Source organism: Phalacrocorax carbo, chromosome 11, assembly GCF_963921805.1.
Source record: "Phalacrocorax carbo chromosome 11, bPhaCar2.1, whole genome shotgun sequence".
NCBI lineage: Eukaryota > Metazoa > Chordata > Aves > Suliformes > Phalacrocoracidae > Phalacrocorax > Phalacrocorax carbo.
In genome coordinates this window covers 11,402,899-11,511,532 of record NC_087523.1, presented here as the reverse complement: position 1 = coordinate 11,511,532, position 108,634 = coordinate 11,402,899, and the positions used below count along the sequence as shown (strand labels likewise).

Here is a 108,634-nt window from a genome sequence, read left to right as displayed (position 1 = left end):
ACATCACCCCCAGCTTTTCCAGATGTCATCGATCTGTGTGACAAGCTGGGCACTCCCAAGCTGTGTTCCAGGTGACCAGCCTGAGCGAGAGGGCCAGCAAGCTCCTCCAGGCATGCAGCATCTACTGTGTGTGCAGGGTGGAGTTCACAGCACCTGATAGGTGTCCAGGCAAGTGGAGCCCCCCAATCCCTGGGGGTCCGGACAGTGCACAGCAGGCAGGAGTGACTGCAGGGCTGTCCCACATGGACCAAGCAGGAGCATGCGTGCTGGTCCTTCATGCCCCTCCTGGAGCACCCCAGCCCAGCACTGACAGGTGGGCAAAGGAATGGGGAGCAGCCGGGCGAGTGGGCACAGGCGTGGGGGCCCAGAGCTGGGGCCAGGGGCTGCCGCAGAGCCCTCAGCCCCATCTCTGGCAGCAGAGCCCCTGTGGCTGCAGGGCGAGTGCCTGCATAGGAGGCAAGACCAATGCCCCAGTGGTGCTGGGGGAGAGGTAGATGCCTGACACAGAGACACTGCCTTCCACAATGCAAGCCCAAGGAGTGGCAAGGAGCTGCCAGTGGCCCCCAGCATGGCCTTGCTTACCTTCACCAAGGACATCTCTGTCCTGGGGAAAGGGAGACACTGTCAGCCACAGGCCAGCCCTGGTCAGGGCATCTTCCCACCCCTGTGGCCTCCAGCACCATGTGGGCACGTGGCTCACTGCAAGAGCTACCCTGTCCTCATGCCCACTGTCCTTATGGCCCACTTCCCCATCCCCACGCCTGCTGTCCCCCACGCCCCATCACCCCTGTGGCCCGCTGCCCTGTCCACCACTCGCGATTCTGTCCCCCTGCCCCGCCGTCCCTGTGACCACGTCCTTGTGCCCATTGTCCCCACGCCCCACCGCAGCCCCCAGTGCCATGCCTCTCTGCGCAGGGGAAGGCATCAGGGCGAGGCAGAGCAGGGACGGAGGGCGCCTGGTGCAGCGGGTGTCCCGGGCTACTGGGACTGGAGGCCCTGGGGCCGTCCTCCTCACCACGCACTGCTTGGGGCTGTGGCCATCACTGGGGATGGGCAGGGCCTGGACAGGGCGGGCGGCAGCCGAGGGAGGGGACGCGGACGGGGGACCCGGGGACAACCACCCCCCGGCCCCGCACCGCTCCCCAGCGGCGGGCAGGTGGTGGCAGCAGCCCCCAGCGGTGGGCGGGGCCTCCGCGCTTGATGGACGGGTAACTTTCCACCCCTACCCACGTGGTGCGCCGGGCTTTCGCCCCCTCGCGCCATTTGGCCCCGCCCCCTCGCCGTGGGATTGGTGGAGGTGGAGAGGCGGGCACGCCCCCCGGCGGCTCGGGCTGCCGCGGTGCCCGGCTCGGCGCTGCCGGCGGCCGGGACGGTGTAGGGGGGGTGGCCAGGACCGGCGCCGGTCACCGGTACTGCGCACGGCACGGCACGGCACGGCACGGCACGGCACGGGCTCACCATGATCGTGTGTCCCCAGAACGTGGAGCACCCCCGAGGAAGCCGGTGCCAGCGGCTGCCCGGGCAGGTAGGACCCGCCCCGCCGCCACCGGAGCCCGTGCCGGAGTACCGGGCTCGGCCCTGCTCACCACCGCTGGCCCGGCCCGGCCCGGCTCCTGCCAGGGCACTCCCGCCGCCCGCCGGCGGTGCGCAGGGACGGCGGGGCCGCGCTGTCCCGAGGCGGTGCCTGGCGGCCCGGTAACGGTGCCGGTGCGGCGGCGCCGTCCCCGTCCCCTTTGTGCGGGATGCGGGAGGTGCCGTGCCTCCATCGCTGCCAATCAAACTTGTTTTTCTCTCTCTCCGCCTGCACTTCCCGCGCCGCGCACCGGGGGCGCTGCCGCCGCCCGCACAATGGGGCCCCGGTTACCGGGCCCGGCACCGCCGTGGGGACCCCTGCCGCTGGCACTAGCACTTTCCCCGTCCCCTCAAGAACCGGGGCGGTGGGTCGGGCGAGAGGTGTCCGCCGCGGCCGCCTACCCAGTGAGCATCACCGGCGGAGCCACCGGTACCGGCGGAGCCGCGGTCTGGCCTCGCGGAGAGATGGAGTCCGGGAGAGGGGTGATGTTCACACCGTGGAGTCTTGCCCGGCCGGGCCGGGGGCAAGGCGGGGTCCCTCGGCCCGTCTCCCGGCGGTGCCCGGGCTTACTTCTCCATCCTCCTGCCTGCTTTACGTGCTAACCGCTGCCCGGCGACTGGCTGCCCGGGCAGCGCCGGGGCATCGCTCCCCCGGCAGCACCTGCCCAGGCAGGGAGGGGGTGAGGGTGCTGGTGGGTACGAGGTTGGTGTGCCTGTTGGGGTTCAGGGGGCTTGGACACACGAAAACACCCCCAGGGAGGGAGGCAATGCTCCCATCACCCAGGGCTGCGAGTGGGTGCAGGGGAGGAGGAGGAGGGTTGTGGCTGGGCAGAGTGAGTAAGGTGGCACCGGGGGCAATGCTAGTGGCTGGGGAGGCAAGTCTCGGGGGGATGTGGCTGGTGGTGCTGGCAGGAGAGACCGTGGGCTGAGCCGGTGCTGTGAGAGCAGGCAGGAGAGCCCAGCTGCAGGACAAGGGCTAAGGCGGGTGGCTGCCCTGCACTTTCCTTCATCCTCCCAACCCATGTCTGCCTGGTTGCTCACTCCATCACCTGGACAAGCAAAACGAGAAGAGCTGGTGGCCCCAGAGGCTGAGCTGCTGGCTGCTCACACAGCTCCCCACTGGGGACCACCTTCCCCTGGGGGGAGTGGAAGGGTCCCTGCCTTCTCCACCTCTGCCCACCAGAAAGAGAAGACCATGGGCATCCTCAGGGTAGCTCCTTTCCCCAAGCAGGGGGACTTTGTGAGGGACTTCTGCAGGTCACTTCCAGTTTGCACCTTCTGCCGTGGGACAGAGAAGCTGGTGCTCTTCATCCATCCCCATTTGAATTTGGGGGTTGGGTTTTTTTGGACTCATTAGGCCAAAAGTGAAGAGGAAGTTCCAAATGGCAGCAAGTGAATCTCTTGACACCTGAGCAATGGTGTGTTCCTCAGAAGTGCAGGGTGGTGGAAAACAGCTCAAGCTGCTTCTTGCACTGCCTGGGCAGGTGCAACTGCTCTGTGCTGCTGCGCAGCTCAGCTCCGCTCTGCCTCCTCCTCACCCTGGGGTGCTCTGCTCCATGCCCCATGGCTTTGCTGTCCCTACTGGTGCTGCCCTGACACTCTGGGTCACCTGGTGGCAGCATGCTGAGCTGCTACAGAAATTAAGGCCTGATACAGCTCCCTGATTGGCAAGATAGCCGCTGGCAAGGCAAGGTGCACAGGGCATCGGAGTTCCCGGTTGGGGCTCTGAGGGCTGCGTGTATGTCCTGGCTGGCAGTGACAACCTGGGGTCATGGTGGAGCCAGGGCTGGTTTGCAGATGTGTTTCTGGTTTGCTGCCATGCCACTGTGGTTGCTGTGCCCTGGTCACCAGCCTTTGGGTGCCTGTACCAGGGAGACTGGTGGGAGGAAGGTGACGGTAGCATTAGTGGAGCCAGTTGCTCCCAGGGGAGATTTGAATTTGAGCCCAGGATGGGACATGCACCTTCTGCATCTGAGGGTGCTGGCTGGGCTCCTGCAACTGAGAAGGAGCCGTGACTTTCTGTGTGGCAAGGGTTAGCACCCTCTGCACCCATGCCTCAGGGTGGGTGGGCTGTAGGTGCAGACCCCACTCTTGGGTGGGAAGTGTGGGAACAGGGCTGTTGGGGCACAGCAGCTGCCCGGATGCCTTTTGCACGTCCCCGCCCTCTGCTCCCACCCTCTTGGGAGAGACTGGGGTGGTATGGCTCAGGGCTGTGCTTGGCTGGGGCATCAGCACGGGGCTGGGGAAGGTGCTGCTGAGGATATATGGACCCCCCTCACCAAGTTGCCTGTTTGTGTTTTCACTGTTGGGTGCACCCAGTGCCAGTTGTGCCATGCACCTGTGTGCTGCAGGACCTGTTCCCATGCTGTCTCCTTGGGCAGTGCATGGGGACTCCTCTGAGCCCCTCTGTGTGCTCCCGACTGTGTGGCTGTGCCAGGACATTGCTTGGCCCTTGGCTTTCTGGGGCAGGGGCCTGGGAGCAGCTCAGACAGCTCCACAGCTCTCCCCCCATCCCAGTACTGGGTGGGAGGGCTTGGTGCTGGTGGTGCAGGAGCCTGGTGGTAAGGCTGATGGGCTGCTCCATTTTGGGAGGTCTTTCATCTGTCATGTTTCTCCTGTTCTGGCCTTGCATTTGCCTCTAAGACTGCAAGGAAACATCACTCCTAGTTTGCCCTTTGCTTCTGCTGACCAGGCAGTGCCTTCTCCTAGACAGAGACCAGCCTGTGTTTCTTGCAGTCTATCCTCCTGCTAGCAGTGGCCCCACTGAGCAGTGCTGTGCCCAGCTCCCCAACCCAAGCCCTCTGTGGTGGCTTCTGACCTGATGGTCTCTCTCTGGGAGCACCAAGCTGGGAGAGGGGATCCCAGCCCCTCATAGAGCCCGAGCTTGGCTGGGGTGGGCTGCTGCAGCAGGAGCTGTTCCGGGGAGAGCTAAGTAGAGGTGCATTCCCCACAGGTAGTGAAGATGTCCGGCAGCGACCCCGAGCGCCCCCAGTTCCTCTTTGTGAAGGTGCTGGCGAGCCGGGGGTGGCTAGAGGCAGTGACCCAGCAGATGGGCTACCACCCGCAGTACCTCGACAGCTTCCTCAAGACTCAGCACTACCTGATGCACATGGATGGCCCGCTGCCCTTTGACTGCCGGCACTACATCGCCATCATGGTGAGCCCCGCTGGGAGCTGCTGTAGGGAACAGGGGTCTCTGCTCAGCCCCGCGGGGCTTCCTGCTCTCCCTCCCCCAGACAGGCTGCGCCACTGGCTTCTCTGCAGAGGCCAAAATCATGGGGTCCTGGAGGATGGGCGAGAGGTGGGCACGGGGTCACAGGATGCCTGTCCCGCCAGCATGGTGCAGAGATGCTGACGTGCTGCTCTTGCAGGCAGCTGCCCGGCACCAGTGCCGGTACCTGGTGAACCTGCACATGCTGCAGTTCCTGCGGGCTGGGGGTGATCCCCAATGGCTGCGTGGCCTCGACTTCATCCCCCCCAAACTCCGCAACCTCAATGAGATCAACAAGATCCTGGCACACCGGCCGTGGCTCATCACCAAGGAGCACATTGAGGTATTGTTGTGGGGCTATCAGCCAGGGACCAGGGCAGCGGCAGGGAGAGCAGCATCCCTAGGGGGTGCCAGCACCCTGCCCACCTGCCTGTGTCGCATCACTGGTCTGTCCATGTCCTGCAGAAGCTGCTGAAAATCAGCGAGTGGAGCTGGTCGCTGGCGGAGCTGGTGCATGCTGTTGTCCTCCTGGCACACTGCCATGCGCTTGCCAGCTTTGTCTTTGGCTGTGGCTGCGAGCAGGATGAGGGGCCAGGAGGCAGAGGCTCGCTGAAGACCTTGTCGCCTGGGAACCAGTGCTTCTGTGAAGCCACTGCCAGTAACGGCTTCAGCCAGGAACTGCTGCGCATCAATCGCAAGCGGGTGAGCCCCTGAGCATGGGTCCATGGGGAAACGGGGTGCGGCCAGGACCGCTGCCCTCACCTCCAAGCCTGTGTCTGTGCAGTCCCTGGACTCCTGCATGGAGCTGGATTCCCTTCGGGAACGCATGCAGCGGATCCACGTGGAGACTGAGGGCAGGGAGGACACAAGGCTGCTGCAGCAGGACCGAGAGGAAGGTGAGGGGCAGGAAGCAGAGGTGGGTGTGCAGGATGGGAGCTCATATAGCATACCTGGATGTTGCTTCTCCATGTCTATACTTGTATTTTCTGTGATGTACAGTTCTGAGAGGGGCTCCTGGGATGCTGGCAGGGAGGGGAGAGAAGGCAGTGGTGCTTCCCAAAGAGGCCCAGCAAGGCCCAGCTTTTGTCCCCTGCTGCAGCTGAGAACAGGGCAGCTGAGCATCGCTCTGACCTGTCCGTGGGGTTCTCCCCTTTTGCAGATACCGACGGGGAAATCACCAGTGCCACCAATCTTGCATGCTACATGCAGGACCCTGACTTTGGATACCAGGACTTTGCCCGGCGCGACGAGGATCAGACGCAGGTATTCAGAGTCCAGGTAAGGTTCCTGCTCTCTTGGTGGGCAGCAGCCCAGGCTGCCACCTCTCCTCTCTGCTCCTGGTGGGGAGCAGATGGTCACGGGGGGGCCCATGCAGCCCGGGTCTGGTGCAACTGCCTTTGCAGAAATGCCTAAGTGGAGAAGCTCAGTTCTGAGAGGGGACCTGCCCCACCAGGGTTGGGGAGAGGGAGGTGACCAGTCATTTCTGTCCCCAAGGGCTGTAAATTCCTTCACATCACCCTCAGGAGTCAAGGGTCAAAATCATTCAAAAGCTGTCTGATGAAGGATGTTGTGGTTTATGGTAGAGCTGCCCCCCGAGCAAACTATTGAATTCTGCTGCATCCCGAGGTCTCCAGCCCTTCTTCCTGGGAAGATGCCCTCAGCTCCTTTTTGCAGTTGCAAAAGCCCCTTGCTGTGCTCAACAGGATTACTCCTGGGAAGATCATGGCTTCTCACTGGTCAACCGGCTCTACTCTGACATTGGGCATCTCCTGGATGAGAAGTTTCGGATGGTGGATGGTCTGCAAAGCAGTGCCATGGCCAAGCGGCAGGGCTGTGAACCCTCTGTCTTCAAGCGGGGCATCTGGAACTATATCCACTGCATGTTTGGCATTAGGTAGGGAAACCAACCTTGCGGTCCAGGGGAGAAAACTGAGCTGACCCAGGTGGTAGTAGGGTTAGGGCACTCAGGCTGTCTTGCAGATGGGCTTGGAAAAGAGATGGAGGTACATTGCCTGCCTGGATGTTGGGCCAGGCAGGGAAGAGATGCTTAGCTTCTCTGGCCAGGGCAAGGCACTTTGGGGATGCGGCTTCAGTGCCTGATGGCTGCTGTTGTGTGTCCCCCTGCACCATGGCTGGGCTGTGCCCTGGACAGACCACAGGCGAGGTGCCCCACAGGGACGTGGCACTGGCCGTGACTCACCGCTGTGCTCCCCACAGGTACGACGACTATGACTACGCAGAAGTGAATCAGCTCCTGGAGCGAATGCTCAAAGTTTACATTAAAACTGTAACCTGCTACCCAGAGAAGACAAACTCAGAAATGTTTGACAGGTTCTGGAAGCAGTTCAAGCACAGTGAAAAGGTGGGACAGCCGGCCCCTGGCTCTGACCAGTGTGGTGCAGGCAGGGGCTGCAGGCTGGGGTGCTTAGAGGGGTGTGTAGGAAACCTTTGAGTGACCAAACCAGTCCAAGGCAGGTTGGAGGAAAATGAAAACTGGCTGTTTGTAAGGAGTTGGGCCTTGTGTGGCACGGGGCTGCATGCAGTGTGATGAGCAAAGGGGCCACCAGCAGCATGGGGATCTCCAAGGCCTTTCCCCCATTGGTGAGTGCCTCCAGGCGAGCCCACAGTCCAGCCCTAACTCACAGGAGCGGCTGCTGTGGGTAGCAGGGACCGTGCCAGCACCAGCCCAGCATGCTGGTGCTGAGTGTGCTGGGGAATCCCCTGCACACAGCTCTGGGAGGCAGCCATAGCCTGCTGGGCTGGGAGGAGGGGGAAGGGGCAGCTGCCTGTGCTGGAAAAATTGGTGGCATTTTCTCCCATGCCAAAAGACTCACTAGCCTGGGTGGATGCTTGCTGCAGGCAGTTGTGCAAGAACACTGCAGCTGCCTGAACCTTTCTCGCTTCTCCCTTAGGTCCACGTGAACCTGCTCATCCTGGAAGCCCGAATGCAGGCAGAGCTGCTGTATGCGTTGCAGGCCATCACGCAGTACATGATCTCCTAGACAGTGGGGAGCTGTGCTGCGGCAGGGCCGGGCAGCATTCTCTACCTGAACTCACGCGTGACCTGTCATGCTGGGATGGATGGCAAGGGATTAACTCAATTTAGTTTACTTGACTGTCTTGTTCCTTCCCCACCCCCCCACCCCGTGGGGCTCACTGAGCGGCCCCGTTACGTGCAATTACCAAACTGTGAGGCAAGTCCGTGCTGCTGAGATGTCAGTGTGATGCTGGAGACTTGAACATGTCCAAGGAAGACTGCCAAAGACATGGGGGGGAGAGGGAGGCCAGAGGGGACTGGGGCCAGTTTAGAGGGATGCTCCCCTTGCCCAGGTGCTAGGGGAGCCTCAGCTGCCACAGGGAGGGCAGAGGGGAGAGCTGGTTTCCTTCCCTGTGCTGCAGTGGCTGCCCTGCTTGCAAGCCACCCTTTGGTGCTTGGCCTTGTTGGGGGGATGCATCTTGCTTGGGAACAGTGTGGGCAGCTTGCAGGTGCATCACAATGTCCTGAGTTGCATGGTCAGGCAGGAAGGAGCACTGGCGCCAAGCAAAGGCCCTTCCCCAGCCCAGGATGGGAGGGGGATGCACTTGCTGCCCACGTGTCCTGCCCTTCAGGTCTATGTGCCAAACCCCTCTGGGATGAACAAGCGATGACCCCAGTGAACTCCAAACTGTGAAGCTCTTGCTGGCAGGGTGCTCTAGTGCTCTGCCTTCTCTGACAGCAGGGTGAGAAGGTCTCTGACAGTGTTCAGGCTCTGGAGGTTTCTGCAGGGGACTTAAGGCAGTCCTTGGGGAGCAGGAAGAACGAGGGAGGCTTCCTGAGTTATAGTGGCTTGTGTCTTACCACGAGAGGGCTGAGGCCCTGTCCCCAGTCACTTGCTGCTTAGCAGCATGGTGGAGGAGCCTGTGGTTGGCACAGGTGAGCTACAAGATGCTTCTCCTTGAACTTGGGCTGGGGGGATTTCCCGGGCTGTCTCTATTTGAACAGAGGCTGCCTGTGCCCCAGCCTTGCCCTCTGCCTGGTGGGTAGGAGCATGCACCACCGCTCCCCCCGTCCCAGGGCTGCTTCCTGCCTGTGCTGCAGCCCCTGGCTGGGGAGGCACAAGGGATCCAGTGCAGGCTCCTGAGAGCAGCCATGAAAAAGGAATGAGGCCACCTGTAATAAGTGAGAGCCTGAAGCAAGGGCAGCTGTTAAGTCAGCCCAGTGCACGCTGCTTCAGTCGACCTGTTTACTGCATAAATGTACGGGGAGAAAACCTTGTGTATGGAAGCTACAGAAAAAGCCTATTTTTGCTATAAATATATTATGTTTGACATGGATGCATGCTTTATTTCTGCCAGATGTTGGGAAGGGGATCCAAACTTACACAGCTGCTCTGAAGGCAGTACAGCAGCGCCTGGCTGACTGCAGCCCAGGGATGGCTCCAGCTTCAGAAAACCCAATGTTCCCAGCCATGGCAGGGTCCTGCACCGACAGCTCTGCTCCAGAGCCTGCAGGTGGTCACTGAGGCTGGACCCATCCTGTTCAGGTCAGCTGTGTCTTCCCATGCTCAGATGAGTGACTCCAGCAGCACTGCATGTTCAATAGAAAAAGAGGGAAGGTTTTCAAGGGGCTGCGGTGCTCTGGCAAGGAGGAGAGTGCTGGAGGAAGGAGCTGGCTTCTCCCCTGACAGGTACCTGGGCACAGATGGGTAAGGTGCAGGTCCTGCTACTGCGGCTCAGCAAGAAGTGTTTTGCTCACACTCACAAGTGCTCAGTGAGCAAGGCCAGAAACCAGGACAAGCTCTTTCTCCAGCCATGCTGCAGGTGCCCTCCCTGCAGCACAGGCAGGAGGAAACTGCACTGGGTCTGGGCCAGCTTGTACTGGGCCAAGCTGGTGCCTGGGCAGTAAAATCCCAGGACAACTGGTGCTGGGCAGTACTGGCTGAGAAAGTACTTGTGCCAGGACAGTGGTACCAGTGCCAGGATGACAGGTGCTGGGACAGCTGCCACCAAGCTTGGCTCAACAATACTGGGACAGGCGCTGCTCTACCATCATTGAGCCCCAGTAAGGGCTGGGCACAAATCGGGCAGCTGGGTGTCCCACTCACTGTCAGGCACAGCACTCTGATTAACCGTGGCAGCCTGGCTGCCTGCCAGCTTTTCTGCCAGCCTTTCCCCTGCCCCTGCGAAAGCAGCTCTGTCCCCTGCAGGGCTGGGACGAGCTGCAGAAGCTGGTTCTCTGCAGGACTCGCTGCTCCCAAAGCAAGCGGCACATCTGCGGCTCCCAGTGTGCTTTCTGCAGCAGCATCCTCACCACCACCATTACCCCATGCTGCTGGGGAGAGAGAAGGGAGCGGGCAGCAACAGCATGGTGCTGGCTGGGGGCGAAGGGCTGCCTGTCCCCAGGAGACATGAAGCAGGTTCCCTTTTGCCCCCCCCCAGCGGCCGCCCCCCACTTGTGCGCAGAGCTGGCCTTGCAGGAGCCGAGGCAGCTGCCACTTGCTCCAGCTTGCAGAAAAAGCACTAGTCACAGCAGCAAGATGAAGGGCTCCATGGTCTGTCAACCCTGACCAGAAATGAGCACAGCTGCTGGCAAGGCCAGGGGAGGCTACCAGCCTCAGCTACCCTACACAAAGAAAACATCCCCACATGATCTCAGAGCTAGAAAGTAAAAGATGAAGCAACCATCTACCGCCATCCCTGCAGAGCCAGCAAAGCATGTCCCAAGTAGGTCTTGTAGCAGATAACTCAAGTATGGGGGATTGTGTCACTGGAGAAGCCTGTAAGAGTCTTGTTGACCAGATACTTGAGGGCAGTTATACACCCACACCAGCAACTACAGCTTAGCTTTTGAAACCTGTGAGCTGGTCCTTCACCTTATCAATGCCCCCTGCTGCTTTCCTGTGCCCAGCCAGGCTCTGGAGCTGTTGCACTCACTGAGGCCACACTTAGAGGCTTCCTGGGAAAGGCAGTGCAGACACTACACCATTTGAGGTAAGCAGATGACTCTAAGCCATGTGCCATGCCACAAGTTTGGCAACTTCAATGCTTGAGGCCCTGCCCTGGTGCGCCCTGCACCATTCATCTGTTCAGACTAGGATATTCCTCTCTATTGCTCTGCAGCTGGAAGGAGGAGAGCTGCCAGAGCCTGGGGTGCCTCTCCTTAGCAGGATCCCTCCAGGATGTCCAGCACACCCACATGGGAGCCAGGCCACTGTGACCTTACCTGGAATCACTGAGGGGAGGATGCAGGCATATGTCCAAAGTGGCCACCGAGTTCCTTGCAACAGTCTGTAGCAGCAAGGCGTGCTGGCAGGCACAGCCAGGACTGCTTTTCTAACAGCCAAGCTGTCCCTGAGCTGTGTCGTGGGAGGAGTGGTGTGTCCGAGTCTGCAGAGAACAGCAGGCTGCGCTGCAGCAATGGTTACTATCACAGCTCCTACAACCCACCCATTAAAAGGCAGGCCTATGGCTATTGACCTTACCATAGCAGTGGAGAGGGAAAAACATGGGAACCGGGGACAGGCTGTCTCCCCATGACAGCTCTGGAGCAGGCAGTGTGCACCCACCATCTCACCATTCCTCAGCCTGCCTTCCCCACACACCAGCTACTCCACCACAAAAGCCAAATGAAGTAGGGCAACAGGCTTCCCCACTATGCTTTCAGATGTGGTCCCATCACTAGTGGCACAGGAAAAGTGTTCATCAACCAGCAAGCATCTAGGGCAAAGCAGCTCTCTGGCCAGAAACTAAGCTGAGCAGAAAAGCTGGTGAAGTTTTTGCACTGGCTTCAGGTACTGCTGCTCTGCAGGCAACTACTCCATAGGCCAAAATGCTTACGGTGACAACTCAGGTGACCTACAAGGTCTCTAAGACTACAGAAAAGGCTGACCTCCTGCAAACAAGGTGTGCTGAAACCACCTAGCTGTTAGGACAGAACACAGCAGGACACTGGGTGACTACTGTGACACACACTGACAGTGACTCTGAGCCAAGGCATCCAGGTCCCAGCCTAGCATCTATTCTGTGCTTTGCACTCCTTGGCCAATCAAATCAGCATAAAAAGTGTTATCAGCTGAATGTATTGTCCCCTGTTCTATGTCAAGTTTTGAATGCATCCACTCTGATCCAATCAGCAACTGCAAAATCCACCCTCGGCATTTTGTTTCTCCCACAGCACCTTCTGTTATGTACTTGCAGGAAGCCCTGAGAAGTGCCCAAGCAACAGGTGAGGGACAGACAGTTCCCCTAAGGATCTCTTCCTAATTCCCCATTTTTGGGGATTGTCTTAAATCTTGAAGCCTTAAGATCTCTTCCAGAGTTATTCACATTAACAGTTTTAACATTATTATTTTTCAGTGGTATTCTTTACCAGATATTATTGGATATCCAAGGTTTTAAATGCAAGTTTTCTGGCTGTACACATACTATGCAACTTCATGAATGAGATTTTCTCCTCAGTAGTTTTAAAAACATCCCTGACTTGCTCTCCCATGTCTCTAACCAGGCCAGTGGAATCTGTGTTCTATACCCCTTCCTCCATTTCTCGCTGATCTCCTTGCCAGCCTCCACTCCTAAGCAATGTGATGGAGGCTCTGAACTGGTCTCATCTTCTGCAAGGCCTCTTCTGATCTGTGGTGCACAGAGCACCCCCAGGGCAGAGGGGACAGCAATTTTCCAGCCACATCCCAGCTGTGAGAAGGCAGACCTGCTGGAATGACATGCCATTTTGATTCAAGGGTCCCACCATGCTTCTTCCAAACTGCTTCACTGGCTCAGACTGTATCTGCCTTCCTACTTGCTTTATGTCAAGGAAGGACCCCTTAAGGTACCTAGCTGAAGCCTTCTGCTGCCCAGAGGCCTCTTACCACTTACACACCTCTAAGCAGAACCAAGGAATGACCAGCTCCTGTCTTCCACTCTGCCATTCACATCCCCTTTGATGGGCAGCTTCAAGCCATTATCTTCTAATATCAAAAATGCTCCCTATCTGTAGTAACCTTCCTTTTTCTGATGGAGGATTTGGGGTATGCAAGCAAAGATGAAAGGTAACTCATATGCTAATCTGTCTTAATTAAGTGTCAAGAGCTGCTTGTGGATGGGGTGGCTGAAAGGAGAGAGTAGCAGCAAATCCATTTCTTTATTCCTAGAGATAACTAGTAGAGATGCTGACACTCAAAGATGTTTGAATATAGCTATATGAAATGAAAAAATTCATCTTCTGCACTCAGGTCTAGAAGGGCAAGGAATGAAGGAGTTAGGATGACTCTAGACTAGTCCTGCGGAAGTTAAAGCTCCCCAGGGTCAGTTTTAGGGCTCGGCAACCCCACGGGTCCCCACACACTTGTGACAAGTTGTAACAAGGGGCTCTACACGCTGCAGAGCACACCAGAGCCTTTGTGGGCTCTCACCCTGCAACCCTTCCGCCTCCGGGCAGCTAAGGGGCATTTCACCAAGGGGTTGCCCTAACAGGTGAGGAGGGCAGATGAAAGAAGTCAAGGGCAAGTCAAAAATAACTGGTCCTCACCAGGGAAACAGAACAAACTGCATGAGACACAGAGCAGAGGATTACAGGTTTTTATTTGTCAAACATTCCCCCCTAGTCTAGCACATTCTACAGTCTTGCTAGCACAGATGGTAACAAAGAGCCTGTAATGGTTCAGAAGTTACACTGCTACAGAGAGCAAACAAAAGCAGAGATTTATTATGTAAAAAAATTTATTGTGAGAAATGGTTGAAAGAGTGCAGAGGCCATGGGGTGGAAACTATGTCAGCTAGTGGTGCCCGCCCTGCGTGCAGCAGACGTCTGTGCTAGCAATGCAGAAACCCTTCCTGGGATTGCACCAGGTGAAGACTCCACTGTGCTGGAAGCATCATTTCACAGAACCACCCCCATTGCCTTATGAAGAAGGCTCCTTTCAGGAGAAGTGACCTATCTTCTATGTAGCCAAACCTCTTCAAGTCACCTTGGGGAGCACCACAGAGTAGCACCACAGTATCAGCTGTGAACATCCCCTTCTACCACACACTATAAGGTTGCCTTAGCCAGAGAACCATAAATGCAACACCATCAGCTCTTTCACCTTCAGCTTCTGCTGTCTCTTCTCCCTGCTATACACCACAATATTGGATGTGATTTGGATTCCGTCAGAGACTGTTTTCCATCGACTACAGACATATCGGCATGCAGGGAGAGACATAAAGGCTACTGAAGTGAGAGGATCCCTTTCTTGAAGGGTGAGCAACTGTGGTGATGGATTACTACATGCTACCGTTTTCACACGGCCAAATCTTTCAGACTTCAGAAGTCACCTCTTGCTTGCCTTTCCCCACATTAATTAGAACATGTTTTTCATTAGACATGTAACTGAAGCAAACCCTAAGCTATCCCTGTTCGTGCTCCTGTCCCAAAGTTTAGTGATTTATTGTGGGTTTTTTGATAGTGGGTCCAAACTTGCACATTGTTTTGGTGACAGTCCAGGACTCCATCCCCAAGGCACTCCTACCCATGGCACCAGACACAGGTTTCTCATTCTTGGAGCAAGGCTAGCCCTGAAGCATTTGAATGTGGCTATAAATAAGCAACTAAGTAAGAAAATTAACAAATGATGATCTACATAAAAGCTTTCTAGGCATTTCCTTTGGAAAAGCTGATTAGTGCTACTTGCTTCTAGTATTAGCCTCGTTTATGAATGCACCCGGGCTCTGGAACGCTCCCACTGCTTTCATTCCTCTCACTTACCAGGATGACTCAACTGATGTTTTTAAAGCAGCACAGGGTAGGGGATGACACGTTTTTAGACACACCAACAAGGAAAATTAAGGGCTCCAAGAAGCTTTCAATATTCCAAGCTCTCACAGGAAGCTGGGAATATAGTAAAATATGCTTAAGTTATAAAGAAGGCTCAAGCAATTTGCTAAACCCAGGTGTAAATAAAAGCAACAAGTCTGCCTCCCTCCTAGGCTCCATGGGCCTAGTTACCTGAATCCTTCACAGCCCAGAGCTGCATGGTGGCTTCACGCTGTGAAAAATGGCATTTGATCCTCTGGTGATAAAGAAACTTGTTACCCGAGCTCAGTGAGGACAAGGAGAATGCATACAGCACAATGTAAGGCTTCATGCCAAGAATCCCCTGCCCACTCCCCTCAGGCACTTATCCAGGAGCATCACTCCCCATGTCACTGGCCCCTTCCCTCCCCACTCAGCTCACAGCTGCTCTCAAAGTCCCAGCCCAATCCTTCATTAGAGCAAAAACTAGCCTATGGGGCCTGCACTGGTAACACGGAACAAACATCCACCAAGACACTATCCTGAATCCAGCAGCAGTCAGTAGCAAACACTTCGGGCAAGAATACAAAAAACTGGACAAGTATTGAGGAACTCCCTGCCAGGTACAGCCTTTCAACAAGCAGTTTAGGAACTTTAGTCTCCCATGTCCTATGAGGAAATATCCCAGGCTAAAAAAACCTAAAGGTTTATGAAAAGAAGTTATTTGAGAAGGGGCTGGAGAACTCCTGAATTCTCTGTATCCCTGCCCTCCACGCCCATGATCCAAGCTATCCTGCTACACATACAAATGAGAAGCTAAGTTGCCTGCCTGAGCCTGCAACATTACATTTATGGTTTATTGAGCACTCCTGGAACACCATTAGTCTTCCAGACACCATCCTCAGCACTAGCATGCTCTCAGGCTTCTTCTTTAACCACTGACAGCTCCTATGTTGAGATCAAGGGCACCACCTGAACAGACTGCCACAAGACAGAGACGTCATTGTCAGCACACTGGTACAGCAGGACTCCAGTTGGAGGTGCTCCTGTCTCCAGTGCTGTCCCCAGGACAGGCCATTCCCCAGGAGTCTGGCCTGGGAATATGGGGGAAAAAAAAAAAAAAGATAGGTGCTCTACTCCTTAATAAAAGTATAGGATCTCCTATGAACTCTTACTGTAGGGCACCAGCTATGATGAGCCTTGGTTTACCTGGGCTGCAGCTCCTTCAGGGTGAAGATGTACTAGCTGAGAGTATGTCAGATCTCCCTGGGGCACTACCCAACCGCTCAGGGCCAGGCTCTCTGCAGCCAGAGAACAGGCCAGGTCCCCAGTGCTGTCACACCTAGGGGACAGCCTGAAGACAGCACCTCTTCTCCACAGATCAACCCAGCCAGAAACAGCTCAAGCTGGATTTGTAGGTCTGAAGCACTGGTTACTAATATTGTCTCTCCTATTGCTTTGGGCTCCATTTTCATGAAAAATGAGCTAGAGATTCACATATAACATGACCAGACGTACCGGCGTCTTGTCCTTTGATACATGGCTGTGAAGCACAGGCAGCCAGTCAACTTGCTCTGGAGATCATGGGATTCATTTCCCCTCAGGGCCCAAGCTGACAAAGTGACATATGTGCCAAATAACACAAATCCTACCAGAACTATTAGATAAGAATCAGCCGTTCTGACCTGTATGCACGGCACATGCCATCAGGTGTTTGTGGAAAGGGCATCTGCCCATTTGTGTAATGAACAAACTGCAGTGAGAATGTGCATGCATGACTCAAGTCTGCAAGACCTGGGATCCCAGCTTAGGATCTGTCCTAAAAAAAAAAGTTTGTTTGTTACAATGAGGTCTGGCCAGATAGGCAGATTGTGGATAAATTTGAAACATATCACCATGAGATCTGCCATGAAGACAGTCTTCAAAGAAAAGGTTATCAAGCTATTCAAAGGCTCTGATGGCACAACATGCTAAAAAATAAGACTGTTGAAGACCCCTTGTTGCAGGTAACCAGACAAACCACTCCTGTTCCAATCTCCACTCAAATGAAAACGAAATTAACCCCATAAAAACAGAGCAGACAAGGTGGTAAAACACTACGGCTCACTGCACTACATGATACAAACCTTCTGAACAGAAGCCACCACCACCTTCAGAAAGGATTGGAGGGGTTTCTTGCCAGACCAAGTCTACCAGAACACCATGAAAGCACCATGTGTCCCACAGAACCTGCCCCTGCAAACACCAAAAAGGTGATAGGAACGTGCCAGCTAATGCTCTGAACTAGCCTCGACTCCTAGCTTCTGTCCTGCAAGAACAGAGACAGGGCAGGATCCTGCAGGCTTCAAGTTCCCCAGCAGTAGCAGAAACTTCAGCAAGAAAACAAAAACCTTTGGAAACCAAAAAATGAGCTACCAAATACAACTGATTGTGCCCTCCATAAGGGCTACCCAGAGTGTCAGCAGATCTAGCACGATCCAGTCCATACATTCTTCTTAGCAGACTAGGGAATCTGTATCAGCTGCAGTCCAGCTACTTAAGGGATTAGCTGAGAATGAGTCCGCTGTTAATGATTAGCATTCCCTAACATCATGCTCGTGGCTTGGCAGGAGTGCCCAATCGAGGAAAGAGACCGAGTAGCTGTGGCTGAATGCCATGCCACACAGCCACCTTCTGCCTGTGCTGGGGAGAGCAGCCATTCCCCAGTTATACTGTGGTGCCCTTCCCACTCTTCCAATTACATTTTCATCTTCTTGGCCCAAAATGCCTTGGGCCTGTCCCCTCCCATACTGTAGTGTTATCTGGTATCAAGGGGACAGATGCAGCAAGTGTGGGTTGTTTTTTTTTTTTAATCCAATAATCTCATTTTCAATTAAAATATATAATATATATTTAAAAAGGTTTAGAAAAGCTTCTAGGTAATTTGCAGCTACTTTTACATATAGATTACAATAATGTACAACTCTTCCCCAAGGTGGTTTGAAACCACAGGGACCTGCCAATTCTTTCCCCTCAATCATATACATTATCAAACATCAAATGTGTTTGTTGCTAATACAGCTCTGAAAAAGAAGTCTGTCACTGATACCTTCTCAGAGGCAGAGATGCCTAATATGCCTAATAGGGACACACTTAACATTGGTTTCATATTCACTGTAGAAAGTTCCCAGATTAGTAAAAAAATATTTCATCTATAGAAAATGCCCTTCTGAAAAGCAACCAGGGCTCTGTTAAGGCCACACCCAGGCTTTCCATTTCTCTGCTGTAGCAAGACAGATCAGAAAAAACCCAAAATGATGTTTTTATGTCCCAGAAATAGCTATTAGCACCTGTGCTTATTTTACAGCAGCCTGGTCTACCAGGAAAGTGCTGAGAACAGCATAGGGACTTCTCAAAACATGCTTCTGATTCAATGGGGCTCAGTTGGCACAGTGAAAAACTCAATGCCCTCCTGTTCCACTCAGGTAGACAAGAGGAAGCCTTCTACACCACGACCACCACCCTTCCCTGCAGAACAACGATGAGTGCTCCAGAGATGGGCACAATGAAACCAACCCCTGAAATAGCGCACCCTTTTCCCATAGGGCTTCAACCAACAAGCTCCTTCCAATTCCTCTGCGAGTCTGTGGGATACCAAGTGCACATCTGGTGGCTTAACAAAAACAGCCAACCACTTTGCCCCAGAGGGCAAGCCAAGTGAGAGCAAAGCCAGCCCTCCTCCAGTCCGAGGCACTGGGAGACTTTCTGCCATAGCAGAGAGAGGACAGCCATTGAAGGATTCCTCCAGCAAACCCAACTCTTCACATGGGAAAACACTATTGCCTGGCACAGAGTCTTCTGGCCAAGTTTTTTACTAGGGCTCCTCTTTGGACATGTAAAGCCCAGGGTTTCTCCAGATGGTCCAAGGCAGAGTCAGGTTTGTAGGAAGAGCCGTGGCACATAACAGGATTTTTAAACTCTTCCTGTTGCAGCCAGATGCAGGTTGGCCCTTCTTCCCAGGTGGGCAGCCCCTTCTGCCCAAGGCGTGATGCGCAGGGAAACCAAATCCAACATGCTCCATTCTTTTCTCTGCCAGGGGTGGGAAGTGAAGTCAGAACCCGATGTTCAAAACCTGAAGGACACTAGGAAGAAATAAAGAGTAAATGGTTAGATTGCAGCTTCAGTGGGAATTGTGGATCCATAGATAAGACGTCAATTACTATCAATCAGCCCCTGCTGCTCAGAGGATGCCGACTTCCAGCAATGGACAAACACAGATCACAAGAGACCTTGATCAATGGAGAGTCAAGAGGAGGATGCAACTGCTCAGCTCCAAGCTTCAGAGTACAACTGAGACAGAAAGACAAAATGGAAGAACAAAGGTCAAAAGTAAGGACTTCTGTAAGCTGACAGCACCAACAAAGCTCTGCAAGATAAGGAGGTTTAAAGGACTTGGCTAACACCAGAGGCACTGCAGGAAAAAAAGCAAGGAAGAAAATTATTCTTCATCTCAAGCAACCACAAATATAAATTTGTAGGGAAAAGGCTAAAAACAGGATTTTTAGAGATCACACACTGAAACCATTTTTGCTCACCCACTTAAAGAAATCCTGTATCTACCTACAAATAATTAAGCATTTCTAGATCTCTCATTCCCCCACAAGTCTAAAGGTCCCTTCTCAGGTCTTCTGCCTCACCTCAACAAAGCTGCCACAACTTGTTCAAACAAGCCTTGGAATAGGTCTAAGCAGACCTAAAACACTGACATAAAACCTCTGCCATAGGTCTATGATCCACCTTGGAAGGCAGAATAGCGAGATAAATGTAGGACATCCAAACAGTTGCATTCAGTAATAGTGAGCATGAAATAAATTTGTGGAAAGGGAAAGAAGCCAAAAGAGGAGATCAGCCCTGAACAAGAAAAGACAGTAACTTAAAACAGAAACCAGAGCAACAGGCTACTTTGGGAAACTGCAAGTTCATGGAGGTTTTATTTATTTAATGTCCTGGTATACAAAAATACACTGTTTGGACCAAGGGGAGTTAGAGCACAGCATTCTTGCTGTGAGTCCAGACCAAGCTGGGTAAGGGATAGAGAGTTCTCCAGGCTATGAAGCTATAGGGAGTCTAACTGAACAACTAAAGGTCATTAACTAATGTCCACCAGAAGAGTGGATGGACTTTACACTTGTCAATGAGGCACAAACTGTACCACTGAACAAAAGAGGCAATTCCATTCCCAAGTATTCCTCCTACTGGTTTGGCGAAATACATAACAGAGGTAGATGAGCAAGCCCAAAGTCCCTGAGCTGCACAGAGACAGCCAGGTGGCCAGCCACACTTCCCAGGACCAGAATGAAGGTCACATGCATTAAGTGCTGAAGGCAAGACTGGTTGCCTGTGATTGAGCACCTGCATGCCTTGGTCTAATTCCAGCTGTGGCTACCCTTCTTCCATGACCTTGCTCACTACGGATCCCGTAAGTCACTCTGTATGGCTTGCGCATCCAGTGCCTCAACCAGTGAGCAGCAGGCTTACAACTAAGTGAGCCACAGCTACCAGACAACCGCAGCAGAAATTGCAGCATTTATATTTTTCCTAGTCAAGGGAAGTATTCACACGTTGACTTTTCTCCTGTATGGCTAATAGCTAGATTTGTGGATGTTGCATCGCTGCTGGGCGGAGGCAAAGTTTCCATGTTTGATCTCTAACCTCCAAGTAAAGAGACACAGGGTTCAAAGAGACTCCTGGTTAAGCTGTAGACAAGCTCTTTAGCATTTAACTTGCAAGAAGGGGATAAAGTCACATCAGCTTTGAGCACCATGGGTAACATCAACTAGCCTGTGTCTTCCCAAGTGCTGCAGAGAAACCAAGTACTTATTCCTAAAGATCTTCTCCCGCCCACAAAAAGAAATATTTCCCCAGCTCCAGTTTCATTCTGGCTCTTCAATTTACAGAGTGTGATCACTGACATCTATTGATGAACAATTTTTGCTTGCCGTTACACCCACAACTGACCCAGAAGGCTACTGGTTAAGCCACATTAACTCCTCAGAAGGACAACTTTAGGTGAGCCATCACTTACAGTAGCTTTTGCCAATGTGAATTTAACATGGAAAAAACACATTCAGAGAAAGGATATGAAAGGAGAAAAAGCCTGGCACACTAGAACAACATATAGTGGAAGCCATGCTTTCCCTGAACAGTTATTTCCAAACAGGGACCCTAATAACTCACTGCAGGAACAGAGTCAGAGAAGGGAGAGATGACAGAGTCTTCACCTCCTCACCGACACTGATGTCTGCAGCTTACTTGGTTTTGCAACTTGTAAATTTGAGAAAACACTCTGCCTTCTTTTCCCAGGGTCCCTCCTGGCCCCCAGGAGCACTCCTATTTTTCTCCATATGCACCCTGTTTCCGCTTTCTTAGAAACCTGACCCACCTCTCTGTCTTGGCAGCGTTATACACAATACATGCTCTCCTTTGGGGAGAAAGCTCCCCTTCATCCCGCTCCATGGATTCCAGGATACAGGCAAAACTGAAAAGCTTTGCAAAGCTCAAAAAGGAAACAATCTAAGGATAGAATAATAAAAGGCTTGAAACAAAGCTCACTGAACAGGGCATCACTACTTCTCCAAGTGCAGTACTGCTGTTAAGAATTGTTCAGAGGGGCGTGTAGGAGCTACGCTTTCTGCTGAAACACAATACTGGTTCAAGACTTGTTCCAGATCTCACTCCTTTCTTAGTAAGCATGTGTCCAGCATATTTCCCAGAAAGTATCACTTCAACTTCATGCAGGGAACAAAGCAAATCCAGGATAGCCCCTCTGTTTTGAATAAGCAATTCACATGTTAAGTATGGAATAATAATATGGAACAAGAACATAACCATGCTGTCAAGAGCTCATGTTCTCCCTCTTAAGCATTTGATTATAGCCACATGTTCACCAGTACTAGACCCTACCCTTTGATAAAACATTCTCTCAGATTCTCTGCTTTACACTCTCAAAAAAAACCTCAGGCCTATACCTGATATTCTGTAGACAGAGGTCTTACCTATCCAGCCCAGGTAATTAATGCACTCAGGACTGCAGGACAGCTTGTATATGTTTTGAAAACACTCCTGTGAAAAACATTTCACCCCTGCAAAGTCAATGTATTCCCCAGATGTGATGGCCTGCCCTAGCATGGCATTAAAAAACCCCCCAAAAAACCTCAAACAACCCACACCAAAAAACCAAACCAAAAAAAAACCCCACAACCCCCACAAAAGCTCAGAACAATATCCAGGAAAAACACTACTCAGAAGGACACAGCCGCTGTCACTAACTTGCAAACAGTCGTAACACGGGTGAAGGATGCTCATGTTTTGTCAACCAAACTTGTCTTTGAAATCAAAGCTGAGTTTCCATATTCTACCTGAAGTTAGGATATTTAGCTTAAGACAGCCACTCAATAATTCAGCAAGAGCACAGTTAACCAATGCACAAGACTATAAAAATCCCTATAATGAAACAGAAAACCTTGACTGATCCTCTCTTTCTAAAGTAAAGACATATACAGACAGAAGAATGTTACTAATAAATGAAATCCTAACCGGTGTGGTGGGACTTCAAATAAGAGGGAGTTAAACCATGTTTAAAAGCCAATATATAGTGTATCAGTATGTTCACAGGGCTTAAGTACCACCAGCTCAAGGACAGCGTTTCACTTTGTCTGGACCCAAGACACTTGTCTAGAGTGGCTGTACTGGGACAAAGCAGAAAAATATTTAACTTAATATCTGGTCTCCAGCATGAACCACAGCAGCAATCACCAGAAAATTTAAGTTGAAATGGGCCTCCAGAGGTCACCTGGTCCAAACTACCTCCAGGTTACTCAGGTACCTAGGAAAGAATATTAAGGTCCAGTACATGATAATTTCACTCAGCCTCCATAATTTTGAATCTCAAGGGCTTCCCACAACTGAAGCAGTATCTGCAGTTTACCCCTACTTCTGACTGCTTAGCTGGTCAGTATTAGGGGCTGAATTTGCAACACTAACAAATATCATATCTGTCTCCTAAACAGGAATTATTCTTGGCAAGACTTCCACTTGCCAACAAATATCCAGCCTATGCTCCAGCCCATAAAATAAACTGTCCATTTTGTTAGGTAACTGAGCTCCAAATGTGAAGTACGCCCTCGGCTCCATTTGTCTAATTCTTCAACTGCCTCAGCAGTTAAACAACTTCAAATCAGGGTGTCACACCCTCAGAGAATAAGACATTTTAAACTCTTGTTCTCATATACACTATTTTGCAAACTGACTCTAGAAATTTTGGTCAAATACGAAAGATTGCTGAAGAGGCAGCTTTGCTGTGCATGGGATAGCACTAACACATCCTTCCTTCTTCCATCTCCATCCACACTGCAGACTCCCATTCCAATAATGGGTACATAAGCAATTCAGTAGTTACTGCTGATGAACCAGCTTACCAGACTTCACAGACACTATCCCAGATAAGGGAAGGGCAGAAGGTCTGATCACTGAGAGTGATTGTGCCCTGCTACACATAGGGCAAAGCAGGCAGTCATGACACAGACATGCTTTGCAATTATATGTACTAGAAAACTTAGCAAGGATAATAATAACCTGGATAGAAACACTGCATGTGCTTGCTTAGCTCAGTTCAACCATTCTGTATATACAGAATCATATCTTTATTTATGGAATCAGCATATGCTCTCATGTCAACTTCTGAGCTATAGGCATTGCATGGCAGAGACCAATGTCCTGTAACTCAGTCATCTTTGGTAACGACAGACAGAGTTCCATTCAGGTTGCTGCTCTACTCCATAAAGAAGTTACTACCTGGTAAGTTAAATCTACCTAGCTTTACACAGCTTTTTCTCCTCCTAAAAGGGAATGTGGCTCCTGCAGAAGCTGTCTCCTCAAAGAGCACCTGCACTTCCAAAGAGGTATCTTTAACTGCTGCAGAGTTGGGCACAGAAATCATCCCGGACAGGATTGTTCCCACTATAGAGCTGTAGCATTTTACATAACTACACCTACCTTTTTGTGCTCCTGAAGTTAACTTGGTACCCAGGTATGGTTGGAGGCCTGCGAGGTGCTGGGATAGCTGGGAGTAGATAGAATGGGTTCAAAATTGAAGTCCAGTCCTTCTCCATCCATGAGTTCACTGTTGATTATGTAATCCATATCACATTCAAGGTTCTCCATGTACATGTCAATGTCCAGGTCAATGGGCAGCCTGTCCTGGTTCAATCCCAAGGGAGCAGGGCCAGCAGAAGAAAGAAGCAGTGGACTGCCCAGCTGGACCGACTGGGCAGTTGTTGCAGAAACTGGAGCCTTCAAACTGGTGATGCTGGCAGTGTTTTGAGGAGACGTTGCTATGGGAAGCGTTGATGGCAAAACACTGGCACTGACTGGTTCTGCCTGCTGCTCTGTAGGCTTTCCTCGTGGATTGCTTGAGCTCAGCTTACTCTGGGTGGCTTGTCCACCTAGAAGCAGAAGAGTTCGGCTGCTCATCCTGCTACCAGTCTGCGGGAGAACTGGATCCACCTGAGTCATCATAACATCCCTTGGAGGCGGAGAGCTGGGTGTCAGAAGAGCTTCCAAGGTCTGAGGGGCAGAGAAATGGCTGACAGAACTTTGCAGTGAGATATCAACAGGGTTAAACAGGGAATTGCCAAAAGTAGTGGTCTGACCAGCTGCATTCGGGCTCTGCAATGAAAAGCTGGAATCTCTCTGGATCTGACCACTTGAGGCAGATTGCTGGGTAGATAACACAGATGAGCTGGGAGACATTAAATTTAACCCATCGATGAGCTCAAGCTCCTCAGTCACAGTTGGTGGAACATTGCTGGATGCACTGGAGTACACTAGAGAAGGAAGCAGCTCTTCATCATGGAGGTCATCCTGCTCTGTCAGGATAGGAGAAAGCCTGGCACTAATGGTGCTTGCATTAGAACTGGTTCGAGGCCGGAAGGTGTTCCACACGTCAGAGTCCTCATTGCTTCTTGAGGACGGGCTCCCAGGCCACTTAGGGAATTGGGAGCCAGGACTGTCAGCAGTGGATTCTGGAGCAGACTGGAGAGGAGGCTTCTTTTTGGATGCTTTACCTCTGACTTTTGCAAGTTTGCTGCTGTTGTCCATGGAGGCAGCTCTTCTTCTTGGTGCTTTTCCACTTTTACCACCCTCAGGATTGAGCATCCACCAAGAGCTCTTCCCTGTGGCTTCATTATGGACTTTAATGAACTTGCTATGCAGGGACAGGTTATGTCTAATAGAATTCTGAAAAAGACAAAACAAAACAACCACCAAGATATGAAGACACATCTGCCACCTAGAAACTTCACAAGCATAAATGCATTCAGACAGTATCCAGGGAAGTTATAACAAAGACATACCCATGAAAACCTGCTATTTCTGCCTGAACATGCTTGACAACACTAGCAAGCAGTGCCATATCTCATGGCAGTACCAAGGGTAAAACTACCATGACAACTAGCAGCTTCCAACTAGCAAAATACTAACACAAAAGAACTTTTCAAGACCATACAGAGTCTGCAAAAACTAAGCATACCGTATACCAAGCAAGCAATTTCCTAAGTACAGCTTGCAACTTCAGCATGAGCCTAACTGAATTTGAGCTAATGCTGCTCCTACCCTTCTGCCAACCCCAGTCAGCATAAGTCTGGCTGAAGTTTTTAATTTTTATACAGCCAGCTTTCAGACAGATTCAAGCACAGCATAGCAGTGAATCAAATAGACTGGGTGAAGAGAAATGGCAAAACAGTTCTAATTCAGTATGCCCATTACCATCTTCATCCCAAAACCAGAGAAACAAGAGAAACTTCATGGAACAAGACTCCTGGTAATCCTGGAGCCTGCCAGCCTCACTCTGCAAGGAAGCAGTATGCTTTCCTCTCTGTGCATTTCTAAGGGGGTAAGATGTTCAGCAGATAGTGCACTCCCACACAGTACGTGCCAGTTTTAGCCTCTCCCACCTCTCTGTTTGGCAAGGCACGCGTTCCTTGCCTCTTCCAACTCCCCTCTTCTGGTTTAGCTTTGCTGGAAAATGCAAGCTGACATATCTGTACACCATCATCAAATGGAATTTTCATCCTGCCACTAATAAACTACCTGGTATTTTAGAATCAGCAAACCATAATCTCACTGTTTGAACGCATTCCTCCATAAACTCCCCTTAAGGCTTGTGTCGCACATTTGTTTGATATTTGCATTTAATTTGCTCAGGTCAAATTATACATCATTAAAAGGTGCTAACTAGTAGCATAACAGCAGTCCAAGAGCAGCATCTTTTCCATATAAACTAAAAGATATATAGCAGCCTTCAGTTTTCATGCATGCTCTCTTAATTCTGAATAAAGTTAACAGTTAAAGGAATCATCCTTTCCCATCACCTCTGAACACAGTTCTTTCCTGCCTGCTGCTTTCGCTCTCCCCACCCTTTCCTCTCAGACAAGTCCTCACCATGCTAATTTTGGCCACCTCACCAAAAGTACTATCCTAGAACAAAGCAGATGTAGATAAACAATACAGGCAAAGTGGAAAGTTTTCATGGAGATGGAAGGAGATGTGACAATCATTCTGCATTAGCTTTCAGTTTAACCTTTGGCTGTTGAGGACTTGGAGAAGACTGGCTGCTTGTTGTGACTGGTACCAAAAGATCCATGTGCTCTTACTTGGAGAGCACCCCAAGGATAACTGCAGAGCCAGGGCCTGATGGAATATGTGTCAGTAAATTTATTATTTGAGTTGTTCACAATAATAGGTACACAACACTCTTGCCTGGCATCTTCTTTAAATAAAGCTTTCTTTGCCTTCAAGTCTCGAAAAAGTAATTAAGACTGGTATCTTGTCTCCTAGAAGGCTGCTGCTTTCATTTCCGAAGAATCCTGCCTGATTCCCAGCTAAATGCATAACTTTGAATCCATACTGCTGCAGCAATAAGAACCTCTAGGTTGTCACTAATTCTTCATTTATTCTCCTGAAAGTAACCCGTGAACTCTGAATGACACCCAGTCCTGTCAGGAATGACCCAATATCTTGTACACACAGTATACACTTGGAGTCTCATAACCACCCACTTTTTAGCTGTGTTTACTAAAATGGAACTTTAAACCAATAGGTTCAGGATTTTAAAATTTCAAAACTAACTATACTGTTTCCTTCTCATGTGTGCCTATAGCCAGGTTTCAATTCCTGCGTCAGCAAAAGCACACTGCACTGCTGCAAGCATTTCAGTAACACTGAAACCACAAGAAAATTAGCATGACTTTGGATACAAGTGACAATTTTAGTAACTAGTTTTCTAGTTTTTTTGGCCAAAAACCAGCTTGAAATAAGACATCTTGGAATAAGACTAGGATTTACATGAACACAGATATGCGAAGCCTGGTATCTTTTATGAAACAGTCTCAGAGGGCTTTTACATGTTACTGCTAAACTGACATAATGGCTTACAGGTGTAGAAACAGACAATTGCTGTCCCTCACCTTTCTTCCTCATCTTCAAACTCTCCTCCTCCCAAAGCACAAGCATCTGTGACCCTATGAGGTGGTTCAGAGAGCTAACCCAACTGAAAAGCAGCCCAACCCTTCCTTGAAAATTACTCTTCCTGCCCGTTTTTTTGAACTACCTCACTGCAGGGGTCGAGCACTGAAAACTAAGGAAGAGAACAGCATGTGTGGTTGGAGGCAGAGGAAAAAAAACAAATGCTTCATATATTAGGGTTAAATGCTGTCAAAAAATGCAATGCCTAAATTACCACTTTTGCACCTCTCCTGCACACTTTGCAAGGCAGCCCACCGCCACGGCACCCAGAGCTGTAACACACCTGCATATGACTGAGCTCACCTGCATACCAGAGACTCAAGTCCCAAGTCCCAAAGTACAACTGAACCAATGCACCTACCAGCCTGGGTGCTGTGAGACAGCACAAGAGATTCACACTTGCATACTGCACACTCCTTGGCACAAGAATGCATCTGCTAGAATGATTTAATACACCTAATATATGAAAGGCACCCTCAAATCTCATGGAGAAAGTGAGGGACAAATCAAGCATGCTAAAATAATCACAGAACTCCTGGTCAAACCTGACAGGAGAGGAAATGACAGAGTTCAGTCACCCAGGCAACCCTGACGTATTTCCCTTCTTCATGTTAAGCAACTCAAACCAGAAACATATAGATGACTAACTTTTTAGATGCTCAGCTTCAGCAGCGTGGGAGGATCCCAGTTGGTCTGAGAACCTGCAATCCACACAAGGTCTTGGCTCTGTAACATCTTTGACTGTAAGGAAGCACAACCTGAAGGAAAAGGCACAGGCAGGAATCCTTAAATGCTTAGGGTCCCCTTCAACAACTAGTTAGGGGTTGTTATTGCTGTTTATTCAGATATCTTATAGAGGTTTTTATAGCTGCATGTTAAGTATTGCAGTGAAAAAATACCATTCTTTATCTCTAATCCATCACAGATTGTGACAAAAGCATTTTCAAATTAACGACAGATACTACGCAAAAAATTAAAGTTTGGCTAGATGTTTATTGTATGCTGAAGGGTAGACCATTCACTAGCTCCCAACCACTGTGTGTATAAGCTAGGATATATGGACCAGCCATACAAGTGTGGCTAGCAGCATATGCAAACTATTTCCTAAACCTCAGTTACAACATTAAATCTTCTTCAATAAAATCTCCTAGCCCTATTTAAAGGGCAGGAACACTCCTCGCCATTGCAGCAGGCCTGCTCCCACACCAGTGTCAGTGCTGCTACGGACCCTGCCCAGCACCAAACAGTGCTTTGGTCTCAGGATGGGGAATTAGCCACAGGAACTGGCAGCACAACCAAGCAATTACCCTGCCCAGTCAGCCTTCTGGACAACTGCCATAGACACCGAGATACTATGGAAAATGCACAAGTGGGTCATATAGAAGACAGAATACCGGTGACAGCCTTTCCAGGGGACTAAAGGGCTTTGTCAGTAAGGCTGAGTTTATCTACCATAAAACTGAAGTTTTAATCAGAGCAGGTCAGAACACTCAGGATGGTTTGTTCAGACTTGAAGGTCCTTCACACTAAAAACAAGCTTAGGCTAACCCTCCTGTGATGTACTTTCTTCTAAGCACCATGTGACAGAAGCAGAAAAGTAGGCTCTTGTACCCTTGCCCGGAAGAGCTCATCCATACAGCAGCAGTGCAGGAACTGTGCTAACAGGGCACTCCAGGCCAAGCACAAGCTATGCTGAGAAAGACACAAAGAACAGTAGCTATCCTCAAAAATTTTGTGCTTGCCCACATTTGCCTGGATTTTCAATCACTGCTCCCCAGCACCAGGGCCATTCTCCTGGGAAATGTCAAGTTTCTACTACAAAACACCGAGGCACCAGATTTCTTGACGAAAAAAGTCTCTCTCAAGAATGACTGACTGGCAGGGGCGGGGGGAAGAGATGTGCAATCACTGCAGCTGCCTGTAATATACTTTTCACTGCCTCAGAGGCATACAAAGAACATGGTCACATCCCAGTACAGGGCTGTGTTCCAAAGCCAGGCCTATAATTGTGCCGAATTATCATTTCCCATGGCATTCTTGGGAGGCTGCAAGGGCAGAACGCCCCACCTGCTGCGTTTGTCAGCACTTGTCTCGGCACTCACCCAGCCACTTGGCCCTGAAGGCTTCAGGAAAAAGTCTTCGTTGCAGAGATTTTGCAAAGTTACACTCCAGCAAGTAAACAACTGCTCCAGAGCCAGGGAGCTAAAACATTTCCCCAGCAGTCCTCTTCCAGAAGGCACACGTGAGCACAGACGTCAAGCTTGGCAGACGGGGAGCTGCATCTTAGGGCGAACATTTTCCTTTCTGTAATCTTTCAATGGCAGCCCAGAAGAAGAAAATCCTAGCAAAGACCGAGGCAATTTACAAGTTTACCAAGACAGGCAGGCATATACAACAAAAGCTGTTCAGGATTAGATAGAGCAGAAAAAACTTGTTGGAACAAGTAATACCAGCAGCCCAGGAGCAGCCTTCTCCAATGACTGCCTCGAAAATTAAGCCATGCTACAAGGAATGATCTTTCAGGAAAGCAGTTTCCAGAACAAACTGGCAGGGAGCAAGAAAGAGTAGTAGCAAAATCTTCAGGTAATTTGACCGGCATTGCACAGGGCAGATGGACCTCCACCAGAAGACAAGCTCTCCCAAACTTTTGAAGGGGACAACTACACTTTATAAGGCTTCAAATTAAAAAAAAAAAAAAAATTGTACTTCCATACTTATTCAGGGCATTACACCTTGTTTGGGAAAAAGGGCCGTGAATGTCACTTTAACAAAGGCTAAGTGTAAGTCACTACATTGCAATGGTGGGCCCTCACCACAGTTGACCACTCATCAGTAAGTTTTATCCCACCTAAAAAATAGGACACCTAGTGACCCCACACCTGCACCATCATCCTGCTCCTATGCACTGCCACCGGCCTCATCTTCCACACCCAGCACTTCACCATCCTCCCATCCACAACACCCTGCCATGCCCAGCTGCCTTCCTCGGCCCTCACCTAGGCCAGATTACTTGCTGTGGCCAGACCATTTAAGGACTAACAGGATTAAAAAGTAAATGATTCTGTTAAAAGAAAGACTGATGGACAAAAGCCACCCATGCTCCTCAGGTTTCCATGCTAGACTCTTCACTGCAACCTCTGAACAACTGTCATTCAGCTTCCATTGGCTATTTCCCCCTCTGCTTTAAGGAAACGCAGCTAGGTTGTCAGCAGCTGGGACAGATAACATGTCCCAGCTGCCAGGACTAAGCACACCGCTAACACCATATGGATGCATTTGGGGACATACAAGGTAGTGTCGAGAGTCCAGCAGCTTCCACCCACCCCCAGCTATTCTAGATTCAAACAGCCAGACGCCCCCTCCCCTTGCAGAACAGCAGCTTCCAAGAAATCAAAATAACCCCGATTTAATAGGAAGTAGCACCAACAACACAACTAAAGATTAACCGACTTAAATTAAGTACCAACAATGACATCACTATTCCAATTCAATTTAGAATGCAAATTCTTCATTTTTAATGTCAGGGAATTGTATAATTTCAGGCATGTGAACTTAGGAGTAAACACTATGGGCTTTCTCAGCACGGTCAACAGAAAGTAGCAGCCTTTCTTCACAGACTGAGGTTGCTGGCTCTGTGCAGCAGAGACACCCAGACTCTAGACTGAACCTCCCCTATGCACAAACCTGCATCAGGCTTAGGGTTGGGCAGAACTATACTTTGCTCAGAGCTAAGATGCTGAGTTCAAATTTTATGTTTCCTTTTGCTTTATGGCATCAAGTCAGTCATGCCTCAGAGAGCAAAGATGGGGAAATATATTTTTAATGTCTTCTGAAACCATAATCTTGAAATTATCATTACCAAAAGTAAAAAGCAAAGCTGCATAACCCACCAGATGTTCCTTTCCAGATAAAGGGTTTCTTTGTGAAATTAAAGAAAGCTCTCCTGATAGTGATTTGGGCCCTTACCTGTCCATGTTAAGAAGTTACAATTCTGACAAGTCTGAGCCTAAAATATCTTCAAGGATACAGGGACACTCCAGCACAGTCCAGACGGATATAAGCAAACAGCTAATGTGACTATTTTAGGAACTGACCATTGCTTTTTTGTAGATCTAACTACAGAAAAAAAGCTGGCTGAACAGCAGCAGTCAACACACCAATGAATGCTAAACTTTTAATCTTTACTAAATGTTCACATAATTTTGTATCCACTGAACTGGAATTTATTTGCAAAGTCTAAGGATAACCTGGCAGAACCTATCAGCTGCAGCACAGCAGAATCCAGAAGATGGACAAGCCTGCTTTTGTTTACCGGCCTATTACTCTTTCACAGAGGAGTTTCAGCGGGCCACAGGATGAACAGCTGCTCCAACCTGAGGGAGCTCTGCACATGCTCTACCAGAAGGTCAGATATCCACAGCTCTGGGAGAGGCTGGGGACCTTCAGAGCCAGCCCTATGACACTGGAAGCCAGCGAAGTCAAACTGAATTACAGGGTACATGCAAGGAAGCACCTAAGAGTCCTCAGTCATGTCTCCTGATCCATCTGGTTAACTGTTAACATCAACTACGGGCAATACGCATATAACACAAGCATGGAATGGAAGAGTTAAAAGTAAAATGCTGCCTACTGTAATGAAGATTAAGAGATAGCTGAGTTTCCAGATGCATGACACCTTCTGTTTCAGACAAGCAGAATGCTTAGTGATTTTTAATTCGTAATACAGCTACTTGAGTTGATGCACATAAGTACATGTACATACATGTACACGTTTGAACTGAAGTGCATGTGAAGTACCAGAATGCAGAGTAACGTAATACTGCAGAATTATCTGTTCTTTCCTTTACATTGCACACATAGGAAACGTCTGCTTTTCACTTCAGTGAAGTGTCTTTAGAGGGTGAAAAGGATGGTTTTAAAGGTCACTCTGTTCCTACAAAGGGAAAGACAACAGCTTTGGGAGAACACACAGAATATTTCACTGAGAAAGACTAGTCCTTAACATTGCTCCTCAGTGTTTCAAACTTGTTGTATTTCTCTCATCCATGAGTATGAGCAAGCAAGTGCAAACTGCTTCAGTGGGGTTTATGCATTTCTATTTTATTAAAAATCCTCAACACCTTCCTCCTGCAAGTAATCTCAAAGCCAGAAGGAATTATCCTCTTATCCACGGAGCAGCTTGCAGAGCACCATGGGGAGGATTACAAAGAAGCCCTGTGACACACCCCTGGCAAGGACACTTCTGCCTTTCAGGCTCGTTAATTCTTAACTTCAGCTGAATTACTGCAGGGAAAGGACAGACTGCACACCCAGCAAGTCTGTCCTTTACAAAGTGCTTGAAACAGTTCAAGAACAGCAAACACCACCTTCCTCGAAAACACAGATTCTTCCGGAATACACAGAGGTTACACCCTGGCAGTCTGTAACAGCTGTATTTCCCTCAATTGTATACTGGAGTAGGACAGCTGTGAAGTAATTATGAAGCAACAATGAGTTTATGGGGTTTATATTAACTAAAGCAGATTTTAAAAAGTTTTTAAAGACATTTTCTTTAATTTCCCATTTAAAATTCTCTGTTACAACTACATTGCATACAAATAGGACATATCAGTATCTCTCTGCCCAAACAACACAGAAATACTGAAATTCTAGGAGCTGTACTATCTTAACAGGCATCAAAATACTACCTCAGCATTTAGCATCAGGTCCACATTAATTTCCCTTACCCAAACTCATTCAGTTCAAAACTGAGAAATCAATAAAGCTAAGAAAAGTCAAGAAGCTTTTCCTTTACTTCACAAGTTAAAAAAAGATGCAAGCAGAGCTTCACAGCTCTAAAAATAACAAGGAACAGTGAAAACAAAAAAAACCAGGCAGGTCCATAAAACAGGCAGGTCCATTCCTCAACTGAAGAGGCATCTTTTGTTTATTCAGTTTGTCTTAACCATAAAACAGGCGCCTATTAAATTTACTCTAAGTACACAAAACCAAATTGAACTGATTTGATTGATTCCACATCTTTAAAACTGTAAAAGTGTAACATGCATTCATCTAATGCACCTTGATGCAAATAGACTGAAGTAAAACAAAGCCTCTTGCAAATATATATAACTGTACATTAACATATAGCAAGGCTAGAAGTCAGAGCTCTGTGGTCACACATGATGGGGCATGCATCCTGCCGAGCCCTGCCAACAGGATTTGAGAGAGTGAGCAGGGAAGAAAATGGAGCAGAGGGAGTACACCACAGCCCCCTTTGCCCCTCCTGGGCACATAAGATTAACCATATACCCCTACATACCAACCCAAACTTTGACATTTTTTGGTAATAATAAAAACAAGTTTTAATGAGAAATTCCCCTGGCATTTAAAAAGTTTCAACTGTATTTCTAGCACGGTTTTCTGTTTGCTGGTTAAAGTCAAGAGTTTTTAACTGCTCTAATCATAAGGCAGGCTGATTCCCCCCAGAGCTGCTGTTGTTCTGCCCTCCCTCATCTTTCCTGGCAAGAAGTTTCTGTTCTCTTCCCCTACTACAGCCAGCCTGAGTTAGTCCTTTCCCAGACTGAAAAACTTACAAACAAATTTCACAGTGAAAAGTCATCACAGAACAGCTACAGGAACAGCACCTAAGCAGGGACCTTAACCCTCGTATGTGCGCAATATCTCATCTCTGCCTTTCTGCAAGTTGAATCCAACTGTATATTTTCCAAGAGCATACGTGATAAAAATACAGAGTAAAACCAAAGACTGATGGTCCCATTATACGGGAATTAATATAATGGAAGAACAGCCATACTGAATCAAAACAGAAGTCTACCTATTCCAGCATCCAGTCTGGCAAGACACTTCACTATATTCCACCTTCCCCACGATATCTGGGGACACGTTTTGGAAGCCACACTGAACTTTACTCTCAGGCACTACTGCCAAACAGATACAGATACATTCCAGAAGACATAATGCACCAGTTCCATAAACTGTCTGCCAAAATAATGTGACTCCACACAGCAGCAGCAGGACCAGGACAGCATGCCTAGCTGAGGAAGCAAGGATTATTTTCCAGCGAGACCACACAGTCTTCTGAAGGAGAAGAAAATGCACCCAAGCACCATCCCAAATCAGGACTTAATATGGAGGATTCAACCTGCACAAAGGATTTAAAAACAAAAAAAAACAACAAAAGAAGCCAATTTTAGTTAAACTAACACGCACTCTCTGGGGACTGCCAGTGAGCCAGATAAATGGGAAAGGTGAAAAGTTTTGTATTGACCTGTACCAGCAGCACCTCCCTCACCCAGTTCCTACCCTCCCTCAAGCAAACATTCTCACTCATGCAAGCACACAGTGTGCCACTTCAGACCACTGAGCCAGCTGAAAGCTAACTTCCCAGAAAAAACTATCTTCCTCCCCCCACCCCCAAATTAACTCTCTGTGCTGACTTACTGTTTTGTCACACAGGTAGAGGAATGCATGGCTGGAGTCACGAAGCCCCAAACCACACTGGCTCAAGCTGCCGCAGAACTGCAGCATGGACAAACTGCTAACCAACACCGCAAACAGAGAGGTACACTGCAAACAAGAGCATAGCGTTAAGTGCAACTCCAGTCTGCAGCGAGAGTGATAGATCACACTCTTCAGACTCCAGTCATTGTGGCATCTACGGCGGTATATCAGGATAGCCTGGGGCATTATTTCGCAACCCAGCTCTCACATCTCCCTTTCTCTTTGCTGGATTTCATTTGACTAAAGAAAATGGGAACACCAGGCTGCCACCTGCAGAGGTCAGAAACAGAGTTTAGCTCTTTTACCAGAACTTCACATGTGCCTACTTCCAGAGCAAGAGGAGAAGACAATGCTGTGACTTTGGAGCAGTATATTGCTTTCCGTTTTCACAATTCCAGCAGAGTTCCCTAGTCCCTGCACAGCCGCAGCACCAGCACTGCGCCGGGACACAGCACCCTTTTTAAAGGGAGCCTCTTGGAAGCCAAGAATGCCTACTATGAAACAGTGATTTATACTGAGCTTTAGCACAGTCAGGTGACACAGAATCACGGCCTTATATTTAAAAGCCCTCCAACTGACGCTTTGCTTTACAGAGAAGCTTCGCTACGGCCTTTTAACTGACCCTTGCTCCTTTCCTGGAAAACTTTCCAAACACAAAGGATGCAAGTAGCAGCCTCGCAGGGGCATGCCATAACCGGTGACCCAAAGCCCGCTCATCTCTGCTCCAGCTGCACAGAGCTGGAGCTTGGGCTGGGTCTGAGATGACCCTACCCCGCGCTCACGGACAGACAAGCCCGCGCCAGCCAAGCGGCTTTCGGCAGAGCTGAACCCCAGGCCGCCGCGCTGCAGCGTGGGGATTAGGCGCTGGCACCAACGTCGAGTGCGCAGAGCCCGGCTGGCGACGAGTAGCAACAGGTGAGCCCGGGGCTGCGCGGCGGGGAGGGCAGCAGGCCAGGGCAAGCGGCAGCACCAGCTCGGCAGCAGGAAGGCGCCTCCGGCAGCCGCTCCCCACCCGGCCGCACAGCCCGCCCCGGCCCCAGCGCACCGCGGGCGCTTCGCCGAAGGCCAGGCCCGGCCGCCCGCCCCGTCCCGTCCCGTACCTTCCAGCCGGCGGAGCTGTTGCTGTCACCCTTGTCCTTGAAGTAGGGGACGGAGCGAACCATCCACTCGTAGATCTGCGCCAGCGTGAGCCGCTTCTCGGGGGCGCTCTCGATGGCCTGGCTGATGAGCTCGGCGTAGGACTGGTTGCCCCAGGCGTTGCGCCGGGAGCCGCCCTTCCGCGCCGCCGCGCCGCCCGCCCGCGCCCCCTCGGCCCGCCCGGGCCCCGCCGCCGCGCCACCTGCGCCCTCCTCCGCCGCGCCCGCCGCGCCGCCCGCCTCCGCCGGCGCCGCCGGCAGCTCAGGCCGCGGCAGCGGCCAGGTGCAGGAGCGCGGCCGGCTTTGCGGCTCGAAGTCAGGGTCGATGTCCGGCGCCGCCGCGGCGCCGCCCGCCTCCGCCATAGGCGCCCGCCTCAGCGCCGCCAGGTCTGAGTCGCTGCACCGCCGCGCATCAGCCCGGCCTGCCACCCCTTTGTGAGACCCGGGCCCCACCACCGCCGCGCCGCTCTGTTTACCAGGGAGCAGCGCCGCGCCCCGCGCCTGCGCGCGCGGGGCACGTCGGGAGCGGTAGTCTCGGCGTGGCCGGCGGTAGGCGGCCCGTCCCGGCCGACGGACTACAGTACCCAGCGTCCCCCGCGCCGGGGGCGGGGCGTGGCCCCCGAGGGTGAGCGTGGCAAGACGGCACGCCCGCGCGACTACATTCCCCAAAGGGCACCGCGGCGGCCGCGCTTACATAATCTGCCCTACCCGCGCACAGCCCTGGCCGCCTGCGGGCCCACTGCCCCCGCGCGGGCGGGGCCGGGAGTTCTGCGGGAGGAACTGTTCTTCCGCCTGTACGAGAGCGCGCTATGGCACTCTGGGGTGTGCGGGTCCGGCCGTGCTGCTCTCGTGCGCCAGCCCTCCACGGACGGGAGCACGTTTCCGGGACACGCCCCAGCGCAAGGTGTGACGGGCCCGCGCCCCGGTCACCGTCCGTCCCTCAGAACCGCGGCAACCAGCACCCGGGGCTCCTGCACTCCCCGCGCCGTACAGCGCCCTGGGCTAGCCCCGCCCAGGACACTGTATGGCGCAGTCCCTATGCACGTTTTCCGGCACCGCGCCCCGGTTCCCAGCCCCAGTTCCCAGCGCAGCCGGCTCGGCCTCGGGCCCTACGCCGTCCCGCGGGGGCCCGCTGGGGCTGCCCGGGCGGCGCGGGCAGCGTCGAGAGGGGGCCTGGCGTGCAGGTTCCGAGGCCGCGCCATGGCGTGCCCCGCGCCCTGAATACCCATTCTGTTTATGCAGGCGGCGGCGCTGGCATGCGTGGGCGGGGCGGTGGCTGAGGGGCCCCGAACCCTGGATGCGCGCCGCGTTATGCAGGCGGCGGGCAAGCGACGTCGCGTCGTGCGCGGGCGGGGCGGGGCGGGCTGCGGCAGCGGGCGGGGCGGGGCGGGCCGGGCGCGGCACCACCATGTCGGAGGCGGCGGTGGCGGACACCCGGCGCCTGAACGCCAAGCCGCAGGACCTGACCGACGCGTACGGGCCGCCCAGCAACTTCCTCGAGATCGACATCTTCAACCCGCAGACCGTGGGCATGGGCCGCGCCAGATACACCAGCTACGAGCTTCGGATGCGGGTGCGGCCCCCACGGGGCCTGCGGTCCCTGGGCGGGGGGGGTGGGGGTGTCTCTGTGTGTGTGCCAGGCCTCGGGGCCCGCCATGGGCTGCCGAGCGCCGGGGGGGCACGGGTGGGGCGGGGCTGCCCGGTGGCCGAGTGTACGGCCGGGGAGGGGGGGCAGCCCTTGGTGCGCGGTGCCGCGGCGGCCGGGGGAGCGCTGGGGTGGTCTCGCCGCTGCGGCCGAGCGCGGCCTGCGCGGTCGGGACGGGGAGCGGCGGTGTGTGCCCGGAGAGCCCGGCCCGGGCGGCCCCCTGCGGCTCGGGCGTAGCTCCTGGGGCTCGGGGGAGCCAGGCAGGGGCTGTGCTTGCCTGCGGCGGTGGGGGCTGAGGAGGTGAGCGCCGGCCCAGTGAGCGGGCAGTGCTAGGCTGGGGCTGGCAGCTTGCCTGCGGCTCTCCGGCGGGCCAGGGCTCAAGGTCAGAGCGTTCGCAGCTGGTGAATTTGCCGGGGTCCTTCGGCATCCAGCGAAGGCTGGTATGGACAAAGACGAGGAGGGTGCTGCCTCAGGCTCCTGTTCCTGTCCCCTCTCTAGAGCCCCAGGCCTGGCACTTGGGCACCGATGGGTGGTTGCTGAGCAGGGTGTGACTGCATGCAGCTGGTTATCTCAAGCAGGGGAGGAAAGCTAGCTAGCAGTGTCTTGGGCGCTGATCACAGTGCAGTCTAGCTATCACTTCTGAGTCAGCTTGATCACTTTACAAAGAGCCCGTGATCCAGCTATGCCCGTGTGCATAGCAGGCTGAGGACTTCTTGCAGGGTTCTGTTCACTGGGCCTTAACCAAGCCTAATTGGGGACCTCTTCACAGTTCTGTATCTTATAGCTGAAGCAAGTAAAATTGAGCTTCCCCTGAAACAAGCTACTTCAGCATATGTTACGGTGCTGGCATTGACTTCTGTTCGTAGCATGATTTAACTGCTCAATCTCCACCCTCTTTCAGAAGAATTGGGTGTTTGCTTTTTCCTATTCTGATGCTTGGTTTCCATCAGCCTGCCAAAGGGTGCCTGGCAGGTGGCAGTGAGAACCTCTTAGTCCCACTGAAACTAGCTCTTGTGGAGATGCTTTGAAAGCAGCTGGTTTTATTTTGCAGACCTCAGAAGAATATAGTTAAACACGTAGCAGCAATACCTGTGTTCACCTGGGTGCTGCTTGTCAGAAGGTTTTGCTGCCTCAGTTCCTTGAATGTTTCAGGCTGTGTTAGTAGGGTAATGGTGAAGTTAAAGTAGCTGTCAGTCTTTAGGCTCTAGTGGTGGGGGAGAAGAGTGGGGAATTGCTGCACATTCCTCCAGTGACACAAGCCAGAAATGAAAAAGCTGCTCGCCTCTTAGGGTAGGCGATCTGTTCTGAGAGAAGATTGTAGCAAGAGGCTTGGCCTTGAACAGTTGCTGGGACAAGATTTCCTCCCTTACTTCTTTTATGGAAATGCCAGTGTCGGGTCAGAGGTTCTTTTGCTCTGCAGGCTGCTCTGAAGCTCTCTTGTAGATCACTTCAAAATGGAGTGAACTCGGGGAAAAAAAGAAAAAGAGTCAGCCTTCTCTTGTGTTGTGAGCCCTGGTTCCAGCGCATGCCCCTGGGAGGGGGTGTGTTCCTGAAATAGTCACTTGAGGGGGAGGGAATGGCTGGCTCTGAGTAGCCTGGCAAGTGCTTGCTTGATTCTGAAGGGCTTCGTTTCTAGTGCTCTGTCCTGAATAAAGAAGCTGAGTGTTCTTGTGATGCCTCCTTCTCAACGAGCTTGGTTTTCTAAACACAGCTTCAGGTTTCAATTATGTGTTGAAACACTATCTGGCTTCCAAAGCAACCTGCAGATTAACTACTTCTCTTTGTTACAGACAAACCTCCCAATCTTCAAATTGAAGGAGTCATGTGTGAGGAGACGATACAGTGACTTTGAATGGCTGAAGAATGAGCTGGAACGAGACAGTAAGGTGAGGCCTGTCTCAGACCTCCCTATTCCTGAAACCAGGACATATGGGAAGAGTTATAGTGATAATCTTGAGCTGCTGAGAAGAGAGGCTGTGGTGGTAGGCAGCTGTTGGGGTTGATCCATGTAATGGGGCTGGAGATCAGTGTCAAACAGCAAAGAATGTCTGCCTGCAGGTGGCCATTCTGCTGACAGGATGATTCTGTGCTTTCAGATTGTAGTGCCACCGCTGCCTGGAAAAGCTTTGAAACGACAGCTTCCCTTCCGAGGAGACGAAGGCATCTTTGAGGAGTCCTTCATTGAGGAGCGAAGACAAGGACTAGAACAGTTTATTAACAAGTAAGCTTGATGTCTTGGTTTTGCTGCGTGCTGCCTTCCCGGCTACTGCTGGTAGAAGAGGGCTGTGCCTTGACTGGGAAGGAGTCTTGATCTGCTGCACAATGGTGCCTGCAGCTGGGTAATGAAACCGTGGTTCTGAAGCAAGTCCTGCCTTGAGGGTGGGTTCTGCTCAGCTCTCCCTTCTGAGAGTGAAGCAAATATTAGCAGAATAGCTGTGCTGCAGAGACCCACCGCCAGGGTAGCATTGGTTCAGGATGCTCATGCCCTGCTGCGAGACATGGTGTGGGAGGGAACACCCTGTGCTCAAGCACCTCTTGCTGGCTCTGTTGCACACCAATCCGGTGACCTTGGCCTGAGCCCAGTGTGGGTGTGCTTGGAGCTGCCTACCTGTTAGCGAGGACGTCTGCCTTACTCGCTGCCTACAGAGAGCAGAGGTTGGGAGTCTTGGTGGCGGCTGTGCTAACCTCCACATACGATTTTCTTCCAGAATTGCTGGACACCCACTGGCACAGAACGAGCGCTGCTTACATATGTTCCTGCAAGAGGAGACTATTGATAGGAATTACGTCCCTGGGAAAGTGCGCCAGTAGGAGCACCTGGCACTGTCTTCCTCCATTCCACCCTCCCTCCTGCAAAAATGACATTTATTTTTACACTAAATCTGTCTTCTCTGAACCAGCTTTTCCTCTCTTGAACCTTCCAGTTTGTTCAGTATTTTCCTCTTTTGTAACCGGCAGCAGCTTGTTCTACTGGGCTGTGGTCTTGGCCTAAAGGTGTGAAGATTTATGCGAGTGTGTTGTCCCACACCTAGGGGCAGATGGGAATAGGTGTGGAGCAGGAACTTGCTTATGGCGTTACGGTGTAGGAGCTGCCTCTCTCCCTGTACAGGAAGGTATGAGACGACCTTCGCTCCCCTGTCTGTGCAGCCCCAAGCATCTCTGCAGGAGTCTCAGAAGAATAGCAGTTGTCATGTTGGTCAGTGACCGCATCAGGTATTAGAGTTCTAGTAAGGCTTATCCAAAACAGTGAGTAGGTGCCTGGGTGTGTTGGTCTCTTGTCCGCCCCATTCACCCTGCATGAAACCCCCATTTTTCACTGTCAGGAAGTGCTGAGACCCAAGACCTGCTCTAACCCTGCTCTCAGCCTCCTGCATTACAGACCCGTTTGGTGTATTAGTGTTAATCCCCCTTCTTTCTAAATGTGCTGCTGGCAGCTCGAGGGGTTTCCATGATGTGAGCTCTCATGGTACTCTGCGTGGGCAGTTTGGCATGTGGAAGCTGGGATAGCCTGGGCTGTAGCAGTGTCTGCTGTGATGCCTTGGCCCAGGGTTTAAAAAAACGCCACAGCTTGCTCTGCCATGGGCTGGTGTGGTGGTGTTTCCAGCAGCACTCTGCTCAGCTGAGCCATGGTGACCTTATCCTGTGCCCCAGCTGCAGAGGGGAGGAGATGGGTCTGGCTGAGGAGGAGCAGGAGAGGGCTGGTGGGGACTGTGGTAATTTGTGGCTGTGATGGCTGCCACAGGAGGAGCCCAGCAGTGGGGCCTGGGGTGAGGCCACCCCTCCAGAAAGGGACAGCAGGAAATGGTTGGTCAGTCCTGGGTTAGGTATTTGCTTATGAAGCAGAAGAAGTAACAATGGCTTTTTGCGTGTTATTCCCTGTTCTGCAGTGAGCTAGGCAGTTACTTGTGTGGAAGTGAAGACATGAGGCTGGTCAGGGAAGTGTTCAGAGCTTGAGGGGGCCATGAGGCTGTGCCTTGCTGCAGCAGAACTGTCCTTTGGAGCTCCTCCACCGGCCACAGCTGCAGTGACCGAGGTTGGGCCTCAGCTCAGGGGCTCCTCTGGCCAAGGCTGGCTGGTTTATAAGTGTTTGGTCACTCTGAGGTGGCACAGTTCAGCCTTTCTCAGGGCACAGGCCTGCAGTAACTGCCCTCCTGTTCCTGCCGAGCACATCCCCCGAGGCCTCCCTAATTTCTCCTGGGTTTTCTCGTGAGGAACTGGTGCTGCTGGGTGAGAGGCAGCTCTCAGGGAAGACGAGAAGTTGCTGAAACCGGGGGGGAAACTGCTCTGGGGGCCGGCTTGGCCCGGGAAGGGCTGTGGGGCAGTTTGGAGTCTGGTGCTGGTGGAGGCGGCCGTGCCTGCAGTGGGGCTCAGCCCCTGTCCCGCCACCGCTGCCGGCCCCTGCTCGGGGTGGCCCCTTCCTTCTGCCTGGCCTGCCGCGGGGCTGCCATCGACCCAGCTGTCTCCACTCTATCCAGTGTAACGTCCCGGTTCCGTTCGCATTAAACCACTGTGAAGCCAAGTCTCTGCCTTGTCCTGGGGGCTGCGGGGGGGGGGGGGGGGGGGGGGGGCGTGCGGCTGCCGCGGCGGCAGAGAGCGCTGGGGCGGGAGGGGTGCGGGCGGGCCTCCCCGGCGGCAGGGGGCGCTGGGGCGGGAGGGGTGCGGGCGGGCCTCCCCGGCGGCAGGGGGCGCTGGGGCGGGAGGGGTGCGGGCGGGCCTCCCCGGCGGCAGGGGGCGCGGCGCGGGGGCGGGCGGGCCTCCCCGGCGGCAGGGGGCGCGGCGCGGGGGCGGGCGGGCCTCCCCGGCGGCAGGGGGCGCGGCGCGGCGCGGGGGCGGGCGGGCCTCCCCGGCGGCAGGGGGCGCGGCGCGGGGGCGGGCGGGCCTCCCCGGCGGCAGTGGGCGCGGCGCAGCGACGGCAGGGTGGTGTCGGCGCGGAGGATGAGGCGGTGGGAGCGGCCGCTGGCGGGCTCCGGCTCGCCGGACTGCCCCGACCTGCTGCGGCATGTAGGCGGCCCACGCTCGCCGCTCTCCCCGCTCTACCTCAGCTTCTTCGAGGAGGAGTGCCGCGCCATCGCCACCCGCCTGCGCCTCGGCGCCGCCGCTGCGGCGGAGCTCTCGCCGGGCCCGCGGGAAGGCAGCGCCCTGTGGCCCGATGCTGCCGGGCCCGTCACCTCCACGCCGCTGCAGGACTCGGTCCCCCTCGGGGAGGGGGACCCGGGCAGCGCCGTGCCCGCCGCCCGCCCGAGCACGGCTGGCTGTGAGGAGGCCGCCGCCGCTCCGGGCCCGACCCGCGGGGAGCCCGGGTGCCTCCCGCGGCCCGCTGCCGACCGTTGCCCCGGCGCAGCGCGGCCCAGCTCCCGCCTCGCCCGCCCACAGCCCGTGTCCCGTAAGGCAGCATGGCGCGGTGCCGGACAGTCCCCCTACGGCGGACCGGGCCCCTCGGGCCGCCCCCGCACCCCTGCCCGGTCCCCGGGCTGCGGCGGCGGCAGGCTCTGCCTCTCCCGGGTACGGGCCTCTCTGGGTCTGGAGCTCCCCAAGGCCGGCAAGGGGCTCGGTGCTCCGGGATCGAGGCTCCCCCAGCCCCGAGGTGAGCCGGGTCACAGGAGAGAGCTCCCGCACAGTGGCCACTTCCCTGGGGCTGCAAAACCTTCTGTCTTCCTCAGGCACCAACCTGAAGCCGATGCCGGCCGCCAAGTCCAGGCTTCAGCATCCCAGCGGGGCTCTGCAGCTGGCACAACCTTCCGCCGTTCCCAAACCCGGCCCCCGGGACACAGAGATGGAAAGTAATTCTGCGCCTGCCAGCTGCCTCATGCGAAGTGGGGAAGGCTGGGGGGACTGATGCAGTAGCTAGAAGGGAGAAGGGGGAAGGCCTGGCTGCGGCATGGGACAGGGACAGAGTGTGGGAAGTGGGGAGTCCCTGGAAGCACAGGTAGGAGCCCAGGAAATGCTCTCGTGCCCCAAGTGCTGTATTAATTAGCGCTTCCACCAATGTGGGCTAGCAGCCTGTTGGCTTGGAGCCCTCACCCCATGGTCTTACGGGGTTGAGGGGCTGCTGGTGCCCACAGGCCTGGGACAGGCACCCTGGCTGAACCCTGGGCTGCCTTAGGAGGGGTGTGGTATAGCTGTTCTGGAGTGGCAGCCTCTGTGCCTAATGTTTGTCAACTACAGCCACTGTTAAGGTTGGGGGTCGCAGACAGCCCTCCTGGAGGCTCTCTACAGCGATTCCTACCCTGGCTTCTCGCTCCCGACTGCGGCCGATGGGAAAAGTGTCTTCCCCCAAGCGCTTTTGTGTCGGTAAGGGTGAATCTGGGCAGAAGCCCTGGAGGCTCTGGTGTGGTGGGAGGGGGTTGCTGCTGCCCTGGGGAGAACATTCAGGACTTGGTTGCAGAGTGAAGGCTGGTCCTGGGGAAAGGACAGGAGGGGGCAGCGGGTGCTTGGGCTCAGAGGAGGGGAAGTGAAACGCAGAGCAGTAAGGCTAGGCAAACTCCCTTTCCCTGGAGAGATACCTGGCAAAAAAGCCTGAACAAACTGGTGCTATAACTCATCTGTGGGACAGAGTAGTCCTGCTCACTGCATGTTGCCGCCAGGGTACTCTCTGAGCAGAGTTTGATGCTCTTTGCTTTCATTTCCTGGACCCCACTTCAGGATCAACTACACAGGAGCTGATATGCAATATAACCCAAGAGCTGAAGGAAAACGGTGAGAGCAAAGAAGAGCTGGTTGCAGCAGGGACTGTCTTGGGAGCAGGTGAGCAGCATGGAGCCATGGTCCCATGCAGGAGCGCTTGCTCCCCGGTAGCAAGGAGCCCCTCTGGAGCTTTCCTGGCTCCTCACTGCCAAAGACCTGGTGAAAACTAAGTGTCCTGTGAGTGTAACGCAGTGAGGAGAGTTCACATTTCTGCGTTGGGCTCTGGTGGATTCTCACATTGTGTCAGGATGACCATGGACAAACATGTGCAGCTACCTAGGGCAGCTGGCAGCTGCTTGTTTGGTAGTGCTGTTTCCCAGTAGGGTCCTCACTGAACAGGCGTGCCTGGTGGTGCTCCAGCCTGCACTGCAGGCAGGGTGCACAGCCTTCCCCAAGAACTGCAGGTGGGCAGCCTGCAGTCCTGGGCCCTGCAGGGGTAGAGGAAGCAAGGAGGCCATCCCCACTCTGCTGAGACAGCCCTGCCCTGCTGTGCCCTGCCGTGCCCTGCCCAGGGCAGCTGTCTGCCCTCCCTGTGCGAGCAGACTCCAAGCAGGAGCCCAGAGCTGCTGGGAGCTAGACCATGCAGGAGCACCTTTTCCCAGCAGTACTGGTACAGGCCAGGCCAGCAGCAGCCATTGGGCTGGAAGGGCTTGGCTCTCTTGGGACAGGTTCTGCCCCTGGTTTGGAGCAGCTCTGGGGCCTGGTTGAAGTGGGGCCAGGGATGGCAGTTAGGTTTTCTAGTACTGTAGAGTAAGAGGTGGCACTTCTCTTCACAGGTAAGGTTGACCAGACATGGGTGTGTGTGGGGTCCTCTTTTTCCAGCAAGTTGGTGGCTAGCCCGACTCGAAGGTGTGGGGATGCAGTCCCTGCTGAGCAGGTAAGAGCCTTTTGTGTCCTGGAACCACGGACACACGGACGGTTCAGCTGGTGGCTTGGGCTAGCTGTGCCAGCAGGGGGAGATGATGGGACCCGGGGCCTCCAATTTCTGGGCTGGCACCTGAGCTGTTTTAGCCTTTCCCTGGGGTTTACACAAAACCTTGTGCGTTTGCTGCGTGGCTTTACCACTTCTCTGGTGCTCAGGGGACTGCAGGCTTCTGTCCAGTTAATTTTTTTAAGGGGCTTTTGAAAGATGCTCACCCCTGTGGCTTGTGGTGTCACTTTTATACCTCCTGACATGTTGGACTTGTCCCCAGGATGGGGTGAGCAGAGCTTGCAGCAGGATAAGGCTCCAAGATGTGAAGTTTCCTGCAAGATATGTTTGTGCATTTGCCAGTGGTTTTAGGGCTCTTCGCTATGTGGCTGTATCCTGTCAAAGGGATCCCTGTGACCCACAGGCACTGGCAGTTGCTCACTAAGTGAACAGTGGCTCCTTTGCCAAGGCACGCTGCTGCGATGACCACACCCTGTTAGTGGTCCAGCAGGTACTCAGCTTGGGCTGCGCTACAACAGCGCCAGGCTCCTGAAACGGGTGAATGTCAAAACAGGGCCCTGCTCCAACATGCTAAGGGGGGTGAGCAGAACTCCCCGAGCCCAGGAACCACTGGTGTGTGTGCGTTGCCTGCAGAGATGCTCCTCCATGGGCAGGGCTGTGCTGGGGCTGGACTGTGGGTCACTGTGTGGGGGTGACCACTCCCTGCATCACATTTACACCCTGCCCTTGCCAGTCTGCAGGTGATCAGCTGTCCCAGGAGCTGAAGCGTGTAAAGAAAGAGCTGGAGCGAGTGAAGAGTGAGCTTGGTATGTGGGGCTGGCTGTTCTGGGGGTTATGGGATACCTGCAATCCAGACAACACCCCCAGCACTTGTATCTGGAGCCCAGGGCCTGCAGCTCTGTGGGGATGGGGCTGGCTTCTTGTTCAGGGGTAGAGCAGATCCCAGCTGCCACTCCAGAGAGACTGGGGGTGAGGTGTTCAGGGCAGGCTGAGCACACACCTACTTGCCTCCTGCCTGCAGCTGACAAGACTGCCCAGTGTGAAGCCTATTGCCAGACAATCTCCTCCTTGCAGGCTCAGCTCAGAGCAGCAGGTACGTTCCCTCACTGGGGTGAACCCTCACCCCTTGGCAGGCTGCAGGGATGCTCTGCTGATCCCTTGCCAGTGTAGCTGAGAGCTACCGGGTGGAAGGGACCCAGCTTGTAGCCTTCCCCATGGGGCAGGTGCTGAGTTCTGGGAGCAGCAGTGCTTTGATACTACTGTTGGTCCCAGGAATCTGTCCGGAAGATGCAGTAATGGAGGAGATTGGTGACTCAGGGAGTGACTGACACGGGGACAGACTCACAACAGTCACTCCTCTGGCTGCCTGAGCCACTGGGCTAGTGATATTTGTGAAGCTCTTGAATGAATGATTTTTTTTTAACTCCTTGTATTTAAAATAAAGGTGTCTTTTCCCAGTGATGCTTGCTGTCTGCTGGGGTAGGGCCAGTGCCCAGTGCAACCTGCTGTTTTTCAAAGGGCTGGGCAGAAACGGCAGGTCTGTGTCCAGCTGTGGCTGGTTCTGCTCAGCCAGGGACTTGAGGTCTGCTGTGTGGAGGAGGTGGGTGTGGGTGGATGGAGGCACAGCATGGCTCTGGGAAAGCCTTTCTGGACAAACCTGGTGCTTCCAGGTGGGATGCTTGGATACGTGGTGGTGGGAGGCAGCTGTACAGGCAGGTTTCTGCCTTAAACTATCTTCATGCTGGAGGTGGGAAGAGCCAGTGCTGGCTGATGGCATGTTGGGCTTCTGCAGCCATTACCTGCTACTTACCATTTTATTAGCTGGTGACTTGTGTCAGTGTCTGGGGGCAGGTGGTGGGGAAGCAGTGCTTGGGACAGAGTCCCTCACTGTTCCTGCTTGCCAGTGCAGGAAGCCCTGCCCTGCCGCCTTCTCTTTATGGTAAGTTGATGCAGGCACCTTGTTGCGCTGCCTTACATCTGGGTGAGGCCCTGGAGAGTCCTGCTCTCTGGTGCTGGCAGCACCCCAAGGCTGGGTCGGGAAAGCTGGCCTCTCCCACTCCCCTGTTATCTCCTGCTGGTGTTCCTGGCTGCCCTGGAGTGCTGCGGGCAGCCCGCACCCCTTCCTGAGGCAGTTGCCCTTGATCGAGCACAGGGGTGGCTGCACAGGGATGCTCCATCTGCTGTGTCCCACTGCTGCTTGGCACTAGGTCGATGAGGTGAGCAGCTCCGGTGCTGGCACGATCCACAGCAGAGCACCCTAGCGCAGTGTTTGGCAGGGGTTCCCTGTATATGTGTGTTGAAGATAGGAACCAACTTGGAAAGGTGCCCTGCTAGATTTGTATTTGTTGTTTGTAAACAGAGAGGGGCTTATGGGTGAGGTGGTGATTGGTGGCTGTCTCAGTCACAGTGGCCACAAAGTAGTTGAGTTTCAAATCTTTGGCAACAGGAGAAAAAAATACCAGCAAAACTTTGACCCTGGGTATGGGGAGAGCAGACTTCAGGCTGTTGAAGGAACTAGTTAGTAAGGTCCCCTGGGAATCTGCTTTTGAAGGTATTGGGGTCCATGAATGCTGGTCACTTTTTAAGAGCCATCTCTTAAGAGCACGGGAGCAGGCAATTCCAAAGTGTCAGAAGTGGGGCAGAAGACCGGCTTGATTGAACAGGGATCTTCTTCTAGAACTTAGGTGGAAAAGGCAAGTGTATGGACGCTGGAAGCAAGGACAGGCAACACAGGAGGACTACAGAGATGCTGTTTGCCATTGTAGGGAGAAAATTAGTGTGGCCAAGGCTCAAGCTGACCAGCACTCTGAAGTACAACAAAAAGGGCCATTTAAACTATGTTAATACCAAAAGGAGAATCCGAGGCAACACTGCTCCATCGCTTGATGAGGTTGGTCACCTCACAAGTATGGATGTAGACAAAGCAGAGACATTTAATGCCTTCTTTGCCTCTTGTCTTCAACACCAGTGTTGGACCCTGGGACTCCCAGAGCCCTGTGTGGATGACCATGGCTGGGGGTATGATAAACTACCAGCCAACCCTGAACTTGTTCGTGACTTGCTGCTCTAGCTGGATGTGCATAAATCTATGGGGCCTGATGGGATTCATTCCAGGGTATTGAAGGAGCTGGTCAATGTTATCGTGGGATCTCTCTCTATTATTTTTCATTGGTCCTGGGAGTCTGGAGAGGTCCCAGTCGACTAGAAGCTGGCAAATGTCCCAGTTTTTGAGAAGGTTAAGAAGGAAGACCCTGGAATTACAGGCCTGTCAGTCTCACTTCAGTGCCTAATTAAAATTATGGAGGAGGTTATTCTGGGAGTTACTGAAAAACACTTGAGAGAACAACGCAGTCATTGGTCATAGCCAGTACGGGTTTACGAGGGGGAAGTCTGGCTTAACCAACTTAATTTCCTCTTATGACAAGGTTACCCATGTAGTTGACCAAGAGAAGCCAGTAGATGTGGTGTTTTTTGATTTTAGCAAAGCTTTTGATACTGTCTCTCACAGTATGCAGGGTAAACTGTCCAGCACACCACTGGACAAGTCCATAATACATTGGGTGAGCAAATGGCTGACAAATTGGTCTCAAAGAGTTATAGTAGATGGGGTTACATCAGGCTGGCAGTCAGTTACCAGTGGGGCTCCCCAGGGCTCAATTTTAGGGCCAGTACTCTTTAATGTTTTTATAAATGATCTGGATGCAAGAATGGAATGTACATTAAGTAAGTTTGGTGACGATACTAAACTAGAAGGAGCTGTGGACTCCTTTGAAAGTGGAGAGACCTTGCAGAGAGATCTGGGTAGACTAGAGAGCTGAGCAATCACCAACTGTGTGAAATTTAACAAAAGCAAGAGCTGGATTCTCCACCTGGAACAGGGTAATCCTGGTTATATGTACAAACTGGGGGACAAGATGCTGGAGAGCAGCACCACAGAAAGAGCTCTGGTGGTTTGGGTTGATGGCAAGTTGAATATGAGTCAACAGTGTGCCCTGGCAGCCAAGAGGGCCAACTGTGTCCTGGGGTGCATCAAGCACAGCATAGCTAGGTGGTTGAGGGAGGTGATTGTCCTGCTCTGCACCGCACTGGTGTGGCCCCATCTCAATTGCTGTGTGCGGGTTTGGGCGCTTCACTATAAGAAGGCCATCAAACCATTAGAGTGTGTCCGGAGGAGGGCGACCAAGATGGTGAAAGGCAAGACTTATGAGGAGAGGTGAAGGTCACTTGATTTGTTCAGCTTGGAGAAGAGAAGGCTGAAGGGTGACCTCATGGTAGTTGACACTTTCCTCAAGGTGGGCAGCAGAGGGGGAGCTGATGATCTCCTCTCTCTGGTGACCAGTGACAGGACACGAGGAAATGGAATGCAGCTGTGTCAGGGGAAGTTCAGAGTGGACATTAGGAAAAGGTTCTTCACTGAGAAGGTGGTTGGTCACTGGAACAGGCTCCCCAGGAAAGTGGTCACAGCACCAGGCCTGTCGGAGTTCAAGGAGTGTCTGAATGACGCTCTTAGGCATATGGTTTAGCTTTTGGTAGTCCTGTGAGGTGTAAGGATTTGGACTCTGATCCTTATGGGACCCTTCCGACTGGAGATATTCTATGATTCTATGTTCCAGTTGTGGAAGGTGACGGGGCCCCGAGGGCTGATTCAGATTTACTTCTGCAGGGCTTTTGGCCCCCTTTCCAGGCTGGAGCCACCTCCCACCCTCCCTGGCACTGGCTGCGTGCACCCTTTCGCTGTCTGCCTTCCAGCCGCTCCTGTTGGGACATGTGCTTGGCTTGTTCCATGCCTCCACCTGCTCCCGGCCCTTGCCCTGAGCCGCTGGATCAGGGCCTTGAAGGGGGGTGGAGTACAGAGGGTGGTAGACTGGGAGGTGAGGATGGGACACTGGGAAGATGGATGTGGAGCTGCGTGTGGGGTCTGGGTGCTGGAGCTGTATTCGGTGCCCCAGTGCTGCTCCCTGCCTGAAACTGCCTCCTGACAGCTGCTGTTGCAAGAGGGTTTCTGGGAGTAGGCGAGTCTTAGTGTCATCCCCCCCTCACCACTCTGGGTACCCAGCCTCTGCGTGGCCGGGCTGCGGCATAGCCCACGGAGCCCTGCTGTGCCCGTGGCGCTGCCAGTCCTGTCCAAGAGCACCCTCAGCGATGGTGCTGCCTGCAGTGCCTCGGGCAGCAGGGCTTTGGCCCAGCGGGGTCCTTGCCAAAGCCCTGAAGCAGCCAAGAAGGAGCAGGAAGTGCTGATGGCAAGGCTGTGGGGGATTTCTGTATCTTGAGGTCGCTTCCTTCCTGGTGGGGAGGGGAACGGGCGTTGCCGAGCCGCGGTTCATTCATCCGTAAGGGCTCAGAGTGGGAGGAGAGACTGCGTCATCTGCCTGGAAGCTGCGCTCACGGAGTGCTCCGTTACTGTTTCCATCACCTTGAGCTCATTTTGCCGATTGAGCGCAGCCGTTTTGTCTCTCCGGCCCTGGTGTGTGCACCGCCGGGTGAGGCGGGGTGGGCAGGCACCCAGCGCCGGGCCTGTAGCACCCTGCCCCTCCTGCCTGCCCTGCTGTGAACAGCTGGAACAGCTCGGCAGCAGCGCTGAGGCAGGGCCTTGCCCGCGATGCCAGGGAGGGGCTGGCGCACCTCCATCGCTGCCTTTTTGAATGGGTGCTCACGACAGGCATCGGGACTGCGTCTGGAGCAGGTTTCTGGGCGGCTGGTCCCAGCCCGCGTGTTGGAGAAAGGGTGCTGGCTCCCGCCTCGCTCCTGGCTGCCGGCCCGAGTGCCAAACAGTTCTCCCGCGACTGGTGTTTCCCATCACTTAGAGCTGCCTGTTGCTCCCGCAGCCGAGTCGAGCGGAGCGGCGAGGGGGCTGGCTGGGACTCGCTCCCTGCCGAGCACACGGGGGTCGGGGCTGAGCTCCGGCCGCGCTCCCTGGGGCAGGGCTGGCCTCCCCACTTCGCCCCAGCCCTCGCCTCGCTCCTAGCCCGGCGGGGCAGGGCCGGGGCAGGCTCTGCCCCCTCTGGTACGTCTGGGCTTTGGGGACCCCCAGCCTCCCCCTCCGTAGCCTTTCCCGGGGGAGCACGGCTCTGCCGCCGGCCGCACAGTCCCTTGCCCTGGGCTCGGCATTGCCGCGCTCCCGGCCCGGTGGCATTTATGACTTGAATTTATATTGTTTTTAAATCTGACCCGGGGCGGCAGGGCGCGGGGCACCGGGCACGGGTGGGACTGCGGGTGGACGGCCCTCCCGGCACCGGCCGCCGGGCTGGTCCCGCTCGCCTGTTGCTTCCCCTGGGGCGGCGGGGCTGGTTTGCGGGGAGCGGAGGGGGCGCCTGTTTCCGGGGTCGGCTCGGGGCGGCGCGCTCCGGCGGGCGGAGCTGGGTCGCCTTTCTACCCGCTCGGCGGCAGCGGCGGCAGTCTCGGGCGAGCGGAGCGGAGCGAAGCAGAGCTGAACGGGACCGCACCGGAGCGAGCCGAGCCGAGCCGAGCCGAACCCCGCCGCCGGTGAGTCGCGGCGGGCGCCGCCGCCGGGTCGGGCGGGCCCTGGCGCAGCCGGTGCCGCGCTTGCATCAGCCGCCGGCCCCACGTGGCGCGGGTGCGGGCAGCGGCCGGGACCTGCCGCGGCGCCCCGTCCCGGTCCCGCCGTCCGCGGGGCAGCGCCGAGCTCCTCGGCGGGACGAAGCGTGGCTGACAGCTCCGTGGGGCTGGAGATGCCCCCGCGGGGGCTGGCGGCCCCCGGCACCTACCCCGAGCCGCGGCGGGATTGGGCGGGTGGCGGGATGCGGCGGGAGGCTGCCGCCGGCGGGAGCTGTCGCCTGGCACGTTGCTTCTCCTCTCTCCCCGCCGGTAGCTCGGTGCGCGATCTCCATTTCGGGCGCCAGCGTGACAGCGGCTGCCTGCGAGGGGCGGCTCCGGCTGCGGGCTGAGCCTCCCCGGGGCCAGCCGACCGCCTGAGCAGCTTTCCCCAGGCCGGCTCTGACGGGTGCTCTGTGGGTCTGGGTGCTTAACGTGTAACTTTCACCAGGGCCCGCAGGCGGTAGGAAGGGGAGGCTGTCCTGCATCTTCCTGTTCGGTGTCGCTCGTGCTTTTTTCTCTGCGCTGCTCTCTGCAGTTTGCAGAGCTCACGTCGGGCATCAGAAATCCTTGGGGCAACTGAGCAGTGCTGGGCAAGACAGCCAGAGCTGTCCAGGCAGTGGCTGGGGAGGGTGCTACTGCTGGGCACTTGTTGTTCCCTTGAAACCTGGCCCAGAGGCTGCTCCAGGCTGGGATGATGCCTTGGGCCAAGGCCAAATGTGGCACATGCCAGCTCAGGAGGAGGATTTTCCAGAAACGGGCTGGTTTGCTGCTTATGGGGAAGCAGCTGAGCTGGTAGCTACCACTGCAACCATGGAAATCCCCTTCAGTGGAAAAGGGTTGCAAAGTTATCCTTGTGTGTACTTACAGTGATCCATGCAGTGTGGTTCTGCCGCAGGCACCTGGCTGGAGCTTGTTTCACTCCCAGTGAAGGGAGCAGCTGGTGCAGAGAAGGCACTGGTGCGCAGATGGTCCAGTGCTGAGCACAGGCTATCAGCCACGGCCGTGGGCATTGGGAGCCGCTTTTCTTGCAGCTCCTCTTACCCTGTGCTGGCTGTCTGCTCCACAGGGTGCTCATCTCCCAGAGCTTTCTGGGCATGGGTGGCTGCAGTGAGCAAGGGGAGTGGGGGTGTCGCATATTTAGGGTGACTGCAACCTGCAGAGCCTGTGGGCTGCTCGGCAAGTGATAGATGTGTGCCAGGAGCCTACGCTGTGTGTCTGGCCATGCATCCCTGCCGAGGGTGTAGTGCAGATGTTGGAAGCAAAGGAGGAACGACTGCATCCCAATGAGTCACCCCAACCTGCCAAATCCTCTGCTGGAGGAATGCTTTGTCTCCCTGCCATTGCTGCTGTGCACGCCCACACAGCAGGCCAGGGGGATGTGCCAGCAGTCAAGTTTGGGCTGAGGGATCTCCAGGCTGCCAAATCAGTGGGGAGTTGCTGGGAGACAGTGGGCAAGCTCTGGGACATGCTCAGGAACCCCGCGGTGGGGACCACACAGGGCTTGTGCGATGAGCCTGTTTCCCACCATGGACTTGCTGGGTTCATCCCTGGCTTGCTCTCTTGGTGCAGGGCTGCACAGGTGGGGTATACGCAGCCCCACAATGCCTTGGAGGGAGCCACCACAGTCTGCCCCACCAGTGTGGCCCGGGCTTGGTGCCAATGGGTCAGCTGGGAGCAGGCATAGCTTCTGTGGGCATCAGTACCTGCCTTGCTCCCCACAGTGTGAGCCTTGCTCCCTGCAGTGTGAGTCCTTCTGCTTGCGCGACACTGAGCATCACATTCCTACAGTCCCTTGTCTTGCAGGGGTTTTGAGCAGCTGAGCACCACCCACAAGAGGACAAGATGTTTGGGGAAAAAATGACCAGTGTTGGGAAGAAGCTGATCCGTCGGCGTGTGGTGGATCTGAGCTCCGAGGACACGCGTTTTGCTCGCTGCCTCTCCACGCTGGACCTTATAGCCCTGGGGGTGGGCAGCACGCTGGGGGCTGGCGTGTATGTGCTGGCTGGGGAGGTGGCCAAGGAGATGGCTGGTCCCTCAATTGTCCTCTGCTTCCTGGTGGCTGCTCTCTCGTCGGTACTGGCAGGACTCTGCTATGCAGAGTTTGGGGCCCGTGTCCCCAAAACTGGCTCTGCCTACCTCTACAGCTATGTGACTGTTGGCGAGATCTGGGCTTTCACAACAGGCTGGAACCTCATCCTCTCCTATGTCATAGGTATGGGGCCACGCAGGGTGCTGGCACGTGTGCTTGGGCTCCTGCCAGCACCTCACTGGCAGCATGGGAGGCTTGTGGGGGCAACATGTGGTGCTGCAGGAGTAGGGTGTGGGGTGGGATCAGCAGGGAGGTGGGTGCTGGGGTGGGCGTGGCTGGCACCGCCCTGCCCTGGGCTCAGACTGATGCAAAGATTTGCCATCGACCAAGGCACGGCCAGTGTGGCTCGAGCCTGGAGCGCAGCATTCGACAACATCATTGGCAACCACATCTCCACCTTCTTCATGAACAAGACCACACTGCACTTGCCAGGGGTGCTGGCTGAGCGCCCAGACTTCTTTGCCTTGGTCCTGATTGGGCTGCTCACTGGTGAGTGCATAGGAGCAGCTCTGTGGCACCGTGGGTGGTGGCATGGAAGCCTGGCAGGTCCCCACTCACCCCTTCCATCCCCACAGCACTGCTGGCCTTCGGTGTCAGTGAATCTGCCCTCGTGAACAACATCTTCACAGTGGTGAACCTGATGGTGCTGGTCTTCGTCATCATTGCTGGCTTCGTGAAGGGAGACATCAAGAACTGGCAGCTCTCAGAGGAGGACTACATCAACCGCTCACACCTGGAGCCTCTGGATGACACCAAGTGAGGAGAGCAACTGTGTCAGGCCAGGGTCCAGCACAGGGCTGGCACCGGCCCACTGTCCATGCACCCCACGGCAGCTGCTCTCCTTGATCCTTTCCAGGGAAAAAGCCTTTGGCTCCGGTGGGTTTGTCCCCTTTGGACTGGAAGGGATCCTGACCGGTGCTGCAACCTGTTTCTACGCCTTTGTGGGCTTTGACTGCATTGCCACCACAGGTACCGCCTTGGTCAAGGGCAGTGTGAGCGTTTCCCCAGCACAGGTGGTGGCTGGCAGGGACCCACCAGGGAGGATGATCCATGGCATGGGAAACAGCCTGTCCCACCGCTCCTGGGAGTTTTCCCCGTAGTGGCTCTGCCTCCAGCTGGGCCAGCACAAAAGGGCTCACAGCCTACCCTGCCACAAGAAAAGGGGCTCCCTGCGCCGCATGGTGAGAGCAGGGCTGCATGCCTGCGCAGGCAGGTCCCAGGGCAGCGGGGAGCCTTTCCGCTGCTGACTCAAGGCTGTGAGAGTGCTGGCTATTGTTAGTGCCTCCTGGTTATTTCCCAGCCTCAAGCAACATTTTTCTAAATGACTGAGTTCATGCAGAACCGCTGCTCTCTGGAGCGCAGGGAGCCCTCTTAATTTCCTCTCATTCCCCCAGGAATCTACTTAGTGGGTGGCTGGTACAGGCTGTTCTGCCTGACCTCCCTGCCTGTGCCTCTCCACCCCCAGGGGCTGCCCAGCACCTGCCTCCTTCCCTCCTACACCGGCTGCTGAGCCCCTTGCTGCAGAGTGTGGTGCAGTGGGAGAGCACACCTTTGCAAAGGCTGGGGGTGCCCACCTTTGCAAAGGCTGCGTTGCTGTGCCCACACATACAGAGGATCTGCATTCGGTGGGCTCTGTGGAGAGCAGGAACTGCTGGTGGGGTCATATGGCCAGATGGATGGGAGGGCTGCAAGCCCAGCTACTGGACAGCCACATGCCTGGAAGCCAGGGCTGCAGCCAGGCGCCTCTACTCTCGGCGGTGCTGAAGCCTCTGCCAGTGCAGCAGCACTGCTGGGGACCCCTCCTCTCCAATAGCCCCTGTCTGCTGCTGGCCAGCCCCATGCTATCATGGAAAGTCCCTGCTGTGGCTTGTCCCCTGGGGCCAGCTGCCCCATGCTGTGCTGCAGAGCAGGAACGGATGCTGCCTCTTGTCTCCACACAGGGGAGGAAGCCAGAAACCCACAGCGCTCGATCCCCATTGGCATCATTGTGTCCCTCCTCATCTGCTTCGTGGCTTATTTCGGGGTCTCCGCAGCCCTGACCCTAATGGTGCCCTACTTCCTCCTGAACAAGGACAGCCCCCTGCCTGAGGCTTTCAAGGAGGTGTCCTGGGAGCCAGCCCGCTACGCTGTTGCTGTCGGCTCACTCTGTGCCCTCTCCACCAGGTAGGACTGGCTCCATTCCTGACACCACCTGGCACAGCACAGGGAGCAGCACCACAGCATCCTGGCATGGGGCTGGTCCCGTCCCCGTCTGGGTGGTGGGTGTGGACAGCTTGCCTGGTATGCCCTGAGCCATCTCTCTCCATGGCAGCTTGCTGGGCTCTATGTTCCCCATGCCCCGTGTGATCTATGCCATGGCAGAGGATGGGCTGCTCTTCAAGTCCCTCTCCAGCATCAACAGCCACACAAAGACCCCTCTGTCAGCCACCATCACCTCAGGGCTTCTTGCAGGTAAGGCTCCTGGCTACCGCCTCATGCTCGGCCCCGTTGTGGTCTGGAGCCGTGCTGATGCTGCTTGTCCTCATTGCAGCGGTGATGGCCTTCCTGTTTGACCTGAAGGACCTCGTGGACCTCATGTCAATTGGCACACTGCTGGCCTACTCCCTGGTGGCAGTGTGCGTGCTCATCCTCCGGTGGGTGCCTCCCCTCAAGTAGCAGTGCCCAGGGTGATTGTGCCTTGCATCGAGCACGGGGCTTGTGGCCACAGCTTTTTCCCAGGGGGACACAGCCTGGGGAAGCATCAAGCCCCCAGGATGGAGGCTGCTCACAAGAACCTGTGCTGTGCCTCTGCGCACATCAGTAGGGTGGCCATCATGGGACCACTGCCAGAGCAGCATATGGGGCTGGAGGAGCAGGCGGGGTATGAGGGTGCTCCCCATTGTCCCTTCTGGGCTGGGAAGTTTCTCGGGCTCTGCTGCAGCCTGTCCCATCTGCTCAGGTACCAGTCCGGGCAGCTGAACTCCCCGAAAACCATGGAAATGCTGGAGCTGAATGGGAATGAGGAGGAGAGGGTGATCATGAACCCAACTGTCACCAGCGCAAGTGCCCAGCAGAAAGAGATGCTGACCCTGGCAATGCTCTTCAACCCACCTGCGGACACCCCCACCACGCTCTCAGGGCGCATTGTCTATATCTGCGTCTCAGTCATCGGTGAGTGAGCAGGAGTTGGCAGCTGATGTACCCTTCTGCCAGGGGCCGGAGTGTTTTGGCACGTCTCTGCAGAGCCAGGAAGGGATGGTGGGCACACTGGGCAGGCGAGAGGGGCCAGGCAGCACAGGCTGCCAGCTGCTGTTGGCATTGCCAGCAGGCACTGGACCTGCTCTGCCCTGAGAAGGGTGCCAAGTGCAGGGCATGGCTAAGGTTTGGGGCACATGGGGTCTGATGGAGGATGTGGGTGCTAAGCCAGACATGTGCTGGTGGTCACGGGAGCTCCCTGTGACAAGCCTGGACCAGGCTGGCCACCCAGTGAGGGTTGTTCCCTGGCCCCCCAAGAGTGCTCAGGCTCAGCCAGAGAGGTTTGATGCATCCATCAATGGCTCCATTGTGCAGCTAGAATCGGGTGCCTCAGCCAGGTCTGCTGGGTAAGTGTCAGAGCTGGGCTTGAGCCCAGCTGAGCTCAGGCTCCCCTCAGCTTGCTGGTCAGCAGGTTCCCCTGGCAAAGTGCTTTCCTGAGGCTTTGGGGTGTGTGTTGGAGACAGCATGTGCTGGACCCGTACCTGCCTGAGAGGAGTGGGTGCCTCAGCCCAGCCGCTGGTGAGGCTTGGGGTCCCAGGGAGGCCGCATGCCATGCAGCCCCCTGAGTGCCCCCTCCCTTGCAGCTGCACTGATCATGGTCATCTGCGTGGTCCTGACCCTCAAGGTGACGGCGCTGAAGGATGCCAATGTGGGCTGGATCACGGCCCTGGTGCTGCTTTTCGTGGCTTTGCTCATTCCCACCATTATCATTTGGAGGCAGCCCCAGAGCAACGCGCGGTTGAACTTCAAAGTGAGTGCAGCCCCCAGCAGCTCGGTGTCTGCACACCTGCGGACACCTGGCAGATCTGGGCCATTACAGGGTCTGCCATGGCTCACTGCCAGGCAGTCGTTGTCCAGGAAAGCTCTGGGTGCTCTCTGGGCTGTGGCGGGGGTGGGATCCCTCTGTGGCCAGGAGCATCCTTGAGCCTGGCCAGGTCCCTCAAGGCACAGCTGACATGGCACCTCTTGTCCCCCACAGGTACCTTTCCTCCCGCTCCTGCCAATCTTCAGCATCTTCATTAACGTCCTGCTGATGGTGCAGCTGAGTGGTGGCACCTGGGTGCGGTTTGCCATCTGGATGGGCGTAGGTAGGTGTCCTGTGGAGGCAAGCGCGGTGCCCACAGAGTCTCCCCTGGAGGGCTGTTTCACTGGCAGCTCGCCACTGTGCATTTCATTGCGGAAACTGTCCTGCAGGTTTTATGATTTACTTCGGCTATGGGATTCGGAACAGCGTGGAAGGGAAAAATGCAGAAGAACGCTGTGCCAGAGTAGAAAAGCCTCTGGGCCACCCTGGACTGGACCCCAGCCCCGGGGCTGCTGCGGTCTGAGGGACTGGGCACCATCACTCCGTGGACCTCTGCCAGTATTGCTGCTCGGGGACAAGATCATGATCTACACAGGATATTCATCTGCTCTCCCATGGGGAGCGAGTCCCAGAGTCAGGACTGCGGAGCCGGGTCGTGCGCTGCCTTTTCCCCTCACAGAGCAGAGGTTACAGAGATGAGTCCCCAGGCCGGGTGGGAGTGCTGATGGCCCAGGGCTGGTCTCTGCCATCCCCCAAAACCTGCCGAGGGGCAGTGACACCAGCACGGCCCTCCCGCTGTGGAAGCTGCTGTCAGAAATGCTGCTTTCCCAGAGCACAGGAGGTCCCACGTGATGGTGCAGCTGTATTCGTTTTGTCTGTCCATGTGGCTGTGGTCACAACCTCTTCTCTGTGCTTTCCAAGTGCTGTGCATGTACATGGCAACCATGGCTGGAGCTGTGGACAAAGCTTGGGGCACTTGTTCTGGTACTGCCAGTAGTGCAGTGCTTGCCGCCAGCATGGGGCTCAGCTGGCCAAAACACTCTCTGTGCCTGGGATTTGCATCCCGTGCTGAGCCCTTTGCTGCCCCAGCCATGCTGCTTGGTGTGAGCATCTAGTTCGGGTGTCTGGAAGATGCATAATGTAGCCGTACCAGTGTCCAACCTCGTATGCTTTTGCATAATTCGTGTTTTAATGTTGATTTTTATACCTACTAAACTAAATGTTTTTTAAGTGCTTGGCTCTGTTAGTCGTGCCGCAGCTCATGTTAATGCCCTGTGGTTGTGGACCCCTGGGCAGGACCCCACGTGCTACCGGTTCACGTGCCAGGCCCATGCCAGTGCAGAGCAGGGCTCTGCCACAGTTGGCTCTGCTGGGTGAGCTCCCTCCCCAAAACTTGCCAGCTGGAGCCACAAGCCCTCGCACTGTCCCCTGGGACAGTGAGCCAGGAACTGCGGAACAGTGCTCCAGGCCAGCTCAACCCAGCGCTGCTGGTACCTGTGGGCAGGACACCAGCCTGCCGCAGCCCCACCTGCAGGCCCTGTGCGGTGTGGGAGCGTGCCACCCCACCCAAGGGCAACAGCTGCAGTAAAGACCTTGGAAATATCTCCTAGAGGCTATAGCAATGGCCTGCAGAGAAAGCGTGGCTGGAGCCTGGGCTGCATCCATGTGAGATGATTTCCCAGATTCTGGTCTGGTCTAAATCAGCCCTGACAGATTATTTTGCAAAATAAACTAATTTAGAGCAGATGGATCTTGCATGGTTTTGGCATCTCTCCCTGTTTACTGGCAGTGGAGCAGGGTCACTACACGGTCAGTGGCAAGGGCCATCAGCTCTGCTCAGCCCCTGGGCTGGAGCTGTGAGCCCTGCCCCAGGGCTGTGCCCAGGCTAAAACAGGCTGAGGCACCTGCTCTGGCCCTGCACTGGGCACTGCCTGCCCTGCTGCCTGGGCCAGGGTGCCCTGTCACAGACTGAGGCTCCAGCCCTCAGGTGCAGCTGACTCCTGGCACTGGCTCCTCACAGGTGCTTCCAGCTCTCCTGGTCATGCTGGTGCCTCAGTGTGCTGCACTGCATCCCACCACCCTGCCTGGTGGGTATGTTCTGGCTGGCAGCAGCACATGGGCCTCTGCTGAGCCCTGAGCCCGCAGTCCCCCTGGCATCCATGCACGTGGGTTCAGGTGCTGTTGTCCAAACCTAGCAGGCAATACAGTGCGATACAGCTGCAGCCCTGGCTGCCTGGCTCAGTACTGCTGCAGCCCCCCCGTGCCTTTGTGCCGGTGTCCCCGTGCATATTTGCTCATTCATACCCATGGCTCTGTGTGGATCTGTTTGTGCCCATGGGCATGTCAGTGCCTGGCTCCAGGCCATCCCACTGAGTATCGGCAACCCATCCTGGGCACCGACTGGGATTGGCAGAGCTCTGGACATGGAGCAAGGTGCTGGAAGCCCTGGGCAGCTCCCACCATAGCAGCCCCTCGGGGAAGCAGCTGTCTGGCAGCTGCCTGTCCATGCCAGTGCAGTGCAGTGGGTTGGTGCCATCCCACCATGGGTACAGGTGCTGGCAGGAGCACAGCAGACCTGTCTACCCCTGGGCCCTGTGCTGGGTGCTCTGCCCTTGGCTGCCTGCCTGGGGGGGGCTGCCCCAGTCCTGAGCGCCAGCTCTGGTGGGACCTTGCCTTCCTCTGCCTGCTGCCTCCTTCCACCTCATCTGGGCTAGCAGGCCTGCCAGGGATGGCATGGCATCCTCTGCCGGGCAGTGCCTCTACGCTTCCCAGGCCCTGCTGGGGTTACAGCACATCTTGCCGCATCAGTTAGTGGGTGAATAATACCCAGCTGGAGCCCCAGCATGTTGTTGGCTGCCCCCACTGCTTTAACTGCTGCCATGCCAGCCTGCGTGTGGCCTGATGAGATGCTCTGATAGCAACCCAGGGCTCCATTATGCAGAAAGAGGCCAGGAGAGAAGCATGTTCGTAGGTGAAGGCTGCCAGGTGCTGGGGGCTGCAGGGTGGGCTTTCCCCTCCCATGCCAGTCTGTAAGGGGCCATTTTCCAGTTTGAGAAAATGCAGCAAAAAGCAGAGCCTGGTCCCCAGCCCTGCACACAGGTGCCTAGTTTTTTGCTCTGTCAGCTGTGGAGTTTCCACCCAGATTCACAGCACAGGCTGTGTTCCTGCCTGCTGCCTGGCCATGGGCCTCTCCGGGGCAGCTCCAGCCCCGGCAGAGCGGCTGGCAGAGCCCTAGAGGGAACAAAACAAGCCTGAAGCTGCTCCCCTGCCTGTGCCTCTGCTGCTGCATGGTTGCCGGGCAGACCAGGCACAAGCGTGGGCAGGAGCATGGGCAGGGCTGGCTTCTGTTTCAGTGCTATCTTACTGGCGGTAGTGCTGGGAGGGCACCCAGGCAGGCCACTGCTACAGCCAGGGCTTGGTTTGTGATCTCCCTGTTGCTGTCTCCCCTGGACATAAAGGGGAGCTGGAGCGTTGTTGGCTCTGGCTGCGTTTGGCCCAAGTCTTGTTGACGGGGCAGGCAGTTAGGGCAGCATTGCAGCAGAGGCCAGGCTGCAGCCACCAGCTGATGCCAACATGCTCTGGCTGTGGGCCATGCTAGGGATGCAGCTGGTGGGTCGGGGTGCAAAGAGCTGGTGGCTCTTAGCCTCCCACCCCGCCTGGCTCCACGCAGTCCCCTGCGGCTTTCATAACCACATGCAGTGCTACGTGTCCAGGTGCAGACCCTGGCTGCCTTTGGGGCACACAGGGCTTTCCTGGCAGAGGCGTTGGAGCAGCTCTCTGCACACCAGCTACTTACTGAAGAAGAGCCTCCGGGGGGGCTGCTGAGAGCACCCCATGTGGGTTGCACAGTCTCAGGCTAGGATGGAGATGGAGGGCTGTGCCACTGAGCCATGTGAAGGAGAACTGGCACCGCAGACCTGCACTGCCCCTCTGCCAGAACAGGGGTGGCCCTGGCACATGGAGATGTAGCAGCAGATTACATTTTAAATTGGGTACCATGATCCGTTTGGGAGTTAAAATAGGCTGACTCGGCCACACTGCTCTGTAACACCAAATACTTCAACCTGAGGAGTTAACGCACCTTTTTCTTCCCTGTAGGACTGGCAAGCAGGTACCTCAGATCCTTTTCTCCACAGGTGACTGGCAGAGTGGAGCTGCAGAGGCTACTGGGTGGGACGTGTCCATCAGTGGAGCTTGAGCCCTGGAATCTGAGGAATCCACCTCGGGGCAGATGGGGTTACTGGTGCAACAGAGCAAACTCAATATACATCTGCAGCAGCGCTCTCACCATCCAGAAGAGCTCCAGGACATCAAAGCCAGTGCTAGGTGAGATTCCTATCACTCCTTACTCACCCAGCTCCAGGCAGTTTGCAACCCTTCAGCTTTCTGTGGTAACACCTTAAGCATGCACGACCTAGTAGCTGGCACAAGGCTGTGTGCATCCGATAATCCTCCTGGCCCGAAGCTGCTGCAGGTGGCTGACTCTCTAATCATGCAGACTTAATGGTCTCCTTGCTTTGCCTTTGCAGGTCTGGCACGATGACTTGCTGCCAGGTGATTGCTCTTCTCTTGCTCTCCTTTCCTCCCAGTGCTGCAGCTGGTGACCTGGTTCCCGCTCTTGTTCCCTGGTCCACACTGCAGCTACCCCCAAAGGATGGATCTTGTCACAGCTCCTCCTGGAGCTGACAGCACGCTGTGATGACACCTATGCCTGGCGGGAGGACACCCTGATGTCCAGGAGTACCTCTTTTATGAGGCAGTGTATCCTAATGGCACATGCACCCTCACCATGGTGGAAGTGAGCCCCTGGATGAGTGGCGCAGAGAGGAGATGGCGGAGATGGCATGTGTGACGCAAGCAGCAGATTTATGGTGCAGACAGGCGGTTTTCCATCAGTGGGAACAACTTCCCGATGAACTAACCCTTCTCTGCCACCATCAAGATCCCCATGGGTTTCACAGACGCGCTGGTGTCTAAGCAGCATGTCCTCACCACTGCCCGCTGCATTCATGACGGCAAAGACTATGTGAAGGGGGCTAAGAAGATTAAGGTGGGTTTCTTGATGCTGGCACAGGGCACTGGCAACGGGATGGGGATGAGGAGGCTGGCTGTGCCTTGGGCTCGGGTGCAGCGCATGCAGGTGCCCACAGGCTGGATCCAGGGCCCCAGCTTGGTTAGCATGGACTACAGCTATGGTTGTCTGGAGCTGCACAGGTCACACTGGTGCCTGCACATGAAGCAGATGGCAGCTACGGCAGCAGAGGAGATGGCTGGGAAGAGGATTCGTTTCTCAGGGTTTGACAGTGACTGGCTGGGCAAGCTGGTCTGCCATTTCTGTGGGGTGGGTGATGAGACAGTCCACCTCATCTACCAGCACTGCAATGTCAGGCCTGGCGCATCTGGCTCTGGGATGTACGGCAAAGTGTGGGACCCCATATGACACAAATGGGAGAGGAATGTCATCAGTGGCTGGAAGTGCCTGGGGAGCACCGTGACTATAATGTTGCCATTTGCCTGACTGCTCTAAAATTTCCTCAGATTTGTTTAGATCAAAGGGGACTCTGAAAAATGTCACACTGAATGAGAACCGTAGCCTGCCTCTTCCCCTCCCCAGTGCAGTTGGCTTACCACTTGTGTGATGTTTCTGAGCGAGAACATGGCTGAGGAGCCTGAGGAGGAGCAGTGTTTCCGGACAAAACTGCTCCACGTTATTCTGTTCTCTATCATGGAAGAATAGGGTCTCCACAGATCACAAGGGATCCAGCAGAAACTCACTGGAGTCCAAGTCCTGATTCCCCAGGAAGTCTGAAGGGTGGTTTAAGCTTCTTTGCTGGTGCCGGCATGAACTCAACATCAGGGCTCTTTATGGAAAGAGCTTAGCTGTCAGCCAGGGAAAGTGACCTCTGCTTCCAGCATGTTAACTGCTTATGACTTGAAGAGGCAGGCACATGCTTGCTGCTAAGCTGTACCCAGTTTCTCTTGGATCTCATCAGGTCTCTCGGTCTGTTGGCTGCACTGCCTAGCTTGGCACTGCCCCAGCAATGTGACAACAAAGGGTTTTCTCTCCTAATAGGACTTTAGTGTGCTGATGAAAGGTGTCTGAAAGGCAGCCCTGGAGCCTGAGTCTTCTGGGCACAGAGTGTGCCATGGCCAAGAGCCCGGCCAGGGCAGGAGGGGCTGCTCCAGGACCCTTGGCAGCCACTGTGCTTGGGAATGCACTTGGCAAGGACACCTCTTCTGACTGATGCAGCATGGTACCACATGGGTACCTATATGTGGCAGCATGGGCCAGGAGCTACGACCACCTACTGACTTGTAAACTTTCTCATCTCTCTTTGGTTCTGCCTGGGATTGCTGTAGGAGGAAGGGATCCTGACATTTACTGCAGCTGTAGTATTTGAGGTGGATTCTTTTAGGCAAATACATGTATTTGAATAAAACTCAGCACAAATCTTGTTGCAAAGGTTATGTTGAAAGAGGAATGGTGCATAGATTGCTAGCCCTGGTTTGGGACTTGCTGAAGGAGACACTCTTCCTCCAGGCTGAAATGAGTGGGACAGCGAGATCTGTGTAGAGCTGAAATCACAGAATCTTGAATAGGGACTGCCTGCCATGCGCAGTCATAAAACAGCCCAGGCACTTGACTGAATAGATTTCTGCATGCGTAGGACTGATATGTCCAACAGGCCACACCAGGCTCTTCCAGGGGCAAATTGAAAGCTTGTCTTACATTTCCCTACCTCATACACAAAAGATCCCTTTGCTAATCCTAGACTTTCATGGCTGATACCTCTCCCCATCTTCCTTAAGTTTTCTTATTTCCCTGCTCTGTTTGCCAAGGCAATCATTCCTTCTGTAATTTATATTCTCCACAAGGGACCTCACGCTGATGCTGCTTTGCCAGACTGGACAGATGACAGCTTGCATTTTTTGCTCTTAAGTCAATGTCCTGCTCCTTTTCACTGGATCTCAGGGGCAGCCTGCATCACAGGCTTCTCAATGCTGTCAGTGCTTAAACCTGCTGAAGACTAAACAAGCAGTTCCTTCGAGACCTGTGACAGTTGTACAGGCACAGCAACCTGACTTGCAAAACAAACAGGTAGGAGACATTTCGACAAACTAAATCTAACACTCCCTCCTGCTCAGTTATCAAGACTTTGGGGTAATGTGAGTGTTAAACTAATTTGAATTGCATGCCTGATTTGCAGATGGGTGTGCAACAGTTTCTATTACCTTGGATAAGATAATGCATTAAAAAATAGTGATTATACATTACTGGGCAGGGACTAGCTGCTATTATTTGCATAATACAAACCCAATTTACAGACAGAATTTAACTTGTTCAATGGAATTACCTGCCCTAGCTGAGAGGTTCTTGGGGACAGATCAGAAATGGTTTTCATCTCTGGTCCTTTGTTAGGACCCTAAGAACAGGTTAGAGAGCATCAGCCATGATCTCCTTAAAATGGGAAGAAAGCCTATCATAAACACAGGGAAGGGATTTCCTGGTTTCTTCCTCTCTGAAGTGCTCACTGGGCCTTTGTTTTGCTTTATACACTCCTCTATGGAGCAGGTGACAGGATAGGGAAAGTTCATCTAGAGCCTGCTGATATGAAACATAAGGACTCGTCTTATTCAGAGCAGCCGTACACTTTATAAGCAACTTCCTTCTGACATCAGCCATCAGCTATTGCAAAATAGAAGAGGAGAAAAAGCCAGTACCAAGATGGAAGCTGAGAGAAACACGGTGAGTGTCGTGCCCCCTTTTAGTGTCAATCTTTGTGTTTGTGAGTGACAGCAGCTTTAAGGCACCAACAGGAGATGTTCCCCCCTAGTTTGTGTCATAGAGCAAGTGGTTTTGATGCACAAACTGCAACAGGTACAGGACGCACTGTTGTAGTGGGTTGACCTTGGCTCGATGCCAGGTGCCCACCAAGCTGCTCAGTCACTCCTCTCCTCAGCAGGGTGGGGGGAGAAAATAAGATGGAGAAGCACTTGTGGGTCAAAGGCAGTTTAATAAAGCAAAAGCAAGGCAATGTGTGGAAGCAAAGGAAAACAAAAGATTTATTCTCTGTTTCTCATCAGCAGCTGATGTCCAGCCGCTTCCCGGGACATAGGACTTCAGTAGGTGTAGAGGTTGCTCCAGAAGTCAAACATTGTAATAATGAATACCACCCCCCACCCCTGCCCCTTCTCTTAGCTTTCATTGCTGAGCAGATGTCATATGGTATGGAATATCCCTTTGATGCGTTTGGGTCAGCTCTCCTGGCTCTGTCCACTCCCAAGATCTTGCTCCACCCCAGCCTACTGGGTAAGGAGGGGAAACTTTCGAGAGAGAGCCTATTCCATACTATTTGTGTCATGCTCAGGTCCCACATAATTTACTACATATATATATCTTCTAACCATCCCATTTTATTTAATTCTTATTTCTGAAATCCCTTCTTACCAACATTTACAACTTATACTATATACTTAAACCATCTTTATACTCAACATACAGATTTATGTACTCATTAACTACTATGCCCTGTCCTTTAACAAATAGGTATTATTCTCCCATTCCATGGGCTTCCTTCACTCCTCCAAATGTTCGTATCAACTTGGACCCGTCTGTCAAGTTGGGTGCTCAGGACAGGAGAAGCAGTAGGCTTGATTGTTGGGCTCCAACACCCGTTTGGTTTGGGTCATCATTGCACTTGTCCAGTTCCTTGCAAAACCTACTCTTCATCACTTCAGGTCATTCCTGCTACATCACTTCCTACAATGTACAACTCGCATCACAGATTATTTTCCCTCCACGGTTAAATCTTGAGGCACACACTGAGTATCCCCATCCTTCTGCATTATCCACCAAGTACACCCAGGTCCTTGAGCAAAAACAATCCCACAAATGGGTTTGCCTTTTCCCATGGGAGGAGCAACCCACACTGCCTTCCCCAGCTGCTTCCTGATGTGCACTATGGGGACGTTATCTCTTCCCACAGTACGTAGGGGTTTTGTTTGGGCAGGACCAGGACAGTTAGCAGATCCTCTGGCGTTAACCAGCCAAGTGACTTCTGCTAAATTTATATTTCAGTGCTTCCATGCCCCATTGCCCAAGGCTCTCAACATGGGCTTTAACAGTCCATTATATCTCTCAATCAATCCAGAGGCTTGAGGGTCGTAGGGGATGTGATACACCCACTCAATGCCATGTTTCTTGGCCCAGGAATTTATGAGGTTATTTCAGAAATGAGTCCCATTGCCTGATTCAATTCTTTCTGGGGTACCATGTTGCCACAGAATTTGCTTTCAAGGCCTAAGATGGTGTTTCAGGCAGTGGCAAGGTTTACAGGGTATGTTTCTAGCCAACCAGGAGTTGCTTCCACTATGGTGACTATGTAGCACTTGCCTTGGCAGCAGTCTAGCATAGTCAATTTGCCAGGCCTTGCCATATTGAAAACCCAGCCACTGCCCTCTGTTCCAGGGAGAACTTGTGTGGGCCACTTGATTGCAGCGCATTTCACATTCATGAGCCCTTGATCACTAGCCCATTTGTATGTTGCATCTCTCCCTAGATGTCCCCATGTTTTGTGGGCCTGCTGAGCTACAAATAGCTCACCCTTACACTCCCATCCAGGTCTGCCTGAGCTACTTCAATTTTAGCAGCCTTGTCTACCTGTTCATTGTTTTGATGTTCTTCAGTGGTGCAGTTTTTGGGCGTGTGAGCATCTACATGACATACCTTTAGAGCAATGTTTACTACCCGGGCAGCGATGTCCTGCCACAATGCAGCTGCCCAGATGGGTTTACCCCTGCGCTGCCAATTGGTCTTCTTCCACTGCTGTAGCCACCCCCATAAGGCATTAGCCACCATCCATGAATCAGTATAGAGATACAGTACTGGCCACTTTTCTTGTTTAGTAGTCTCTAGGACTAGTTGGATGACTTTCAATTCTGCAAACTGTCTTGACTCACCTTCTCCTTCAGTGGCTTCAGTGACTTGTCGTGGGACTCAACACAGCAGCTTTCCACTTCTGATGGTTTCCTACAACACAACAGCATCCATCAATAAACAAAGCAAAATCATCTTCTGATAACTCATTATGTGGTGGTGCCTCTTGGGCACGAGCCACCTCCTCAGGCAGTTCTCCAAAATCTCTGCCTTCTGGCCAGTCCATGATCTCTTCCAGGATTCCTCTGTGTTTAGGTTTCCCCAGCTGAGCTCATTGCATGATCAATACTACTCACTTACTTCATGTAGCACTGGTTGCATGATGTTTAGAGGGGAAGTTTCCTTTGAACATCCAGTGTGGCACGGGCAATCGCAGTCCCAAGAGGAGATATGCTTCTGGACGAACAACTTCTGAAGCGACTTGACCCCCCTCGTATCCTGCTAGTATCTCTTTTTCAGCTGGGGTGTAATGGGGTTCTAATCCTCAATACCCCCAGCTCCAAAACCCTAATGGTCAGTCTCAGGTTTCTCCTGATGTTTTCTGCCAGAGTCTCCAGGTGAGACCATGCTCCCCAGCTGTAGTATAGGGTACATTTTGCACAGCTGGTCCTGCCTGGACAGGCCCAAGAGCTACTGCCTGAGCTATCTCCTGTTTGATATGCTCAAAGGCTTGTTGTTGCTCAAGGCCCCACTCAAAATAGTTCTTCTTTCAGGCTACTCAATAGAGAGGGCTGAATATAGCCTAGAATATGCATTCTCCACAATCCCACAAGGCCTAGGAAAGCTAGTGTTTCCTTTTATTAGCGGATATCTTGCCCTCATACTTGAGAGGAGCCATCTCCAGAGACCGCAAATTGCTGCCTTTTTTCCAGTTCCTGTCTCAATTCCCCAGTTTCTGGCAAGAGATCCCATCTGTTGGGCTTCCCTACCTTCCAATTGCTGACTGTGGTCCTGTTAACCCAGTATCAGAGCAGCCAGGCAGCAATCTGCTTACCTGGCTGGTGGCTGTAATCTTTCCCCATGTCTCAAAGCTCTGATGAGATCAGGGGCCAGGTAGTTTCTGCTTCTTGGCTGAATTCTTTCACTCCTTCCTCCAATTTCTTTGCTGATGGACCAGCTTCTTGATCAAACTTTTCCTCTTCTTCATCCTCCCTTACTAATGGATGATATGGACCTATTGACCTTTGTCCACTGTTAGTTTTTCACTACTGGGGCAGTTGTTGTTGTTTGGGTCCCTACCTCTACTATCATGCCCTCAGATGTAGTTTGCACCTCACTCTCAGTCAAGGTATGTTCTCAGATGCAGTTTAGGTCCTTGCCTTAACCACAGTCCTTTGAGAGTACTGAACTGTGGCTCAGTAGGCACAGGCCAAGCCCCAGTACAGTGCTAGAAGCTGCTGGTTTTCACTGGGGCAGGCAAGGCACCCTTCTATCAGGTGGTGTGCCGGTTTGCCAGGGTTGCTTGCCTCTTCAGGTGTAAAGTCCCAGCCTACAGGAACGATAACCACCCTAGGCACCAGCCCAAACGCTTCCACACATGCTGCCACCCAGGGACTGACTGCCTCCGGGCACATTTCAGCATTGCCTCACCCAAAAGTTGTCTTCTCGTACACCAGGAAGACACCAGATTCTACAAACCCCATAATATGCCAACACTATTAATTACTAGTATTAAACAGCTCATGTAAGGGTGAACAAGGACCTTGGGCACCTGCATAATAAAACCACCCACATAAATCCTGGGTGGAGAGGAGATGTATTCCCTCATCCTCTCCACAAGATAGCTCCCCCAGCACAGCAAGGCCATTAATGCCAGGGGAAAGCACACAGCCATTGTTTGTACTAGCACGTTCCCAAGCTCAGCAAAATAAAGAGATAAGCAGTGCAGCTAACAAACTCCGTGACCTGCACAGAAGCTTGCTACTTAATAACTACTATAGCTATAGCATGCTTAATACAAAACTGCCATTGTCTCAGGCCCCGTGTTGGGCGCCAAAAAGGACTGTAGTGGGTTGACCTTAACTAAATGCCAGGTGCCCACAAAACCACTCTATTACTCCCCTCCTTAGCAGGGCAGTGGGGGAGAAAATCAGATGGAAAAGAACTCATGGGTCAAAGGCAGTTTAATAAAGCAAAAGCAAAGGCTGCACATGGAAGCAAAGGAAAACAAAAGATTTATTCTCCAAATCCCATCAGCAGGTGATGTCCAGCCACTTCCTGGGAAGTAGGCCTTCAGTAGGCATAGCAGTTGCTCCAGAAGACAAACATCATACTAATCCCCACCCCCACCCTCCCCCCTTTCTCTTAGCTTTTACTGCTGAGCAGGCGTCATATGGTATGGAATATCCCTTTGGTCAGTTTGGGTCAGCTGTCCTGGCTCTGTCCCCTCCCAAGATCTTGCCCACCCCCAGCCTACTGGGTGAGGGGTGGGGAAATGTTGGACAGAGGGCCTTGATGCTGTGGGAGCACAGCTGAGCAGAAGCCCAAACACTGGTGTGTTATCAACACCTTTCTAGCTACCAATACAAAGCACAGCACTATGAGGGCTGCTGCTAGGGGGAAAATTAACTCCATCTCAGCCAGACCCAATACAACTGTTTATTTAAAAAAATTAAAAGAAACTTTTAACAAAACCACGCCAAACAGTGAGGATCTGAAAAGCCAGGCAGCACTGGGGCATCATAAAGAGAAATGCTTTGCAGGCCCTGACCAATGGGTAGATGTGCAGACAAGCACCTCCAAGTGGATGATAAGATCTCGTTCCACTTTTCTCATCCAAACAGCGATACTGCTTTGTAAGCAGATGAGGTTGTAAATTAGAAACCTGAATCTCTTGTGCATTCCCACAAGGTGCCCAGGCACCTGGACGGTTCCAATGGTGGTAAGCTTTTTAGAAGTTCCATTTGAAAGCAGTCGCAGCTTGGGGGAAGCCATTTGCTTAGCTGCAACATGTAGAGTACGTCATAGCACAAGTGTGTGTGACATGCTGTGTTTCTTCTTACCCAGAATCCTGCAGAGCTGTCCATTTTTTTTTTTCCCCCTGTTGCCCTGTATCAGCACAGAACATCCTCTCAAGCCCAAAGGAAGGGGGAATGAATACATGTATATCCACAGTCTAAGGAGGGTCACCTTTTGCTGGAACTTGGATCTCACTCCCTACCCCAATCCAAAATGTGAGAACAGGGCTAGCTCTGGAAGGACAGAGCCCTCTACGAGCTAAGATCCACAAGGCAATTAATAGATTGCAGGTTGATGATTTGCCTTCTGCATCTGAATGATCTTGCCAAATCCACCTCTTCCCACATCGTAGTCTGTCCGGTACTCATCTCGCACCTGTAGCACAGCAGTAACACAGATATTAGTACCCTGCACTGCCTGTCTCCTGCTAGACTTCAGAAACATCAGCCTTTCCTTGCTCAGTTGGTGGGGAACTAAGATTTAGGTTAGAATCATTTTGACTCATTTGAAATCTCTTCAAATAACCCACCAAAAAGGTGGTAATGGTGGTGAAAATAACAAATAAGGATATATCTGATGGCTGAGTTCTTTTTAGACAAGAAGCACAGACGACCCCAAATTACTTTCATTCCACTTTGCAGTCCAGCTTTCTGAATTGCCGGGCTTGGCCTCCAGAACATTTCTCCCCTCCACCCTGGAAATCTGCAAAGGAACCACAGCTTTGCACCAGGGCGAACTGCTGTGTTACGAGATTGGCCTAGCAGCTATGATGTCCACCTCCATTCAACTTCTGCATCATTTTAAGAGTACTATTTTGGATTAGTAAACATTCTCGTTGCATTGCAGGAAGTTTGGAGTCCTAGACAGAAACGGCCTTAAGCTCTATTTCTAGCTTTCAACACCAGGCATCAGTTACCAAAACAACCTGGGAGAGGCTAAAGTTCATTATCAGGCCCCTACAGTCTACACATTGTTCTGCATGAGACAAAACTAGCAAAGCAGTTTAGTCTTAGGGGGATCAAATTCAAGGTATGAACTAGTGTTGCCTTTACCTGTCCTCCAGTCTTTCCTCTTCCATACTGTCGCCCCTCCTTAAACCCTGCATCCCAGTCAGTTCGAATGATGCGGTCATCTAGTCGTGTGCCATTGATAAATCGCATTGCATGTTCAGCATCTGCTCTTGTGTAGTATCTGAAGCATACTATAAGGAGAAGTAAGTGTGCTATTTTGTTGGGTTTGCTGTATTTGAGAAGCAGAAAAAAGCCTGCCTTCCAGCCTTTTCTACTCTTCTTGCTCTTCTCTATAGGATCAAAAAATGTGCTTATATAAATCCAAACTAAAACCAGCTCCCACTCAGAAAGGATTCTGAACTTCAATGCTAGTACCTGCACAGACAAGAAGTAGCTTTGGATCACTTATTTCACAGTTAGTTGAAACAAACACATTAAAGCCTTGCTAAGGGCAAGAAATATGTAATATGTCTCTTTATAGTATGTGAAACTTGACTAAGTTTGAAAAAGAGGGGCAGGCCTCACAGGAAAGCTTTGTAAAGACAGTTCTGGGTAAAACTTGTACAAGCGTGTACCTTGTGCTTGGGAATACTGCCATGGCTTATTCTGCTACTTCGTTCAGATGTAAAGTTAAGGTGAGAAAGTGAACATATGCTCTGGCCGTGCAGGAGCTCAGACTGACGACTGTAACAGTTCTCATTTTGGCCCTAAAATCATTAAAGAAATTAATAAAAAGAAGCACTCTGCCACCTCCAGAAAGCACATCAGCAGTAGCACCTTTCACCTACAGCACCACTGTACAGTCTGTCTTGGTTAAGGTGGTGGTGGGGAAGTAGCAACGTTGGAAGGGAAGCACCTGGTATAAAGCACCTGACTACCAAACTTCTCAGGTTTTCCACAGCAGTACAGCTAAGCTTGCTGTGCCGAGAGGAACTAGAGGTGGCAACCACCCACGGGCTGACAGTAGCAGGGAACCAGAAAGGATACTCGACAAAGCAAAAGCCACAGGGGGTTTTCTTGATCTTGTCCAGCCCCATGACAATCCTCTTGACATCTCCACACTTGGAGAAGAGCTCCTGGATCTGCTCCTCGGTGGTGTAGAAGGACAGGTTGCCAACATACAGCGTAGAGGAAATTTTCAGGGATTTTTCCTGCAGCTGCCTGCTACCCTGAGGGCAGAGGGGAGCACGCAGCGGGGTGAGCACGCCTGCCGCCCCCTCCCGCGCCAGACCCCCGCGAGCATCTCCCGCCGCCCCGCAGATGCGGTGCCTTCCCTCTCGCAGGCTCCTCGCGCGGCCTTGTCCCGGAGCAGCCCGCCCTCCCCCGCAGGCGCTGCTCTACCCCATGTCCCGGCCGGGCCCGCCGCCGCCCCCACCCCCGCGGCTCCGGCCCAGCCGCCGGGCGCACCCGGAAGTGCTGGTCGCGGTACTGGCTGATCTCGCAGTAGGAGTCGCTGTTGAGCCCGCTCAGCGTGGTGTGGAGCAACCCCGACATCTCGCCCGCTCCCGGCCGGACCCTGCGCCCGGGATCCTTCCAGAACCGCCACGGCGTCCACCGGACAGCTAAGCGGGGTAGCCGGTCCGCCGCGCCGTGCGATTGGCCCCGGCGCCTGTCGCTCGGGGCGGGGAGGCGGGGCGGCAGTGCAGGACAGCCAATCGGCGCGCAGAGTCACCGGAAGCGCTATTTCGGCGCTGCTGTCGCGCCGGGCCCGGCATGCCTCGCGGCGGCGCGCGCCGGCGGGCGGTGGCTTTCCCTCCCCTCTGGTCTCCTGACGGGGCGCGGAGGCTCCGTCATGGCGGGAGCGCCGCTGGCGGCGGTGGAAGGTACCACCTGCTGCGGGGCGTGGGCTCCCGTCCCGGTGAGCGCCCGGGAGTCGCCGCCTGCTGCCGGGCTGTATCTCACGCCCCCCTACTGTCCTGTCTTACAGGGCTGGTGCGGGAGCTGCTGAGGGAGGAGGCTCCGTCCCGCATCGCCGCCCTCACCGAGGAGCTCTTCCAGGCGGCGGCGAGCGTCTCTGAGGCGGGTGGGAGCGCGGCCGAGGTAGCGCCCCGGCCTCCCGGCCCGGTGCCCCGCTCCAGCCCGCCTGAAGAGGCGCGGGTTGGTGGCTCGGGCTTCCCCGCGTTGCGGCGGCGCCGGGCGCTCATCTCCAGCGCTGCTGGGGTGTGAACGGGCCGTTTGTTTTTTCACCTTTTAACCCAATAGCGTGGAAGTCCAGAATAAAGTGGAAAATGTTCTATTTTAAAAGTCGCTGCAAAATGTTGATCCTAAATGTAAAAGTGTGCATCATAATGAGAAACGTCAGGGGTGTCTTAGTGATATTAAGGGTTTTTTTTATTTCAACTTTCTAGTAGAATCTACTTGTAATTTCACATAAAAAGGCAAGCATAGAGCGCTGATGTATTACGAGTTGGTGCAGGGTCAGAGGAGAGGTCCTTCTCATCCTGTATGTGGAGTATGGTAGTGATAGCAGATACTTCAGGAAGAAGAAAGCAAGCATGTTAATTTACCTGCCAGGTAAACCCAGTGCGTAACATTAGAGTGGGAAGTACTCATTTTCATACATTGAACTGGGTTGTTTATAATGTTTTAAATTTTGTTTTTGGTTTGGTTTTTTTTTCCTTCTGTATATTTCTTCCAGAGGAGTATTTATAAAGTAGTAAATGTCTACTTGAAAAGACCTTTTTCAAAAAGAAGTCTGACGAGTGTTACATGATTCTGGAATGAAAACAAGATCAGCTGAGATATTGTCCAGCCTTTTCCTCCAAGGTTATATTTTGAACGGAGATTTAACTCAAAGTGATTATCATCTAAGGAGGACTGATTTTGAAAATCCTAATTTGTGACAAGGAGCAAGATAGTTTAGCAAGTATCACAACAGAAAGTACGCTTAATGCAGTCTGTAAAGAAATAGGGGAGCGTAAAACTGGTATCCTTCCGTTCTTCCTCAGTCAGTTGGGCTAAATTATTTTTAAAGAAAGGAGAAGCCATTAATTTGTAATCAGTTCTCTTCAATAAAAGGGGCCATAAAATGTCTCCTAGTTAGACAAGAGCATATTTGTAGGCAAGATCTTCTATGAAAACTAGGATTTGTAGTGGTGGAAAGTGCAGCCCTTCAAGTTGGGTTATTAAAGGAACTTCCTGCCTTTATGTAGGACTGCATCATCTTTTTAATAAGAGTATATAGTCGGTAGCCGTTGCTTGCTAATATCAGAAGTTTCCCAATGTAGGTATTTAAAATAATTAAACTACTTAGTTTTCTTTTTGATAGGCAGAAAAGGTGAAGCCTTACTATGGATGTGTTTTCAAACCTGATACAATTCTTACAGCTCTCTTCCAATCCCTTCAATTTTTCCAACATCTGTTTAAAATGTATATAATGTATTCTGAAAGCTGCTAGTGAATCAGCTGTATTTTGGACGTTGTGAAATGCTATTGCCCAAATTTTGGTATCTATGAGTGTTTATGAGAAAACTTAATCCCAGATGGATAGGGTAAGTGAAGTCATGTTATGCTAAGTTTGGAAAAGGACTTGTTAGAAACATAGATTAGGACGTTTCGGTAGTAATTAATGGGGTTTGTTTAGGAATGCATTTGAATGTTTCTGAAGTCCACCAGTTACAGAATTCGCTATTATGCATAATTTAAAATTGGTGCTGAAGGCAGTGGTGGATGATGTGACATATATGTGCTAATGGTCATGTGATTAATGAGTCGTTAGGTGCGCCTGTTTTCGGGTCACTCTCCCAGATCTCCTGTGGGATGATGTAACAGTTTCATGGAAAACACACCTTTGACTCCAATGTAAAAGGAAGTTACACAAACATGTGGACAGGTCATTACTGTGATACATGTGAAAGATGGTTCCTTTTCCAGCAGTAAATTTTAATGTGACCCAAATCTAGGACAAAATTAAATCTAATGGAACTCTCCTCCTTAGGTTGAAGAGGGTGCAATAAGCCTGTGGAACTGGGTTGTGACCAAACACACAGGTTCAGTTGTCAATGATGAGCAAAGAGCTAAACGTATGTATGTGTTCTATACCTTCCTAAATGTGTTTTGTGTAATGTAGCACAAAAAGGAAAAACTCTGCTGACAGGCATATATGTAATGCTATAGACTTGTTTGGATCTTTGCAGATAGGGTATAGATAGAGGGAAATGCACAGCCAGGCTTATAAACAGTTCAGGAAGGAGCATACTGGTGTAATGGTGATCTTGTGACACAGAATCAGTGTAGGCATACTTATCACTCCCCCTTTCTGTGCCAGAGCATCAGTAAAGAGGTGGTGTGACCAACAGAAACTGTAATTTGCCTTCTAATGCTATGGTTTTAATCTAAAAGTGTATGGAAATAACATAGATGTAAATTTGAGACTGTTGGTCACTTAATTTATATCAAGTGAGATTGATGAGATACTTATATTAAAGAAACAACGATTACATACAGAAAACCTCTAAATCCTCTCTTTACTTCCCTGCTTTAGCCAGGTACACAGCTGGTGGGTTTGCTTGGAGCCAGGAGCAGGGCTGGGGGAAAGCAGAAGTGAGCTTTTGGTCTTCTCCCTCAACCTGCTCTTTATGTGGTTTGCAGGATTGCAATATCTGGCCTACTTTTTTGTCTTGAGGGATTGTAGTCAAAATTATCTGTAATCTGCATCATAGATATTACATCAGGTAAAGGGAAAAGGGTAAGTTTACACAAAATAAGTAGTAATTGTAGAGCATTATGTTCTCAGATCTTGTATTCAGCTGAAGGGCCAGGGAGAGGCTATTTTAAATACATTAAGTGGTGACTTTTCCATCCCTGATGTGTAAGGAAGGCCTGAAAATATTTTTGCTTTTTACTTTGAAAATGTAAAGATTATTAAACTTCATTTCCCTGTTTTGCTGAAGGCTTTTCTGAGGCTTTCAAGACATGTTACTGTAAACACCTGTAAGGTAATTAAGTCTTTGAATACCATATTTTTAACTTAAACTCTCTCTAAAGTGTTTAATAGGTGTTTTGATGAGAATATTTGGTTTTTTTCTTACTGCCTAAAAAGCAGTTTTAAGCAGCTTGGCTAAAATTCAGACTACTTTGACTCCTGAAGTTTTCAAAATTTTCTCTCTTGTAATTTAAAAGAGCAAGCAGTCTTTCAGGTACGGCAGGGCCAGACTTTCAAAATAAAAAAAGAGAGAGGGAAAAGGGAACTTACGAACGTCTGCACTGTTTTCTTGCAGTACGGTTTGTTGCTTGCAGACTGGTGTGCCTTTGTCAAGGCAGCGATCCTCCAGAGGGGACTATTCAAAGACAGATTTTGGTAAGGCTAATGGTGGGTGAGCAGTGAAGTACAGCTGATCACCAAGGGAAAGCTGATCACTTCAAACTGTATTACAGTTGCTTTGGAAAGGGAGTGAAATATCCTTGTAGTTCTGGGGAATCTACATGCTGAAGGGGGACCTCTGTTATCACAGGGATACTTTGCTGAGCCAGTGCAGTTAGGAATTTCTGGACAGTGTGGTTAGGATCATGTCTTTGTCATATGGTAAAATGTTATATGAGAAGCATATTAATTTATTTCAGTATCTTATAACGTCTGGTAGGGCACTGTAACTCTTAAGCTGCATCTAAATGTTAAGGACTTCATTCAGATGCGAGAGGGGCTTGTCAGAAATTGAAGAGCTGAAATACCCCTCTCCTACATTAGATACATGCATCAACGAGATGAGATCTAACATTGCCTTTATTGAAAGTGACTGTACTTTCACAAAGCACTTATTTTCTCCTTCAGATGTCTATGAAAACTGGGAAAGTTTGGATAGATATCGGAAAAGCTGATCTTGCTGATGGATTTCTGGAGACTGCCATGAATGTAAGTTCTCTTCCAGTTTTAATTTCTTACAAACACACCTATTTGTAAGTTCCATGGGTGATTCCTATACTTTGTTTTCCAGGGATTAGAAAAACTGTATGCGAAGTTACTTAAGGGAAGCAATGGTGAAGCAGACACTCATGTGTATAAAGCTGATGTAGAGAAGAACCTCTTCAAAGTACTCACTTACCAGGCTGAATCAGTATGTGCTCTTCCCAGTTTTCCTTATAAGTCACTAGGGGTATAGAGGGAAACTTTGACCCAGTTATTAGATGTATGAATACTTGGCATTGGAGGCTTGCTGAGGGATATATTTCCTTCACTTAGATGTAAGATAGCAGATCTTGTGTTTGCATTCTGTGTTGCAATCATTTAATGATTTTTAATTTGCCTCATTTATCGCAGTCATTTCTGCTGTGGTCTTTATATCTTCTAGTTCAGATTTGTTGTACTATGATTTGGCTGCCATGGCTGTTTATAAAACAAATGGCTGCCTTTCTGAATCATCAAAGTGTCAGTTCCAAACGTGTCCTGTGCTTGACTGAAGAAGTGGGGTAGGACTGGTGTAGAGCCTGGGTCCCCCAAACTGCATTCGTGTAACATGTACACAGCAAGACTAGTCACTTTAGAAAGCTCATCACACTGCACTAGTATTTGCAGCTAGGCTGACTGAAAGTATATGAAGGTAGTATTCATCATGGCTGCAGATAGCCAAGGTTCATATCTACCGAGTAGATATTATCAGCCACATGTACAAAGTATTCTGTAACTTCCAGCTTTCATGACTCTGCAAGCTCACAAACATCATGAAAGCTATAAATATCATATTCCATCAGACAGAGATATTTCTATACATGAATACCCTCTCTTCCATGACCTCGTACATGCTGCTTTCCACATAGAAAGGCTTTAAACAGTCGGAGAATTAATACAAAATTACAAGATCTGTAAATAGTGAGTTTCATGAGATTTTGTATTTTCTTTAAAGTTTCAACCTCTGGCATCGTACAATGAAGTAAGAATCATGATGATAATTAAAAAAAATAAAAGCCTAGTGCAATATGAGAGAAGTCTGAAAAAGCACTAAAGGTTTTCTAGAGGATCAACAACACAAATTCCAATAATTCAGAGTCTGTAATTTAGAAATTCTAAGTTTTGCAAGGCTTTGTTGTGCCTGACTGAAGTTCCTGAGTACGTTCTCAATGCTATAGAGTGTTACAGGCATATGAGGGTAAATATGAGAAAATGTAATTGCCTGCATTTGTTGATATGACAGTATCTAGACGGGGAGTACTATCTCCAAAACTCTCAAGAGCTTCCTTAAACAGGCCAAAGCAGTGGCCAAAATTTTTAATTTGATCATGGAGGCAAGAAAGGTCCTTAAATTATTGGAGAGGGGGTTTAAGAGTTGCTGAACTGTTGTATCCTCTTAACATCTGAATGAACTTGTCCCATGCATCTGGCCTTTTCACACTACCTAAGGACTGCAGTGTTTTTCTGGATGTCTCTATCATCTAGGAGTATATAGAGATACACAGAGTTATTGTAGCTATGTAAGGACAGATATCCAATTCCAAACCTATCTTTACTGAACGTGAGAAACCCAAGCCTTCTTTTAGAGGATCAGTCTTTTAATGAATTTTGAAGTCAAGTTGCTCGCTAACAGTTTGTTGGCATGCTCTACTGCTTTCTTAGGCAGTTGCTCAAGAGGATTTTCAGAAAGCGGTGATGTGCGTGCAGCGCTGCAAAGATATGTTGATGAAATTGCCAAAAGAGGTAAATGAAATCATCCCTTCTTTATCATTCCAAACTTTGAAAATCTGCTTTCCTCTCTATATGTTAAAGAATGACATATGCCATATAACATTTTGAAAATTACTGCGAACAGCATATCTCTTCTGTGGTTGGTTGCTTCTTTGAGATATTCTTTCTAAAAAATTTGCAAGAAAACAGCAGGTTTTTTCCTCAAAGTTCATTTTTTTTCCTTGTTTCTCATAGTTTATAATTCAAAGTAGAATGATAAATCATAAGAGCAGAGCTTCTCACTGCAAGTTGTTGAAAATGCTCACTGGGATCTTTGCATTACTGTTCCTCATTTCATTTTAAATGAATTTCATGCTTTCCACTTAAACTCCTCCATTAAATAATATTAAACTTCTCGTGATGAGCGCTTTTTGCAAACTAGGAGCATTGATGCAGACAAGGAGAAGGTTTCTGATCATGAGAGATACAATTTACTTCTGTTTTAAAGAGTGTTATTTAAACAATGAGAAAAAAGGAAAGAGCTAGTGATCGCTGATTGACTTCGAAACTCTTGGACCACTAGGTGGCCATCAGTCCTTAACTCTTCCAGGCTCCCATTGTACCAGAGCGCACTTGCAGAGTATCACAAGGAGATTGTTGCATTATGGAGATATATGGTACCACAGACGAGCTGGAGCGGATTTGCAGCTGGTGGATCATCAGTGGTCTGTGAACCATAACTGGGAACTCTTGCCCTACAGGATGAAATGCCAGAATTGTTCCAAACACTTTTTTTTCAGAGAGGCGCAAGGTTTATGGGGATATTCAGTGTTACGTTTGATGCTTGGAACACAGTCATTCGCTGAAATAGTATTTTAATTATCCTTTGAAATACTTCTTTTCCAAGCATGCAAGTAAATGACTGGGGTATGCCACAGTATGCCTACAGTGTTATTCTAAAGACTTTGCATGAAACCCTCTCAATACAGTAAACTTTCTGTTCTGGAAAGAAAACGTTCACAAATGAACTTATGAAAAATAAGGGTTTATATCTGAGAGTGATTTTTCTTTTTTTGTTCATGCATGCTGAATCTGTGCTTTCGCCTCTGGATTGCAATGAGATGAACAATAAATTTGAGGCAAGATGTTGTGCTGCCTCTCTCATTCTTGCCTGAAGATTTGAAATCTGTAGTCACTTGCAAGAAACATCATTTATACTTGGAAGAGAAAGTTACCGCAGAGGCAAAATGGATGTAAATATTGGCAGCCTGTTAGCATATAAAATGACTTTCTGTCTCTTCTTTGGATGACATATGACAGCTGCAAATCATTTCAAAAGAAAGACAAGTTGTTATGAACAGACATTGTCAGGGCTGACTGATAAAGCAGAAGGCAGCAGTACTCTGAATAACCAAGCATTCAAAACTAGTTTTATCCTAAAACTTGTAATGTGGATGATCCTTTCTTAGCCCCAAAGAGACACGCTGGGCAGAAGCCTACCATGGAAGAGGTGGAGTCCTCTTAACTGTGTAAAACTTCTTTGTCATTTTTTAAAAAGAAGTTGTGATATTCCAGTTTTTCCTCTCAAGTTTTTATTGTTTACTTTACACAGTTCTAGTGCTTTCAGTGTGATTTCTTGAAGAACTGTTCTACCTCATGTGTTCTAAGATTTCTGCTGTTTTGCATGTCCTGGACTGGTTAATGATGCTTCACTTCCCCGCATAATGATGATTGCATTTTAGTCATGCTCAGTTATCCCCTTGTGTAAGGTCAGAAGTGAAAACAGTGGATATATCTTTAAAATAAAACACATTTTAAAGAACCTGAGACTGGAGTGCCATAGATCTAGTGATGTTTCTAGAAGAATATTATGGAAGCAAGAGTCTTTTATTGCAGGCCTGTTACCTGTCCATCCTCTGTTACAATTTTGGAGTGGAAACCTATGAACGGAAGAGGTATGAACAGAGCTCCTTCTGGCTCAGGTAATGTGTAAAGGCAAACAAAATAACATCTGCTTTTGAGATGTAAACATATGTGTGAAGAAGGTGGGGAGCAAGGGAAAGAAGAGGTTTAATTAAAAATGTAAGAATCCAAGATTTTAGCTGAACCAAATTAGCTGGGCAGATACTTGGTGACTGTCTTACTCTGTTGCCGACCATCTATGCCTGCTTTCTACTTTGGTTTTTCTGTCATTAAAATGAAAGTCTTCTTTCCATGGTTATTGTAAATTCTTTCCCTAATACTTCTTCCAAAGAGATTATTTTTATGAAGAGGCTGTTTCCAGTTCTTGTGCCATTCATAAAAGATAGTGAAGGGATTTGAAAGCTTTGGAAAAGAGTAGATTAATTATTCTGACTGGTTTTAAATGTATTTGTTTTAAACAGTATTTCAATTTCTTATAAAGGAGGTGCTACATTGAGAGCAAGTCCTTGACTGATGAAAGACACAAACATCAAGAAGAAGGAGGAATAGTTAGAGATGGTTTGTGTAGGATCCAAATAAGTAATATGGTACTAGTAAGGAAGAGAAAATATAGGCTATGGGGAAGAGTACCCTCATGCCAAGGTCACAGCCTCAGCTCAGAAATTTCTTTTTATTTATTCATGTTCTTTTTCTTTCAAATAGTTGGAAGAGAATGAATGGCAACATATCAAATTCAAAATAGTTATGGTCACATGTGTTGTCAAAGAGGATTTGTAGAAATGCTTAGGATTAATTACAGCTGGTGCTTTGGATATTATTTTATATTTTACTCTTGTGGAAAATTGAATACCGAGTCCTGATGACAAAATTTGAGGAGGAAATAAGCCTTTGCAAAGTGCAAATAATAATCTGGAAAAAGAGAGGTAGCTCCATCTAGTGGGTTAAGGTTTCCCTGTACTGAGAATGTATTAGATTAGGAAACAAATGCCCAGTTACTGTTGTTTCTAACAGTTCTTCATTCACAGCATCTGCAGTCGAATCTGGTTTTGTGGAATTACCACTGCATTTTTTCCTAGATGGTCCTTTGTGCTGTCATTTAACTTTCAGAAAAAGAATAGGGAATCATCACTCCCAGGTTCTGTTTTTGTCTCTGCTATTGATTTGCTGTGATCCTGAGACCAGGTCATGTATAACTTTTGTGTATTACTATGTCAGGTGAGAATGAGAACACTTGCTCCTTCAAAGCTCCTATGGTTGAAACTGCTAAAGCCTACTGAAATGTTTGAATAGAAGATGTTACAATTTTTAATGTGAGGATTTAGAAAGAAAGCATTTTCTGTTCTGTAGGAAGAGTGAGTACTGAGATTAGTTTGTGTGATTTATATAGTTTCTAATTGCTTAAGAAGTGGGAAAGGATAGGAGTGTTGTGCCTATGAGGTTCAACAAGGCCAAGTGCAAGGTCCTGCACCTGGGTCAGGGCAACCCCAGTATCAATATAGGCTGGGGGATGAAGGGATTGAGAGCAGCCCTGTGGAGAAGGACTTGGGGGTACCAGTGGATGAAAAGCTGGACATAACCCAGCAATGTGCACTCGCAGCCCAGAAAGCCAACCCTATCCTGGGCTGCATCACAAGCAGCATGGCCAGCAGGTCAGGGGAGGTGATTCTGCCCCTCTGCTCCGCTCTGGTGAGGCCCCACCTGGGGTGCTGCGTCCAGCTCTGGAGCCCTCAGCACAGGAGGGACATGGACCTGTTGGAGCGGGTCCAGAGGAGGCCACAAAAATGACCCGAGGGCTGGAGCAGCTCTGCTGCGAGGACAGGCTGAGAGAGTTGGGGTTGTTCAGCCTGGAGAAGGGAAGGCTGTGGGGAGACCTGATTGTGGCCTTTCAGTACTTAAAGGGGGACTAGAGGAAGGATGGGGGCAACCTCTTTAGCAAGGCCTGTTGTGACAGGACAAGGGGTGATGGTTTTAAACTAAAGGAGGGTAGATTTAGACTGGATATAAGGCAAAGAATTTTTACAATGAGGGTGGTGAAACCCTGGCCCAGGTTGCCCAGAGTGATAGTGGAGGCCCATCCCTAGAAACACTCCAGGTCAGGCTGGACGGGGCTCTGAGCAACCTGATGTAGCTGAAGATGTCCCTGCTCACTGCAGGGGATGACCTCTAAAGGTCCCCTCCAACCCAAAGCGTTCTATGATTCTATGATATCAGAAGACTGGCTGAATTTATCTCTCTCATCCCATTTAATTCTTTCACTTATCATTGGTAGCCAGAGTTATGACATTGGGAAGATGGACATGAAATATTCTGTTGGCAAAGAAATGCAGGTAAGAAATAGAGAAGTTGTTTGTAAATGGGAGGATTTTGTTATCCTGACTCTACTGTGTCATCTGCCTCTGTTGTGCCAAACCTGACCAGTGTTCTTTGGCCTCCTCTTTAGTACTGTATGCTATGAAGTTTGGCAAAGTTGCAAGTTCATATGCTACGAGTGTCAGTCTGAGAGTTTAGTCACTGATGGGTGCCCTTAAATCACATTTGAATCTATTTCACAGAAAGTAAGGCTGAAGTAGACCCTGAAAGGCCATCTCTTCTCTTCCCCTCTTCTTTCAAGGCATCATCAGTTTCATCTGTGTCATTTCCGATAGATGTTTGTCTGTCTCATTCCTTCCTCATTCCTTCATGTCCTCATTATTCCTTCTACTACCTACAGTGGATATGGAGAAGATTGTAATGTCTTCCTTTATATAAATTATTTATATATTTGAAGGCCATTATCATGTATGTCTTTGTGTTTTTTTTTCTCCCAGTGAAGTTTGTACCTCCTGTTCCTTCAATTTCTTCTTTCGTTCTATTTAATCCCAGACCTCTGATGTTCCTTGCTACCCTTCTGTTCTCCTCTGAACTCTAGTTGATTCACATCCTCTGTGAATTGCAGTACTGAAGAGTGAATATGCTTCAGAACTGAGCAATCACTTTTTATGTCTGATACCAGGCAGGCATTCTTTTGACTCCAAGAGCTTTTATTTTTCATGACCTTAAATTTTAAGTCTTTTGTATTCATATATACATTCATGTGTGGCCATTTTTTTATCAGATGGCATTTAAACTTCCAGTTTGTTTTTCTTTCTAGGCTAAAGTGCTGCGATTGTTAGCTACAACCTATTTTGAGTGGGATTGCAATCTGTATCTTGACAAGGCATTGAAAGCTATAAGCTTGGCAAATCAGGTAGTAATGTGTTACTGTATTTATGGTGTGCAGTAGTCAAAACTCAAGCATTTATTAACATAATAATATGGACCACATTAATCATTGCTGTGTTATCCTTGACATCAGACAGAGGTGTGTTTTCTTTGCTTTGGCTGTTGTACTCATAAGTATGTTTTTGTGTTCCCGGCTTTTTTATAGAGAAATACTTCTTTACATGTAGATGTTGAGCTGTCTTGCTGCTTCATTATCTATTAATAGTGAGGTCCTTTGATAATGATATGACTAAAATTTCTCTGTCATGTATTCTTGAAAACTGTACAAACAGAATAAACTACAATGTGGTCCACGTGAGATTTATAGCAGCTGGCTTTTTATGCACCAGACTTTTTGCCTTGCTTTGGGTTATAGTGGGTATGTCCATATTACATTTTGAGTCCCCATCTCATTATCTGTACAAATATTTGAGGAAGCACCGAACAGAGTTCAGTTTTGAAAGCTGTGGAGTCATGCTACATCTTATTTCAAACAATTAATTTAGCTATTGCACTTCACTAACATGACTATTTCTTCTGGAACCTGAAAAAAGAGCTGTATTAACATCTCAGCTACCTCGAATAAAGTTCATGTATCTCTAAGCAGTCACTACAGTGAGGTCTTTTGCTCTTGTACAAATTCTGTTTCCCACATAAAGACTTGTATTAATTTTGTGCTTCTCTCTTTTCAGGTTAGAGTAACTTAAATTTGAAAAATGTAGATTTGTCTTCTGTTGACAATTTTTAAATTTCCATTATCTGTTTCATACAAAACAAGTTTTAAGTCAAAATCTTGTTTAAATGAAAGCTCAAAATCAGTTTTCTGCATGCTGTTAAAACTTTTAGACAGATGATGGTACACGTGCTTGTGAGATCAGGATAAAAGGCAGTGTATTTCAATCATTCAAATAACATGCTACTACAGTACTTAAGCCCTTTGCAGTTTTTATTGTATTGACTTTCGCAAAACCTTTTGAGATGGAAAGTGTTTTTATCATAATTTTTGTTAATGTGTGTTTTGAGGGTATGGAAAACTAGAAGAAAATTTTTATTCTAGAGTCTGAAACATGCAGTGTTATAGTGAGAGCTGTAGTATACAGTCTTCATTATTTCCATTTGCTCCCGTTGCTGTTCTCCTAAATTTCATATTATTATATGCTACTTCAAATTCTGCTCATATTAATTCTAGAGTAATCCAGCCAATTCACACATAGAAAAGCAGGAAATGTTTCTATCATTCAGTATTGTTCAGCTTCTATTTAAATGTATTGGAAATGGGCCACAGCAAAATGAGCATCATGGATCTCTTGCTTTCATTGTCCTCATGGTCTTTTGGCAGTGTAAGAATAAATAATAAAGATGCACGTTGCATTTAAGAAGAAAATATTAGCAGTTGCCTACCTATTGCTTCAGTCATTAAAATGGAACTGAAGAATACAGAGGAGCGTATATGATTTCCTGATATTTATCTGTGTTATGAATGTGCTGGACTCTCATGGGATCTGTGTTCTAGAAACAGCTGTCCAAGTAATGTATTGTTTTTCATTGTGCAGGAGGATTTGCATCCAGCAGGCGTTTTTTTGAAAGTTAAAATTCTTCTTAAAAGTGGAGCATCAGATGAAGATATCAACTCAGGTATCACAGCTCTGTATAAGTTTCATAATAAGGTCAGTCATACTACTCCGTATCCAAGAAGATGGCTTGAGTTGTAGATAAAAAAGAAAAAACATCCCTTTGTCGTGTGTTTTAGAATCTTCATTAGCTAAATGTCGTTCTGGTTTTGGAGCGTGAGAATAGTAGGCAGTGTTCACAGGGGAGTTATCCAGGTGCTAATGTAAGTTTGAACTAAGCATGACTTTGTTTTTGTTGAGAATTTAAATAGACTTGCTGGAAATAGGGAAGGGGGAAGACTAAAGCTTGTTGGAATGAAGACAGTGAAAATATAGCAATGTAAAGACATGGTTTATTTTTGACTTAGGGCTAAGGTTACTCAAAAAGGGTGAAGGTGGATTGTCTCTTACAGTCAGGATGAAAGAAAGACTTGTGAAACACTGCTATTCTCTGCGTGTGATTTTGCAGATTTTGGCCAAGGGACATCAAGTGCTGATCAGTGTGTTGTGGTCTGGTAACCTGTGTTACCAGAGTTTATTTAGTTTATCTAGGGCATATAAACTTTTCTCCTTATTCCTCAAATTTGTCATTTGAAGAGAACTGATTTTTCTGTTGGCGTGAGGGGAAAAGAAAGATTTTGTGGGGACTTCAATATAGAAAGGGGACGTTTCAGAGGAAATGTATTCCCATAAATAATGAAATCTTAAGGAAAAGAGGCTTTGTACTCTTCATGGGTGGAAAGCATCAGGTATGTAATGAATGCTCTGAGAAATAAATGTATGATGAGATGAGGAATTTCTTGCCTGGAGCTGAATGGTTTGAATGCTGCCAGACTAGCAGGAATGGAAACGCCACTTCAGGTTGCTCCTGGGGAATTTCAGCCAGCTTTCATGTGGACAGTTATTCAAAACTGACCACTGCAGTTGCTGGCTTCTGTTCTGCAGTTCAAATTGTGAAGCCAGTGTTCCCTATCAAAACACACTCTGCCTATATTTAGTAGCACTAAGACTTCAGTAAGTTTTTCAAGCAAGTTTATTAACCAGTGGTTGTCTGTCTTTTCTTGCGTGGCTGGCATAAAAGAGTTGTTTCCATGCATTGCAACTTCTCTTGCTTTTGAGTGAAGGTTCCTGCTAAGTTTTAGGTATTTGACTAAAATCTTTTATTGTGCACTTGTACACAGGTGCCTTAGAAATGCTTCCTTTAACAACTGTTACAGTCGTGTCCCTATGTGTTCCTTTTCTCATCCAAGCTACAAATGTATAAATATTGTTATTAACCATTCAGCACAGTCTAGCAATTTTTAAGCTTTATCTGAGTGGTCTAAAACTGATACCTACTTATCAGCACCAGCCAATTCAACAGCTGATGCTAAAGGCATTAGGCTTAAGTAGTTCCTGTTGCAATGTGATATCACACACAGCCTGAGCGCTGACCTCAGTCTTAAGTGGTTCCTGCTGGATAAGGATGAGACATTTTGATGGAAAGCAGCTTGAGGCAAAAGTTTGTGGTACTAATGCCTATGCTGTTCCTGTTGAAAGAGACACAGGGCTAGAATTCCAGAGCTATCAGTCTGTCACCTTTCTGTATTACTACATTATTGTACAATGAAAGGAAAGTCAAAGCACAGTAGACGTTACAGTCTTCCTTTTGGTTTAGAACTATTATATTGGGGGTTTTTGGTTTTGCTTTGGTTTTTTTTTTTTTTGTTCTTCCCCCCCCCCCCCCCCCCCCCCCAGTAAGCTCTGAGAGGCAAATGGTAAATTGAGCAGTTAAGTGTCTAAATTGATTAAATAATCTCAACTGCTTTGTGTTTTGTCTAGCCGTTGCAGAATTCCTGCATCATGGGATGTCTTTAGACTTTTGTTTGAATACTGCCAAACTGCTGCTGGAGCATGGACGGTATGAAAGCGTCACTAAGTGGGGTGAACACAATTTTTGGGCTTTGCAGGTGTTCTTTTATAAGCAAAGAACATCTGTTATACAATGATGCTTTCTTTTAAATAAAAACTCAGAGGTAAGTAAACAGTTCTGAGAGGGGGCCTGTCTTTTCTGTAGCAAGGTGATACAGATTATGGCAGCAGCAGAACAGGATGTGAGATAATGCTAAGTGGCAATTTGCAGTGCTGTAGCCTTACTTTGGAATGATTAAGATTCTCCCTATGTAGTTTTGATATATATCTGGAATAACATATATATGAGTCTGGAATTACCTGACTGAAATCTTTCTTCTGTATTAACTAACCAGCCCTTAGAACAAAGGAGTTTGGAGTCCTAGAATCGTTCTTGCGAAAAACAGTATAAGGATGAACAAGTTACTGTAAAATAAATTGAGGCATGAAATTTCACACTGTTGAATGCTCCATCATGATTGCCTATGTATATGCTTCTATCCTGCAGTAAATTCTTACTCTTTCATTGTGAGGAGTAAACTCTCTTGTGAATACAGTGGAACAAGCATATGCTAATAGGAAGTTATTACTGAATAGATGAACTGCAGTAAATTCATACCATGTCATGTGATGATACTCTGTCAGTGTGATTGTGTGCCAGTAGTATTCATGAGAAACATGCTGTATGGTGTGAATATGTTATTTTTTAGAATAGAAAATTAGCAGCTCTTCTTGTGCAGCCTCTTAAAAATGCATCTGTGTGAATAGGGAATCAGTTGGTTTTGATTTTCTGAAATCTGTTCCTGAACGATTTGAATCTTCACCTGACCTTGGAAAAATTGCCCTGCTCCACATTGAGTTCCTGTTGCAGAATAAGAGGGAGCTGCTTGCTAAGCAAAAGGTTGAAGAAATTATTATAGGTCTGTATCCATCTTCTGCTGCTGTTTTCTGAAAGCTGGATTTAGTTGGCTAAAATCTTGAATTCTGATTTTCACTTTTTTGCTTATTCTCATCTTTCTATTTGTGTCTGTTTTCCCTGATGTTTCTTCTGCATGGCAACTCTCAACTTCCATAATGAATGACAGTCATGATAAAGATCAGGGTTAAATTAACTTGCTAGAACAATTCCTCCTTGGTGTAGACTGTGTGACTGATATATGTAGGATTAGAAACAATTACCCTAAGTTCTGTGGTTTTGTCTGTCAGTATTAAAACAGGTTGCATATCCATGTTTGAGCAGCTGAATAACAGTTTCTTTTTCAGGTCTGTTGCACCTGTAGCACTGTAGGTTTTTTTTACTGTCAGATCTGCTGAAAATCAGACCATATTTTATGCAGCATCGAGCTAGGTGCAAGACCCACATTTTTACATTGTTCAAGCATAAAAGTATTCTCTTACCCACTGTTTTTTGGGGGGCGGGGGTTGTTTGTTTCTTTGTTTTTATTTGGGTGTTGGTTTGTTGGTGTTTTGGTTTGGGTTTTTTTTTCAGAAGCAGGATATGAAACACTGGGTCCTGGCTGAAATTATTGCTGTATTAGTGTTGTTTGTTGTAGGCTATGGGACAGTTATTCTCAGATAGTTCTTAGGAGCTTCTCAGTGTGCTGCTTAAATTTCTTGTAAAGTAATGATTTGCAGTATCTTTTCAGGTCATTATACTGGGAAGCAGCTGTTGCCTGAAGCCTTGAACCGCCTGCACATCATCTTGTGGGACAGAGCTGCCAAACATTATGAGGTCTGGGACCAAACAGTAGTGTTGTTATTTGTGTCAGTGAAAATGAAGATCTGTTTCTTCTGACCTCTTTCATATGTCTATTTTGGTTAGAGTGCAAGCTGTCACTAAGATCCCTGTTCCAGTTGGCACTAGTTTTATTTTCATCCAGCTGGGCGCTGTTTTCCATTACAGCATCAAGTTTCAGGTAGCCTCACCTCAAGGTTTGTACATGGGAACAGTTATGGCCAGAACTGATCAGCCGAGGAACCTGTGCAGCCCATCATTCTGGTTCTGTCCTGGGCAGGGTACAAGAAACTGAAAATACTATTTACACTGAGCTGTTTATTTTACAGTATCTACCCTCTGACGGTCAGTTGTTGCTTTAAGGAACATGAAGTGTTATCATTTATACAGTGATTTTAGCCTATACAAAGTAGCTTTGGATGCTTACATTGTATCTTAGTTCATATACATTTGTACTGTGAGCATATATAAGTTCTGTTATTCAAAACCAAGTACCTTCTTATTCTTTCAGTATTTGCAGAAGATGAGCTCATGTTCTATGCTTGTTTCTTGAATATATAAAGAAAAACATGTGCCATTTTACTACATCTCATCTGTGTAGTCAAGAAGGAATTTTGCTAATGACACGGCTTCCTTCCTCCTCATTTTAAAATAAATTCTGTGTCGGAATTGGAACTATAGTTGGGAATACCATCTTCAGCATAGTACAGTTTATGTTCTAAATGGGATAAACACTTTTGTCTTTTTCTCTTAGTTTCAGTTGCTTTATATTATGAAGAGAGAGGTTTTTTGAAATAGTATTTCTGTTTTGTATTTAGTCATAAGAATGTCCTTTCTGGGTCAGACGAAAGACCGACCTAGTCCAGTGTCCCGTCTTTGATAATGGTTGTAAGAATAAGGGAACAGTAGGAATAGGCAAAGCGTCAATTCTCCTAATGAGTATTACCTGCATTGGGGCCCAATGATCGCTCTTCTGGGGGAAAGGTTACACTAGAATGTACTTGATTATCTAAATCTTTCCATTTCCTGTGACTTTTTTTTTTTAAGTTTGGGAAAACATAGGCAGTTTAATCACACAAATACAGGTGTGTTTGTTTTTTGGTTTGTCTATTTTTTTTTTTTTAATTCCTAGGCAAAAAACTATTCTGAGGCTCTTCACTGGTATAATTATTCTGTCAGCTTCTACACACCTGGGCAGATAGATCAGAACTTGGCTAAGCTGCAGAGGAACATGGCTTCTTGCTATCTTCACCTGAAGGAAGTTGACAAGGTATATATAATATATATACACACCTATTTATTTATTTGCATTGTTTTTATTTTTGTAGCTATGTCATTGGGAATTAATTGACATCTTTGTCACTGTACCTCTTTGCTTTGAGAGAGGGAACTGTCTTTGCCTACCTTGCATCATCTGACAGAGAGATGTTATTCATCATCTTAGCTGCTATGGGGCCTCTTGTATCACCTGTCATTCTAATGGGAGACGCAGTCCATGAGTTGTGTGACCATGCGTCAGTATATCGGGTTTCTCCTCAGATTAGAGGTCCTTCTCTCTTGAAGACAGGTGGCAGACAGATGTTAGCCCTCACCTCTGCAGAGAAGTGTGCCTGCTTTACCTATGCCTTCTGGTCTGGGGTGTTAAACTTCACAGTTCAAAGTGGCAGAAAGGATTTTAATTTTTCAGCGTTCTCAGGGCTTCTTTTGGTTTCTGTAGCTCTAAATTTTGAGGAATCGGTTTTTCCACCAGTCTGGTTATTGTCAGCCTTTGGTGCCATCTTTTGCTCTCATCACTTTTCTTACCAAACCAAACTTCTTGACTAATTATGCAAATATCAACAATGTAATCACTAGCATTTTATGTATCTTTTTAGCTCTCTGCTATTGCAAATTTTATTACTGATTTCAAGGTGTCATTGTACTGATTTCCTTTAATCTCTTGTATGAATAGGCTAAAGAGGCAGTTAAAGAAGCAGAGAGGTGTGATCCAAACAGCATCTTCACTAAATTCAGTGTCTATAAGATTGCAGTGATGGAGAAAGATACTGATAAAGGTAGAACTTGAAAGATAAAGGGTCCACTACCAGGAGCAGAAGTACCAAATATATTAGAAAATACTAAGCAAATTTGGACTGCTCTTCCTGAGAAAGACACAATACAGAAGGGTCTATAAAGTCATTGAAACTGTCAGGCAGGAGATTTAAACTGTCAGTGTGGGATGCTTTTTGCACACACTATATAAGATGTGGAGTCCATTGCCGTATCTGATACAGTCTGGATGAAGCCTCTGGCTTCTCATGGGCAGAAGCTATAGTAGCATCCCAGGGTGAGAATCGTTGTATACCTACTGTTTCTAATATTCTTTTGTATGCATATACAATATAAAAAAAAGGATACTGAGCTAAATTAACCTTAACAGAAGCATTATTGCTGCTCTTAATTTCTCTGGAGAAGTAGAGCCTGAAGTTACCAGAAAATACATGAATTCCTGAGATGACTTACAGAATGACATATCTCTGTAGTCTCTTTCTTCTTTATAATCAGTTCTGCCATTTCATATTTTAATGAGAATCTTAGCTCAAGTAATGAAAATTGAGAAATACAGTCTATACTTACTTAGAATAGAGTAACATGCAGAGCTGCTTTTTCAATGAGTTCCATGCCAATTAATTGTTCTCTATACATCTTTTTAATGACAGCATAATTTGTTCACATATTATAGAGTGGGAACCACAGCACAGTGTGAACATAAAAGCAGTAGCACCCTTAGCGTAAGCCAAGATGTGGGAGCTTGGAATCACGCCCAGACAATGTATTAGAGAAAGTCGTCTGTCTTCGGTGACAAACAGTTATTTAGCAGAACAAAATTAAGGATGTGAGATAGAGTTTAATTTGTATGGCATCCTTGTTTCCTTAGATTAGTAGCTTGGAAAGCCTTTTGGCACCTCTCTAGGAAGAAATGCATAATTGTGGAGAAGTGCTGGTGTATGGGCAGGTTTTCTTGTCTTGGTTTTTCATATTAAAAAAAAAATTATAGTCTTTAATAAGTTGTTTCTAAAGCCTCATTAAAACAGCAGAACTTTCCACCTTCCAGTTCCTTCTGTGAAATAAATTTATTTTTCCCCTATGTATATTTCAGCTGTTGAAGCAGTTATTGAAATGGGGAAGCTAGCACAAAAGCCATCGCAACATGAAGACAAGCTGAGAGTGGATGAAGATACGGGCACTAACCTCCTGAGTTTAGCTGCCCAAATTGCTTTAGAGGTAGAGCAGATAATGTCTTTACTTTGCTTTATTGATATAAAAGTAGGACAGTTGTAACCTCTGTAACCTGGCCTACTTTTAATATTTCTATACATTTTGTGCATTTCTAAGTATTTCATACTTCTGTGACCAAGGTCTCACTCAAATGCGTTGTGTAATGCAAATTAGAAATTGATTTCACATATTGTATTTTTTAGTATTTCTTCAGAAGAATAAAGGATTCTGAGTTACAAATGTTGGTATCTGGAAATGACATGGTGTATTTCTGTAAAATTCTCCTTAGCAAAATGTTATGTCTTTTTCTGCTTCTGGGATTTGATCTTTGACATGTTAGGGGGAACCTGTGTACAAAATACATGTAAGTCAACGATGAAGGACTGAAAAGTCATTTGACCTTCCTGTTTGCCTCTTGGTTGGTGACTTGAGTGATGTCTGAACTGGCAGATTACATTGGCATAATTAGAAGAGGCTTTTAGGGCTTTGTTCATGGCACTGTAATGCATTAAAGCTTTGTCAACCTGTTCTGATCCTGTTCTTGCTATAGGCTTTTCGTGCAGAGTCCTTTGTTCTTTTTCCTGCTAGTAGACTGCATGGATTTTTGGAATATGCTGTTGCTTTGGGTTGGTGGTTTGTTTGTTTGGGTTTTTTTTGGTGGTAACTGAGGTAGTGCAGTTTATACAAAACATGTTTTAATTTTTTTTCAGAATAAACAACAAGTTGTGGCTATCAAAGCTTTGGAGTATTTGTCCAAACATTTACAAGACTGCCGACAATTATTTGCAGCTTTAAAGTAAGAATTCAATATATTTCAAGGAAGGAGAATTTTTTCTGGTTTCCTTTTCAAAAAGAATTTATTATATTGAGGAAGGTGTAAAACAGAGTAGGTGAAAGATTAGTTAGCAGTCTTTTTGGTCCTGAAGATGTCCTGAACTCTTGATATCTATAGATAGTATTAGTTGCTCTGAATTTTGTGATTACATTGTGATTTGAACAGATGACCAACAGTGACTCTAATGAGACTGAAACAAAATATTTGGTGAAAATACCAGTTCGTATCCTTTGAAGCAGTATCTTCTCACTGAAATATTCCATCATGTTTATCAAAACAGATATTGTGAGACAGATGTATCTATTCCAATATTTGCTTAAAGTCATTGTTAAAGTTCACTTATTTTACTTACTATTACATGATTTAACAAAGTGATATACAAAATAAGGCAATAGGGCGGGGAATAGTATAATCTTATTCTCAGTGTGACACTTTGAATTCTTCTGTGAGTTCCATGGGCTGATAGCATAAGGAAGAAAAGTGGGATCCTTTCTGGAAAATTAGGACTAAGTACACATTGGAAAAAAGTGTCATGTTTTTTCATTGCTTGTTTTTCTCATATTTAGATGTTTGGTTCGACTTACGTTGTCAAAGGTCATGGCAGAAAATGAAGAGAAAAGGTGAGTCCATTTGCAAAATAGTTTTTTCTTGTGGTGGAGCTGTTGTGCAAATTGTGTAATATTTTCTTGCTGGGCTTATTTTCTTGCAGAGTAACCAAGAGATCAGCTTTTATGCTAGTAAGATGTCTGCCTAATGACATCACATAGGAACATCTTTTCTACTTGTATAACGTTTCATTTAAAGATTTGCTCTTTGCCTTCCTCTTTTGTTAATGCGTAAGACTGTCAGGTATTTCAGATGGGGGATGTGAGCTAAGCAACCTCTTTAACTTTGACACTAGGATGTGGTAGCTTTCAGAAGTTCTGAGAACTTCAGAGTGGGACCTCCCTTGCTGAAGACTAGCCACTTCACAAATGGTGTGTTGGCATAGCAGAACTGTACTGCTGGATTTTGACTGTCAAGGAAACAGCATAGTGTCAGTGGAGTTTGAAGTTTAACCTACAGCCCCAACATATGAGAAAATTTCCCACTGCACTTCTACAACAACCTTCACTGCTGCAGATCAATAAAACTTTTTCCAGGCTTTCAGTACTCTTTCTGCATCTTCTCAGGCATTAGAAACTTCTAGCATTTGATGTTTGCAAGGGGAAGAATGATTATATACATAATTACAGAGATGATGTATTCCAATATAAATAATGTGTTCTATTGTAAGAAAGCAAATTAAACACTTTCTAAAACTTAATTTTTCCTCCATTCTAGAGATGAAGATATCAACTCAATGCTAACTTACTTAACCTTGGGTATGCTGTTGTTTTATTTACTTTTTATGTAGTTCATCCATCTCTGAACATTTTATTATATGATTAAGCCCATATCAACCGAATGTTTAGACTCCTTATTTCAGTCTGGGTTCCCAACTTCCCACTGAAACCAATGAAAATTAAAACTGGAGATTCAACACTGTTGTGAAGTGGATCTCAGTGCTACAGGTTTTTGCTGCGAAAGCTTGCAGATTAGTGTTGGAAAAACTGTTTCTAGTAGAGTCTGTACTTGGGAGTGTCTCCTAGACAAAGGGGCAGTTTCTTCTAGGCAGTTTCCCTTTAATCCTTCATGAGGCCAGGCATGCAAACAACAGATATTTGGGTACAAGCCACAGTCTGGGTGGCCTCAAGTGACAGTCTCCTGCTCTGACTGCATTGGCAGGAACAAAGTTAGTATCTTTAGTAGCAGGACTGCAACAAAAGGAAGAAGTTTGGTTTTGTAAACTGAATTAACAGCATAATCACCTACCGGCATTAATTAAATTACAGTAGTGGTCTCTGTTGTTGTAGCTGTTTAAAAGGCAGCATTTTAAAAATTAAGTTAATGTTATTTTTTTTGCCCTGGATGGCTTAGAAAACTGCAAGAGGTAACAGCAAATTGCTGAAAGACAGAAGAGGCTTGTCAAAATTGGTTCTCACTTTTAGGTTGTGCTGTCCTTTGGAAAAGAGTTGTCTTTTTTTGCATTGGAAAAGGGACAGGAGTTCTACAGAGGACTTCCCTCCATCTGAAGAAATACTTATTTTCACTAAATCGTTTTTTACCCCTCTGTTCCTACCTTGGACAAGAAAGTTAATGAGATTGTAGAACTTTTTCTACACTAGCCATTCTTACTGCAACTAGGAGATTAGAATGAAGACTAGAATGAAATTAATTAAAGATTCCTTGAAAGGCCTCAAACCTATTACTAAATTTTAAAACTCTCAACTTTTCGTGAATGTAAGCAAAACTGCTCTGCATTAGACTTCAATAAATTTGAAGAGGCAGTACTTGTTGGCAGCCTTATATATCTTATCTAAAATGCTGTTTGAAGCAGCTTTTGATGTTTTTTATAAGCCTCTCTGGACAAGCATATTAAATTTAAGTTGTGAGAATAACTTTTCATCAGGAATTATATGGGAGTTTTGGAAACCTCTGTTTTGTAGTGTAGTGTAATTATTAGACTTGGGAATGTTTTTATTCTGCTCAGAAAGTTTTACTTATGTATTGAACAACACATTTTCTGCAGCTCACAAGAGACTTGCTGAGTCTTTCACAGATGAGAAATTTACAGGGGACATGAGGATCCTTGAAGCTCACTGGTTTAGAAAAGTTGGTAGGTTGCACTCTCATAATCTAAACTGAAACCCTTCTACCTCCCCTTAGCCAGACCTTAGGGAAGAAAGAACTGTTTAAAGATGGTAGTAGATTTATAAAACTTGTCACCTTTGGCAGTAGCTGTCTTAACTAGTCTTAAAGTTCTCCTACTGCATTTTCTGTCTTCTGAGACTATCTGATATCGCTCATCAAGAGAAATACTCACACATGGTCTGTTTGACTGATGGGATAGCTGATATGTTATTCCCTTCACCACAGGAATTGATGTATGTGTCCATGATACAACTCTTCAGAGTTCACCATTTTTCTCTTAGTTAGCCCTTCACTACCAAGACTGTGTTACAGAAGTAAAATTTAAGATCAGGCAAATGGAAGGAATAATGGTGTTCTCCAGTGTCTGAAAAACAGTGCTGCTAAGAGCAATTAAAAAGCCTTCCTGCCAGTCCTGAGTATGCATCGTATTCTGTAGGCAAAATACGAATTAGGAAGTCCAGGCGGGTGTACTGGTGTGACTGGCACAGGATGAGCTACCTCTGCCACCCAGATACACTGTCTTCCTTAGTCCCCTAAATCATCAGCCCTGGAGTTTGCCTTGAACTACAGTATATGAAATCTAAACAGCAAACATTATCATAAAGTGTTTCATAGTGGGAAATACAGCTCCCATGGAGCTGTCCTAAGCACTGTCTGTAACATGTCTCTGGACCCTCATTTACTAGTCTTTGTTACACTGTTTTGGTAAAGGAGTCAGTGCATTTGCTGTCTATAAATAAAAATATAAGCGTAGGATAAGGGGTTGAAGCAATTTTTCAGATTCTTGCTTCTGCTGGAGCGTACAGGAGAGAAAATAGTTGAAATCAGTAACAGAAAACATATGCTGTGATGAGCTTTTGCACGCATCCTTACAATGTAGCTAAGCTCCAATAAAGAGTAGCAAAGGAGGGAGAGAAGCGGCAGAGGTCAAATATAGGAACATGAATGTGAATGGAATCTGTGGTGACAATGACCTTTCCAGGGCAGCATTCTCACTCACAGAACAAACAATTCAGAGACTACAAAAACGTGTCCTAGGGAATAAATTAACATGAAAGTTAGAATCTGTGAAAGTCACTGTGGAATCTAAACATTTAATTGGGTCATAGTCTCATACATAAATCATTTGATTGTCTTTAGATGGCTCATCCATTTACTAATTGGAATTGTGTGTTTAATTGCCACGTACTTGATCCTGCTGCAGTAAAATGGAGAATGTTTCAAATGTGTTTTTTTCCTTTTTTTTTTTAATTTGTCTGGGGAATATTGTTCAACACTTTTATTCAGATACTAGTTTTGTTTACTAACATAAGAAGATGCTTCTTCTAATTCATGGTCTTGTGAATAGGGCATGTGGTAGAATGGATACTTGGTTATAATGAAATTAAGACAAAATTTGAAAACATGGATAAGCTATTTTAACAAATCACTAATAACTATTTCTTGCTCTTGTTAAATGAGCTGTTGATATTTTGATTAAGAAATTGAATTGTAGAATGTGAACTGCCTGTTACTAGAGTTTAGATGGGTGTAGCTGTAATGTTGAAGATTTTTATTTAGTCTCTATTTTTTATGTCTTTGTTAGCTTGGAACTTAGCTGTACAATTCAGGGGCTGCCCTGAAAAGATGAGGGATTTTTTTCTACTGTCTTTCAAGGTATGTACTCTTGCTAATAGTATCCCCGATTGAGGAATATTGACATCTCTCTAGTTCTGTTAGAAGTTACATGTATGTATCTGGTATCTCCTTGGAGATACACTTGTATGCTCTGAAGATGGAGCACTTTTATCAGAAGGAGATTGACTTGTAATATGTAAGCATTATTGTCGTACCTTACATTCTTTTGCTTAAAAATGTCATAAGGACTCTTAGACTTCAATTAAATAAATGGATTGTGATGTTTGGAAACTGTATAATTAGTAAAATATGTTAAGTACCTGAGTCCTAATCTCCGTACAGAACTTCTACCAACACTGTCAGTTTTGAATGTGTTTGTAGAGAGGGGACTCCAACACTGCTTTACACTTTATATTTAAATAATCTTCTTGTGTAATTGTACAAGTAAAATTGCAATATGAATATATACTATTCATGACTGGTTACTAAAAGTGTCATAAGGGAGACTCAGCAGTCATCATCCGTCCATTAGCAAGTTGCTTTACATGGGCAGAATTCTCATCACGTTTTCCTATTTTTGGTGTCAGTTGTCCCAGTTTTGTCCTTCTGACAAAGCTATTCTAATTGCTCAGAAGACATGCCTGTTAATGGCAGCTGCAGTTGATCTGGAAATGGGGAGACAACAAGTAACACCTTCTGAACAGGTAGGGCATGACTCTATTAACTGATTCTGTATGTATCAGTGTACCATTTTTTTCTTTTGATTTTGAAGTCTTAGTTGTTTCTCTCAGAACAGGATATTGACAATGCAAGCATGGGAATCTTTCATAGTTAATTAGAATGAATGTGCCTAGTGCTTTCCAGGCAATTGTAAACATTGGATTTATCTAAATTAGTTCTGTTGAATTCAGTGGATTTGAACAGATTTATATCAGCAAAGGGTCATGGCAGTACCTTCTCTTAGAGGAATTTCAGTCAACCTTATATATTATGTAAGGAGTCTGCTGCTAAACATTGGTTGCTCAGGCAGATAATTACTGCATATTTAGGATTATGCCGCTGCTGAAAGTAGTTACCAGTATGGTTGTGATAAAGCTCACAAGCTTTTTGGGTTTTTTTGCATACATCTGGTTTTTTTGGGGGTACTGTACTTACTGTGGTAAGAAGATTAAGGAAAATGTACAGTGGTTATGAAGGAAGTATGGAAGTCTGCTGTGCAGTGATTGTTGTAGAAAATTACTTTCACGGAGAGCAATGCACAGTGATTTGTGCTGTGGTGTTTAGTGGTTTGTCAGTCTCAGTAACACTATTTTTTGCTTGGGAGCTAAAATAAATTATGTCCCATAGGTTCTTTCTGGAGCAAAGGAACATTCAGTGTGAAGAGGCTTTGTCTGAGATGTGGAGGTCTTTGAAAAAGAGAGAAACTCCCCTCCCCCGCCCCCCAGTAATTGGTGTAGATGATGTACTAATTAGGCTGATTCTTAATTTCTTTTACAGTTAGGTGTAAAGATCCTCTTATCTGGGACATGTATATTCCTTTCACTTTTGAAACTATGACAAAAATAACTTCTTAAATTTTGTAAAATAGACAGAGCTTTTGACTCAGGCCCTTCAACATCTCCAGGCATGCAAAGAGATATGGAAAGTTCTGAAATTAACAGGTAAGCTATAAAGTGTGTCTGTTCAGTACATGTAACTCTTAGACTTAGTCACTGTATTAATGAAAAATACAGGGCATATGGAATTGCTGTCTCAGCTGAAGAGTGTTGAAGCAGATATATGGCGATATGATAAAAGAACTGGCAAAGCCAACTACTGTGTTTATTATGTCATTGCAGGCTTTTTATTGTATAGGTGCTGTGAAGTATGGAACAATCTTTCAAAGTGAAGCTGGGTTGACTGTTCTGTCTTAAATGTTAGGAAACCAAGCTTTTTGCTTGAGTGGAGTTGTTCTTGTACTGTTTTAACAGTTTTACTAGCCCCTTCCCGTATAAGGCATTCCAGAATGCGGAAAGTCCTGTTACCATACTTTGAAGTGCCAAAACCCATCCTCTGTTCCCTGACTATTCCATGCCAGTTTAGATCAGATATTACTGGAGACTGGTGTGCTTTCCGCTGACAGCTGAGATGCTGAGGATGACTAGAGGACGTATGCTTCACTTTTTTGGTAGTATATTGGTAGAAAAAATCCATTAGGCATTCCTTTTTTGGCCTGTGGTCTGGTTTCTTTTCAGTTATAGGTTTGGGACACTGTGGAGTTTTCATTGTAAGATACATTAGTATTTAAGTTTTGTCAAGAAATCTACTTGCTGGTTTTTCTTCTACTTAACAATTCAGAATGAAAGGTTCATTATATGGCCTGTATCTGGGATTCTCTTTGTCCTTTTGCACTGAAGACAAGATAACTCAGGAAGACTTCTTCCCTTTTAATTTCCATCCTTTAAATCCCATGGGGCTGATCATCTCAGCACAGGGACATACTGATATTTCTCCTGCAGAGGTCTGTGTAATGGTAGCCTGGTGCTTCCTTCATTTCTTCCCTAGACCTCAACCAATGTGTGGACAATTCTGTTGCCCCGGAAGAAGCTCAGAGTGTCTTTTAGATGTAAAAACAAAGGTCTTTGTGGTAGTTCAGTATAGGATTGTTTGGCATTTCTGTCGGGTTTACACCTTCGTAGCAGTTCTGTTGTTCTCCCACACTTTTTCTGTGTTTAAGGATTTCCTGAGGGCTTTTCTACCAGAAAGGGGACAAGTCCTATAGAAAAATTTGAAGCTGATGATAACTTCTTTCATAAGCTGACCTCCTGAGCTGGTGGCTTTCTGTTATTTCTTTTACCTGTCTGTGAAAATGGCTTCCCTAGTAACTATTACCTTGCCTTGGAAGGTTGCATGAATTCAGCCAATTACAGGCGGGGTTTTTTTTGCCGGGGAGACATGGTGGTTGCTGGTGTTCTTCTTTGCACATGTGAGGTTTCTGTCCAAGACTGCTTCAGAGTTCGACTTGCTCTACTGTTATATCTGAGTACCTTAATGGTTTTCTTGCCTGTTGGAAGCAAAATTTATACCTTATGGTACACCATGTGGCTTTAAGAAAATGAATCATTACATACAGGCAATTCTGTCTCTTCTGTAGGAGATTTTGCTAAAGACCCAACAGACACATTGTTGCTGCTTTATGAATTTGAAGCAAGATCCAAACTGAATGATCCAACACTCCACAACCTTATGGAGTCCGTATGGGAGCAGCCACAAATAGAGGTTAAGACGCTAGAAATCATTGCATGTAAGGACTGCATTTGTACTATCACAGTCGTGAATCAAGTCATGAAAAACAGCTTTTGTTGCTCTTTCCTGTTCATTTGGGGTGACCAGGATTAATATGTATTGTGCAGCATGCGGAAAATGGGTCTAACCATGTATTTTTGTGTCCTGAAGCAAAGATGCTTAATATCTCATCAACATTAGATCTGTATTTTGAAATACCGTATTACGTGAATGATGAGTCAGAAATTTGTGACATCCTTCCATTTCTAGACCCTGAGACATTTATATAGGTTGTGAGTCTGGAAAAGATTATTCAGATAAACTTTTGCAAACTCCAAACTGGCAATGGCCAGAGAATGACCCCATGCCCCAACACAGAAGTTTTAGGATGTGGACTTTAATAGATATGCAGTTTCAACCTAAAGTTAGTGTAGTTCATTTGTAAATAGATCTCTATACTGTACCATACTTCTGTATGATACATCATGTACATATCATACAGTATGTATGATCTGTACATCACAAAACTCTAATCACGCCTCCTTGAGAATCTAGAGTAGGATCCAAGGAAGATGAGTAAAATTTAGAGCTACCAGATCTTGCAGATCTTGGGAGGGAATTCTGTAGGATTCTGTAAACACCTACTTACCTCCCTTGTCTTGAGGGAGTGCACACCTGGGCTTGAAAACCCAACACTGACATCTGGCTACTGCCTCATTTTTCCATACAAATTTTCATGTTCATGGAGACAAACAAAACAATAGTCCTCAATTTAGACAACCGTCAACCCCCTGCCCACAATATTTTTTGGTTACTGCACCAGGAGTAAACAGCAGTGAGAGTACTTGTAAGTTGTGAAATCTTCTCTGCTTCTGACTTGTAGTTCTTGTTGATGATGTGCACAGTAAGAAAGCAGTAGAGAAGCACTAGCCTGTGATCAGCCTAGGCATTAAGCAAATCTCAGTTGTTTATCACAAGGGATCTGGCCACATGCAGTAGTTTATTTTAGTGATCAATGAGATTAAAGTCTGACTGCAGTAATTTCTTTCTTCTTCTCTATTTTCTTTTGCTTTTAAGCACTAGCAATGGAATCTCCAGCTCGGTATCCTGTACTGTGTAAGAAAGCTCTCAAGAGTGCACTAAACCTTCACAGAAAGGAGACTGTCATTGATACTGTGAAATTTAGGTTAGTGTTATCACATAGCTTTGCCATGAGCCTGTGACTGGAAATGCTAACAGGGAATAAAGCCTGCAATGTAAAAACAATGGATTTTAGCTTATGCACAAGGTTCCACTTCCTGCTGGCCAAGCAATGTACCTCTCAAGTATGACTGTCTAATAGATGTGTTAATTCCGATTTGTTTACTGGGCATATTTTCTGAAACAGCTCTATTTCCAATAAATGAATCTGTTGAGGAAGGAGGATGAAAATTGGATCCAGAAGCGGTCTCTGGCTGTTTCTTGTGAGGAAGGTGTTTATTTCAAATGTTACCCTGCAGTAGTGAAGTAGGCATTTCAAAAACAATGAAGTGAAAAGAAATTCAGGGCTGAGAAGAAAGCCATGAGTTCTAAGTTAGTGATATGATGCCATAGTACGTATGTGATTTATTGTGCTGGGTAACTGGATCTCTAACAGCTGTACCTTAAGGAATCTAAAAAACAACCTGGTGTGTCCTTCTGTCTCACTTGTATCCCATAAAATTTTTTTTCCCTCCTTTCTGAGTTCCTTGCAGTAACCACTGGACAAAAGCAGCTGTTAATATTGACTGTCTCACTTCACACGGAGAAATACAGACCTGGTTTCAGAAACCACGTATTTGTCACTGATTTTCTGAGGATGCTAACTGCTTAGTTCTTGCTGTCATGTGTAGCACCCTAGAAAATATTATGTCTTTCCTTCTGTGTTACTTTAGAGCCCAGCAACAAAAATAATGAAGTACATGCTGCTCTTGCTCTCTTTTTGCGTAGTTTATATGAATGAGATCTGATACTTGGAAAATGGATATTTCTGTTGTAAGACTCTGAGTGTCATAAGCACCAAGGTGAATCTCTCTGTCTGACAATCATAGAGGCATAAGTTAGTGTGCTGCTGATACTAAAGAGTAGCTGTTTGTGCACATGGTATTTAATGTTTCCTCTTTTGCTCTGTTTCATTTCTCAGCAAATGTATACATAGTTTGATTAATCTTTCTTTGCCAACTGGATTAACAGACTTGGGTGCCTCTGTACTGCAGGAGGTGTGGGACTACTTTGAAGATGCTCTGAGCGTAGTCAGCAGCACAGTAAGTTGAACAGGAAAACAAGAGACTGGGAGATGATCCTTAGCACATTTAAAAAAAATTCTCATCAGACTGAGAGTAATTAGTGGACTGAACATTATATAGTGTTATATGTGGAGCAGCTAAGAGTTCTTCAGTTAGAGATACACTGAAAATACGTCAAAAGAAACGCCTCTTGGATATTTAACACTGAATTATGAAATTCCCTGGGCTTTTTTAGAGACACTTAAGGTGAAATTTTTAGTGCCTATTTTAGAAACATTTTGAGCTAGAACATCCATCTTTCCTCCTCTTGCTTTCTACGTTCTTACGCTGAATATGTTTTTTTTTAAATGCAGATTACTTTTCCAGATCAGTTTAAAGCGGGCTAAAATTTGGATACCAGTCTTTCTTTTTTCTCAGCTCTGTTTTGTTAAATGTATTTAGGAACTTATATGTGACTATTTTTTCCAAATGACCTTGAACTAGATTCTTGTGCACTCAGTACTTGTGGTACCACGTGTCTTGTTTCTGTGAGGACAGGTATATGGAGAGTAAAATCTTTCTTTCACTTAGCATTTCTGCTGCTCCTTTCAGGCCTGAAGCATAATGCTGTACAGTGAAGGCAGTTGTACTGACGAAGTCAGACATTTCTACTTAGAATTTCATAGGTAAAAATCAGTTAAGGAGTATTCTTGTTTAGGACTAATGAAACCAATACTGTGTTTCATAGCTTCATTCCATTGCATGGCTGTTTCTTTAGTCAGGTTTGAATGTCTCTGTTATAAAAGTGGCATAAAGATATGCTGTTACTGACTTCCCAAAAAAAGAATGTGTCCACATTTGTGCCTGCTTATCACTGAGGTTCTCATTATAACTTCAATAATGTTCTTGTTGAGGGATACAAATTAAATGTTGGTGTGGACTGATACTCATAACAGCAAAGTTTCACAGTACTAGAAGGCGACCTTTTGCGGTCTTGCTCATGGCAGCAGGTACTAATGGTACCATGCTAAGAGAATGACACTGGCACAGCACATCAGTACATTATCAGTTGGAAAGCCTGGCACACCACTCATGATTTATACCTCCTGTTCCAAAATGGATGCTGCAGTTCAGAAATTCACTCTGGGCCCTCTTAGGATGAGGAGTATCTATCGAAATGGGGAAAAGAAGTCCTTCCAGCCTCCCCTTAAAGATTGGCATGGCAAATAAGTAATTGCTTGTCCTTCCCTTCCCCAACTGAATCAGTTCCCCACCACATTCAAAGTACTGCTGGGTACTCTGGCTTCTCTTCTGCAGTTGTAAGGGCACTTTCACTCTGGCAAGCCATTGCCACAGTGCACAGAGAAATTCTGAAGACTGCTGCTTCTGATCTGTAGTGAGCAACTATGTCCTGCTGTCCAGTACTGTTTGGATAAACTGGAAATTACTGTGGCAGCAAGTGCGGCCTGTCTGCAGATAGGCTGTTGGAAAGCATACTTCCATTCTAGCATCATTCCCAGCCTCAGAGAATTGTATTTTCTGACCTAACTTGGTAATTGCAACATGACTACCCATGTTGCAAACAAGCTGTTTGACAGTAGTGCAGATGAACTGTGAAGTAGAGGATGGCTCTGAAGGAATTGTCCTTTGCGTAGGAGAAAAAAAAAAACCAACCTGTTCTCCCACTCTAAAACTAAACTCTAATGCATGCTTGACTTCTCAGGTTTAAAGCGAAGAGTCTGTTTTCTGATGAGCTGCTGCTTCTTGTTTGCTACTCCAGGATGCTTACCCGGAGATGGAGATCCTCTGGTTGATGACAAGAGCCTGGAATACAGGAATATTTCAGTATACTGTTGGTAAATACAAGGAAGCTGAGCAGTGGTGTGGATTAGGAATGCGTTTCCTCAATCACTTAGGATCTCTGAAGAAAAGCTATGAAGGGCATGTAAGTGTAAGCAGATGGATTTGAGGATGTGGGATTGGATGTCTCGCCTGAATTTGTGATTCAAATATGGATCTGGGTGAAGAAACCACTACAGAGGATCTTTAAAGTTTCAGGAGAAGCGTGGTACCTAAATATTTTGGGGTAGCTTGATGCTAATTTTTTCAAAGTGAGGCCAGAGAAGTTTTGATAGACAATAGAAAGAGTAATGTAGTGTCCTTTTACTGGAAGGATTGTGTAAATGGCTGACTGGAAATCAACTTCTGACTCTTTGTGGCCATGGGGCAACTTTTATACCATTTTAAGTACATCAGTTAAGACAATGAGAATTGAGATCACTCCCTTCCAACCTCAACCGTTCTGTGATTCTGTGAATTGGTTTATTCAGTGAGGTAATACTCAGCTATAAACTATGCTTTAAGTCAGTATAAATAAACCCGCCTTTCTTAGGTTGCACTGATATAACTATTTTTTTCTTAAATATCTGTATTTAGATCTGTGCCAAAATCTTTACATCAATCTGAAATTTTAGATTTAGAAGCTGATGGTGGTCTCCCACCTATTCACTTGCTTCTGTTCCTTGTCACTTTGTTGTATTATCTAGTTGAATGATATAACTTTATCCATCCTTGTTGACAACTGTGGTGCTTACATTCTCCAGATGATTGGTCTTTATAGTGAGGTTCTGGACAAACTGGACAGAGCAAAAGGGTTTCTTCCAAATGAAGAAGAATAATGGCAGCCACAAGTGCAAAAAAGGAGGACAGCAGTCTGTTGGGAATATTCTCCTGAATGAAAGAGGCCGTTAGCTCTGCAAAGGCTTGGGGTCATGGGAGCAGTGGAAAAGAAACCAGGATCCCCTTGGAAAATAAGTTATGTACTTTTTAGGAAGTGTATATTGAATAAGCATAATTGTTTTACTCTAGGGAATAATTTTTGTTCTCTGGAGCTATATAACAGTTAGAAATAAATACTTAACTTTTTCATTAGATCTGCCTGCTGTTGTATAATAGGTTGGTTTAATTACCTGATTTTAGTAGTAAGTGGCAGTGAGAACAATAAAAGTATTCCAAGACCAGGCATCTCCTGGTCATAGCTTCCATAAATATTTATCAGATTGTTTAGTTTTCAGTCCATTTCAGTATGGACAAGAATTCAGAGCTGTTTGGCAGTTTTGCAATTTAGAATAAAAAAGAGCAGGTACTATTTAGCTGACAGAAAAAGCTAAAGCTTTGACTAGGTACTGCTGCTTATAGACTGCTGTGACTGATACATTCCTCCTGTTTGAATTGACTGAACTTTGGTCCAGGCAGATCTCAGCAAGTTGGCCTAATCAAAGTTAATCCTATGTGTGAGGCTATCAGTGAGAACTCAGCACCAAACCTAAAAAAATTGGTTTGACTGGAGACTGGGCTGATAAGTGGCCAAAACCGTGTTAACACAGCAGAAAATATGACTACAAATCAACCACTTCACAGTATAAATATCTGCAGCCATCAGGGTCCCTTGAGCTCTCCCTCCATAGCAGCTGGCTGCACAGCAGTGATCTCCCCATGAGCAGGAATGTCTCTCAAGGTTACCCCTCGAGGCTGAGAGATCCCTTACCTGACACCAGACATTGACTGGGTGGTAAGTGACATTTGTTGCATGCATGTAACATTTAAGATGTGTATAGTAAGCTTCAGCGATAATCTTTGTATCCCGTACTAACTTTAAGTGTAGTAAATAGTATTGACTGCCACTCCATCTGTACTTATTAAATATCTTACGTACCTAAATTTACTGATTAGAACTCAATAAACTAACTACTAGTTCAGATCTGTCTGAGTGGTCTCTGACTCTTCTCCTGCGACAACTACTAACTGTAACATACCAGTCACAGTTCAGCATCAAATTGCCCCAAATCCACATCAAACACAGGCTGGTAAACGGATGGATCTCATTGCAGCTGAATTGAAGAGATATCTCCCACCTGAAATTCAGTGCGGAGAGGTGGAGTGCGGTTAAGAAATGTAATTATTTCTATAAAACTGTTGCTGTTTCGCGGGCAGGTTCAGAAGTCAGAAAAAATTGTGGCCTGAGTATTGTCTTCTGTGCTGTAGCACAGATGTGCTCCATGACACCTCCTGGTGTCCTAACTCTGAGGAACAAATTGTGGTTGCTTTTTGTGTGTACCAGGCACCACTTGGCATCCTACGGCTGAAGCTGGAAACCAGCCCTTAGCATAGCTGCCACAACCTCATGTCCGTTGTGTGGCTGGATACAGGGTCATTTCCTGAAGACAGGTAACACGCAGGCACAGAAGCCCATGTGGCATTTACAGCAACATTAAGTAGGAGTATATTATATTAGATGCTTTGGATACTGCACAGGTTAGTATCAGCTTCTGGATAATAGTGTGAGGATGGGACTCCCTGAAGGAGTGAATGATATTGAAGGTGGCAGCCAGGGAAGTTTGTAGGTTCTGGTGCCTGTGATAGCAAGATACTGGATGCTATAGCTGAGGCTGGTGCTGCCTGAGCTGCGTCCCTGCTAGAGAGTTTGTTGTGAAGTGTCTTGTTGCTCTTCAGGCTCAGCGAGATAGACCGATGTATTGGTAGGAACAGGAAGGTACCTTTGTGGAAATAGCCAAGCAGGCTGCAAGGATGAAAGCAAAAATAATTACGTTCAGCTGGAGGTTATGTACATGTTCTTATTCCTGAGGTCTATCACAGGGCCTTTATTCTTCAGGCTGAGGTAGTCTAAGCAGTGGATGCCACTTCCACTGAACTTCAGTGATGTTCTGGTTATGGTACCCAGACAAATCACCCAGGCTGCCTGATGCAGATGGCTCCTGTGAGACACACATAGGAGGATGGATCTATTTAAATTCCCCACCTAGTGTGCTCAGTTTACCAGGCCTGATTCAGGTATCTGTGAGCCACTGCTTTCAGCTCTTTGTCTGTTTAACTAAGGAACACCTTTGAACCCATAAGAATCCAGGCCTCGAATGCCACAGAAAATTCCTTTAGAGTCACAGTTTTGGAGATGTATGCTGCATCACACTAATGCAGGGACTGTAGATGATGCCATAGAGTCAAAGGCAGCCATTGCTGCCTGTAGTAGCTCCTTGGTGCCTGCCGGGACGCCTTTAATTATTGTTCTTGGTTCTGACTTGCACAAAGATACAAACAG

The 108,634-nt window shown here is 48.8% G+C and overlaps 6 protein-coding genes and 1 pseudogene across 19 annotated transcripts; 5 read left to right on the top strand and 2 right to left on the bottom strand.

The window, feature by feature from the left end:
- Positions 1–1,290: 1,290 nt before the first annotated feature.
- On the top strand, positions 1,291–9,097 carry LOC104053841 (sestrin-3-like). The gene is made up of 9 exons (XM_064463045.1): positions 1,291–1,525; positions 4,526–4,729; positions 4,944–5,126; positions 5,249–5,485; positions 5,568–5,679; positions 5,943–6,061; positions 6,487–6,677; positions 7,001–7,145; positions 7,696–9,097. The coding sequence occupies exons 1-9, from the start codon at positions 1,460–1,462 to the stop codon at positions 7,783–7,785; spliced, it is 1,347 nt and encodes a 448-aa protein (XP_064319115.1). The 5' UTR covers positions 1,291–1,459; the 3' UTR covers positions 7,786–9,097.
- A 4,222-nt stretch (positions 9,098–13,319) lies between these two features.
- On the bottom strand, positions 13,320–36,279 carry FOXO4 (forkhead box O4). The gene is made up of 3 exons (XM_064463043.1): positions 35,693–36,279; positions 23,562–24,803; positions 13,320–18,649 (listed from the first exon to the last, which is right to left on the bottom strand). The coding sequence occupies exons 1-2, from the start codon at positions 36,089–36,091 to the stop codon at positions 23,580–23,582; spliced, it is 1,623 nt and encodes a 540-aa protein (XP_064319113.1). The 5' UTR covers positions 36,092–36,279; the 3' UTR covers positions 13,320–18,649; positions 23,562–23,579.
- An 825-nt stretch (positions 36,280–37,104) lies between these two features.
- On the top strand, positions 37,105–40,274 carry SNX12 (sorting nexin 12). The gene is made up of 4 exons (XM_064463044.1): positions 37,105–37,301; positions 39,164–39,259; positions 39,470–39,594; positions 40,082–40,274. Exons 1-4 carry the CDS (start codon positions 37,137–37,139, stop codon positions 40,182–40,184), a joined length of 489 nt encoding a protein of 162 aa, XP_064319114.1. The 5' UTR covers positions 37,105–37,136; the 3' UTR covers positions 40,185–40,274.
- An 11,039-nt stretch (positions 40,275–51,313) lies between these two features.
- On the top strand, positions 51,314–58,901 carry SLC7A3 (solute carrier family 7 member 3). Of its 4 annotated transcripts, none has more exons than XM_064463038.1 (12): positions 51,314–51,471; positions 53,347–53,755; positions 53,963–54,121; positions 54,208–54,388; positions 54,489–54,601; positions 55,573–55,795; positions 55,944–56,083; positions 56,163–56,265; positions 56,571–56,782; positions 57,451–57,617; positions 57,846–57,954; positions 58,061–58,901. In XM_064463038.1, exons 2-12 carry the CDS (start codon positions 53,386–53,388, stop codon positions 58,192–58,194), a joined length of 1,911 nt encoding a protein of 636 aa, XP_064319108.1. In that variant the 5' UTR covers positions 51,314–51,471; positions 53,347–53,385; the 3' UTR covers positions 58,195–58,901. The 4 variants fall into 4 exon arrangements, with proteins under 4 accessions (XP_064319108.1, XP_064319109.1, XP_064319112.1 ...); XM_064463039.1 differs by having other exon boundaries at positions 53,332–53,755; XM_064463041.1 differs by lacking the exon at positions 51,314–51,471 and adding an exon at positions 51,531–51,821.
- A 3,001-nt stretch (positions 58,902–61,902) lies between these two features.
- LOC104043209 (serine protease 23-like) lies at positions 61,903–64,114 on the top strand (annotated as a pseudogene).
- A 5,645-nt stretch (positions 64,115–69,759) lies between these two features.
- Positions 69,760–73,177, bottom strand: LOC104043208 (nuclear cap-binding protein subunit 2). Its single transcript, XM_064463037.1, has 4 exons — positions 72,984–73,177; positions 72,564–72,745; positions 71,619–71,757; positions 69,760–70,941 (listed from the first exon to the last, which is right to left on the bottom strand). The coding sequence occupies exons 1-4, from the start codon at positions 73,068–73,070 to the stop codon at positions 70,843–70,845; spliced, it is 507 nt and encodes a 168-aa protein (XP_064319107.1). The 5' UTR covers positions 73,071–73,177; the 3' UTR covers positions 69,760–70,842.
- An 83-nt stretch (positions 73,178–73,260) lies between these two features.
- TEX11 (testis expressed 11) lies at positions 73,261–107,276 on the top strand. Of its 11 annotated transcripts, none has more exons than XM_064463022.1 (29): positions 73,261–73,399; positions 73,504–73,616; positions 75,514–75,598; positions 76,796–76,875; positions 77,347–77,427; positions 77,510–77,629; positions 79,123–79,203; positions 81,067–81,152; positions 83,363–83,420; positions 84,224–84,319; positions 85,887–85,968; positions 87,765–87,843; positions 88,602–88,753; positions 89,480–89,565; positions 90,701–90,838; positions 91,520–91,622; positions 92,708–92,832; positions 93,537–93,622; positions 94,228–94,281; positions 94,985–95,025; positions 96,273–96,359; positions 97,980–98,050; positions 98,644–98,715; positions 99,600–99,672; positions 101,145–101,294; positions 102,353–102,461; positions 103,437–103,557; positions 105,299–105,463; positions 106,122–107,276. In XM_064463022.1, exons 1-29 carry the CDS (start codon positions 73,369–73,371, stop codon positions 106,194–106,196), a joined length of 2,700 nt encoding a protein of 899 aa, XP_064319092.1. In that variant the 5' UTR covers positions 73,261–73,368; the 3' UTR covers positions 106,197–107,276. The 11 variants fall into 11 exon arrangements, 9 of the variants coding, with proteins under 9 accessions (XP_064319092.1, XP_064319091.1, XP_064319097.1 ...); XM_064463021.1 differs by having other exon boundaries at positions 98,599–98,715; XR_010374809.1 differs by lacking the exon at positions 106,122–107,276 and having other exon boundaries at positions 98,599–98,715; positions 103,487–104,204; positions 105,299–105,386.
- The last annotated feature ends 1,358 nt before the right edge of the window (positions 107,277–108,634 follow it).

Excerpts from the sequence above, each read along its gene's own strand:
- FOXO4 (XM_064463043.1), bottom strand. The coding sequence starts at position 36,091 with ATGGCGGAGGCGGGCGGCGCCGCGGCGGCGCCGGACATCGACCCTGAC. Across the intron at positions 24,804-35,692 it reads ACAGCTCCGCCGGCTGGAAG|AATTCTATTAGACATAACCT; the intron begins GTACGGGACGGG and ends TGTCTTTTTCAG.
- SNX12 (XM_064463044.1), top strand. The coding sequence starts at position 37,137 with ATGTCGGAGGCGGCGGTGGCGGACACCCGGCGCCTGAACGCCAAGCCG. Across the intron at positions 37,302-39,163 it reads GCTACGAGCTTCGGATGCGG|ACAAACCTCCCAATCTTCAA; the intron begins GTGCGGCCCCCA and ends TCTTTGTTACAG. Across the intron at positions 39,260-39,469 it reads AGCTGGAACGAGACAGTAAG|ATTGTAGTGCCACCGCTGCC; the intron begins GTGAGGCCTGTC and ends CTGTGCTTTCAG.
- LOC104053841 (XM_064463045.1), top strand. The coding sequence starts at position 1,460 with ATGATCGTGTGTCCCCAGAACGTGGAGCACCCCCGAGGAAGCCGGTGC. Across the intron at positions 4,730-4,943 it reads GGCACTACATCGCCATCATG|GCAGCTGCCCGGCACCAGTG; the intron begins GTGAGCCCCGCT and ends CTGCTCTTGCAG. Across the intron at positions 5,486-5,567 it reads TGCGCATCAATCGCAAGCGG|TCCCTGGACTCCTGCATGGA; the intron begins GTGAGCCCCTGA and ends GTGTCTGTGCAG.
- SLC7A3 (XM_064463038.1), top strand. The coding sequence starts at position 53,386 with ATGTTTGGGGAAAAAATGACCAGTGTTGGGAAGAAGCTGATCCGTCGG. Across the intron at positions 54,122-54,207 it reads CCTGATTGGGCTGCTCACTG|CACTGCTGGCCTTCGGTGTC; the intron begins GTGAGTGCATAG and ends CCATCCCCACAG. Across the intron at positions 57,955-58,060 it reads TGCCATCTGGATGGGCGTAG|GTTTTATGATTTACTTCGGC; the intron begins GTAGGTGTCCTG and ends ACTGTCCTGCAG.
- LOC104043208 (XM_064463037.1), bottom strand. The coding sequence starts at position 73,070 with ATGTCGGGGTTGCTCCACACCACGCTGAGCGGGCTCAACAGCGACTCC. Across the intron at positions 72,746-72,983 it reads ACCGCGACCAGCACTTCCGG|GGTAGCAGGCAGCTGCAGGA; the intron begins GTGCGCCCGGCG and ends CTCTGCCCTCAG. Across the intron at positions 70,942-71,618 it reads GAGGAAAGACTGGAGGACAG|GTGCGAGATGAGTACCGGAC; the intron begins GTAAAGGCAACA and ends GCTGTGCTACAG.
- TEX11 (XM_064463021.1), top strand. The coding sequence starts at position 73,369 with ATGGCGGGAGCGCCGCTGGCGGCGGTGGAAG. Across the intron at positions 75,599-76,795 it reads TGATGAGCAAAGAGCTAAAC|TACGGTTTGTTGCTTGCAGA; the intron begins GTATGTATGTGT and ends GTTTTCTTGCAG. Across the intron at positions 95,026-96,272 it reads GCTAACTTACTTAACCTTGG|CTCACAAGAGACTTGCTGAG; the intron begins GTATGCTGTTGT and ends CATTTTCTGCAG.